General features: G+C 51.1%; 4 protein-coding genes across 8 annotated transcripts; all 4 read right to left on the bottom strand.

Annotated features, from left to right (window-relative positions):
• Positions 1-4,143: 4,143 nt before the first annotated feature.
• On the bottom strand, positions 4,144-63,322 carry LOC122364275 (hybrid signal transduction histidine kinase B-like). The gene is made up of 4 exons (XM_043334496.1): positions 62,980-63,322; positions 13,560-13,990; positions 5,145-6,278; positions 4,144-4,864 (listed from the first exon to the last, which is right to left on the bottom strand). The coding sequence occupies exons 3-4, from the start codon at positions 6,276-6,278 to the stop codon at positions 4,532-4,534; spliced, it is 1,467 nt and encodes a 488-aa protein (XP_043190431.1). The 5' UTR covers positions 13,560-13,990; positions 62,980-63,322; the 3' UTR covers positions 4,144-4,531.
• Positions 30,527-32,928, bottom strand: LOC122364276 (BTB/POZ domain-containing protein KCTD16-like). Its single transcript, XM_043334497.1, has one exon. The coding sequence runs from the start codon at positions 32,895-32,897 to the stop codon at positions 32,175-32,177; it is 723 nt and encodes a 240-aa protein (XP_043190432.1). The 5' UTR covers positions 32,898-32,928; the 3' UTR covers positions 30,527-32,174.
• A 2,825-nt stretch (positions 63,323-66,147) lies between the features above and the next one.
• LOC122364277 (plastin-1-like) lies at positions 66,148-105,931 on the bottom strand. Of its 2 annotated transcripts, none has more exons than XM_043334499.1 (13): positions 105,565-105,931; positions 78,582-78,740; positions 76,895-77,003; positions 73,079-73,232; positions 71,619-71,826; positions 70,385-70,539; positions 69,967-70,072; positions 69,082-69,261; positions 68,590-68,765; positions 68,227-68,366; positions 67,807-67,958; positions 67,417-67,518; positions 66,148-67,144 (listed from the first exon to the last, which is right to left on the bottom strand). In XM_043334499.1, the coding sequence occupies exons 1-13, from the start codon at positions 105,637-105,639 to the stop codon at positions 66,974-66,976; spliced, it is 1,887 nt and encodes a 628-aa protein (XP_043190434.1). In that variant the 5' UTR covers positions 105,640-105,931; the 3' UTR covers positions 66,148-66,973. The 2 variants fall into 2 exon arrangements, with proteins under 2 accessions (XP_043190434.1, XP_043190433.1); XM_043334498.1 differs by lacking the exon at positions 105,565-105,931 and adding an exon at positions 82,256-82,618.
• LOC122364278 (transcription factor Adf-1-like) lies at positions 92,387-97,152 on the bottom strand. 4 transcript variants are annotated; one of them, XM_043334500.1, is made up of 6 exons: positions 97,081-97,152; positions 95,582-95,718; positions 95,212-95,362; positions 94,815-94,890; positions 93,855-93,909; positions 92,387-93,500 (listed from the first exon to the last, which is right to left on the bottom strand). In XM_043334500.1, the coding sequence occupies exons 1-6, from the start codon at positions 97,083-97,085 to the stop codon at positions 93,079-93,081; spliced, it is 846 nt and encodes a 281-aa protein (XP_043190435.1). In that variant the 5' UTR covers positions 97,086-97,152; the 3' UTR covers positions 92,387-93,078. The 4 variants fall into 4 exon arrangements, with proteins under 4 accessions (XP_043190435.1, XP_043190438.1, XP_043190437.1 ...); XM_043334503.1 differs by lacking the exon at positions 94,815-94,890 and having other exon boundaries at positions 92,387-93,497; XM_043334502.1 differs by lacking the exon at positions 94,815-94,890 and having other exon boundaries at positions 92,387-93,497; positions 96,991-97,124.
• Positions 105,932-115,465: the final 9,534 nt, after the last annotated feature.

A 115,465-nucleotide genomic window follows, 5' to 3' on the forward strand; every position in this document is an offset into this window, starting at 1 on the left:
TAAGAAACATTATTCAATGTCGATACATGCGATGGTGATGTGGCCATGCAACGGGCAGCACTGAATCGCTCCCTAAATAGCAGAGGGAAGCGGCGCCCTTAGCCACTGCCTCGACAGCAGCCTGGCGGGCGGTGGTCTTCAACTGAACTCCCTGTGAGAGCCTCGCCGAGAAGCGCCTGGCACCATGGGATGCCGGTGCGGCGGTGACGGCAGAGGCGGCGCCAGCGGGGCCCGCTGGCTGCTGGTCGCCTGCTGCGCGGCGCTGGCCGCCTGGCAGTGCCGGACGCTGCTGATGCTGTACCGCAGTGAGCCCGTGTCGATGTCGCTCTCGTTCACGCCGATGACGGACGTGGATGTGCCGGCCATAACCGTCTGCCTCCGAGAGCTGCACGGCCACCGACAGGACCAGGTGGAAGGGGAGGCTCCGGCGCGGCGAGCCTGGCTCCGCGCCGACCCGCTCACCACTGTGGTGCGCGAGTGTGAGCCGAACTGCACCCCGGGAAAGAACATCAGCTACCCGGGCGGGGAGGCGGCCGTGCCTCTGGGCACCTGGCGAGTCTGGATGACACACACTTTACGAACGTGCTTCACATTCCGCCCTAACGTCACCTGGGGTCAGTTGGCCGACACCAGAAAGGCAGGCACTTCAGTGCTGAAACTCACTCTACGCAGCAGATTAAATGAGTCAAAAGATCATATTGATTACGACGTGGCTTTCCACAACCGCGTTCGGCCGATCCTCAGCAGCCTGGGTAGCAAAATGCTGCAGCCAGATTACACTATACAAATATCTGAGCCGCTGAAGATGGAACTGTACTCCACGTCGTACGTCCACGAGCGGCCTAATCTCCGACGTGCCCCGTGCAACTCGAGCGACGGCTACTCCTTCAGCGACTGCTTGAAGAACTGCAGCTACCGACTGTGGGCCAACAGGCACAACTGCTCCACGCCGCCAATGCTGGAGGATTTTCCGCACCTGAAGGATTGTCCCTTGGCCGTGCTGGAATCGCGAAAAGCCCCGCTCGTGAGGAGGAACAGCGGGCGCTGCGACTGCGCACCGAGCTGCCGCCGTCACACGTACACAATCGGAGCGGAGGTGGCCGGGGTGAAAGCTCAGCGCGGCGCCAGCAAACTGTTCCTGCGGCCCGGGCAGCTGGCCGAACAGGTGGCCCTAGAGCAGCGCTCCTACCAGATCGTCAGCATGATCAGCGAGATGGGAGGCATCGTCAGCCTGCTGCTGGGTGTGTCTGTGATGACTGCGGCTGACGCCGCCGGCTGGGTCATGGCCTGGTGCCGGCGAGTGTTCGGCGCCGAGTCCCGACCGAACAGTGGGGGTCCGGCCACGGTCGGAACTCTGACCAAAGCCTGGACCCCGTGAGAACCAGACAGACCCGCGGATAGACGGACAAATTGACACACAGATAGACAGACTGATGGACAGACAGACAGACGGACAGACAGACAGACAGACAAACAGACGGACAGACAGACAGACGGACTGACGGGCAGACGGGAAGACAGACAGATTGACGGAAAACGGAACAGACAGACGGACGGACGGAGGGACGGACAGACAGACGGACGGAGAGACGAACGGACAAAAAATACAACTGGATGGACGGACAGACGAACAGATTGAAACAGACGACCGGACGGACAGACAGGCAGGTTGACGAACGAACGACTAGACGAACGGAACGGACGGACGGAGGGACTTAGCAAATAATGTGGTAAATCTTCTTCCTTTACAAAACTATTAGCAATGACATTTTACTGTTACTAGCTGTCTGAATGGATTATTTGTTATTACTACGGCATCACGTGAACAAGTAGGTATAAGTTAGAAGGTATAGGTATAAATTAAATAAAGTAGGAGCATACCAACCATGTCAGGGCAATTAACTTTGGTAAAGAGAAAAGCCATCCTTACAGTTACATTTGACCGAAATAGTTTATATATTTCTATTAATCCATAACTGTAACTTATCTGAAATGTGTCCGAGATGATTTCACCAATTTTCTACCAAAAACCTTTTCAAAGAGTTAGTGTTGTGTTAGAAATCAACTATGTCAGATTGATTGTTGATTGGTCAAACCCTAAGCCTGTAGTTGCACCGTTATAGGGTCAAAAGTTACAATGCTTTTTCCAGAAGTGGTTAATGACTGGACATGAAGCAATGACCACAGACATTCTGAAACCAAATAAATTGTGCCGCCGCTCACTTCGAATAATAATCCTATAGCTTTTAGCACACTGTGTTATAGCGCAAAGCTGGTCACATTGATGTACATACATATGATATCAATGTATGTACATTGATATCTGGACCCATATGGGTCCGGACCGGTTCCTGGAAATTTTCTGGCGGGTCCAACCGGGTCCTACCATAAACCATACATAGTGGACACTACATATGATTGCAAAATATGAAGTGAATGGAAAGAAAACATTTGCTAATGTATGTTCCTTTGCACACTGTAGTTCATAAGTATTATCAGTGGGAAAAGGGCTGTTTTACACGATGCAATTAATGATTTCTACAAACGGTTTGTATTAGGTAATTGACTTTTGGGGAACGGGTCCAACTGGTTCCGATTCCAACTTAGACCGGGTCCGACTGGTTCCAGAAATGTCCAGCCGGGTCTGGTTCGAGTCTGGTTCCCAAAATTTTCACGTTTTGCCACCTCTAGATCAAAGCAGGAGTAATTTGTACCTATCATTTCGTGATAACTTGATATCACCTGGTGAGCCACAGACTTCTGCATGTCTCGGTATACAGAGGTATATGGGTGACCTAAGCTTGAACGCTCTCAGCCTGGGATTAACCCGCGCCGGGCTGGTGCTCCGCGACTTCCGCGCCGGGCGGTGAGGGGGGTGTCTGGTCTAACTCGGCTCCTGGGCCACGTAGCGACACGCAGTAAGCATCATTCGAAAGAGCGTCAAAAATAATGACGGAAACACTTCGGTCATTTTTTGGGTCAGGTCAAAGGTCAGGTCGCCTGAGGTCATCGAAGGTCAAATGTAGGCCATTTCAACAATTTTGGAAACTGCAACGGCTAACTCGGGACCAATAGAGCTACAGCGCCGCGGAAAAGCGCATTCGATAGCCCTTTTACAGACCTTTCTGACCATTGTTCTCAGATTTGACCTAAGGTCAACGGTTTAGCCTCCAAAGGGCAAGTTTTTCGGCAATAACTTTTGACTTAAGAGTGCCACGACATTACTTTTGGCAGCATCATGTTCCTCTCGTCGAGACGCGTCGAATGAACTATTTTTTGACCTTGAAAGGTCATTTTTAAAATTTGACCTCAGGTCAAGGTCATAACCTGACCGAAAAGGGTCATGTTGCATATCAGTCGATCCGTATCGTCGAGCTGAATACATCTGAAGTGTTTTCATCGCTCTAGCACGCCTTTATCAAAAGTTACAGCCAAAAAACTGGTGGTGACCGTCTATGACCTGAGATGACCTCAAGGGCACACAGAGGGGTCACAGGTGCATTTTTTCCGATTCAGTGTATCATGTTTACCTATGAAACGATGTTTGAGAGGGTTCTAAATACCATTCGTCCAAAAAAGGCTCATTTCAATTTTCTCCCATTGACTTATAATGGAGAGGTCGCAAAATTGACCTGACCATAGGTCACTGATATCAAAATTCCGAGATAAACATTTTAGACATACTGTTACTCTTATCAATCGCTGAAAGTTTCAAGGCGATCGTTCAGTCGGTGTAGCTATGACGAGGATTGCAACTTTTTTCTGAGGTGAGGTCTTTTGACGTGACCTGGTGACCTGACCTTGAGAGCTCTGGGTCTGAAATTTGCACATGTGTAAAAAAAGATGCATGAACAGGTGTGCCAAAAACGGCGGCGCGGAGTTTTGAGATATCTGCGAAAAACCGCAGGGGAGGTGTTCACTCCCCCCCCCGGCCCGGCGCGGGCGGGGGGGGGGGGGGCAATTTTTTATTTTTTTCGATGAGGGCAAATTTTTGCCACTGGTTTGCTTCTAGAACACGTGCGGAAAAGATGCAGTATGAAGTGTGTTCTTAACTTAAAAGGGGAGGCGTAAAAACGTCCCTTGCTTCTGCGTTGGGTGAAGTTCTACAGATTTGTTTCTTTAATCTCGCCTTTTTATCAGTTGTTTTTTCTTTTCTTTTTGTCAATTCATCAGTTCGTCTCGTTTCTTTAGAAGAACTACCATATGCGTTGTTTAATAAGGCGTCACTACCCTGGTCCCCAATTCCACTACCCGCCCCCGGTCTCTGGTCCCCAAAGTGCTTTCAAAATGTATTTGGTTACAAAATAATTCCGCGCTTTTGGGGCGCTATTTCAGAAAAAACTGCAACATAACGTGCCAAAACACGACGGCACAAAAACAACGTGCTATGGTAAAAAAAAATGCTGCCGTTAACTGAAATAAGACTTATTTCTAGACAGTAACGGGGAGGCGCCCCCATGCCCTTAAAAAGGCGCCCCTGACAGCGTTGCCCCCCCCCCCCAACGAAAACCAAAAAGTTACGCCCCTGTCCTCAGCCATGCCTGCGCCGGTAGCGCGGCGGCTGCTGCCGCTGCTGCAGTTGGTACGACTGCTGCTGCTGCTGGTACGACTGCTGCTGCTGCTGCTGCTGTGGCTGGTACGACTGCTGCTGCTGCTGGGGCGGCGGGTAGCACTGCGTCACCGTCTGGTAGCGCGGCACCGTCACTGTCACGTCCACCGTCACCTGCTGCAGCCGCGTGCTGACCGTGGTGATGTACTGCGTCTGCGGCACGTTCACCGTCTCCGTCTGCACCATGGCCAACACGCTGGTCACGAACGACGTCTGCACCTGGGTCCGCTGCTCGGTGAACACGGACGTCTGCACCTGTGGAACGGAGCCGCAGAGGGTGAGGGTCAGAAACGCAGTCCTGGTACGCAGTTCTGGATCGACCGGGCGGGCCGGAGAGAAGGTCAAAAGCAGGAGGTAAAGAGATGCTCAAGAAAATCTGTAACATATTAAGATTTCATTGGCGTTTCAAGGCCATTTGCCAGGACACCAAACAATTTAAGTACTGATAATTACGCATCAGCAACAGCCTACCACATCAGTGCACATTCCCTTCCTTTCTCCCCGGCGCCCTGTCCCTCAGAGTCTGACCCCTCACCTTGGGCACGCTGACCACGCTGGTGGAGGTCACCTCCACCGGGTAGCGCTGCAGCATCGTCTGCGTCACGTGGTCCGTCTCCGTCACCGTCACGTGCTCGTCCTCAGGGATCAGCAACGTCGACGTGACGACGTCCACCTGGGGCAGCAGCTTGGTCAGCGTCTTGTAGGTGATCTTGGTCTCCTCGCGGTACTCTGGCCGCGCCGTCTCGGTCCGCGTCTCCAGGCGCACCACGGTCACCGGGAACTGCTCCGTCTCCGTGATGTACTTGTAGAGCGTGGTGGGCACGTGTTCGCTGCGCGAGTCGTACACGGTCACGGGCAGCACGGCCTTGGTCCAGGTCAGGATGAACTTGGTGTCGGCGCGACACTTGCCGCCGCTGCTGCCGGCCAGCACAGGCAGGCTGTAGTCGAGCGAGCCGCCGAGCGAGCCGCCGAGCGAGCCCTCCAGGGCGGGGGCCGCCGGGGAGCCGTACTCGGCCGAGGGGGCAGCGCCTCCGCCAGGCTTACTGGCAACAGGAGCTGATTCGGGTCTCGGCTCAGTGTTTGCCGGCGCTCCGTAGCCAGGCTCAGGGCTCGCCGGTGCTCCGTAACTAGGCTCAGGATCAGCTGGAGCTCCGTAATCTTGCTGAGGATTGGCAGGAGATCCATTACTGGGCGCAGAGTTTGCAGGAGATCCATAGTTTTGCTGAGGATTAGCTGGAGCTCCATAACTTGGCTCAGGGTTCACAGGTGCTTCATTATTTTGTTGACGATTATCCGGAGCTCCGTAATTTTGTTGAGGATTAGCGGGAGCATTATAACTGGGGGCGGGTTTTGCAGGTGCTCCGTTATTGGCCGCAGGGTTTGCTGGAGCTGCTGGAGCTCCATAACTTTGCTGTGGATTATCTGGAGCTCCGTAACCCTGTTGTGGATTCGTTGGAGCCCGGTAACTCTGTTGTGCGTTATCTGGAGTTCCGTAGTTTTGCTGGGGCCTGGCAGGGGCCCCGCGCCCCGGCTGAAGTGGCGGAGTATTGACGTATCTCACACTAGTGTTTGGTGGTCGCGGTGGTCCATAGCCCTGTCGTTGGGCAGCGGTGAGCGGTACGGAGACCATCGCGGCCATCACGACCAGCATCGTGTCGTGCCGCAGCATCTGAAACAAAATACAGACGGGATTGGCAATCATCGGGGCGGGGGCGAAAAGTTGTCGGCAGCAAGTTCGCTGCTGTCCTAGTTAGGGGAGAGTGGGGTGGGTTGTATCAGTTTTTACTCCGAGACCCATAACCTCGTAACTATCCGTGATAAACTCATTATTTCCATACTATCTCCTTCCTTGATTCTTCTGCTTTTTTGTGCAAAGTAACTTTTCCGCTACCTCTACCAGTTTTTCTTCTACGGTCTGCCGAAAAGAACAATGTTTTTGATACAACTTGCCCCATGGCTTGGGTGAGTTGTATCACATGGTGGGGTAATCTGTATCACTAGGTATTTCACGTTTCAGGGAGTGTGCTTGCTACTGGTTTTGAGCATAACAACAACATTAAATGGGGTTGATACAATGTATATGCTCAAAGGCTTCACTTTTATTAGACCAAGCTTAGGTCAATCATAGACCCGGGAACAGGGGGGGGGGGCAGCGGGGGCGCTTGCCCCCCCAACTTGAGAGCCGAGGGGGCGGCGCCCCCTCAACATTGAGGCAGCGAGAAAAGATCTTTCCTCCCTTTTCCGGACCTTTTTCCTTCTTGTTTCCTTCATACATCTACGCATCAACACATGGCATTTTCCTTGCCATCTGAATGGTTTCTGCTGATACAGTAGGTATCGATTTGACAACATCTGCTATTGACTATTGTCATCCCGCTTTGATTTGGGCCTGATCGTGACCATAAGTTTGGCAGGCCAGATTTTATACTGCACCAGCTTGAGTCAACTTTGAGAAATAGGAAATACCTACATAACGTACAACGGTGGTAAAATCGTTGCTATTATATGTAGGTATAACACAGTTTACCCGCTCCGGATGTGATGGAGGGGTGTGGGGCAATGGGTGCACTGACGTGGCGCCCTCGGAGGGCCGGTATGGGATTAAAGCTCAGCGACACTAAGGGCTTGTGTTGTGTGGTGCCTTCGGTTATCGGTAGCACCCTCAGAATCACCGGCGTAGGGCCCTCAGAGCAGGGGCGGATCCAGAAAATCTCCAAGGGAGGGGCCATTAGAAACCAGGAGGCCCCCCCCCTAATCCCACCTGTTGGAGGCCCCATCTTCCCACTTGTTGGCCCCCCCAAAAAAAACTGCGTCTATTGAGCTTATCTAGCTGTTCAGGCAACATCTCAACATCTGTGCAGGCTTGGAGGCCCTCTGTGCAGGTTAGGAGGCCCTGTAAAAGTGGTCATCTCTGTGAGTATAAGAGACCTCCAAGTTATGAAAAGCTTTACCAATCTTCTAACAAAGAAGTCTTCTCAGCTAGTCTTCTAAGAAATAACTAAGTGGGTAGGTTAAAAAAAAACTCATCGGATTTCGGCCACTTTATTTTCAGGAGGCCCCCTTTTCAGCTTTTTAACTTTTTAACCCTCGCATGTGTAGGGGGGGTCGGATGGACCCCCCCCCCCCATGGTTTTTCGCGAATAACTCGCGTAAAAAGCGGCCGATCGCGACGAAACTTTCAGTAGCCTCGCATTGATCAATTTTACACCTACCCTGAAAATTTCATGACCCTGACCCAAATGACCTTTGACCTGTGACCTCTTTTCCGAGACCACGTTTGGCCGGAATCGCGATTTCGCGTATGTCGGCTCGCACTAGCCGCGTGTTTGCAAGCTTTTCGTGGTTTCAGACGTTCAAACATGTGATTTGATGTTACTCCCGTGTGTGTCAAGGTCACCTGAAGGTCAGGTCAGGTCATTGACCTTTGGTGACCTCGGGTGACCTCGGGTCACTTTTTCGAGTTTTATGTATGTTTCTAGGCTAGTTTTTGGAGCTGAATTCGAATTTAGCAACCATTTGAACATTTACGAAGTAGTTTTGGTGACTTCGTAACATGTTACGAAGCTGTCAGAGGCGGTTGACACGTACTACGAATACCCGTCACGACGCCTACTGGTTGACCTGACCTGACCTGACCCGACCTGGTCTAAATGCTTCAAGACATCATCTGTGATCAAAACTAACACGATATTCGTGATCAGCACCCCGAAAAACCCCTTAGCAGCCACACTTCACGACTTTCTAACAGGTCCCGATTTTCCCGACTTTGGGTCATTGACCTGACCTGGAAGGTCAACCAATGACCTAGGACCTTAAAATTAGGTATCATCGGCTTCCTCTCGTCACGGGCAACACGCTCGTTTTTTCCGCGAAGCTCTAGCTCGATCAGGGGCCAAACGGCAAGGGGGGGTCCAACCGACCCCCCCCCCCCTACACATTAGAAGCTGGCAAACGCCGCACACATGCGAGGGTTAACTTTTTATTTTATTTTTGAAAAAAATCGGCCAAGGGGGGGGGGCCATGGCCCCCATGGCCCCCCCCCTTGTATCCGCGCCTGCCTCAGAGCCGCCGGTAAGGGGCCTTTAGAGGCACTGGTGTGGGGCCGCCATGCAGGTGCCGGTGTGGGCGCTCAGAGGTGCTAGTGTGATTCTCTCAGAGGCGCCGATGAGGGTCCTTACAAGTTACAGGCGTTGCTGTGGATCCTCATAGACGCTGGTGTGGGGCCGTTACAGACGGGTGTGGGGCCTTTAGTGCTGCTGACGCGAACTCTCTACAAGCCGGCAGGGAGTCTCAGTGACCGGCAAGGGGACCTTACGCCGGCAGAAGAAGTCCTGTGGGGTCCTTAGAGACAGGCCCTCATAGGCGCCGACGAGGGCCCCACAGTTGCCCTTATGGGGCCCTCAGAAAATTAAGTGTGGGACCATCATAGGCGGGAGATGCCCCTAGAACTGGCACCTCATAGGCCGGTAAGACCTCTCAGAGGCCAGTAACGGGCCTTTGGAGATCACCAAGGTGTCCTTAAAAGCCGCAAGAGGCCCTCAGACGCCGGCGTCGGACCCTTATGGAGATCTTAGTGTGGCTATTTAGGGCCCATGAGGTGCTCTGACGAGCCCCATGGGGCCCTTCTGAGTAGAAATATGGCCATCGTTAACCCTCAGCGGTCAAATGGCGCCGCAGGGCCCCTCGGACCCGAGGGTCCCCTTTATCCCGATGGGGGGGGGGGGGGTACGTGTCCCCTTAGACCCCTAGCAACGCCACTGTTTCATATGCATCATGTCAGGTATTTTAGGCTCGCCCCCCCAACTTGAAAATCGTTCCCGGGCCCCTGAGGTCAATGCAATCCGAACGAAACATCGAAACGAACGAAACATCAACAGACTAGACGCAAAAGTGGCCCGTTAAGAGCAAGGAAGCCAACACATTGTGCCAAAATGGAACGAGTATTGACTAGCTACCTACAAACGCGAGCCAGGGCTTAGCTTTCGCGATCAAAAGCAACATACCCATACATACATACATACATGTTACAACATACCCCACCCGGCTCTGATACAACATGTACCTCGCCGCCATCTTGGAAAAACATCCTCGTACTCAAAAACAGCGGACAGCTGGAGAAATCCATTTTCACTCACGCAGCCTTAGAACCTACCCTCACCACCGCTACGGAGATCTTTCAAATTCGTGCACATCTAAATGTCCAAAACACACATTTTCTTGCAACTTATTTTTTTAGAATGACATTAAAAAAACATAAAATCGGCTCTCACCTCGAGACGCGTCCACCCAGCCACACGACAGAACAGGGAAAGATGGCGCCCGGAAAACCTCGTCGGCTGGTCATGTCACGAGCGCCATCAATTGGATAAGTTTCGCACAATTCGCCCTGATACAACTTGGACATGATACAACTCTCCCCGCTCTCCCCTACTTAACTTGCGTGTTAGTGAGGTAACAATGCGCGATTGGAAGGTGGTTCAGCGTTCAAAAGACACTTGAAAACATATCCGAGCCCTTTCGAGAGGCAATTGAGTTACGTTGATACTAAGCCCTGATAGGCAAGCGATAACGTTTACATTCGATGACCGATTCTCTGCAATGACTGTCGTATTAAAAGTCGAGAAACTGAGCCTCACAGCCGCTCGGGCTGAACTGGGCGCCGGGAGCTGCAGTCTGTCACACCATTTCTCCCTGCATCGCTGCCCGGGATGATGCCGTCATAACGTTAAACGCGCTCATAACGTTCCACATTACTACACACACGTCATGCCGGGTGTATATCCCGCCACACATCATACCACATCTCCCTGACTTTCTCCGCACAAACCGTGAACATTGTCTTCTGGATGAGCGTGCAGATGGATGTCAGATGGGTGGAAATCGGTCTTGTGCCTATTGAACAAGGCACTGAACAAGTGGCTATGTGGGTTCCAGCCCAATCTTTAGATTATTAGCAGTCATTTGAAAGAGCGTGATCCATAAGCCACTGTCAAAGCCAAGGTCCACATAGCGGACCTCATTATCTATTACCCAAACACCGTGGGTTAGGTGGGGTCTGGCCGACGCGACGGTGTCCCATGCAATGTCGTTCAGTGACGACACCTCTGTGGCCTCGTCCCTCGGGTTCCACGCACCCACCGCCCCTCGAGCAACGGACTGCCCCACCTGGCGCCGGCGGCGGGATGGCTATTGGCCACCCCTCCCCCCGCGGGTTTCGCTGGTCACCTGGACTGTCCGGTCGTTAGCGGCACGGCCGGCCCACACGTGGGAGGCAGCTGCGAGCCGCCGCACAGCGCCGAGGCAATTATCTCACGGATAACTGCCGGCGCGCGCTGCTCACTCCACGCTGCAAGTCAGCCGCGCAGCGCTCCACCGAGAACATGGAAATGGAAAGTATGTGTGTGCGGTGCGATCCCGTGTGAATTACGGGAGCTCTCCCGGCTCCAGCGAGAGTGAGCGCAGCGCCACCGCACGAGAATGACGCTGTCAGTGGCGACAGGAGCTCACTGTGTCACTGAGATATGAAGATGCTCCGTGTTACATTAAAAAGCAGACGTCCCTTTAAAATAACTTGAACGATGCTATCTCGAATATGCTCTGAGTAAACGTCACCAGACGCGTCCATCATAAAAGCTCTTTGTTTAGATGTTAACCCGCGCGGGGCTGGGGGGGGTAAATTTTACCCCCCCTCGCGAATTTTTGCGATATCTCAAAAACGGCGGCGCGCAGCGCCGCCAAACTTTCAGTACCTTTTCTTACATCAATTTGACACGTTCCCTGAAAATTTGAGCGAAATCCGTCGGAAAATTTTTGAGAAATTGACGTTTTAGTGACGTCATGTTCGCCATTTTCGCCTCAAAAACGGCAAAAGTTCAAACGCCGCTAACATCTTCATTTTTAAAGGAATCAAGACGTAACAAAAAAGGTTATACGTAATTTTACTTTGTCTATCAAATGGCTATCTCGGTTTTTTGAAAATTTTGGATTTTGGCCTAAATTTTTTCAAAAAACTGACTTTTTTGGAAAAATCATTATAAAATCCAAAATTTTGAGTCTATCGAAAAAAACGGAATATATGTCAGAGAAGTTGTCTATGTGCACCTACATACCAAATTTTAGAAGAATCGGTTCAAAAATGTGGGAGTTATTCAAAATTTTATGACGTCACGACACACAAAATTTTTGAAAAATGACTTTTTTGGAAGTTCTAGACCTCGTACGGAAACAAAAATAGCACCATTCGATTCGCCGTGAAAAACTGCATCAGATAGACACCTTTTTAGGCCTTAACAACCAACTTCAAAATTTGACCTCACTTGACCTGACCTTGACCTGACCTCGACCTGAAATTCATCCAGAGGTGGTCCATATCACTTATTGAGTGTGCCTATTGAATTCTATGAGTAAAATGACCCATAAAACATGTGTCGCACATGCCCTTTTCTATATTTTGTTTTTTGGTGACCTGACCTGACCTGACCTGACCTTGACCTTGACCTCTGAATGATATTGTATGCAACGAATATTGTCTTGGTAGCCTAAGAACACGTTTTGGGCGATCAGTCTCAGTCCATGACTCCATTCTTCGGCAACTACGGTGCAAGGCCGATACTGTAGAAACTTGCAATTTATACCCTTGACCTGACCTTGACCTTGACCTCAAACTTTAAATTAAGTACATGTTTTTAGTAGTTCGTGATGAGAGCTTTCGATTGGCGTTTGAATTTTCCAAATCGGACCATTAGTTTGGGAGATAACAGGGGGGGTAAAATTTACCCCCCCCCAGCCCCGCGCGTTCGGCTGGAGACCCCAGCCCCGCGCGGGTTAACAAAAGCCGTTTTCACGACGGCCATCTGGTACACATTTGGTGCGCATGTGGTACAGATTAGGTGCAGATCTGGTCAAATCAGGTTCAGTGTGTCTCTTAGCAGCTATCAGCTAGGGTTGCACTAATTGCTTATATGCCTGCTTTGTCATATTATCAAAGAGCATCATCGATTAAAACACTGAAATGAATTCATAAAATGAAGATATTTGCTGTAAAAGAAATTAGGTGCAGATTTGGTCAAATCAGGTGCATTCGCCGGGTAGCCCGTCGTGAAAATGGCTAATAGGTAAATTTGAGCGAGTGTGACATTTATATTTTAGGCGGTCTAATAATGGGCCACTTTAAGTTTTAACTCAACATGCCTAGAACAACTTGAGAGACTCAGACAAGGAAAAGTGATTGCATGGATCGCAAAACCATTTTTTTAAATACAACTTCAAAATTGAGGCATGCTTTCTTTAGCTGACCGGGAGTGATAAATAACAAGAATATGCCTTTACTTTTCAGGTGTTACAAAACTTACGAAATTGGGACCGAATTTTTGCCAAGGGTAGCGCACGCTTCACATTCAAGTGGCGTTCTCGTAGTTTTCCTCCCGGTCATAAACTATAGCAATCGCGTGGGTCTATTAGTCATTACTGAAACTCAAATTGACACTCAATTTATCATTGGAAATGACCAATGGGGCTCAGTATAACACATCTTCAAGCTTTCCTATTGTCTGTGAACTTCCATCGATCATACTAAAACTGTAATAAACTCAGACGCGAAACAGCCAATGAATTACAATGGAGAGCAGCATATGAATCAGGCCGCTCTTATTGCATACTGGCCAATGTTTGGTGCGCAATGTATTATTATTAAAACGATGCAAAATTGAATTGAGCGAAAACATATTTTTGCTTGCATCGTCTTCGGAGTTACGCAGTGTTACGTAGAGTTACGGAGTGAGCTGGAATTTAATTGTCTTTTTATAATACCATACATTTATAAGCATAGGTACTAACAGTAACAACAAACGTGCTTCAAACGTGCCTAACGTTAAACAATGCATGACATATCATCATCAATCATTGACCTAGTCGGCCAGCAATCTAATTTGCGGTACGGCCTTGGACTTACCTCTGTTGCACAGTTTCTCAGGCTCGATGACACCGCCCCCGGTATGGAGCGGATGTGGGTGGGGCGACGGCAGAACGGTCACTCGCCAGTCAGCCTGTCACACCGGCGCGGCCGGGCGCACTGCAGGAGCACACCTCTCGGAGTCAGGCTCGAAGCTGCTCCGGACGACCCACAGACCAGCTCTTCGTTCCAGATTTGAAGCTGCTTGGCGTTGCTCACAGCTCTGCTCTCTGTATCAGCTCGGGCGCCGAAACTGCTCGTCTCCGTGTCCCAGCGGCAATTTCTGAAGGATGAGCTCCACTCCGCCTGAGTCGCCACCCGGAAGTGATCGCCGAACTGCTGGCTGGCCGCCGCTGGTCGCCGTCTTATAGGAGCTCTCTCCAGACTCCCAGCGATGCGCCGCGCCGCGCGGTCTCTCCACGCGCAGTGGGCTGTGAACCGACCCATCACACATTCATCACAATGTCCCCTGCTCTCCCAGAATCCACTGCAAGTTCGCACGCACAGGCGAGAAGTTGATCAGACTTACTAAAAAACATCTAGGTACTAATACTTGTGCTGTTTAACTACTCATTTATAAATTCATAAACAAATGGAACATAGCAACGAATGTCTACTTTTCCGTTGATCAATACATGTACTTCAGTTGCTTTGTTTTACCAATCTATTCGAAAGTCTGCGTGTTTCTGATCATAGCGTGCTCACTCCCAGCGAGATAGACCATCACAAAAAAACGTTATCAATAAGTGTCGATAATAATTCGGGACAGAAAACGTCATGATTTTGATATACTCTGTGACATACACGAGTAAAGAAACAAAACTAAATCATTATTGTCGATTTTATGCTTATTAACAGGGTTGCAGGCCATTTTTATTATACGGCTTCCTGGGGAAGGAGGCTTGCGATGTAGCTCACAGGCTCCTAATCTATAAAACGGACATTTTTTAAAGAGGCGGTACTAGCACATGCTCGTGTATATAAAACGTTTCAATGGATTAGCTGTCACCGATAATGTCAAAGGCCAGTTCAAATAAAAATGGCTGATGCTTCACAATATTAGAGGCAGGGCACTGCCACAAACCGTCAACTGCAGATGGGTTATTTAGGCAATCACTTATATGCTTTCATAGCCTTTCGCCTCCATGCGTAGGGCAGGATTAAAAGATTGGCAACAGCTTTGCGATTCTAGATAATAAATGAAACATATAAGCTTTTTTCAACCAGCAGCGGGTTTAAAAATTGCAACGGGTTACGGGACTGACGGTCCCATGCATGACATCTACCTTTTTGCCTGCAGGATATATAAATATATATAGACGGTGTCTGGTCTTTTGTTTTTGCTCTGTAGAGTTAGGCCTTTTCGGTCTAACGAGACCTTTTCAGAGACGGAAGGGCGATAGGGATCAGGGGGATACATTGCTCAGGGCGGACACCCTGCTGTGTTTCCTGGGCTGAGCCCTTCGTGATGGACAGTCACCCAGACGGCCACCTCACCGCACAATGGGCCTGCTCTTGAGGAGCTTTTCACGTCGGATGAAGGTAACCGTCTTGGGCCAGATCGGCTCCTTTGAGGCGTGGAGAAACATTTGTGCGTTCTAAGGATAGAGTTGAGGGATCGAAATTCGGATGGTAACTCAAGTTAGCAGCGTGGCAGAAACGACCGGGCTTGTATGTTCCTTTCATTGATCATAAATGAAACTCATTTCAGAGATTTTCAACCGACAGCGGATTAAAAAAAAAAAAATCAACAGGACTAACGGCTGCTAAATGACTTTTTGTTGTTTGCAAATAGGTAGGTATATACAAATATAGACGGCGTCTTTTATCTGCGATCGCGTTTGAACATTTACCTCTGCTGAGCTGAGCAGTCTTTGCGTCCAGTCTTTGCATCCGGCGGTTGAGTTCTGAAACATTGGTTGAGACAGCCCCCGCGAGGTGGCTGCGAGCGCCAACGCTATTCCCATGGCGAGGGCGAGCGAGGGTGTGAAGAAGGTACAAAATCCCACAAGTGGGTAGATAACCCACACTGTTCCGTCGTTTCCATCCTCAGGATATTCAAATCCTTCTCCTCCATGCCTCCACCCCTTGTCTAATGTCCCGGACAGGACAGATGACTTTATCGCATGCGGGTGAATCCCCTAGGTGCAGGCCCGTAGCCGGATGTCTTGACCCGGCTAAGGACTATTGTTCAGGGGTGCTGAGTGGCCTGTCCTTGTGACATGGGCTCGGCACCTGCACACCAGTCACCAGGGTGCCCGCCCAGACCAAAGTCTCCCCCCCCCCAATTCTAATCATCCTTCCGGCTCTGAAATGGTCTCATTGGACCGAAAAAAGCCTAGCCCAACAAAACAAAACAAGTAGGTAGGTAGCCTAGCCTTATCGAATGAAAGCCAGCTATTCATAACTCTGAAATGGCAAGTGCGAGTAAATAAGTGCTTATGAATGAGAAATACAATGCTTCTATCCATCTTCTATGCGACTTGGTAAAGGAGTTTTCTATTTTCGGTTCTGGTAGTCTCGTTAAAAGTTCGCTCAGCCTGCCTTGTCGTTGCGTGGTAAAACACATTTGCCATTATTTGATTTCATTCTTTTAAACTTGGAAGACATTAAGTTATGCCCGCTAAGTTTTGAACTGAGAAATGAGGAAAAACAGTTTCTCGTGTCAGGGCATTGTGAGCAGGAACACAGTGGCGCTGGATATTTCGTCAACAACAAGTAAATTGAATTGTGCTGCCCCAAAAGCCTTCTTTCGCTGGCCTATTGTATCAGATCACAGCTGGTCCATCAACAGAGTGTGGTCCATAAAATGAAAATGGTCTCTCGCAATAAAGCTTTGGCAAAATACTCAGCTATGGAAAATAATATGATCTCTCACGTTTCTGATGTGAGCTCCAAACTCCAAAAAACATTAATGTTCTCAATAACCGTAGCCTGAGAATGGAATGATTTCCAAAGTCCACAGTTTTAGCATCAAAGCCCCGCACTCATCCCCACACACAAAGACATAAAGAGTTGTTTTCATCCAATTCTCGCATTACGTATGCCAAGCGCACCCGATAAGGCCTGTCATTCGAACGCCGACCAACTGCTCCGCTGTGTGCGATAAAAATGCGGTCGGCGCCGGGCCGGGATCTATTTTTCATCCAAGGATGGAGCGATCATCCTCCCCATAGCGAGAGTACGGGCCGCGATCATAACTCAGGGGAGGGGGCAGGGATGTTTAATCGAGGAGTTCCCGGCTCGGATCGGGCCGGTAACATCGACGAAAGGCCGGCACAAGAGGGATCGGCAATTAACCCTCGCCCGTATAGGGGGGGGAGGGGTCGAACGGACCCCCCCCCCATGTTTTTTCGCGAATAACTCGCGTAAAAAGCGGCCGATCGCGACGAAACTTTCACTACCCTCGCGTTCATCAATTTTACACCTACCCTGAAAATTTCATGACCCTGACCCAAATGACCTTTGACCTGTGACCTACTTTTCGAGACCATGTTTGGCCGGAATCGCGATTCGGCGTATGTCGGCTCGCATTAGCCGCGCGTTTGCAAGCTTTTCGTGGTTTCAAACGTTCAAACATGTGATATGATGTTGCCCCCATGCATTAGGGTGAATGTCAAGGTCACCTGAAGGTCAGGTCAGGTCATTGACCTTTGATGACCTCGGCTCACTTTTTCGAGTTTTACATGTTTCTATGCCAGTTTTTGGAGCTGAATTCGAATTTAGCAACCATATGAACATTAATGAAGTAGTTTTGGTGCCATCGTAACATGTTACGAAGCTGTCAGAGGCGGTTGCCACCTACCACGAATACCCTTACTGGTTGACCTGATCTGACCTGACCCGACCTGGCCTAAATGCATGAAGACATCATCTGTGATCAAAACTAGCATGATATTCGTGAGCAGCACCCCGAAAAACCCCGTAGCAGCCACACTTTACGACGTTCTAACAGGTCCCGATTTTCCCGACTTTTGGGTCATTGACCTGACCTGCAAGGTCAACCAATGACCTAGGACCTTAAAATTGGGTATCATCGGCTTCCTCTCGTCACGGGCAACACGCTCGTTTTTTCCGCGAAGCTATAGCTCGATCAGGGGCGAAACGGCAAGGGGGGTCCAACGGACCCCCCCCCCCCCCTTATACGTTCGCGGCTGGAAAAACACCAATACGGGCGAGGGTTAAGCAGCGCTTTCCCACAGCGCCAAGCTATATCCCGCGGATAAATTTCCATCTTCCACAGCGCTGTTTGTCAGCAGTCACGCGAACCGAGAAAGCAATGAAACAATATCAATTGGAGAAAAAGTCCAACAAGATCCTATGCAAAACTACTCAAACGGCATACTTCAATCGGAGCTAAAGCACGCTTTTGGATAGGGAAATAATTGTATGGCACCAGCAATGAGCTCTCATGGCTGTCTGTCAAAAACTCGTCTCTGCAGCCTGTTAACTGGAAAGTGGAAGGTCAGACAGCAGACTGGTGTATATATTCTATAAATACGACCAGTATCTACAGTCTGCGAGTCTTTGGGTGTCGGACCACGCTCTAACAGCCTGCATGTAATGGCCAGTCTTGGCCGGGCCGGAGCTCTGAAGGCCTGAGCTAAGAGCCGCACGTCCGTCGCTTTGTGCCGACGATGATGGACTGTGGGACGCAGCCGTCGGGTCAAGGCGTGATGAGGAGGCGAGAGGAGGGAGGATCACGTTCAACAGCAGCAGAGTAGCCCCTGTGGCTCGACCGCTCCAACCGAAAAACAGCCGAGACTTTTCAGGAGACAGACTGAGACTAAGGCAGCACATTTATTCCGCTCGTCATAAGTGTGTTAATGTCATGAATTGGCAGAGTCGAATAAAAACAATGCCTGGTAAATAAGCACATAAAATAAAGCAGAATGCATGCGCTGTATTTCTGTCACCTAGGTAGTTAGGTATATAACTAAGCCAGCAAACACCATTCGTAACAGCGATATGGCAATTAGCTGGACACATCCTCATTGGTTAGTTCACCGGTGGTGTCATGGGAATAATGTCCATAGGAAAAATATTGGATGAAATTAAACCATAAATAAAAAGTAAAACAATTACTGCAATTAAAAACTATTTAAAAGATAGTCGACATAAGTTTTACTGCCCATTTAAATGATTACGAGCGAGCGAGCGCAGCGAGCGAAGCGAGTCTTTTCAATATAACGGAAAAATATCAGTATGAGCGGCCCGGCCCGGCCCGGCCCAGCCCGGCCCGGCCCGGCCCGGCCCGGCCCGGCCTGTAACGCTTTTGAGAGGCTTATATCTCAGCAACCGCTGGACCGATTGGCCTGCGGTCTTTTTTGCTGGGTAGCCCCATCCCTTCTACCCCGTAATTGACTACTTTTGATACATCTCAGTGACCGTCGTGGCACGTGCCACGTGAAAAGTCAAGGGTGTTCAAACTGTTTTACAAAAGTAGTGATTTTGAGAGGCTCATATCTCAGCAGCCGCTTGGGCGATTGACTTGCGGTAATTTTTATGGGGTAGCTGCATCCTTTCTACCAAAAATAGGATACTCTTCATGCATGTGGGTCACCCCCATTGCACGTGCAAAATACAACAATAAGAGGTCCCAACTTTGTTCCCATTTCAGTAACTCGGTAATTACTGGGGCGATTTCGCTGAAACTTGGCATACAGGTAGGCACCCACCAGGCAATGCATTCCCATGTGTTGCGGTTAGGGTGCTACTGCACGTGCGCACGTGCAGGGGGCGTTTCCAGATCTCGAGAACGGCTGGGCCGATTGCGCTCAAATTTGGTACACGGTTGTGGACCGGTTAGTAGGGTGCCGTGCAAAAGTCAGTTTGGACCCCGTTTGCACGTGCGCACGTGCAGAATGCCGCTTCCAGATCTCAGGAACGGCTGGGCCGATTGCGTTCAAATTTGGTACACCGCTAGCGACCGGTTAGAAGGGTGCTTTGCGCAAGCCCGTTGGAAGTACCCTCTCGCCCTTCTGCACGTGCAGGGCTCACTATCTCGCTCGCTCGTTCTTCGCCCAAAAGGCGTTTTACTGGTTTATTATATCGTTTAACACTCATAATAAGTGTATTGTGCAAAACTTTGAGAGCAGTAGCGATATCATCTTGAAATCATTTCCTGGGAACTGGATGACCGATTTCTCAATGAGCCAGCTCCCATTTCCCGCCAAATCGTTTCCCGATGCCTACTTAATGACGGTGACAGACACCTCAGCCGCTGCCCTTGTGAGAGAACTATGTAGAGTCGAACACTTCAGTCACTATTCTAAATGTATGTATAGATAGAAGTAGACACTGGTAAATACATCATACTGGACTGCTTGACGGTCGTGCACCTCAGTCGTCGGTCTCAGTCGCATTATCAGACGTTTAAAAGTACACAGGTAAGCTTTAGCGGTATACCTTCAACTCTTTAAAGCAAGAGCGAATTTCCCAGAGTCTCACTTGCATCATATATATTTGCAAACATACTTGCGAGCCTGGGCCTCGTTATAGGCTATAAACCAGCTGAGTCATCAGCAGCATAAGACCCCATCACAACAAATGGGAGCTGTCAGCAGCGAAATAGTTCCCGGAGCCGGCTGTATTATACACAGATGTCATTTCCGGCCGTGATAATGTTTTCGTACGCCATTTTTATCCCACAGACTGCGTCTTTTTTGTCCGTTTTATTCCCCAGACTGTCTCTTTTCCGGTCACTACTCCCACATTACAGCCTCAGGTACCGTCCCAATTTTGCCCAATTTCTACAGGCGCAGCCAGTGGAAACAAGTGACTTTATTGGACTGAATTGAATAACGGGAGAATGAGGTGACAAGGAGAGATGGAGCGAAATCAGAGTAGGTCGTTCAATTCCCTCGCGACAGCATTTTGATGACAGAGGATGACCGTATTGAACGTCTTTTATGGCGTATTTCAATTCTTGTTCTATCACTGTTCGCGAGCAGATGACTTTATAAAACTGATAATGCATTGCAGTGCAGGTAACACTGCCCTGGGCTGAAAAGTGCCTGAGACTCGAAGCTGTCTAGGGCGCCGCAATAAAGTAGCTCCAGGAATGCCGCCGCTGTAATACTCATCGAAAACCATTGTTCAAGCTCAGTTAAAGTAAGAAGGAGCAAGCCATAGCATCCCTGATCTCCTCCGCAGAATAGCCAGCAAATGCGACCCACCCTACCCTCCCACCGCTCGCTCGTGCCGGTCCGTCGCCCTCAGCCGTCACCGGCAGAGTTATCGGCGCCGAAACTTTCTGACGAATGACACCGCTCGCCCTCGGAGGCGAAAGATGGACGGGCCAGCTACAGGCTGCCGGTAGATGAATGTCCATCACGGCAGAGACAATCCCGTCAGATACCGGTGGTGGTGAGAAACCGACGGAAACGTGACCTATCAAAGACGTCATGGCAGTTATAAATCCCAAAGTTCAAGGAAGTGAGTCGTTCATAAAACTTTAAGCTGTGTTGGATTTCAGGTAATTGACTGAGTCACTTAGGTATAATAGATAGTAGATACCTAACTGAATTTCACGTAAGACCGCTTACATTGTTTTATGTACACATGACAAAACGCGTGCGCTCAGGCAATCATTTTGTACCGGAATAAATCCACTCAAACTAATGACATGTTTATTGCGAGTCTTCCGGAAATGTGCTCCAGTCTAGACTAAAATGAACTCCCTCCCATTGATTCAAGAGATCAAAGAGAAGCATCTGTCTAAACTTGATGGAAATTCAATAAACCCTTTCCCGAAATGATCAAACTAAATCTACTTTCCCGTATATCAAAAGACAGAATTCAGCAGCACATCATAAGTCTCATCACAGCTGGCCAGGCGCTGGATGGACTCTATTGACGGCTCTGCGGTATAGATCAAAGCCTTAGGGAAGACGTGCTTGTCTTCCCTAAGACGAGTCGTCAGCCCGGGTCGAATCGGGCCCCAGAGTGACACTGCCTGCAGTTAAGCCGTCAGGTCATCTCAGGTCAGACCCAAAGGGCATCGTTTCAGCAGTCAGGTCAGGTCGGATCCCAGTGCAGGTATGTCCGTCAGGCGTCCGGTCAGGCCAAGCCACGTCAGATCTGACCCCAGGGATAGGTCTATCCGTTGTGTCATCACATCTCCAGCCTCGCTGAAATCCATAACTCGTCTCCTGCTGAGCTGTGCCCGTCTGGCTCTGAGCTGCAGTCTCAGTGCAGAGATCAGCAGCGGGTCACACCGGCCGGCCGGCAGCCGTCCGATCGTCGACGGCAGGAAATCGCTCCGCTCGCACCGGGATGGGCCCCAAAGGTCAGCCGGCGCGCTGCTTCCGAGGACGGCTGATTCCAGGCTGAAGTGCGGCGGTGCGGTGCTCTGTAGGATCACCAACACCTCGGCCGAGGTATGGACGTTTACTGGCCAGCGTCTGAGTTAGGGAGTGACCGAATTGGTGGTCTGAGGCAGCATTGGATGACCCAGCGTTTGGCACAAGGGCTTTGGATCGTGCAGAATGGTGCTAATACATATGCATGCCGTGCGTAAAGCTTCCTTGGCTTGAACCACTCAACTTCCTAACGTCGTGCCTGTCCGAAAATCCATTTTGAAATCTAATACCTTGTTTCGCTCCTAAAGTTTGTTCACCTATGTGTTTCTTTATTTGAATTATTTCTGGCATGCTTGTTTACGGTTGGTTAGTTAGATTTCCAGCACAATAACGACCTATAATCACCTTACGCCCACATATTTCTTTTTCAGTCGTTAAAACTTTCATGATGATTCAAAGAAATCTAATTCATCTAATATTTCCATGAACTCTTAATACCACTTTCAGGGTCGTCGCTGGCTACCATTTCATTAGCATCACTGTTCGTCGGAACGCTGCTGTAGCACTTTATTAAACCCGATGACTTTTGGCCCCGACACCAAACGGAAACAGCGAGATGTGTGGGGCGATCCATCTCATCTGACAGCATTCCGTGACATGGTCGTAATGAGCCAAATCAACGGACGATTTACGGGTGCGATTGTGCATGTATGTTCTTGGTTGCAGTTAGGATTGCCGTAGAGCTTGCTGATCAGTGAGCAATTAAAACTTCGGACAATTATAGTAATGTTAAGTAAATTGACAATAACAAAATATGAGAAACGCAAGTCACACATCACCTTCCGATCTGTCATTGATAGTGAAATGCTGTCCAAGAGTTTGCTGGCTTCTGCAGAAAAGAATCACCACCAGTTACATCATAACCACTGGTTATGAATGGCCCCAACACGATAGACCCAGCCAATGTGAGATCTCTATAATAGCCCAGCTATCCAACGCCGAAAGAAAATTTAAGTGCTGTCCTCTCCATAGGATTTGTATGGGTCATTTATTATGAAGATGTTGTAAAAGCGATCATTAATATGCCACCGAACACATTTGTCAGTCGTTCATTTCCGGATTGTCCTGCAGTGGCAGCATGCATGAGCATTTTAAAGGCTATTTGATGGAGTATCTAACGAAAATTACCCTCGCGATACAGTGTCCCAACACACTGAAAACTTCTAGGAGCAAATCGACGTTAAGTTGCATTTCCATCTATATTACTTTTTGATACACCAGTGCTTTTAGTTGACAGTTATTAATTTCCTACGAAACTATGGCGACCGTCTCATACAGAATACAGAGAAGACATTCAGTCCGTGCACCACCATTGGGAGGGTCTGCAACCGTGCGTGCTACAGACGCCTTCAAAGGCCTGTTTGATCACGCCATGCCAACAGAACTGTATGATCAATGATCGTCGATGATAACTCGGTATGGCTCGTAATTAGAGGGCAGAAATACATAGAACTTCCATCTCAAAGGAGGTTAGTCGATTTATGTTCAAGACACTCAAAATGTAGTTTTAAAACTTCTCCATCAAAACACCGATGACTCCGACACAAGTGATGACAGCGGATATATCAGCAGTTAAGAATTGGATCAGACTCGGTACGTGTTTGCAGTTGACGAGCAGCCGGCAATGCCTGTGATGACTAGCCATGACGCTGCCCGGCGTTGGAGGCGGCGACGGTCCGCGGCGCCGCACCCCTGCCTACGGCCTGATCCGGCGGTCGCATTAGGCAGACAGGCCGCTGACCGGCATCAAACGAGCCGTGCCGCCGCCCCCGCCCCCGCGGGCAGTGATTGTCGTACAGTTCGATCCGCTCAGAGCGCAATCAGCAGCAACACGAGCAAGAGAATCTAACGAGCGACAAACACAATTACATGTTTGTGCAGCGTCGGCGCGTGCCAATCAGCAGAGGGGCCTCTTGTTGCCGGAGAATGGGCGTAGTAGCGCACAAAAATGTCTGTTTTCAGCATCAGTGGTTATGAAACTACCATCTGTAACGACCCTGGCTTGAATATCCATCAGTGGAATGGTGGACTTGGGCCGCCGTTATCTGGAAAGTGGTCTCCGGCTTTTCGGCCGAGCCCCAATATTAGTCTTCACTGCCGCCGCCGCCGCCGGTACCGATCTCACCGCCACCGCCGCCGCCGCCGCTCCGCTCACCGCTTCCTCTGACCTCTCCACCGCCACGCTGGAATACACGCTCCAGACGATGGCATTTGCAGCGCGGCCGCTGAAAATGTATCTCACCATAACCGGGAGCCGGCGGAAATGTCGGAAACTGTTCAGCAGCGAGGAGCGGCCAAGTGGATTGTAGAGCAAGGTAAAGCCAGGAGAGGCTGGAGTTATTGGCCCTGAGGACGGCGCAGAGGAGGGGGGGGGGGGTCCAAGCAGCCTCTCAACCCGGCGCTGGTATTTACTTAGGGCCACCAGCCAGAGGAGTTAATGCACTGGCAGGCGTTCCGGGAGAAAAGAAGAGTGGCTAGTCTGTGAGGACTCAGGAACGTAACACGTCTTTGCCACAAGAGCGTCGGCATATTCAGAAAAACCGCCCAGGGCTCACAAGGCGCCATTTTACCCTTTGACTTTCCCATAGTTACAATCCATCTAAGGTTAGTGTCATCCTGAAACGGCGTGCTCGATTACTGCTGCGCCATTGAAATGCATTACAATTGGCCGTTTTCCGCTTGAAATGCGACGGACGCAGTAATTTGATTTCGGCACCTGCGATCCGATCACGCAGATTCCCAGCGCGGCGGGTTTGATCTGTGCATTTTAAACTGCCGACGGAAACTACCTGACCTTTGCGGTGAGCGACACTCGACACTGACGCGCCCTGGTAACAGCACTGCTGGAGCTCGAAACGGCCGGGCTGTTGCACGAAAGCAACTCATATTAGAATAAAGCTGGCCTATGCCTGAAAATATCACAATCCTCTGGCTGACCTTTAAATGTTTTCTGTTACCATGCTGAATGCTCAGCTGTCAGTAGCAATATGAATCATCTTTTAACCCGCGACCTGGTGGGGGGGGGGGGGCTATTTTTTGCCCCCCCCCCCCTCCAGACTTTTCAATATATCTCCAGAACCGCTGCGCCGATCGTCACTAAACTTTCAGTACCCTCCCGGACATCAATTTTACATATGGTGACCAAAAACTTTTTCCAAAGGCTATGATAGGTTGGCCGGAAATGACGTCAGAGTGACGTCATGTTCTGCCGTTTTCGACCCAAAAAAGGGTTTCGCGGGAAGAGCTGCCAGGCCCATAGCTTTGCAAATACAGAAAAATGATAAGGACATAAAAGCTGTAGAATTGACAGGGCTACAAAACTACCTTCTCGGATTTTTGAAATTTTTGGATTTTGACCCCCAAAAATGAAAAAATAATTTTTTTGGATATAATGATCGAAAAATCCAAAAAGTTTTTTGAATTTCGCAAAAAACGGAATAAATGTAATAGTCCTTACCGCCTTCCATCCACATACCAAATTTGAGATTGATACCTCTTTTTTTGGCGAAGTTATAGCGAAAAAACTACTCAAAATTAATGACGTCAAATTTTCAAACCCAATTTTTAGCAATTCTAGACCCCGTAGCGCAAAACAAAGACCATTTTTAGACTCCCCGTGACGAGCTGCATCGAATCAATACCCATTTTATGCAAAATAATCAACTTTAAAATTTGACCTTTTTGGCCTGACCTTGACCTGACCTTGACCTGAACTTCACCAGAAAGTGACCTAAGCCGTACCTGATAGTCTTATAACCAACACCATTGAGTTGGAAATGAAAAATTGGCCATAAAACATGCATCACACAACCTTAATAAAGTTGGGCTCATGTGACCTGACCTGTGACCCTTGGTGACCTGACCTTTGACGTGACCTGGTATTGTTAGTGACCTCTAATAGCAACATATCTATTATCTACTAGGCAACTGACGCCCTATCGCTGATTCTCGACAAAATGCGTTTTCCTCGGTGTTATAGCGCATTCCCTAGAAGACCCGTGAACGGTAAAACATTTCATCTTTGACCTGACCTGTGACGTCATCGGTGACCCCGAGGTCAATGAAATTTGGTTTCCTTCGACAAATTTGACAGACCTTTCGAACGCGGTTTGAATTTTGCGGATCCGTCCAGTAGTTTCGGAGATACGAGGGGGGGGGCAAAAAATAGCCCCCCACCAGGTCGCGTTATAAACAGACCCCACCAGGGCGCGGGTTAAGGGCTACATTTCTGAGTACCTGGCCCTGCACCAGCCGTCTGCCGGCCAGCTGCTCTCCCGAATCAGGTCACAGGTCAGCTCCATGGAGCGCGTACGCCGGGGGTGGGTGCCGAAGACTCCCGTCGGCCTGGGTTTAAGTTCGACGGCCATTCGTCGGAGACGTGATGGATACCGACGGACGGAGAACGGATCGTCGCCGCCGACACCGCTCCGTCGCCGGGTGCCCGCGCCGGTCACCGCCACGGCGTCCGGCACTGATGGCCAAAGACACGAACTACGACGCTGCTCTACTGTTCGGAACATTCACATCAGTCATCGTCCGTTGTTCGACCATAGACAGCGTGGAGAATGAAGGTCAAGGTTGTTGAAGCCATGACACGTTGATTTTTGCAGCGTCTGTTTGTTAGAGAAAGAGAAACATTTCCTGGTTTAGGTAGCTCGAAGAAATCGGGCACAACATTTCACTTGAGCACCTACATATATATGCATCACCCATGCATAAGCTTGACTTATTTTTGCAAGGATGAATTTTGTGTGCTGTTTGTGGTGCACGATTTTTACGGATAACCATTTGCTTTTGCGTTATATTGCAATTTTACCACGTATGTCACTTACACGTCATTGTTTATTAATTAGACGTCACTGTAGACTCCTAACCGCATCCTCATGATCGACACACACGTGCTCTAACTAGTGTCAGTTGTCACGTCCCTGGTATCGTCATGTGTCCCAATGCTAACCACCGTACCACGTTCCACGCACGCACGTTCCAGCGTATGTATGTACTTACTTACGTGATCCACTGCCGCATCGACAATATCTCGCCCCTATGTCACGCTCCCATGTCACGTCACCCCATGCGCCCCCCACAGACCTCCCTCCCCCCACCGCATCAGGTAGTGGCACACCACTAGGACAAACGTCTGTCGCTGTGGCGCCAGTCCGGTGCCACAGGCGATAATACGGCGGCGTGCTGTCGCAGCTCAGGGCGAGGGAGCTCAGCCGCGACACACCATTGTGTTCTGCGGGGATCGACGGGAATCAGTCGGCTCCCGTCCGGTGCGCACTGGTCGGGGGAGGACAGCGGAGAAATGTGAGGAGGAATGTGGGGAGAGGGTTGGGAACGGCACAGAGAGCGGCGATGACACACTAACACGGGGGAAGAGGAGACAGTATAGAGGGAAACGTAAGAGGAAGGAGAGAGAAAGAAGAGGATGGAGGAGATACAAACGGAGAGAGAGAGAGAGAGAGAGAGAGAGAGAGAGAGAGAGAGAGAGAGAGAGAGAGAGAGAGAGAGAGAGAGAGAGAGAGAGAGAGAGAGAGAGAGAGAGAGAGAGAGAGAGAGAGAGAGAGAGAGAGGATAAAGGTAGAAGGAAAGAGAATAGGGAGGGAGAAAGGGAAGAGAAATAATCTAGAATGAAAAAGAGAGGAGTCAACGACTAAATCCTACGTGTTGGAGCCGGAGGCCTCAGAGCCGTCTTTCCAGTTATCAGTCCTTTATTTTGTATGAATACATAATGAATCGCATTAAGTGAACAGAGAAACCCGATAAGACCAGCGCACCATCACGGTCAAGAGCTCAGAAAAGCAGCGGAATGGCTAAAGGGATTTGCGCGGCGCGAGGGCGGGAGGAAAGATTGGGAACGACAGACCCAGTTAGGCTGACCCGCAGTACACGCGAGACCACCGGCACAGTATAACCTCCAGTGATATGCTCGGCGGAGATAAAGCCGTCGCGACGTCCGTGTCCACTGCTCGCGAGTTTTTCGGTCTTCGCCTAGGGGTTGTAAATTGAATTGGATGTGCGGAGCACAGCGAAGTGACGGCGCTAAAGCCTCTGTTATTCCAAGCGCCGAGTTAGAAGGCCTGGTTGCGAACGATTCCGACTAACTTTGACAGCAAATCATTGGGTCGACTAGCTAACTTGTGTTTACCGCTGGAGTTGGAGGCACGCTTCAGTAGTTGCAAAGGTGAGTGGGTACATCATTCGATTTGTACCATATTTTGGTCGGAATCTACTTGGTAAAGCTAGCATCATATCTCTCATATGGGGAATAAAATCCTCACGGCCAAAATTAACACCTATATACTGTCCTAAGCAAAGCTGGTTCACTCCAACCCATCACTTCTCCCGCAGTTTCCGCTCCTTACTCGCACCAAATCACACGCAGCAAATCATTTCGTCGGTTATTTGTACCCCACTCGCTCGGTGGCGCCCGTATCAATAGTCTGGCAGCGTCCCGGCCAATATTTGGCTGGCGGCTCAGCCACCAGACGCGGCCCACTCGCCGGCTGTGGGATGAGCTGCGCTCAGTGCTCCCGCTCGCCCAGGCCCTGACGGACCGCCGGCTCGGTGTGTCGCCTCTCGGTCTTACAGTCTGTCCGCCCCGCAATCTTCTCGGCATTTTCTGCAGTCGACGCTGTGCTTTTTCGGCGTCCGGCTGATTTCCGGCCATCCGTCTGGGACGGCTGGTCTGTCACTGTGGAGCTGGGAGGCCTGAGAAGGCTGGTCTGTCAGTGCAGAACCGGCAGGACAGTGCTGTTGGGTCGCAGGGCAAGCGGCTGCCCGTCCCGCCGCGCCGGCTCATGTGTCGTCAGCTGTCTGTTCGATAGTGCCCACCCCGACCCACTCCCTCCCATGCTCTACACCCATTCCCACCCCTCTTCTCCCATCCCCAGTCCCTCTTCCACTCCACCCCGAACTTCCGTCCCCAGTCCCACTCCACCCCCCCCCCCCACTCCTCAGCACACTGGCAGCTCAGGTAAGCTCTGTGTTAGGTGTCGCAGACCGGTGCGCCCACTCCAAATATTGACCTCCGCGATACGGACATGTCGGCATTCACACCGTGGACACACCGAAGTGGGCCGCTCCGCAACGGGAGCACGCTGCATTCACTGGATTTTCTGGTGATAAGTTTCATTTCCACAATTTCGTGACTCAAAAAACACATGTTTTACACAAATGATTGAAAATGCATCGGAAGAGTTCAATTCTAAGGATAAGGAACCAACCTATCAAAAAGCGGAATTATTGGCTACCGAAGTATCCGTAAACATGGGTCTTAAATTACCAGCAAATTGCCCGCAATTAAGGTGTATGCATGAATAGCATGCAGAATGTTGATTTACTCTACACAGGGAGACACATACCTAACAGCATCTCACTCCAATTATGGGCCGCTACTGGACAAAGTGTTTCAAGTTTGGACGAGTGGATACAGAGCCCGCACACTATTAAAGTCGGAAATCCTTTGAAGCGACACTCGAGGTGGTAGTTTGTCCGCTGCAATAAACCCGCTGACTACGAAGCTCACATCTTCAGTCGAATAGTGCGAAGTTCCCGGACCCGCGTACAACTTTCCTAGAATGCTGAAAATATACAGGCAAAATAGCTCCTGAGTTTGCAGTAAACACATACGCAATCTTTAGAGCATTAGCTTTTCCGTCTGAAGCTCTGAGGCTCAGCGCAAGCTTGAAAGTTAATAGACACCGTCTTTGATTGACGGCAATATGGAAAAATTGTTATACCTGGTGCAGTTAAATGTACTAATAATTTCACGCACACGATTACTGAATATGACTTGTTGATGCTGGGAAAATACAACTGAGGCATACACTTTTCCAATCTACTCGGAGCGATAAAATGAATGCATTAAGCAATTACGTACCGTGCAACATATGGACACAGTTGTATGGAACCACCCATATGGGACTGTCGCGGACATTCAGTTCAGCACGGTCCCGGACAGAGGGCCGATGCAAAATCAATCGTGCGTCCTTCCCTCGTCGATAGAACCTGCCCACCCGAATACCACCGCTGAATAATATGCCAAAACGGAGAAACATTTGCACTCATTCAGAGTGGTGACGACAAACTCAGCGTATCGGCGGCCTGACAGACGGAGGAGCGCGGCGAAAAAAAAATCCGAAGGGCAAAACCATGTTTTTCTTCTCTACGCAGGGCAATAGCTGTAAATGTCATCTTTACCTTAGCAGTAATCGGAAACAGCTATTGACAGAACAGTAATCAATGACAGCTCTGCGCAGATAATAACCAACAGAGCTCCTCTTCTTGTGTTCTTGTCAACCACAGACATTTCTCTACGCAGAGCAGTAACCGAGAAAAAGACCTGCTGGCATCTTCACAGCGCAGCAACCAGACATCTCTGTACAGAACAGTGAACGCAAACAGCTCTGTTCAGTCACATTTAACAGTGCGTGCAGTGATTCACCTAGCCATCAGATCTAGTGCAACTGACAATCCGGGTCCGAAAAGCATTAAGCGAATTCGTTCGGTCAGAGTTACTTTCCTCTGTGGTCAACAATTTCGAAAAGTAGCAGGTCACGCTGTAAAAACAATCACGTAAGTAAACGGAAAGATAAAATATCCAAGCGTCAATTTTATTTATCTGATTCAGAACGAAAACACTGCATTATTCATATTTGTCTTCATTCTAAAGCCGACGGCGACTATGTCAGACCGTTTTCGTCAATAGACACTAACGCCCGTCGATCGAGCTCCTGAAGTTTTATCGCCATAGCCCGGAATCATATTTTTGTTCCGACGGAGACGATGGGCTTTGTCACGGCCCGGGGATATCTTAACTACACGCGTCCAAGTAAGGGCGGTGGCTGGTGAAGCGAAACGGCTTATGTTATCTTGACACCGCCCGCCCGCCCGCCCGTCCGCCGAACAATGCTGTGAGACGCATGAGGCCAGAAGCTGCCGCACTGTGAATTACGTTGTGAATTACATTGACGTATAATATCCTGTAGGGCTTAAGAGCAATCCTATAATATTCTTTTATCGTGATGATCACAAGATACAAATGCCAAACTGATAACAAATGAACAGGCAAACTTGCATATATAGAATCATCATCTCCGGTACGTGCCGATCAAACATTCATTTGACCTTTACGCATCTTTGCAAAATACATACATTCTTATGTTTATTTACCAATAAATATTGCTATTAAGTTATCATGACTGAAACAAGTAACACATAACCATTACATAAACAAAACTTCTCAATGACCCCGTTTCCATGGACATCACTGATCCGGATCAGCAAATTTAAATCGTATTATGTTTCTCGAACTCTTCGCTACATGATATCATTCGATATGGATTAGGCTTATATTATCAGTTAATCCCTTATTTTCATTTTCATATATTGACTAACTATACTGGATTTAGCTAATCCATTTTTACTGATCCGGATCAGTGAGCCCATGGAAACGTGGTCTATATCTGTTAGCGGTTTTTTTGATGAAAACTGTTAGAAAGAAGTGATTGAAAACTTACTTTATCTGCGCCCAGCCTTAGCTCAACCTTACAAAGTCACAAACAATTATTCAAAGGCCGGTAACTCCAAAGCTCACCCACCTGATAACAAGTTCCAACATTCCCAGCTGAACACCTATAAAGTCATAAATCTGTCTATCGTAAAGTGATTGTCACCATACGCCGAAATACGCAGGCGTCACGAACAACTACCTACATCACTGAAGTAACGTGAAGTAACGGAGTAACGGGACTAGCGACCATAAACTGTGAACGAGGTCATAGCGCGCCTGCATAGCGGCCGTTCAAGTGGATTGGTTCGTCTGCTGGCGATCTGTAACAGCTCTACCAGCGGTATTCGTCATCCTCATCCTCATATCTACACCGTACCTTTATCTATATACCGCCGGAGTTCCACATTCAGTCATTATCTCTTTCGTTCATAAACTCCCGCCCTCTGGCACTCAGCTCGTCCCTCAGATTGTCACACTTGTGGTCATGGACCTTATCGGTCGCGTCCTCACTCCAGACAATTGTTCCGAACTCCAAGTTGGTGTGAGAGAGCTGACTGACAGCAAAGCAACTCTCAATCGCTGCCTTATACTTCTCTTCTCGTGTATTCAGCTGCGATTCGCCTGATGGCTGGACCACTTTCCGCTCGACTGTCAGTCGAGGAGGCAGTCGCCTCTTCGGTCGCCAGCCTCGAGTGGATATACCCTGTGCAGCTTCGGCGGTCATCCACGCCGTCCTCAGTCGCGGACAAAGACGAACTCGTTGTAGTGGTTCCACCGGTTCTCCTCCGAGTCGGAGCCGGGTTTGTCGTTGATGCCCGGGATGCCGGCCGTGCTGGAGCCGCAGCTGCCCACCATGCGGAAGCCGGCCTCGCACAGCATGTCGAACGCCTGCTCCAGGAACGAGTGCTTCAGGAAGAAGCGGCCTGTGTAGCGGTCCACGTGGCCCCTGTCCGGGTCGCGCGACTCGTTGAGCGTCTCGCCGAACGCCTCGCGGCAGAGCGTGACGCGACCGCAGACCAGGATACGGGCTAACTTACGGAACTTGACGTCGGCCAGGCCGTCGCGGCCGAACGCGAACGTACCGCGGTAGGAGACGGTGATTGACCCGGGGGAGCGGTCGGGGGACAACCCCGACCGAGGACCCGAGCGGGTCGAGCGAAGCGCCTCGGCAAACTCCGGCAGCTGGAAGAACTCTGCCTCGGCCAGCAGCCGGTTGCCCTCCTGGAAGCTCTCCGGCAGCACCGCCTTCCGCGTGCGCAGAAAGTCGAGCACGTAGCGGAAGAGGACGCCGTCGCGGTCGATGAAGTACCTCCCTCGGCAGTCCTGCGGCGGCGGGTCACTGCCGTCGGTGAACAGCTGTGCTAGCAGCGATCCCGGGCAGGAGGTGAGTGTGCTCAGCGCAGTGGTGTAGCACACGCCGCCGATATTCAGGTCGACCACGGCCGGGAACGGAGCCATGGCGGCGGCCGGCCGGTGCGCAGGTCAGCGGCGGACTGGCCGCCGGCGGCGACCCCGCGGCGGTCCTGCCGTCGGCGGCGGCGCGCTCCTCCCGATCGATGGGGGGTGGGGGAGGACCGGACCGCGGTCTCCGGACCACCCGCGGCCCGGAGACCGACCGACATCTCCGGCGGCGACACGGTGCGGTCCGGGCACCCCGAGAGGAGACCGTACGACACTGACACCGACCGGGCGGTCAGTGAGCTCAGCACTGACGACACGGCGATCAGAGCGATAGTGAATGGAAACCGGATCGAGAATGGGTGGGTGGATAAACTGAAATACGAGGGAGATTGGAAAAGAAAGAGATAAGGAGAGAGGGGAGAGAAAGAGAAAGAGAGACAGAAAAAAATGAGGGAAAATGACGATGTATAAACAGAAAAGAGACTCGGGCAATACAAAAGAAAAGAGAAGAGAGGAGAGATAACAAAGATAATTAAGAACGGTGCGGAAAGAACCTCAAAAGGAAACAAGAAGAGCGAGTGGTAGCCAGGAAGCGATGCATCAAACCAAACGGACAGCAGAGCAAGCAACGGTGAAATATACGGCAGCTCAGAGTTCACCGCAGACGGAAACTCTCGCCGACAGTCGCTCCCGGAGACCGTGCGGTGTGCACTGACCGCCCCCCCCCCCCCCCGTCAGCCGGCAGTCGTAGCTATCGGAGACGGTGCGGCGCGTCGTACACGACAGATCCCCTGTCCCTCTCGCCGACAGTCCGGTGCGGCGGACGTATACGGCGAGCTGCTGACCCAGGTCGAGATCCAGGGACACGTGACGCCCGGCGCTTTGCAGCCAGCTCGCCCTGAGATGAATAGAAAAATGAAGTTCTTGACGTTTTTGGTCTTTCCGCTAGACGGCGCCAAAGTTGACATATGTTTGCGCCACTTGGTGGGCAGTTTAGGAACCTTTACCAAACTGCGGTCACGATATATTGTAGGTTCATCAATTGTGCGTTGAATGACACAATTAACATGATTTTGGTTCGGTGGTTTTCAGCCTACAACCTTCGAAACACAAAAATGTTTCGCGTATTTACCCTTATGGCTCTTCTGACCTGAAAGTCAATGTACCTAGAGGGTTACTGAGCTGCCTTCCCTGCTTAACCCTAGAACGCCTAGGGGGGGGGGGGTTGTATCAACCCCCCCCTGAGGTTTTTTCGAAGTGCACGCTAAACGGCTTGTCGTAGCGGGCTGAAATTTTCAATACCCTCTGGGGCAGCCTTTGCGCATCTTTTGCCGAAAAAAATTGATCGGGTCATGTCAGGTCACGGAGTTATGACGTCATAAGAGGTACAGCCTCCGGCCGACAGTTACCAAACGTGTGCGCCGAATCCCTAGGTTTTCTGCCGGTGATACCCACATTGTTTGATGGATCATGATGAAACGTCCCATGCATGTTGGGGCAAGCATTGGCTATCGTGTGGTGCAAGAAAATTGACCGGGTCAGGTCAGGTCACGGAGTTATGACGTCATAAGAGGTACAGCCTCCGGCCGGATTTTCACGAAGTGTGTACCGAGTCCCGAGGTTTTCTGCTGATGCTATCCACATTGCAGTGGATATCCACATATCTTTTCTGAGTCGTTACCTACAGTATTTATAGCGGAGCAGTGCAGTCAACAGCCGACGAATCGGGACAAACACCGGAGGGTGATGTGACACCATATCACTCATCAGCAATAGGCCTCTTACTTTTATAGGGTAAATACACCAAAAACACCATATATGATGCAGAATTGAGTGGGGAATACGTTGTTGAAGGTTTGAAGTTAATATCTCTCACCGTTTTGCCGCAATCGTTGCGCAAAGTTGAAAAAGTTTGATTTTTTCGGAAAATTTGACCTTTGACCGGTCATAAGTAGGTCAAATGTTGACCTAGGACCAAAAAATATACCACCAATCGCGAGATCTCGTTGAGAGCAATCCGTTGGTTTTTTTCCGCTAAGCTCTACGACCTTCCGTTTCGAAACGCCAGGGGGGGGGGGGTCGTAACAACCCCCCCCCCCCCTGGTCGTTCGTGTTATGAGAAATGGCCTGGTCGTGCGAGGGCTAAACTAAAAGGCTGCATAGCGTTTCCCGTCCTTTAACCTTGACCATGACTTTCAAGTTTATGACCTAACCTAGGGACCTGAAAAATGCTGTCAAGTTTGATTTGGTGTCGGGGAATCGATTGATACCATTTGTAGGCCATCCGGACAGTAACTTTAGGTTGTATAGCGCTTCCCGTCCTATGATCTTGACATTGACATTGAAGGTCATGACCTAGTGACCTAAAAATCGCTGTCAATTTGGGATCGTGGTCGGGGAATCGATAAAGATCATTTTCAAGCCAATCAGACAGTAACTTTAGGCTGTAGAGCAAACGCCGTCCTTTGACCATGACCTTAACCTCGAAGGTCATAAGCCAATGACCTTAAAATCACTGTCAATCTGCATTGAGGAACGTGGATTCGCATGAGCGCCTACTGATCAAAATCGGTTCATTGGTTTATGAGTTATTGCGTTCCCCGTCCGAATATCAAAGTATTGGTTTGATAGTCGCGATTATGAATCTGCTGCTCAACTGACAAACAATTGTATCTTAGAGAGTTTTGGTGCTAGACTTCCAAGATGGCTCAAAAAATTTCCTGTTGGTGCGCACCTTATCCAAGTCCGCACCCCATTCACGGAGTCCCGGCCGACCCTTCAATTACGTTACGTGGCACGATCCGTTCTATCACGTCAGTACCAGTAGCGGTTCTACCTCGCTACTCGGAACTCGCATCAGTGCGTCGGCAGCAAGCGCAGCAGCGAAAGGGTGAAGCCGCAGGTAGAAGAAGCAGCAAGCGTTCGAGATACGGCACCGGCGAAGCGTTCCTTAGGGCTACACCTGACTGACGGAAAGCCGGCTCGGAGCTACCGTTGGATTGAAGGTGTGGTCCGGCGCTGCTCTTGCCGTCTACCTACCAACCGGCGTGACCGGTCACCCTTCCTACGCCAAATTCTCCCTCTTTCTCCTTCATTTCAGATCCAACTATCCACCACCCAGCCGGGATACCTAACGGTGATACCTCCACGCTTGGGGCCTAAGAACCTGACTTCGGTCGGGTTCGTCAAGCCAGGGCGTAACAGGCTGCGTCTTCTATGAGCAGCTGGAGCTTAACGAACGGCCTTCCAAAACTCACTATCTCTCATCAACCTACCGACCTTGAAATTGCTAATTACAGCCACTAAAATTTATCATTATTAAAAAATGGTCCGCCCGAGTGGAACAAAAAGAAGCAGTTTTCGTCCTCCCGATTTTGATGGCCTTCATCCCGAAGCAGCCGAGGAGGATGTTTCCCCAGATGATGCGGGTTCCGCTTCCTCGTTCATGGAGTTGGTGCCCCCGAATGTGTCTGATAAGGACTCTGGATCTGACCACCTGCCGAGTGAGCCCTCGGAAGCCGAGATGTCTGTCAGGCTCTCAGGCTCAGGCTCAGGCTCGGATGTCGAGGCTATTGAGGGTGGAGAGTTGGTTCAGCAGGGTCCCGAGGAGGGTCACAATCAGCCAGGCCCATCAGGCGATGGGCCAGAACCTCCTGCTCCTAGGGGTTCCGGCGAACCCCTGGAGGTCGAGGACGCCCAGGCCCACGAGGTCAGATGCGGACCACGAGAACCTGATTGGCAAGAGGACCCGGCCGTCCTTCCCTGCCCTTGTGGTCTGTCCGTCCAGCGGACTCGATTCGCACGCCATGTACGGGAGTGCCGCATGCAGCCGTGCCCGATCGCCGGTATAAAGGGCTCTTTCCGTGACGTCATCGCTTTGGTCCGGGCGGGCTCCGACCGGGGCGTCTCCTGCTTCTGCGGCAAGCTCATAAAGGCAAGCGACAGGGACGTAAGCGTGGCCAAGGCCCTCGCTCGCCACTTTTCCTCCCACCACCGGGGCATGACCGCCGGGGAGCGCATCGAGAAGCGGCGCGCTGTTTTCGCTCAGAATAACGTTCTGGTGGGTCAGAACGTGCAGATTGCCATGCGGGCGGGCATTCCTCTGCATCCCTCGGCCTACGATGCTGTCGAGGCCGAGCAAAGGCGGCACGGCTCGAGCCTGGCGCAGGCCACAGCGGCCAGTGCCAAGGAGTCGGACGGCTCGTCTTTTCGCCCGCGCGAAGAGCGCCTGCTGCGCAGCTCTCTGCTCCTCCATCCGCAGCCCATGGCGCTGTTCTCCGTCGATGCCACATTCAGAGAAGTGTGCGAGCCGTCAAAGTCGACGGTGAACGCACTACATTCTTTCGAACGTGCCCTGGATGTAGAGTTTGTCGACTGGCGGCAGCTCGTGGCCGTCGCAGAAAATCGCCGAAAGATGCGCCGAGTCATGCGCGACCGCTATAACGTGTCCGCTGCCTCTGGCGCTCTGACCACCAATGCCGTCAGAATGTTCCTTAATTTCATCAAAGGACATCTGGCCGAGATGACAGATGGCCTGGATTGGTGGTCACTGCTGGACCTGACGGGTGACATGGTCACAAGCCTCGTAAAAGAGTGCCGTCATCTGCTCACAAAAGCATATGGCAAGACCCAGGCCAAACCCCAGGCGGAGGAGCGACTTCAGAGGGCAGCCAACGCCAGCAGGGCGCTGCTCGAGTCCGCCGACCAGTATTACGGCCTCGTCGAAGCTGCGTCCACCGACGATGGAACTGCAGCCACTGCTCCGCCCGATTCGGGCCTTGAAGCGTCTGAGGAGCCACAGGCGGGGCCCTCCGGCATTCAGACATCCCGTCCGCCGCAGGCTGGGCCGTCTAGCCCGATGGCCTGTATGTCCACCTCAAGTGAGTCGGATTCGGACTTGGAGGCCTACAGCTTTCCACTTAAGCGGCTGCGTGTCGACACTGTATACGCAGAGACCGAGACCAACTTAGGTCTGACTGACCGACCAACGGATTCAGGAGCGACTGACCGACCGACCGATCGGGAGTTTGCCGCTGGCGATCTCGAACAAGTATCGGGGCTCACTGTCGACGCGGCAGTGCTGCCTTTTATCGGTAGGGACAGGCACAAAGGGCACGCCCGGACAGGCACATCCTGGTCTCCGGTGGAGGATGCCACCGTCCTACTCGGTATAAAACAGAAACTCCTGGAGTCCAGTGAAGTTCCAATGACGAAACGAGTCGAGACGTTCCTGCGCGGGAGACCGGGCTGGAACTTGGCCCGCCGAACAGTCAACACGTTCATCGCGAAAATGTATCGCAGATCTAAGCAGGGACCCATTTAGGGTGGCCTGAGGGCGTCGCCGGCAGTCTGTCGTTGGGGCGGCCACTGTCGGACACCGGTGTTCCCCATACCCCTAGGCCGGTAGGGGAGGGGGGGGGGTAGGACGCCGTTGTTCGGTGCTCAGGCACTGGTTTCGCGCTTGCGCAGCGCGTTCGGGTTTCAGTCGGCCCATTCCTTGACCAGGTCCTTCGGTCGGGAGTGTACTTAGACAGGCCTCCTCACGCGCAGCACGGTTTGCTGCGGTGGGAGGTCGGCCCCGCGACTCGGGGTCCCCTGCACGTGTGTCTGGCCTTCCCGGGTGGCAGGGTTGACCCCCGCCTACTTTGCTGGGAGTAGAGGCGGGAGTCGCGGGGCCCCCTGGATTCTTGGGAAGTCGTCTTCCTTGGCTGCTATGTATATTTGCCTTCTTAGTTCTTGGGCCGGAATTAAATAGCCGGCATTAACGTAACGTAAACGGAAGATCTGGCCAATTGCCAGCTAGCAAATTTCCCCCTCCCCCGGCTATAGCCTCACGGCTTGCCGGGAGGCCAAAAAAGTCTATCGCCCCCGGTCGGCAGGTGTCTGACGGGGGCGAGTTGAGGAGGCCCCAAGACCCGGCTGGGGGTCGCGGGGCCAGTTAAACGTGGAGGGAGCCGCCACCCTCCTTGTGCGGCATCTCGCCGTGTGGACACAGAGAAGGGGCTGGTCACCCCGACTCACCCCGAAGGTCACCCCGAAGGGGCGCTCCAGCCAGCGCGGGAACCCAGCTTGGCGGTCGTCTCTGGTCCCCGTGATGGGGCGGAGACGGGCTGGTCGATCCCTGTAAACAGACCTAATTTTTGGGGGGTGTATGACTTGCCATACAGCCAGCAATCGGGTCCAGACCAGCCTCCATCATTGGGTGAAGGTCACTTGTGATGAATATCACAGAGGTCTACCCGCCCCCCGGGTGGTGCTAAGCATTGCTGGCAATCAAAAGGTCTTTACACAGCTCTTTGAAGATAATCCAAAGACACTATTGCATGTGTATTAGTTTTAATTACATTAACGCCACCTGGCGGTAAGTTGGTGAGCTGATTTCGGTATGCACTTTGTTAGAACTCAGTTAATTTAGTTATCGTCTTTTCGCCCGCTTGTGTCAGCTCGGCCGCCAGTGTTTCTCCTCGGCCGACGCGCGGCCGCTGTATTGCGGCACAGCATCTCTCGCTGGAGCGGGGCTGTTGTGCTCCAGCGAGAGCGGGGCTTTGTTTGCTCTCTATTCACGGAGTGTTTGTTTCTTCCTTCAGTTTGTCATCAGCTCATCGGCCGCTCAGCATGGACGTGCTCGAGGTCAGCGACCCAGAGGCACACCGATGGCTCTCACGGCACCTCCGACGCTCGGCGCCCCCGCTGCACCTCCTAATAGGAGACTCGGTGGCGCGGGATGCCGGCCTGAGATCCAGACTCGGCCGGCACCAGTTCCTCAACCTGGCGAGAGGCGGCGCAACATGGGCTTCGACTGCCGATGAGCTCCACACCATCCTGGAACGCTGGACGTCGGAGGCGGAGGAACGGGGGAGGCGGCTGGGCGAGGTGGTCGTTTGGCTCTCTGCACACACAGAAATATTGAGCGGAAAAACGGTGTAATTGAAAGTACCAAAAGGAACATTTTTTTGGTGTAAAATTACTCTGTTTTCTGCGTAAAAGAACACTTATATGTGTGTTTTGCTAGCTTCGGAGTGCTTCACTATTGTGTAGGAGAACCGCTTTCAGTGTAACTTTACCGCGGATCTCGCGTTACATTTACGCACAAATATGTGTTTTTGGTAAAAAGTACCAAAAGGAACACTCGCGTGGTAATCGTACACAAATTCATGGCGGTAAATTTACACAAATATGACGGTTATTATAACGATTTTTTCTGGTAAAGCTAATGTTGGGCCCGCAAAATTTGTAACGCAAGCGACACACGGCGGGACGTTGTCGCCAGCCGCGAGCCTTAGCTAAATGCAACGAAACATTGTGATGCTCAATGCCTACCCCATGCTGCAAACACGTTTGTTTGTTTGTCGTTTATTGTTAAGAATCGACATGACATCTGACGGAAATAAAAGTTAGATTAGCGTATATACCTTATGATGTATATAAGCTGATATTTCACAACGCATGGGCGCCGCTACAGGCCGCAGCCACCGCCCGTCTCCCGTCAACTGCCCGTAATTGATAAATAAAAAATATGTCATCTGTACGCACTACTTCACTGTGCCAAAATTATCGTTCATTTAATTAGCCATCGGCTCTCTGTTGCCTATCTGGCAAAATATTAGCATACCTATACCTAATTAACCATAGAAAAGCATGAAAGTGCATCCATTATTTTCATAACACGACAGCAGTTCAGTTGAAAAATTACAAGCCCACCTTAGCACTCCGACAAAGCTGGATAATTTCCAGCAGCTCCTCCAACGTCGCTCCGCTTCAGATTTCCGACTCGGTCTTGATTGCAGTTATCAGACAATGACCACAATGCAGTATTTCACTTATTCACTCATTACTCAGCTTATTATCCAACTAGATAAACACCACAGCACTGTTTTATCTCACTGATGTCACAAGAATGGGCAAACTCACTCTGCGCACTGCAGCCACAACACTCCCCCGCCGGCCCCCGCGGTCCCCGGCGCACAACTGACAGATTGCGAAAATGGCGCCGCCGCCGTCAGCATTTAGCTCAAAATTTCGCTAAATTTACACGGGTTGACGTAAACGAACGGTGCTCTGGATGTGTACCGCAATTACCAGTGTGACACAACACTCATTCGCTTATGGATACACTTGCTTTGCATGAAAACATATCAGTTAGGTATTTGAACATCTGTTATGCTGTTACATTATCCTGTTTTGCGTAAAGATGCTTGTGTGGTGTAATAAAACTGCCGATGTTTGTTAGTTAACCAATAAACGTCGTATAAAAACAAACTTATTCTTGATGCCTTTACTTATTATGGCGTTGTGCGACGGATACCTTGCTTGTTTATCACGTAAATACTTAAACTAAAGATATTTTTCTACGTGGAGCAGAACTTTGAAGCTATTTGAACTATTTACGAGTATATTGAACTTGACATCGCTCAATATTTCTGTGTGTGTGGCAACGACGTGTATAGCCGATTAGCCAGCTCTTTGAAGATAATCCAAAGACACTATTGTATGTGCATTAGTTTTAATTACATAAACGCCACCTGGCGGTAGGTTGGTGAGCGAAGGACATTCTTAAGGCGGCCGCACACTGGGCCATTCGGCGGGCGAGATTCCGCAAAAGCGGAATGTCGCGGGCGACATTCCTACAGCGGCTTTCCGCTTGTTTTCAGCAGTTTACAGGACCATTCGGCGGTGCGATTTTCTACTTAGTATTTTCAGGAACTTTATGTGAAACATTTTATGATAAATATAAACGAATGCAAACTAAATACATTTAAGCAAATACAATATTTGCTTATTTAATGCGATTATGCTATATTTCTGTACAAAATAAAGTTTTGAATATCTATTAATTTGACATAATTTCTGGAGGAAGTTGCAAAAAAATAAAGCTCGTGCTTAATGTAAACAAGTGTGTTTGTCGACAAATGCAAGAAACCTAAAGACAATTGTGGAGAGGCACACAGTAACCCATTATTGGAATAACCAATGAAGTGTATAAAAACCATTTAATATGGGGAAAGAAGTGCCGCTACGATTTTTTATCAAGTGAAGTCTATTTCTCGGCTGCTCCATCAATAGTTGGTGAGTTTCAAGTTCCACAATTTCGGGTGTCCGCGGCGTCGCCGCGGAAAAAGCTGAACCGGTCCAGCTTTTCCGCAACTCCGCGGCTGTTCGCGCGCATGCGCACTCTACCCGCGGACAGCTAGCTGGCAGCGGTCGGCTGATAATTTTGTCGTTTCGGCAGCTGATTCGGCGTCCACGAAAGCGTAATGTCGCCACGGAATTGCGTTTTTGCGGAATGTCGCCCGCCGAATGGCCTAGTGTGCGGCCGCCGTTTGATATTCGCGATTATGAATCTGCTGCTCAATTGACGAACAATTGGCCGGCTTTTAACGTAACGTAAACGAAAGACCTGGCCAATTGCCAGCTAGTAACTTTCCCCCTCTCCCGGCTATAGCCTCACGGCGAGCCGGGAGGACAAAAAAGGTCAGGGCGTATTTTAAGGGATTTTCACTGGGTCGGCAATCACAATTAGGGGCGGCATTTTGCACTCATAGGGGCGGCACTTGGTATCTGAGGGGGCGGCATACCTACTGATATTTAATGACCAAAAAAGACACGTTCGACGGTTCTTTTATAACTCTTCCTAAGTAATGATTTCAGATTCAACCTAAGCTCAGCGGTATTACGTTTATTTTTCCGGGATATAGTATTTCTCTCATCATAATGCGATAAATGAACTATAATTTGACCTAACAAAAAATAATTTTAAAATTTTACCTGAGGTAAACATGTTACATACCAGTCGATTCGTATCGTCAAACTTAAAATATTCACGGCGTTTTATGGCTCTATCTAGAACAGTGGTCGGCAGGTCGCACGAGTGTGCCCAGCCCACTTTATGGGCGCTGGACGGGGCCATTACCCCCACTTGTCATACCCCATTGCTTACACAGCAAGGGTCGCTGATATTCGGCCATATCCTTTGACGCCTCTATTTTTCTGCATAGGTATAAATAAAATGCAACACAATTAACTCTCTTTTTATGGAGAGGGAGAGCGTGTGGAGTAGGGATTAACTCATACATTTTTTATTTATTAGTTACTCGCGTAATGAACAGCGTATTGCAACGATACGTTCATCCCTCCCCCCCCCAGGTTAATGAATGTTATACCTACCTACTCAAACATTTTCGTGACCCCAGTGACATTGTCATTGAGTTTTTGAAATTTGAATGACCTTCACTCGGTAACTTTCTCTCCGGCTCGGCCGGCGGACAAAACGCAAGCGAAGACAATGCGGGGAGTCCGGTGCTCTACCAACTGAGCCACGGAACAGGCAAATGCTCACCATAGATATACCGACTGAACGATCCCTTTATAACTTCAGCGATTGATAAGACAAACAGTGTGTAACTGTATATATAACCCTCGCCGGCACAGGCCATTTTGAGTCCTTCGACGGCACAAGGTTGGTTGGTACGACCCCCCCCCTCGCGTTTGGCCCCTGATGGAGCTAGAGCTTCGCAGAAAAAAAAAAACGAGCGTGTTGCCCGTCACGAGAGGAAGCCAATGATACCCAATTTCAAGGTCCTAGGTCATCAGTTGACCTTCCAGGTCAGGTCAATGACCCAAAAATCGGGAATATCGGGACCTGTTTGAAAGTCGTAAATTGTGGCTGCTAAGAGGTTTTCCGGGGTGGTGATCACAAATATCGTGTTAGTTTTGATCACAGATGATGTCGTTAAGCGTTTAGACCAGGTCGGGTCAGGTCAGGTCAGGTCAGGTCAGGTCAACCGGTAGGGGTCGTACCGGGTATTCGTAGTACCTGTCATCCGCCTCTGACAGCTTCGTAACATGTTACGAAGGCACTAAAACTACTTCGGAAATATTTAAATGGTTGCTAAATTCGAATTCAGCTCCAAAAACTAGCCTAAAAACATGTAAAACTCGAAAAAGTGAACCGAGGTCACCAAAGGTCAATGACCTGACCTGACCTTCAGGTGACCTTGACACCCACCCTAATGCATGGGAGCAACATCAAATCACATGTTTGAACGTTTGAAACCACGAAAAGCTTGCAAACGCGCGGTTAATGCGAGCCGACATACGCCGAATCTTGATTTCGGCCAAACATGGTCACGGAAAAGAGGTCACAGGTGAAAGGTCATTAAAGTCAGGGTCATAAAATTTGCAGGGTAGGTGTAAAATTGATCAATTCGAGGGTACTGAAAGTTTCGTTGCGATCGGCCGCTTTTTACGCGAGTTATTCGCGATAAACCTTAGGTTGCATCAACCGGCGAGGGTTAAATGTAAGTCTCGAAATTGCGATGTCTCTGACCAAATGTAAGGACAATTTTGCGACCCTTCCATTAGGTAAAAGGAAATGGGAGAAAATCAGGGCATGTGCCTCTTTTTATAGGTAGACAAATGTCAAAGTTAACGAATTTAAACATCAGAAAACAATTAAAAATGACACACTTAATCGGAAAATTGCCACCCACGACCCCTCGTTATGTCCTTGAAGTCATGTCAGGTCATGGTAGGCCTCCAGCAGTTTTTCCAATAACTTCTGATAGAGACATGCGACATGCCTGAGCGATGAAAACACCTTACATAGATGATTTCAGTTTGACGATACAAATCGACTGATATGCAACATGACCTTTACCAGCCAGGTCATGACCTGGACCTGAGCTCAAATTTCCCAAATGACGTTTGAATGTCAAATTATAGTTCATTCGACGCATCTCGACGAGAGGAGCACAGTACTGAAAAAAAAAAACAATGTCATAACTTTCGTGAGTCAATAATTATTACAGTAAAAAGGTTCTTCATTAAAACAGCTCAGTAGAGGGGCGCAGGGGGTCCACTGTACCCTCCAACCCTCCCCGGCCCGGCACGGGTTAAACAAGTTGTGCTCTGTAGGTTAAGCCGTTGATGTTAGGTCAAGTCTGAGGACTTCATAGGAACGTTGAAGAGCTATCGAATGCGCTTTTTCGCGGTGCTGTAGTTCTATTCTTCCCCGAGTTATGCGCCAGTTTGTCAATCAATGTTGAAACAGACAACATTTCACCCACATTTCACCTTTGATGACCTCTGGTCACCTGATATTTGACATTTGACTTGGCCTAACCAAAGCACGGTTAACCAACTAACCCAAGCAGTTTTTGACACTCTTTCGAATACCGCTTACCGCGTGTCGCTACGTGGCCTAAGTAGCCAAGTTATAGGGGTCGGGAGGGGGGTTTAAACAAACTCAGCCCGGCGCCGGTTAAGGGAAGGCACTATCATTTTTGGGGGCGCTGCAGATATGCTAAGGGACGACAGCATCATTTTGATTTTTGAGGCGCGCCACCAATTTTTTTTTAGGGCCACCGACACTGTGAGGAGCGCAATTATGTCTTTGAGCGTTGCGGGGTGGCACCATTACATTGAAGGGCGCCATGTGAGCAGTGATGTGGGGCAAAATGACAATGAGGAGCGCCTCCGATACTTAACCCGCGCCCCGCTGGGCTATTCAGCCATACGCGCCCTGCTGGGGGGGGGGGGGGCAGATTCTGCCCCCCCTGTCTAACTTCCGAACCAATGGTCGTAGAAAGACGGGGAAAACGGCAATCGAAAGCTCTCAACAAGGCGGATCTTAAGAGCCCAAATTTTTTTGCTTAAGTAGGTCAGAGGTCAGGTCAAGGTCAGGTCAAGGGTACAAAATGCAAGTTTCTACAGTATCGGCCTTGCACCGTAGTTGCCGAAGAATGGACGGAGACTGATTGCCCAAAACGTGTTCTTAGACTACCAAGACAATATTCGTTGCACACAATGTCATTCAAAGGTCAAGGTCAAGGTCAGGTCAGATCAGGTCAGGTCACCAAAAACAAAATATAGAAAAGGGCATGTGCGACACATGTTTTATGGGTCATTTTACTCATGGAATTCAATAGGCACACTCAATAAGTGATATGGACCACTTCTGGATGAATTTCAGGTCGAGGTCAGGTCAAGGTCAGGTCAAGTGAGGTCAAATTTTGAAGTTGGTTGTTAAGGCCTAAAAAGGTGTCTATCCGATGCAGTTTTTCACAGCGAATCGAATGGTGCTATTTTTATTTCCGTACGAGGCCTAGAACTTCCAAAAAAATTATTTTTCAAAAATTTGGTGTGTCGTGACGTCATAAAATTTTGAATAACTCCCACATTTTTGAACCGATTCTTCTAAAAATTGGTATGTAGGTGCACATAGACCACTTCTTTGACATATATTCCGTTTTTTTCGACAAACTCAAAATTTTGGATTTTATAAATATTTTCCCAAAAAAGTCAGTTTTTTGGAAAAAATTTTGGCCAAAATCCAAAATTTTCAAAAAACCGAGATAGCCATTTGATAGACAAAGTAGAATCACGTATAACCTTTTTTGTTACGTCTTGATTCCTTTAAAAATGAAGAAGTTAGCGGCGTTTGAAATTTTGCCGTTTTTTAGCCGAAAATGGCGAACATGACGTCACTAAAACGTCAATTTCTCAAAAATTTTCCGACGGATTTCGCTCAAATTTTCAGGGAACGTGTCAAATTGATGTATGATAAGGTACTGAAAGTTTGACGTCGCTGGCGTAACGCGTTTAGAAGTTATTGGCGAAAAACGGGAGGGGGGGGGCAGATTCTGCCCCCCCCAGCGGGGCGCGGGTTAAAGAAGAAAGAGACGCCAACATTACTCGGGGGGGGGGCAACATCACTTTTATTTTGAGGACGCCACCCACATTGTAAGGGGCGGCACTGTAACTTTAAGGACCGCCATGGATACTTTAAGGGGCGGCTCCATCTTATGGAGGGGTGCTACAGATCGTTAACCCGCGCCCACTGGGGGGGCTATTTATAGCCCCCCCCCCTCCCGTTTTTCTGCAATAACTTCCAAACCGCTTGACAGATTGACGCCAAACTTTCAGTACCTTCGGCTGCATCAATTTGACACCTTGTGTCAAAATTTGAAATTCGTAGCTACCATAGGTCGGCCGAAAATGACGTCAGAGTGACGTCATGTTCGTCCGATTTCGACGCAAAACATTGAACCACGGCAATCGCTCCCAAGAGCTCAGTTTTTAAGCTAGATCCAAGTTCTTTGCATGAAAGGACTCAGGATTGACCGCGCTATCAAACTGCTATCTCGAATTTTCAAAATTTTGAAAATTTCGAAAATTTTATATAATAATATTCAAAATTTGTATTTTTATATTTTTTCAAAAAGTTTTGTAATTTTCGAAAAAAAACGGAATATATGTGACAGAACGCATGATTATGACTAACTCTAGCAAGTTTTAGCAAAATATCTTCAAAAATGGCCAAGTTATACGCATTATTGCAAAAAAATCACAATTATTAATTTTTTTAATCAATTTTTTCAGTACGTATTTGGCATTGTACACCAATATAAATGGCACCATCGTGTTCCTGAGCTCAAACTGCATCCAATAGACACCTTTTTGTTGAAAAATTTCAACTTCAAAATTTGACCTTTTTTGACCTGAAAGTGACCTGACCTAAGCTAAATTCGACTCAAAATGACCTCGAATGACACAGACGACATCAAATTCGAAATCTATGGCCTAAATGGACCATAAAACATGTGTCACGAGACCGACGCATGATATAATATTTTCGTGACCTGTGATGACCTGACCCTGACCTGAAAATCAAAGTACAAGTTTGGTACCCTCAAGGTATCTAGAGCATCTGTTCACGAGTGTGGAAACCAAAAATGAGCCTGATCTGACTTGTTAGACGGCGGCCAGAGCCCAAAATGTGAACAAGCCAAAGTGCTAATAATTTTTACTTTGACCTGACCTGTGACGTCATCGGTGACCTCGAGGTCAATGAAATTAGGTTTTGCTCGACAGTTTTTCCGGGGCTATCAGACGCCGTTTGAATTTTGACGCTCGGCCCAGTGGTTTCGGAGTTAGGAGGTGGGGCTATGAATAGCCCCCCCCAGTAGGGCGTGTTATACACAGACCCCAGTGGGGCGCGGGTTAATGGGCGGCAATAGGTATGCTATTTAGGGACTCCGATACTTCGAAGGGCGCCACCGTTTGTTTGAGGGTGACATCATCACTTTGAGGGCCACCACCGATACTGTTCGGGGCGCCACCGACACTATAAGGGGCGCCACCGACACTGCCAGGAGCACTTTGACCGGCATTACTATCACATATGGGCGCCGTGAGCACATTGGGGGGCGGCACCATGACGTGGAGGGGCGTTACGGAAGGTTTGAGGGGCGGCAACATGACATTGAGGAGCGCCTCCGACACTTCGAGGGACACCAGCATTTCTTTGAGAGGCGGCACCTTGACTTTTGAGGAGACACCACCGACACTGTAAGGGGCGGCACCATCACTTTGAGGGGCGTCTCGGATGGTTTGAGAAGCGGCACCATTATGTATATGGAGGGGCGCTACAGAAAGTTAGAGGGCGGCAACATTGTATTGATGAGTTCCTCCAAAACTTTGAAGGGCGCCACTGACACTGTAAGGGGCGGCACCAGCACTTTTAGGGGCGGCAGCATCATTTTGAGGGGTGCCACCGACTCGTTGACAGGAGACACCATCACATTTAGGGGCGCCACTGGCACTTTGAGGGAGGCACCATCACATTGAGGGGCGCCACCGATACTGAAAGGGGCGGCATCATCTTCTTGAGGGGCGGCATTATCTGCTTGAGGGGCAGCTCCATCACAATGAGGGGCTATGTGGATACCTAGAGGGGCGGCACCATTATATTGGTGGGTTCCTCAGACACTTCGAAGGGCGGCACTGACACCATAAGGGGCGGCACTAACACTTTAAGGGGCGGCAGCATCATTTTGAGGGGCGCCACCAACTCGTTGGTGGGCAGCACCATCACATTCAGGGGCGGCATCATCTGCTTGAGGGGCGGCTCCATCACAATGAGGGGCTATGTGGATATCTAGAGGGGCGGCACCATTATATTGGTGGGTTCCTCCGACACTTCGAAGGGCGTCACTGACACTATAAGGGGCGGCGCCAACACTTTAAGGGGCGGCAGCATCATTTTGAGGGGCGCCATCGACTCGTTGGCGGGCAGCACCATCACATTCAGGGGCGCCACCGGCACTTTGAGGGCGGCACCATCACATTGAGGGGCGCCACCGATACTGAAAGGGGCGGCATCATCTTCTTGAGGGGCGGTATCATCACATTGAGGGGCTCCACAGATGCTTAGAAGGGCGGCAACATTACATTGAGTGGGACTACTAACAGATTTAGGGGCGGCACTGTCACATTGAGTTGTGGGATCATCACTTTCTATAGACCGCTGCTTCACTTTAAGAGGCGGCATTATCATTTCGGAGGGCAGCAGCCTCACTATGAATGACGGCACCTAGCCTGCATGTGCGTGCTGCATCCTAGAGGGGGCGGCAACTGGGTCGGCAAACGGCTGTCACTGGGTCGGCATTCTCCGTGACTGGGTCGGCAATTGCCGACCCAGTTAACATGTTAAAATACGCCCTGAAAAAGGTCGCATCAGTGCGCCGGCAGCAAGCGCAGCAGCGACAGGGTGAAGGCGCAGGTAGAAGAAGCAGCAAGCGTTCGAGATACGGCACCGAAAAGCGTTCCTTAGGGCTACATCTGACTGACGGAGTGCCGGCTCGGATCAGTGGTTTTCTTGCAAGAAGACCGAGAAGAAGTAAGCCTGCATCTGGCTCAGTCGACTCGAACCCTGTCAACAGGCCTTTTTAAAGGCCACACAATACTAATGGAACTGGTCACAGGTCACATTCACTTTCCGCGTCGGCTTTTCACGCTATCTGAGGAGCACCAAGAGCTGTTTCCTTTGGCGTATAATACATGTTTCTTCTATAACATGTATGCTTATTATATCTATGTGATTTATGTTTCCTTTGGCGCCGCCAAAGTTGACATATGTTTGTGCCAGGAAGCCGGTCGGGCGGGCAGACGGGCGGCCAGAGATGGGAGCACTGTCGGACTGATGTCGCGCCGCCTCGGAGACTGACCGTGCCAACACGACACCCCGGGGAGCCCGTCCGATTGGAAGGTCACCCGGCACAGAACTGGCCAGGGCCCTATAAACCGGCAACACCGGATCTGAGCAACAAACGAACTCTGCCGGAACTCGGCACCCGAACAGAGCGACCCCGATGAACTCACCCGGTAGTTGGTGAACGGAAATATATTTGGCGACAACGGTTTCCTCTGTTGTCAGGAAAACTACATTTTACTCTCAATGCTAATTGCCAGAAACGTTTGAGAGAGTTGCCCGCTCATTGCCCGCTCCATATATCTTCCATTCATGCCTCTTATCCATGCTGAAGGCATAACAGATAAGTAGGCATGCGGAAACGGGTAGCTGAACAGCTGACTTGTGCCATATTGCATGGATCACAACTTCTATTCCCACACATTTGTAACTTGTAGGCACGGTTAAATGTAATTCATTGCTGTTTCGTCGCCCATGTGCTAGAGATAAAACATGAGCATTGACATGAAAATATATTTTCATCTGCCACTTCCCTAATCCATGATGTAGGCATGGCTTTGCTTGTCCAGCTCGCTCACTGGAAGATTGATGGCTTCCCATGGTACCGTTCAAGTCGGACCGTGTCGGGGTCACGACCTTCCCTCAGGCGATGAACTGACGACCGATCGAGAGTGGGAACGAACCGAACTCGCACGGAGACCAAACATGATCGACGCATTGGTTCAGTCGAACAACCATCAGGGCAATTCCTTGATTGCTGACAAACATCAATTTGGCTCAGATTATACGGTAAAAAGCCGGAAAGCTTAGGATAAAATGCGCTAGATTTGTCTTTTTTACTGCTAATGAAAAAAGTGAAGCCTTATAATTGTCTCAGAAGGATAGGTATTAAATAGGTAACTCATCAAATAATATCTTAGCCAACCCATGCCGACGAAACTTCCTTAGCCTTGGAGGCCTTCTCAACCATCGGTGAAAGAAAGTTCAGAGTGCAGACAACATTGTTTGCTTACCAACGTTATTGGCGCGCGTTAGACTTCATTACACATACACATACCAGTTCGCTCTGCCATGATTAAATAGAATGCCGAACACATCGTAAGCTGATCGTGATTGCACGTCTTCATTTCCATGAGGAGGACACTAATTCAGTTTGTCATGCCGTCATGCATCCTCATTCCTCACCCAACTGCCCGGCGCTAGAGGAGACGCGAGCTGATCGCTAAAGAAGGCGTGGGCGAAGGCACAGGGAAACCCCTCCCCCACTGGCTCCAAAGCGGGGTTCGTTCAGAAGGGATCGGGGCGCGGCAGCCGCAGCCAGAGGCCCCCTCCCCTCCCGACCGACCAGAGTGGGGCTCGCTCAGAAGGGGAGGACGGGGCGCGGCGGCAGCAGTCTGTCGTTGATCTTGTCCCGGTGTCACCGTGCGGCCAGTCTGGCCCGCAAACATGATTACCGAGCGTCGACGACATCTCGCTCTGATTGATACATCTATCTGTATCAATAGGCTGACAGCACGAGCCGCTGACGCTGACCATCCGGCCCTAATGCAGTGCATTTATGCGCATTGCCGAGTACCGTCGTCGGCTCCCATCTGCATTGGTTTCTCATTGCGGAGCCATCAGGATCGGCCACCGTATGGCGCCGAAACGGCCGCCAGAAGACAAAGCGCTGTTATCAGCCCTTCGGCAGAGGGTTGGGGGCGATGGGTTACCCTGTAGTCACAACTCACAGTCCCCGTTACCGGTGATAGAGGGAGTGGGCATTGGCCATCGTCTGTTGTGTGCGTCCGTTGTGTGCGTCGGCCTGCCGGCGGGGGCGATATCGGCCGTGTTGAAAGTCTTATTTCCTTGTTCTCCGTATGCGGTGAGGTGGCGACGGTAATCTTGAGGTTTTTATTGTTAAGATTCTTGTTGGTGGCGTCCTGGTCCAGCCAGAACGAGTGCACACGCACAGGGCGTTGCACTTTTTGCCGGTGAGTCCCTTGACTGTCGTCTAGCTCAATTTCTCTAAAACCACCTATATTCCCCCCAGACCCGGTTCCCAATAGCAGAATGTCATCCGGCAGTATTCTTCAATCGTATCCGTCCACCGACGATTTCAGATTTATCTGTCCAAGCATTCTATCATCTCTGACTTCGTTGATATCGTGTCTTCTTTGGCGGTCTCACCGGTAATGGCGCCGCTTTGAGTCTCCTCAACTCAAAATGCACCTTAAGATACGCTTCTCCAACGGACCCAGTGCCCTCTTGGGCCTTATTATACGAGCGATAGCCCGTCCTCCACCGGCCCAATGCTCAGAGTACGGTAACCCTCGCTCTCAGTAGAAAGCCGCGCCGGCTTTCCTATAGTTAGCCAGAGTTGCGACTCGGACTCGAGCAGCGCGGCTCCTTACGACGATTTCTGCAGAGTGGTTCGGAAATGAACGCCAAACTTGTGAGCGGGAAATATGGAACGCTCGGTCGAAAGCAGAGACTGGACAAAGTTCCATGTGATTAGTCCGATTTCAGATTGAATCTTTTCCAATTGAACGGCATGATTTGAAATTCTTCCGACATATTTTTCATGGTTCTTCGAAACCTATAGGCACGCTGCTTGCTGCATGTTTTATCTGAACAAAACACAACTACACAACTTACAACCGGGTAATGAGCTCAAACAATTCAATTTATATGTAATCCCAGCTGGATCCTTTATATCGTTCATCCTACCTATTTCATCTGTTGCCAGCTGACATCTACAAGACCGTCAGCCTCTCATTGGCCATGTGGCCCCAGTCACGAATTCAGCCCCACAATTTCCGTGAGAAAGCTGGACATTGGAGCGCCCCGGCCGTCGGCACTCAAGCTCTGTTCATAGTCCCTAATGCAGCGGTGGCAGCTATATAAAACCGTATTGGTAGGTACTAGGTATTCGAGCAAATGGCGCCAGGTAAATGCGGCACCCACGCGGGACCTTTTGGGACAAGGATGAAAAGGTAGCCGACAGCGCTCGGCATGGAGCACGTGTCTCTAATGTTATTACCGTCTTGTTTATTACCTGACTCGTAGATGCGTATGGTGACAATAATTCATCAAAGCTAATGAGGAAATTAAATGAACGAAACAATTAAATACAAGAATAAACAAGCTATGGATGAAGCACCAAGGCTCAGGGAACAAAAAGCGATTATTGTAAAAAGCGATTTATGTCATAGTGTTAGGTATATCAACATTCATTCACGAAAGGACTACGACTAACGACCAATTTGTTAGCTCTGAAAATTTAAATTTTTCATTGCAACTTCGTGTTATTCCATGCTCCCAATAATGTTCCCATGTCCTTCCTCCCATCCTCCGTCCCGTCCTCCGTCCCGTTTATCCAGTCCTCCGTCCCGTCTGTGTCTCCAACATTCTCCCCTCCGCTGATGGCCTCTGGAACGTCGCCACCGCGTGGCGCGCTGCATAGTCAGCGGGCCGCGACATATCGCCTCTGATGGAGCGGCCGCACCATATACCACAAACACACAACGGCCATGCCAAAACTGTCACACATGATAGAAGAGGCCTTTGTCACCGCCAACACGATAGTTCAGCCCAGTGCCGCGCAGAGCCACCGGTCTATTTTTTTCATACTACCGCATTGTTGTTGTTAAGCCAGGCTCAACATTGCGCATTTATAATATTTTAACCCTGCTCGCTAATTTTCATTGTTTTTTCCTTAGATTCCCTTAAAATTTGTCCAAAACATAAACATCATTTCTTAAAGTATATAAATTGGTTTGCGATACAGATTAGCTAAACGAAGGCACGTCAGCGACGAACAATGCTGCGGTCTGTCGGAGCGTTCTCATTGTAATGCCGGCCTAAGCACCTCCCACACAGGCCAGTAATGGTGCGGTAATCCATTCGGGCGTTCATTTGTCCGCTCTCATGACTAGGGCAGCAAACGCCTCCTTAGCTGAGAGTGGGGCCGAGGGCCGTTGTCCCGCATTACAACATCAAACCAGGTTGCTGCTGTCGGCGTGCTCCGGGTGACAACTTGTTTTTTATTGCTGTGTTCCGTGGGCGGAATCAGCGGGGCGTGCGAGCGCGCTAACCACATCATGGCCGGCCGGCCTGTGTCCATAATTGGGCCGTGTCCGTCGGTGTCCGTGTGCCGAGCTGCCGCGGACAATCAGCGGACACACAGACCGGTCATCGCAGGGGCGGCACCGCCACTGTGTAGAGGGGCGTGCCCCAATCGGGCCAGCCGTGTCCTGTGTGATTGGCCCGCGGCGCCCTCGGCCCTCTGGAACTGAAGCGGGACGGGACCTTCGGCCCTCGCTGCACACGACAGGGACAGGGTAGGGTGGGAGTGGGGAAGCACCCAGACAGGCCTGCCACGGGGTGTTTTGTTTACTTTCATAAGGAGCTTGGCGTCGCAATGATCGGAAAGCTGCAGCCTCCTTATCAAACAGATCAAACCGGACTGGCGGATTTTCCAGGTGGAAACAGTCGGCAATAATGAAAGCAGTTTGTTTGATATGTTTAATCCTGTTAGGTATACCCCGTCCCTATATTGATAGGGTACGCCCGGTCCATCCAGCCTCAACATTCGGCTGACGGTATAGACGTGCCTAAATGTAGAAAACAGAGAGGGAATTCCAAAAGTTCACCAAACATCTCATACCGTGAAAGGCAGTCGCAAAAACAAAGTGTTGACCAAGCGAAATTAAAATAGTTTCGGCAACTGCCACATCTATCTCAAGTCTTCCCAAAAAGTTTATATCTCCCTAGTAAGTGTCGGAAACGAAGTAGCATTATACCAACTCAAATGCGCTCTTATAAGCAGATGCAACACGAAATGATCATTGTAGAAAAAATATAATCGTAACCGTTAAATATGCCTTCGAATATCCGTTTCGCAGGTACGCTAAAGTTGACCATTTCCTGCTCTCTTGAGACGCGAGAGTCGAGAGTCGAGACAGTGTTCGACATCAATCGTAATCCCTTGTCTTCCAGCACAACAGTGAACACATGCCGGATTGCCGGGGTTAGGGCAATAAGCCCGCTACTAAACTAGGTAGAGATTAAGCGGTGGGAGTTATAAAGCCCATAAGCTTCACCTCCCTGTTTTACTATGCTATAGCAGCCATTCATTTTCGCGCCGAGTCGCTCGAGTGAGACAGAGTGCAACGTCAACTCCAGAATTCCGAGCACCGGCAGCGACAAACAATGGATGCTGAAGGTCAGATAGTCGCTGTAAAGAGCACACCATATGTCACCGGAAGTAGTCGCCGTCAGGCTGGAGCAGCTGCAGTTTATGTGCCACAATGCGGTCACATGGAGAGGATCCACCGCAGGGGCACTAATACATCACCCATGGTTGCAGCGCCTTTGGTGACTGACGCCATTATTCAATGACGTTCAAAATTTTAGCTGTGATAATCCCCTTAGCATTGGGGAAAATCAACCCGCAGACTTCAGAGGCTAATTAAATAACTTTCAGCCATTGCAATCCACTAATCGCATGCCTTTATTAAGGGGCCCTAAGAGGTGCTCTGTCTCTGTCTCTTTACCAGCTTAATTAACTTGCACCCCAGTACTTTCCCACCATAATCCATCAAGGCCGGCAAACAAATATATCCCGGCTCCCGGCCCACCAATCTCCGGCTGACGCCGTCTGCCGTCCCGACAGCCGTCACCAGTCACCACCCACCGTCACTGGGCGTCACAACCGTCACGGCAGCGCGTCACGGCCGTCATGGCAGCCGTGACGCGGCAGCAGTAAGTCGTGACGCGGCGGCAGCAAGTCGTTCTGTGACACCGCGCCGGCCGTTCGCCGGTCGATCGGATGGCCTGGCGTTGTCAGGTACAAATGAACGAGCCGCGGCGGGAGCCGACCATCGAGCGTTCGCCGCCGGTCGTGAGAGGCGCGCCGGCTGCCGCCGCCAGGCCGGCAAGCCGTGCGCAGAGCTGACTGATGGCTTCAATTAGCGCCGCGGCTGCGGGAGGGAGGCCGGCGGGACGGGCTGCGCCGGCCGCCGGGGCCGGGCCGGCCGATATACCTGCCTGACGACGGCCCCTGTCAGCGCGGCTGTGAGGGGCTGCCCTGTTTATGTGGCGGCATCGACCGGCGGCGGTGGGTGGCACGCACCGTCTCCGGCAGATGATGGGCCTGTCGCCCGGAGACAGGTCGAGGAGCACGCTGACCGCCCGCCGGAATCCGAATGGTTGCCGAGGTCGAACTCACCGATAATGGACACTGACGGTGCGGTCTAAAAATACAATCCGGCGGCCATTGCAGCTGCATTCGTTACTTAAATTCCCATGGCGTTTGTTGTGTTTACTTTTGTCCCTTCTTTGTCGTATAGGTACATACATGAAAGCATTAATGACTGAGTCCCTCGGATGCAGTAACGGCGGAACACCTTCAATTAAAGGTAGTGTGCCACCTTTGAAAGATTTCCCATTTTATTTTTCCTAGGATAAGAAGCTTCTGTTTTTACTTAATATCGCAAAAAAAATCAAAAATGGGCCTGGAATAGTGCCTTTTTCGCCTAAAAGTTTTTCGGTTTTTAGATATGTATAACAACTGTAGTGGGCTCACCTGCAAACAGGCGTCGGGCAACAATCGCGAATGCGGCGCACTTGTGACAATAAGCAAAGGTCATTATAGTGTTACGACCATACGACGTACGGGAATGAGTTATCAGCTGTCTAATCGTAGACAACACAATGTCGAGCCTTAAACTGTAAGCCTGTATTGGTATTGTTTCTTAAATTTGGCTGTCGAACATTAATTTGTGGTTTGAAATATGATTTTATGTAAAATAATTGATATGAAACAGCCGTCTCTTAAGTTATGACCCCATTACACCACACGCAAGTGGCAGAAATGACAATGATCAGCTGACGCATTTTTCTTGGCCGAAGTCAGAGCGCGCGGCCCGACGCACCACGCGTATTTGGAAATTCCGACCTCGACGAGCATCAGAAGCCACCTAACAGGCGTGTTCGAAACCGCAGGAGATGATGATGAACGGGTTTATCGAAACTTGATTGGATGAGCCATAGACCTCTGTATACATGGACTGGACACAGAAAATCCGGCCATGACCACAACGGCCCTAAAAGTAAATGCTTATAACTCGAGAGTCAGTTCACCTACGACATCCATTTTTTCACCGCCGCATAGCCCCATTCATTGAAAATGATGGGGATCATCCGCCGAACCGATGCGGTGTAACGGGGGAGCACCAGCACGTGGCGCGTGAGAGATCAGAGATGTTTGTGAAAATGGCGTGACAGTATCTCGGGAACGGCTTGACCGAATGAGTCCAGATTTGGCACACAGCTAGGTATTACACACCTGCCAATAACGCATGTCCCAATTTTGAGGTGGCGATGCACGTGCGCACGTGCACACCCCTTTTTTGTATCTCAGAAACTACTCGTCCGATTTCGCTCAAATTTTGTATACGGCAACAGCCTAACAACCATTGCTGGTTCACACCTCAAGCAAGGGGTGCGACTGCACGTGCGCACGTGCACACCCCTTGTTCATATCTTGGAAACTAGCAGCCCGATTTAGCTGAAACTTTGTATCTGCCTCCCTAAGAGCCAAGCTAAACGTTCCTGATACTCATCGCAAGCTTGAATTGCCGCTGCACGTGCGCACGCGCCACGCGCGCACCCCAATTCGTGGCTCGGAAACTAGCGGTTCCGTTTTGTTTTGCTGAGATCTTCTACGCAGCAATGTACTCCATAACCACTGGCGACTTATACATTTGCGGATCTTAGAAACTTATTTCCCAACTGGACTGAACTTCTGCATTATCAGGTGCGGCTGCACGTGCGCACGTACACACCCCTTGCTTATATCTTGGAAAGTATCCGTCCGATTAAGCTGGAATTTTGTCTATGCCTCCCCAAGAGCAAAGCTAACTGTTTCTGATTCTCGTCACAAGCTCGAAGTGCCGCTGCACGTGCGCACGCGCCACGCGCGCAACCCTAATTGGTAGCTCGGAAACTAGCAGTTCCGTTCTGCTGAGATCTTTTACGCAGCAATGTACTCCATAGCTTAACCACTAGCGACTTATACACTTGGTATCCTAGAAATTTGCTTTCGAACGGGACTGAACTTCTCTATAACGATGAAGTTAATTGGCAGTAAAAGCACATGCATTGTAAAATATATGTATTGCAGATCAGACTGAGCACACTTAGGTATACATAGCTGATAGTTCTTCAGCACCGAAAAAAAATCCAGCTCATCAACCAGTAGGTACCCACTCATCGGTTAGCTGCACGATGTAGCATTTTCACATGACAAACAGCAAGGCAAACAACAGAGCTAACAACAATACAGGATTCACTCGCGGACGCTTTATCAATTAGCTGTGCGATTTTTTTTTCGAGAAAACTGGCTCACTGTTGAACCGCCCAATCCCGGGAAGAGCTGTTGGGTACTTGTTCGGGTGGAAGAGGTGCCGTTTTTCCCCAATCAGTCACCATGAAGACAGGGCACTCGAAAAAAGATGTGCTAGAGAGTATATGCTTTCCCGCGTCACACGGCTCACCGACCCGCCAATGGTCGAGCACTTATTGCACTTCTCGAAAAGGTTCCTTGAAATCCGCTGTAATAATAATAGCAAGAGCCCAACAGTGGCTATGCCCAACAATGTAATGGCTTACACAGAGCTGTTGGATGTCCGCGGATAAGTGCTGGTGCATGTCATAGTCTTCCACCACCGATGGCGGTAGGATGAAAATGGGAAGAAGGATGGAGCGGGATGGCATTCCATTCATATGGCGCTGACGGCTACTGAGCTCTTGGTTGCTAAACTGGATCATCATGCAGTGTCCCTTGTGCGGTCTGGGTGTTCGTCAAAATGATGACAGAAAAGTACACGCGGTAGCGTTTAGCCGATACACGACCCTTGTGGGCCATGTAGCCGGTGGCCAAGGCCGCATTGGATGTCGTGGGTCGTGGTCCCCCATGACGGTGCGATACCAGCCAGCTGGCCAGTCCGCCTGCCACCTCTTCTTGGTGGACCGCGCAACGACCTGCGTGAGGGTGCGGACGTCAACCGGGGTCATCTGCTGGGACAGCCCGGCCGCTTCCTTGGCCAGGGCGTCCGCCCTCTCGTTGTCGGCGAGTCCACAGTGGGCTGGGGCCCATTGCAGCTGTATTGTGCTGCCGTCAGCCGTCAGGCGCTACACTTGGGCCGCAGCGCCTCCAGCCATGAGCTGCCTCGATTCAAAGGCGTCAGCAGTTACTCGATCGGCGGAGCGACTCGGCCTCGCCGGCCTACCGGACACTGCGGCCGATCTTGTCGCTCCTTTTCTATCATGTCCTAAATGGGCCACTCTTTTAGAGAGCGTGCGCCGTACAACTCGGTGAGGACCTTGGCCGGCAGAATAGTTTGCTGGGCGGCGACCGGAGCCGGCTCGATCCCTGCTACTACGGCCTGTGCGGGGCTATGCAGCGGTCAGCTGACAGTCGCACGTAGCTACCGCTGGAGCAGCCAGATGGCGGAGAGCGGGATCGTTAGGACAGCGGCTGCGTGCTCCAGTGTTCCGTCCACGCATCCCGATGAACGACGCTGTAGGCAATGATTATCCACATCAGGTCAGCCTGTGGACCTGCATCGTGGGCTACACCCGGGAGCAAAGGCTGTATCAGCCTCACTGTGCCAAATAGTGCTTAATGAGGTCACTGTACGCTTCAGCAAGCACCGAACACTGCTGATCAATTTTCCCTCCTACATTATGTCGGCGACTGCTGCTGCTCCTGGAGTTGGCATTTCGATGATGTGCTATCCTGGGGGCATTGTTCGTTGGCGGCTCGTTGACTATCTCTGTGAGTGGCGTCACTGAAAGAAATAGAGAAAAAAGTATGTCGGTCACACTTTATAGGATAATGTGTGCTTGGCGGTAATCTTTTACTTTTAAGAACAAGCGGCCCTCGCCAAGCATGATCCACAAAGTCATTACGATAGCATGACAAGAACAAGTAAATGTGTTTGTAAAATTGAGGTTTCGGATAGATTTATGTATTGCAAAACTGCCTTTACACAGTGATACTTGATATTAACCTACGTCCTACAAGCACATCTGCATTGAGAGGCAAACGACTTAAAAGTAATAATGAATGTAAATGCGTCAAGATTGCTATTTTACAGTTTGATCAATGACACTCACAAATAGATTGATTCGAATTCGATGACATTAATTATATTGTCTGCGAGCATGCCTTCCAACCATGGCAGGCAGTGCAGTAACTAATCTGGTTTATTGAATACCGACTTTGGCGAGAAAACATAGAAAAAGCAGCAAAGACAAATAACAATGAAGCAAGTTATAAAGCATTACTCACGCTTGGAAGGATCTGGCTAAGGGTGGATGGAACCACAGTGTATAGATGTAACGATGCGTCAATCAGGAACGTTTGCTTGCTCTTCCTGTGGGCTCTTGTAGGTAAATGGTCATCTCCAAAATGCAGCTAAAAAACGAACAATTGTTCAACAAATAACCTTCTACTTGTGACATTTAATAACGTATCAGTTTGTATGCACACCGACACCAATTATTCAACCGAAACTTGATAAGTCCTCAATATGAAACACTTAAAAGCGAAACTTAAATATACAATTCCAACTTTATGCCTTGCTTTATGCCTATTTTATGACAAAACACGTAGGTCTGGGAATAATGCTAATGATACTTTACAGAAAGTCACGTGCTCTTTTCCGTCGCCGTCATTAAGACGAATTTATTTAAGACGGTCCGTCATGAGCGTTGCACTTTTATCCCCTTTCAGAGCAATAAAACCGATTTAACGTTATACTGTTTTTGAGAACAAGTATCCTAGAATACAACAGCATAGGAAATTAGCTCAAATGCTCACCAACTACCGGATATTTATCCGCATACAACTACAACGATCGTAATCTGTTGGATTACACGATCAACAGTTTTAAGTCGTTTGTTGTTATTTTTAGTTATGATATCAACTATTCAGGTGTGAATAAGCGGTAGTTGTGGGGACCATGGTTGTATTCAAAGTTTCAACGAAATGGGACTGTTTATTTCCGAGATATAATGGAAGGGTGCGCACGTGCGCACGTGCAGCGGCACCTCAACATTGAGACAAACACCAGCAATGGTTATAAGACACTTGGGTATATGCAAAGTTTCAGCTAAATCGGGCTGCTAGTTTCCAAGATATGAACAAGGGGTGTGCACGTGCGCACGTGCAGTCGCACCCCTTGCTTGAGGTGTGAGCCAGCAATGGTTGTTAGGCTGTTGCCTGTATACAATATTTGAGCGAAATCGGACGAGTAGTTTCTGAGATACAAAAAAGGGGTGTGCACGTGCGCACGTGCATCGGCACCTCAAAATTGGGACATGTGTTATTGGCAGGTGTGTTATACCTAGCTGGGTGCCAAATCTGGACTCATTCGGTCAAGCCGTTCCCGAGATACTGTCACGCCATTTTCACAAACATCTCTCACGCGCCACGTGCTGGTGCTCCCCCGTTACACCGCATCGGTTCGGCGGATGATCCCCATCATTTTCAATGAATGGGGCTATGCGGCGGTGAAAAAATGGATGTCGTAGGTGAACTGACTCTCGAGTTATAAGCATTTACTTTTAGGGCCGTTGTGGTCATGGCCGGATTTTCTGTGTCCAGTCCATGTATACAGAGGTCTATGGATGAGCCTATCGGTAATAGCGATTTCAGTGTGTGCATTTATTGTTCATAGTGGTGTGAAATGTGGTTGGGGTACGACCGACAACCCGTCGGGGCGAATTTCGCACTGGGGTACTCAAAATTTGAAGAATTTAAGACGTTTCCATGAGTTTTGAAGGTATGGATAAGTTCTAAAAATCCGGTTCTCCTTATCTGGGCCATTAACTCCATACGGTCCAAGAAAGCTGGCACACTACCTTTAAGGGGGGGGGGGGGCACTGCCGACTTTTGGTCCCATTCTTTCCATGCAACGCCCATAGGGCTAATGTTAAAATGCCAAAATCAAAGGGGGCACGGTGCCCGGTGCCCTCCCCGTTCCGCCGCCTATGCTCGGATGTCACCATCCTCATATGCCACCGCGCTTATAAGTGTCGTTCTCCTCGTAAGATGGCTCGATTTCTCAGCCGCGGCGACAATAATGTGCATTGTGCAAGACACGTGTCACAGTTCATAGCGGACCGTGGTCGGTATTAATAAAGTAATCTCGGGTCAGGCAGCAGCTGCGGGGAACGGACGAGTGATCGCGCCGGTCTGCAGAACCTCCTAGCCGAACAATTCAGCGACCACAAGTCGGGCTCAATCTATTGAGCCGGAGCTACAATAAGCTGTAGGGGTTCTGGCGATATGACATATCATGCAATGGGTCTAATTGGGCTGACACGAGTGTTAATTGACTGCGCTGCCTTGATGACAGAAATAGCAGCTGGTGGCTGGTGCGACAGCCAAAGCCTTCCATTCACTGAGTTATTTTAGTCATGGCATTCTAGCGTTCTTTTCTGAGTCCGAAAAGTCTCATTAGTGCCATCAGCCATGGCCATTGGCCAATAAATGGACATTGAACACTCCATCATGACAGGATATTTTGTTACGTAACCAGTGCGATCTTCAGCAACAGCAGGGGCAAATAAAACCGTCTGAACCGATAATTTCTCGACATAAATCAAAGCTGAGTCAAATACGTCTTCTGAAAAATCTCCCACAGAAGGCAGCCTCGACGCAGAATCGTGCAGTGAATGTCAATCGGGTGGCTGTAGAAATAAGTTGATAAATCTTCCAGCCCGTTGTCGTCAGTTGTGCTTTTCTTCTGCGTGCGTTGCTATATTTTCTCTGAACGTCCGAACGAGGAATCCGTCAGCGCCCGCAACGGAGATTGACAACATTCTCAGAAAACGACAAAACGGAAAATGGGTACCGATTTGCTTTTTGCAACACACCATCTTCTTGTCCGGTTACAACCGTCGAACATCGGGCGTATACTGAGTAGGTCTCCAGCGCTTATCCCCACAAACGTACACTCGGACAGGGCATTGGTGTGCTGTGTGCAAGGTATGATAAACATATAACAGATTTCCTAATTATGCTCCCAATTATGAATTCGCCACTCAGTATCAAATAGTATCAAATAGGACGCGTCCCAGCAAAATGTGACTTACCGTTATCCGTGTCACGTTTCTCCAAACAGTCTTGGTTTCGCCATCCAGGTAGCGACCTTGCCCGACACTCCCGTGGTCACCTTGTCGGAACAACACGCACTGGCCTCTGCGTGACTGACTGTCAAACTCCGCGGCTTCCAGTCCTGTGGGACTACAATACAAGTCCTCCGCAGCGAACACGCACACGTAGTCTCACGCCACACCGACATCCTTTGATGCAGTGCGATGACACTGCAGGCACACCAAACAATCGGGCCGGCGGAGCTGAAAGTCTACCACCGCAACGGAGACTCTTCTTTCTGCAATGCCCGCACAGCCGCAGGCGCTGGCCGCCTCGCCTCGCACCAATGCGGTCATACGAGCCGCCAGTCAGGTCACGTGATCCATGCCCTGGGGGCTCATCTGACGCAGCGCTCGGGGGCGGGGAGGGATGGGGGAGAGAGGGGGAGGGAGGACGGCAGAGACGACAGAGGGTCGACGACGCATGGGATCTGGAATGTGTGTGTTATTCCAAAACGCATTCAATTAGCGACCAAACGTATGTAAGGAATATGAATATTGCTTATTGTTGCGAAAGCTAGTTATTAGCCGTTTTCACGACAGCCATCTGGTACACATTTGGTCACATCTGGGACAGATTAGGTGCAGATTTGGTCAAATCACGTTCAGTGTGTCTCTTAGCAGCTATCAGCTAGGGTTGCACTTATTGCTTCTTATATGCCTGCTTTGTCATATTATCAGAGAGCATCATCGATTAAAACACTGAAATAAATTCATAAAATGAAGATATTTGCTTTGGTCAAATCAGGTGCATTCGCCGGATAGCCCGTCGTGAAAACGGCTATTACCATATCAGCTTCTACTTCGACGTGGCTACATTCAATGAAAAATAAATGCAAAATCATATGCCCACAGCTGAAAGGCAGAAGTTTAGGCAGAACTCTTTGCTCGATAACATCAAACATTCGTGTGTTTACATTAGTTTGACGTTCGTTTCTGCGAGTTCCACAAATATTCCGAGTGGGTCGAGCGAGCCCTCTCGGCTGGAGCTGCCGACCCTGATATTGATCAGCGTTACTGCCGGATCAGCGTTACTCTCGCGTCTCGCGGTTCCGTCTGACGGGCGCACATATAGCGGCCGTCCGGCGGTTATTGGCCCGGGTTATACGATAGGGGCCATCAGGTCGGATTGCAGCCTGTTGCTCAGAGTCGACAGCGGCAAGGGTTGTTCGTGGCAGGCCTGGATGAGATAACCCTCCTTGGGAGGGGGTATTAGGTACTCCAAAGATAAAACACGAGAGAGAGACAGAGAGAGAGAGGGAGAGAGAGAGAGGGAGAGAGAGAGAGGGAGAGAAAGAGAGAAAGAGAGAGAGAGAGAGAGAGAGAGAGAGAGAGAGAGAGAGAGAGAGAGAGAGAGAGAGAGAGAGAGAGAGAGAGAGAGAGAGAGAGAGAGAGAGAGAGAGAGAGAGAGAGAGAGAGAGAGAGAGAGAGAGAGAGAGAGAGAGAGAGAGAGAGAGAGATTGAGGGAGAAGAGCGAAAGAGACAGAAACAGAAACGGAGACAGGGCAACCCTACGATAATATCGAGAGGACGTTCCGAGACGTTCATTTCTATATTTTGATTTTTTTACCTAAGCATAGATTTACGGGGTGAGCGACCCATGGCAGAGGCATGTTGAGCGTCGGCAGATAATAAAAACCCGTGGATCGGTCGGTTGAAGTCGAATAGCGGACGGCAGGAAAGAAGTTGTTCGGAGGGGAAGAGGAGTCGTCTGATAGTTTGAGGAGTAAATTGGGGAGGGACCAAACGGGTCAATATATTTATTTTTTACCGGGCTTGGCACTTGCTGCCTCCTCCCCCCCCCCCCCCTGGACGGACCTGAGTCAGTGTTCCGAACTCATCTTGATTCTAGCGACAAAGCCGCGCTTATTTGTCTCCCCACGCACAGCGGTGCCTCTGAGAGCGCTCCCTGCCACAGCTGCTGGCAATGTTGGCACATGAAGCTCTCCCGCGCCGGCTGCTGAAAGCCTTATGAGATCATCTGACAGAGAGGAGACCGCATTTGAGGTCTCAGATATATGAACTGATACAGCTGGCAGACTGACGTCGCGACTGCTTTTGTGATTGCAAAGCCCCGTGAGGATTAGCGGATTAATTTCGTTACCGGTTTTTGGGACGCCTTGCCGCCTTCGACGGAATAGAAGAGGCGGGAGTTTAGAATTAAGGCCCACAGACAAGCACCACAATGCCTGGACTCGCAGCGTCTCTGTTCATTTTAGCGCCCCAGTGTTTGCATCATCATCTGGTCATTAACGGGGCTCTACACAGTTGAGCGTACTGCGCAGACTGCACTCAACCACAGTCAGACACCTAGTGGCTGCCGATCCAAGCAGCAGTTCCTTCCCGCGCCGGCAGTTATTAGTGGTCGCCGAAAGTGTACAGCCATGTGACCGACATACTTCGCGATCTGAACTGGCTAAGCGCAGCAAATCTGGCCCTGTACCATCGGATATGTAGCGTGCATAGAGTGATAGTGTCTAGTCAGCCAACCAGTGTCGCTTGTACGCTCGAGACCCTCGACCATGGTCACGGTACTCGTCATTCTGGTCGTTTGCGACTACCACGCATTCGAACAGAGGCAGGCCGCAGACAGCTGGTGCACAGCGGTGTCAACTCGTACAACGATTTTATCGCAACATATGACGGGCGGACTCGTTTAAAGACGGCAGTGACTCGTTATTTACTGCATGATCAGCGTTAGACTGGACTGTTTTATGCATGTATGAGTGTGTGTTTACTTCATCCGTCCATCTTTTTATCTATTGACATGCGTTAGTGAAAAGCCGCGTGCGCGGATTTAACGTGAATACATGAATTGAATTGAATTCAGGCCAAACGGAAAAGCACGATAAAAGCACGACACCTGCAAAAAGGAACGAAAAGCATCGTGGCTGCTAGGTGACCGGTGCCAGCCAGGCTTCTATGTTGACATACATTATGATGGCTAGTCAGTTAAGCTATGCTGCAACGTGAAGCGAGGTCGAGCAATGAAGACCATCCAATGCATAGATAGATCGATGTAACCGCACACAGGGCACAGCTGTCGCCCAGGCTAGGAAACAGCATTCGTTATTCAGCCCAGTATGCTCCACCCCATACAGTCGCCAGTAAACGCGTGTAAAATGTATTGAAGCCGCACTGCATGTAATCACACTAGCCTATTGCCACCATCCGAACACGAATCAGGCTGATCACGCGAAAACCACGCTCAAAATATAAACGACAGCATAAATGACAAGTATGAATCGATAAAATAATTCACGTATGGGTTAATGTTTGATTACGAGGCGTTCGGGGGCGGCCGAAGACGACCGAATACCCTGGTCGGTGCCGGCGCACCGCCGTCCATTGGGGAATGTGAGCGCGCGCGCAGTGTGTGTGTGTGATCGGGGTGCAGTGGTCCGCGGGGCAGCGGCCGGACGGCGCACCGCCGCCGGCCCCTGCCGCTATCACAACCTGGGCACACGCCCGCCGCGCGTGTGTGCGTGCTTTGATCGGTCACAGCGCCGCCCGCCGTGACTGTGGAGGGTTAGTCGGCGCCCGGGCTGGCTCTCCCACCCCTCCCACCCGGCACACGAGGCTCCGTCCCGGGCGGCGGCCCGCGCCCCACACACGGAAGACCGGCTCCACAGCGGCGCCACCCGACAGCAGCACCCACCAGCCCGCTCACAATCCAAATCAGAACACCCCAATCAAGCAGGCGCGCGCGGCGCCAGCGGCAGAGGACGATCCCCACTCCCCGCCGCGCGACACGCACCAACAAAACAGATAAACTCATTACAAATAGAAGCTACATAACTCGCGCCACGCGCACCGTTCATATCGCATTGATTTGGCATCATGCACGACCGCCGGTAGCGTCCTCTTTCACACAATTGTTCCCTCACGCAGTCTATGGTCTCGAGGCCAGTAGCGCGTCCATGGCGGTCGCACACTACTGCTTCTTGCTGTCCACATTGGGGATGTAGTCGCGCGCCATCAGACACGCGAACACGGTCATCACCATCTTGGGTTTCACCTCGGTGATGTCTTCGGGCAGCGCGTAGATCCGCGAGCCGATCTTCCGCGCCATCGAGAGCGCGTACTTGGCGTTGGCCAGGTTCTCCTGCGAGCGGAACGGGGGCGAAACGTCAGGTGTTTTCTACATATAACCAGGGCAATGCCATCTAGCTATAGCTACAGAATCTCAACTAAAAACAACCGTATATTGAACGAAAGCGACTAATTGCGTCCCAGTTTTCCAGACTCGTACTTGTAACTTGCGTGTACGCAATATCTCTCTGCAGATCCTGGCGGGGAGCGTCCCGCCGGCTCAATCCAATCCTCCCTCCCCATCAGTCAGCCCCTCCCCGCTGAGTCCCCGCGCGGTGATCTCACCTCCTCTGATCCGCCCTGCCGCACCAGCTCGTAGTTGATGGTGCCCGGCCGGATGGCGTCCACTAGGTCAATGACCGCGTGCGCCGTCGCCAGGGACGGGTCCTGCGGGGTGACACGGGGTGACCGGTCAGGGCTTCATAGGCGAAGTGAGAAAAGAATTGGTGGAAAACATTGCCGAAAAAAACGTAGGTGAGGGAGAGCTGTTAACAAGCTTGGCTGAATAATGTACTATCTAATGATGGTACCTTGTCGGATAATTATTAGAAAACGTATTAAAGAATGGGCACATGCGATCTTCATATTGATACCGTACCTACAAAATTCGCAATGCCAGCCCAGAACATCTGTTCACATCTCAACACATTCTCCCCACCGCTCCCCGGTACTGACCTGGAAGCTCCGGACGCGGGAGGTCTTTCCTCCGGCCTGCAGTTTTTCGTTGACCCACTCGATGATCTCACGGTCGACGATGGGGTTCTCCGAGGAGGCCAGCTGGGAGAGCACCGTCAGAGTGTAGGCGCGCATCAGCTGCCAGATAAGCGCTGAAACAGACGGGGAGCGGCTGTCAGGGGGAGGTACTGGGGTGGGAGGACGTAGGGCTCACGAGAGGTGATGGCAACTATGGTGGACGAGCTCAACACATGAACAATCTGACAATATGAACGACGTAGTCAGCAGATAAGATGCATAACAAATCCGCGAGCCTGGCTTATTTCCCCTAGTCTTTTTGTGAAGGCAGTACGTCGGGACTCTTAGCTTACCAAGTACGCTGGCTAACTGTCCCCCTTCAAGCCCGGAGACTCCACCTACCGAGCGTTAGCGTCTGGTTGCCGTCACTCAGGTCCTGGCCAGCGATTCCGACCAACGAAAACTTGAGCTCCTTGCCCAGCTCCACGGCGTAGTTGCAGTTCTCCAGCTTCTCCATGAACTTGCGCAGCTTGCTGAACTTCCTGTAAGAGACGCAGAAAGTGGTGTTAAATGACGAGACGGAACGACGAAAATGATGCAGCGTAACTAGGACGGCCTAAGTAAAAATGTATCACCAGGACATCCACTCAAGACCGACATGACGTGTGACACCTTTACAACTTAGCCTTATCATTCTCACGACAACCCTAATCAACCACCCTACTCCCAGCCCCATCCTTTCCACGGTCCCGTCCGATGCCGTACTTGTGGACGCGGTTCCAGTTGACGATGCCCGGCTGGATGATGTCGTACAGCTGGAAGATGATGAGCCCGTCGGCCAGGTCCGAGTACAGCCAGTTGACGTACGGCGACACGCCCATGCTGTTCATCCAGTTGCGGTACGTCTTCTCCTCGCGCGTCTCCTCGATGTTCTCCAGACCCTGAACATGAGGGATGGAGAGGTCAGGTCAGGAAAAGTACACGAGTCAGTGTACGGACCAGATGACAATGTGATACTCTCCCAGCCTGGCAGGAAAGCCGGAGCCGGATATTTGATATTTCTAACCGGCTTCGAGTCCAAACATTAGTCTAGTACTTTAGATATTCAGGTTTTAGTAGGGTCCACAAGATCAACGTTGTTAGCAGCCTTTATGCTATTATTCAGTGCGTCCAATACTCTGATATCCGTCACACACTGTCACATTCCCCTACCAGCTCCCACCCCACAGCTGCTTGTTGTCTTGGTCAGCTCCTTACCTCCAGGTCCATGTTGTCGGGCTTATCCATGCCCGGGTGGTTGTTGAACAGGTTAGCCACGAACGCCAGGTTGAGCTTGTAGTTGCCGTCAACCACATCCTGTGGCGATACAAACGCTCGGCAGCCGAGCTTGTCCGCCTGCTGCAGCATGATCTCGGCCCGAGTCAGGTGGTTCGGCTCCTGGCGGCAGAGACAGAAAACTGTGGTTAGACGGAGGGCCGATAGGTAGCAGTGGTGCACCGGGAGGACAGCGTAGCTGCGGAGGAAATAATCCACCACTGAGGCATTTCCCGAGCGTAACGCAATACCCTAGCGGCCGTAAAAGCCGGAAAGGGTTAGAGGCCGGCGCTCGACAGCGAAATCACTCGTTTCTACTGTCCATCAGCCGGCCATGGTCTGGAGCGCAGAGGATCCAGACAGAGGCAATAGTCATGCGCGGCTGCTTCGTACTGTGCTTAAGATTCGGGGAATATTAAGCGCAGTGCGGTAATCTGGTGCGATTGTCTCCGCCACACCGCTTCGACGGATCCGGGCCACATATTGTCTAAGAGGGAACCACGCGGCCTGTCGGAGCGTATTTAATTCAGGGTGACAGAGCTCACTGAAACTTCAGCGAGACAGCCAGACAGGGGAAGTACCCGAACATCCGGCTCACAGGAATAGAACCAGATTAAATTTGAAATACCGAATCCCAGATTTGCAGTCAGCTTCATACGGGACTGCTCCCATTGCTGTTCATTATCAATCATTGAACGCACGATCGTAGAGAGTTAATAAGAAGCCGAAGCATCGCAATATCAATCGCAAACTTTCGCAAAATTACGGTGGCTCAGCCAGCCAGCATTATATAAGGCAGCCTCGGAATGTCCCAGCGGCTAAACTCACGTGGAGTCCCTCCATGGTGACGCCGGCCTCGCGGTCGGCGATCTGGTTCAGCAGGTGCAGGTACGCCTCAGAGTCCTTGATGTCTGACGTGAAGTTGTTCACCCGCCTGTGTCAGAGGGCAGAGCGGTGTCAGCACGGACCGTCATAGCGAAACTTATGCAGGGAGCGAGTCAGAGATAGGAGGAGCTTGCCTAATGGTATCAACAAAGCGAATAAAGTTTAGATTCCGTTCTACTCTATTCCATACGTCCCATTATCCGGTGTCCAATTCCGTTTCACCCTGTTCACTCTAATCATGTGTCCCATCCAATCCCTCGTGTCGTGTTCTGTTCGCCCCGTACCATCCCCTCCTACCGTCCCGTCCCGTTCCATCCCTCTCCGTCCCGTGCCGTGTCCCACCCAGTCCCCTCTTCCTTACCTGTTGACGCCGGCCCTCTCCAGGTGGTAGTTGATCCACCTGAGCAGGATCTGCTCCGGCGACAGCTTCATCAGCTCCTCCAGCTTCTCGTCACCCTGCAGCAGGCTGGCCAGGCCCGGACAGTGCTCCAGCGTGATCTGGTTGAACAGACCAATCTGCAGAGAGGAGAAGGGACGTCAGAGCTGCGGTACACAGGCCGCGCCTGGCAGAAACGTAGGAACACAACGGGAATGCTATTTACGGCACTGACGTCATGGTGGTAAAACGAATAATACATCAAATATTTATGAAAAGCGGAGAATATGGCTATCTGTCACGGCATATTCCCCCATGTATATTCACAACTCCGTGACACCCACAAATGACAGGCCAGTTACATCGTGTGACAAATAAGGTGCATACCAGAATGAACCCTGACCTTTCAGTGTGCGCCGGCAACACTGAAAGCCATCGAGGCACAAACACATTCCCCTCATTTGACGATCTCTTTACCCATTACCTAATCCCCCATCACCAACAATAGGATTCGTTTCTCCGTGTGCGGATTTAGATCCCAGTTCGCACGGAAAGCCAGCCCAGCCCACGAGTCCCTTCAGAACTTTAACAGATAAGGAAGTCCCCGAGTGTGAAACCTGACGCGATAATCTCCCACACGCGCCCAGAGAGTCGGACGGGGGCGGACACTTTTCTCAGTGGCAGGGTGACACTGCAGACCCCACGACCTTTCTAACGGTCACAAACACGGAACAGGAGCGGCCAGCAGCGCTGGACTCTGCGGCGCCCCGCCCGGCCGGCATTATCCCGCGCCGAGAAAAGGTCACAGCAGAGCCTCAGGGTATTTGTGGGACGTGAATATTGGTCACGGTGCCATACAAACGGTACCATACAACCCTGATTTAACAGCAGCCAGCCAAATGCAGCTCACTGTGAGTTTAGTAATCTTAGTAGCAGAGCCCATAACAAGGGTAAGTCCGTCATAAAGATAGTCATGTATCTGTCACTCTATCTCACTCGACAATCACCCTTACAATCGTTATGCTTAACTGCATCTCTGCTATAAATGCAGCCTGGCCATGGCACACCAGAATCGTCCCACTTTCTGCAGGTCTCAAACACAGCCATTACGCTACCCTCATGTTCCTTTCTCTATCTCCTCTGTCACCTTGCTCCCCTCATGCCTTCTCCTCTGCCCCGTATCCACCCCATAGATCTTCCTCCCCTCACCCTCACTTACCCTGATGATCTGCCAGAGCAGCCCGAGAACCAGGTGGGGCTTTCCCTTGGCCAGGTCATGCGCGTCGATGTTGATGACATTGCAGCCGATGGACTGAGCCGAGAACAGGCCCAGTGTCAGGTTCTCGTGCTTGGTGTACAGCGTGAGACCCTTCTTGTTGATGGCCCGCTCGTCGATCGTGTCCGGGCAGGAGTGGTTGATGATTTTGCTGTTGGACAGAAGTGAACGTAGATGGTTAGTGTTTGAGCTGCTGAGGTTCATGGAAATGGAAATGACAGCGATGCGAATGGACATCCGTTAGGAAGCTATTCACTTTCAGCATTCACGTACTATGGAGACTGCGCTAGGAAAGTAAGCTTAATGCTTCATAAATTTATAAATATCTCTTGACATCGAACACCATGGCGACTGATTCATTCCACATTATCAGAACATCATATAATGTCAAGTATTCAGTAGCCTGTTCTTATCTCATGTCCGTCTCCCTCCTCAACAGCCTGTATTTCATTCTGCTTATCTTATCTGTCGTTTCCTCAGACAGCCCGGGAGCACGACCGGTCGGACCATCGACAGTCAGTCGGCGCGATACGGGGAACAGACAGGTCAGGGGATGACACACCCAGTGGTCACACTCATCACACATCACCCGGGGTCACACATACTAATCACATATCACCTCACACACACTCATCACACACACTGCCGCGTTGATAGCCTATCGACGCTGCTAGGACCGGCCGGGAGCCCACGCATAGCTGGGATATGAGGGCAGCAGGGGAGGAGTCGGGGGTGGGAGACACGGGGAGACAGCAGCTGTGTCATTTTGACAGTGCGGCGGCTCCCTTTTGATAGAACACCCGACTCGGCGTGACGTCTGTCTGTGACCAGACCACCCGGAGCGGCTGCGATCTGTGTTGGGCAATGCTTTCTGGGATACATCTCGATTGTTGGTAACTCGGGCAATATAGAAGCAGCCAGAGACGGAAAGAATGACCACAGAGATATTCGTAACATGAGAGGGTAAAAAAGAGGACAGGAAATGCTGACTGAATGACTGAGTAAGGGGAACCAAGAGACAAGTGTGGTGAAGATAAAAAACATGAATGCACATAGCCGTGAACGATGTGATATCCCCGATATGGCGACTTTACGACTGAGATACAAGAGAAGCGTGCAAAACCAATTTGTTATCCGCAGACAAAAGTCGTAAATCATTCATCCTGCATAAGAGATCCGAAAGTTCTGCAGAGGATAAAACAAGCAGCCCACAGATAATTCACAGCTGTGTTGTCAAGCTGCCTTTCGAATCCCAACTATTCCTGAAGACCCCACCCGACTCTTTTGACCCAGCCCTGACCTTCCACCCACGTGACCAACTCACCAGAGGAGGATGCCGTCTCGGACCTTGTCGTACAGCGTCTATGACCTGACCTTGACCTCTGCCCACGTGACCGACTCACCAGAGGAGGATGCCGTCTCGGACCTTGTCGTACAGCGTCTTGCCCTCGGGGTCGATGGGCAGGATGTGCGCCAGGTCCGGGTCGTGGCCCAGGTTGGAGTTGATCCAGTCGGAGAAGGCAATCTGTTCCTCCAGCCGCACAGAGTGGGTGGTGCCTGAAACACACAACACGCACCAGTCAGACGAGAAAACGCCACACCGACAGCTTGGCTGGAGAGAGATTATTAGGTCTCGGTTAACACCTTAACATCAGTATCAAAATACCTATATGGCTGCCAGCAGCACCAAAATGACTACAAACACCGTTAAGGCAGCGCAATGCGTATTGACCTTCGAACCGGAACTGGGCCAAGTCATCCGGCTTCTGTGCCTGATGAACCGCGTTTCAGCGAGGCTGCAGCGCAGCGCTGCAACAGCCTGCAAAGTGCTCAACCACTGCACAACAACAGCAAACAGCCAGTCAGGCCGCCCTCTGCAGCCTGAAATACCCAGCCACGCTAAATAAATGATTGGCGGTGATTTATGTAGTGAGCACGGCCGTTATGAATCGTTGGATTTCCGGCGTAGCATCCGTCCGGACGTGTTTACACACCATAAACAGGCACCAGATAACCGGGATGCCACGCCGACCACCAACCCTGCCCGGTGATGAGTTATTGCCAAGCCGGAGGACTATCTAAAAGCCACCCCATCCAACGCCAGCGATCACAGTCACGGGTTTATCCGGCGCTCATGGTGATTGGGCTCCCTGACGGCAGCAGATAGATTGGAAACAAACGGCCCAATCTGAGCGGCATCGGTCACCGGCCGCCCGCGGGGACGCGCGCCGTGCCACCGGGCCGTTCCGGCTGTCCAGGCCGCCGCGTCCGATGCAAGTTAAACAGTGCCGGGTCGGCAGCGACCGGTGAGACACTCGCCGCGCCGAGCTCGACCGCCCGCGACGGCCGTTTCCGGGACCATGAGCCCCAGAGGTCCCCACGGCACCCTACACGCGCCGCAGTCGGAAGCGATGGTCGTGTAGCGATCCGACCTGTCCCCAGCCACCTCCGACACAAAGTTCAGAGTGGTGCTGGTTTAATCTGGATCAGACAGCAGCTCCGTGGCAGCTCCGTTACTCTACAGTCAGGACAGACGCCGCCGTGGGACTCTATCGCTGTCCGACTTCCGTTTCCTCAGGACAGCGTCTTCTTGTATACCACCCTCTGCGAACTTACTCAATGATCAAATAACCTCTCTAGTCCCAGCAACAGTAAGTGAAAGAGTGAATATCTCTGAATCGATCCCTCTCTATCACTTGGGCAGTGATACAGAGTGGCAATACTCTGTCTAGACTACCTTCTGTCTTTCCTAAATAAGGCTGATTCGATTCCACCAGACCTCAGCCGAACAGCGTGGAAGATAGCCTCCTAGGACCGGAACGGCAGCGGTCGGCGTCCTGGCCGCGGGCCGGAAACGTCCCGTCTGCGCCGATACGGTCCGTATCGGGACACGTGCGCCGGCCGACCTCCGACGGGCCATATATGGGTGTCACCGCCGCAGTCGCTGCTTCTGATACACTTGCCCGAGCGACGCATCGTCGGAACCTAGCGCTTTTCTCCGGCTCAAAGTCGCATTGCTAAAATGGGCACAGTCCCCAATAATGCCATGAGAAGTTAATCAAACCATAATGGCTGTGGTGTTATAAAAAAATGAGCATATGTGTCGAAACTAAGTTAAATTTACGTCATGGCTGTTCGAACTGCGCTTTACAACTGTAGTATTTCATAATCACACTATCGCAGGTATTCAACTATCGCCGTAAGTGTCAACGGTGCAGTCGCCGGTACTGTGCCAGTATTGTACTCTGAAGTGCTGCAGCAAACGTTGGCAAATACTCACTTTCGCTGGAGTCGGTATGAGTGCATCTGAAGCCCTTTGTGTTCCCTCCAATCAGTGTGCATAACTTATGGACAATCTTCCCACCTCATCCATGTAAGCTCCACAAAGTTAGCCTGAGCTCAGGCCCCCTGAGACCAGTGCTGCCAGGTAAGCAGAGTTCCGATCAAATCAAATCACTTTCCGTCTACCTGCCATCCCTTATTCCTCTCACCCCAACTTCGCATTTAGTGGCCGCCCAGACTGACCCAAGGGAAATTGTCAGCCGGCCGCGGCCAAACAGGTGGTATGGCTTCCTGATGACCTGGGATTGCCTTCATACCCAGGGCTCTCGCTTGGCCCGTGCCCTCCCGGACCCAAGGCTCTCCTGACACCACCGCAGCCACCCCTGTCCCTCTTCCCAATAGCAGATCGGTCGGCGGCACGAGTCACCGACACCCTATGGCTGTAAACAGGCTCAGAGATCGAGTCCAGGACGATGCCGCGCGCGCCGGCTCATCACGGACAGTCACGAAAACCGTTACGGATATCATAGACACGGTCACGGACATGGTCACGGGCAGTCACAGACACGGTCACGGGCTGTCACAGGCTTGGTCACGGCCTGTCACAGGCTCGGTCACGGACAGTCATGAATTGTCACGGACTCAGTCACGGACGAGCCGGTCCCGGTGCTGGGCACACGGCACTGACCTGAACGGGCCACAGACGGGCAAAGGAAGAGAAGCTGAACACTAGTGGACAGCCTCGGAAAGTGGGAACTGCAGTGAGGACATAAAATTGTGAATGGCTTCCTGTTTTAACGAACAAATACGAAAGCTCCTGGGCGGTAACCAAATATGGTATCATACACAAATGCCGTCAAATTTCCCAGCCAGGACAGTGCCTGCTAATGCACAAACAGCTGAGCGCCGTTCAAAACACTGCCAATCGCAGCCAACTTTTCACTTTCAGCATCACCACCCGGCGCTGCCGCCAGCGCCGGCGTCCAGTCGGGCAGATAAGTGCCAACCGGTTCCCGGCATTTGCATGGTTCGCGGCAGCGGTGGACGGCGTGCCCAACCGGCAACCAGCTGTTCTCGCGGCCTATGGACGCCCCAATGGAGGGCCGATAGGGGCGGGTGCACCGGCCGGCGCGCGGCGGAGCGGTGGGGTGGCGGGCAACCCGTGCGGGGCGACCGTATTTGGAAGCCGGCGGCGCTGGCCGAGCCCACTGCGCTCAGTGGTCCCATATGAAGGTCGGTCAGTGACCAGCGCTCGACGGACCACCGTTGACAGTACGTGCCGGAGCGTCACATCAGTGCGGTTGCCAGGAGCCAGCAATCTCCAGTTCAACGAGAGTGGCACTCCGTACGACAGCTAGTCCATTTGTTCTGATCGTCTGCAGACAGCATTTGAATTCCAACGCACGATCGCCGCCGGGTTGGTAACAGAGAACCAACTGTCAGCGCCACCCGTCATCAGCCTGGAACTCTCCTACCACGGACGCTCCCTACCTACCACCCCCTCCATCACCCCCTACCACTGCGCGGCACCCTGGCTGCCACACCGTCAGCGGCGCAGCGGCCACGGCTACATTCCTCGCCACCGACGCTCGATCGCGGCAGCGATTGTGCCATAACCGGCGCGGGCTGCTTTCCGGCCAGTGAGGAAACTGAGCGCCGTCAGCCGGCGGTGCAGTGCGAGACACTGGGCGGGGGCGGAGGGAGGAGAGTCTCAACAGACCTGTGCAGCGAGGTGAGCCGAGCGGATTTGGTTCAGCCGTGAGATAATATACAGTGGCTCACAGCAACAACGGATGGGCGGACGCGGGTATACACCGGACAAGTCCTGGGGGCGGGCTGAACCCAAAAGGGGCGGGACGGCTGGTGACGCTGAGACACTATGGACGGCCCGGCTGGTGACACCAGGACACCACTGGTGACGTCAGCAAGTCACTCACCCTCTGAGGAGGCGTGCGACATGCCGCCCAGCGTCTCCAGGTTCTCCCGCTTCGACACCACCTTCTTGAACGTGGTGGCGACATCCTTGGACTTGAGGTCGACACACAGCTGTGGAGAAAACGCCAGATGAATCACTCATATCAACAGATCAGTCACTCACGTCAACAGACAACAAAGCAGTGATTCACATCAACCCACTAGACAGTCAACAGTTGACAACATGAACAGCTTGGACGTCAACATAAATATCAACAAAACTCCCTGGGCCGTGTCTAGTAATCATCGCTCCACTCGATGCTACTAGTTAGGCTGACCGACGGACAAATATGGACCGGCAGACCGTCTCGGGCCTCGGCTCTGTCACAGTTCGTGCCAGTGATGGACAAATCAATTAGCCGCGCTGACACCGTGAGGGAGTCGGGATCGCAACAGGTCCGTCCGTCGTCTGGATGGGCGGGGGGGGGGGGGGGGAGGAGGGGGGGGCGAGTCGGGGGCCGGCGGTAGGGACAAACCAGTAACAGGGTACCGTGGGGATACTGAGGCACAATGAGGGCACAGGGGTAGTGTGGGGGACATAGGAGGGAATACCGTACAACGAGCGGTGAAGACATGGGAGCTGAAAGCCTAGAGTCGGCAGTGAGGACACATAAGTTGGACAACATTGGGCCAGCTGTCGGCCGAGCATAAAGGGCCAGACGTCGGTCAGCTGCAGACATTGTCGATCCGACCGTCTTCCATTCCAGTCACGGCCGGCGCCGCTGGCTGCACGTCAGCAACAGACCCATACCTCCGGTAATGTGGAGGGCGGTGCACAACCCCTCGTCTCCGTACGGTCAATGCCAGTCATGCTGCCATCAAGACTCGTAGGAGAGAAGAGGACAGGGTGAGAGGTCATCAGGTGGGATCCGGTAGGACGCTCAGGTCACAGGTCATCGCCCGGCGGCCCGCCCCGGGGCGGGACACGGAGAGACAGATCGCCGACACGACCCGCGTGCTCCGCCGTGGGAGTGACGCTGGGAGCCAGTCACGCGCGACAAGGGACTCCCGGGGAGACGAGACGCATCTTCAGCGCGTTTATGAGACGCGGATGCGGGGATGAGGGTGCACTCACTAACGCAGACGAGCTGAACACCCGTCTAATTATGTAGACACATTTCTTGTCAGTGTGCCACGTGACAAGGTAGATGGGGCTCGCCGTTGGAGGAAAATTGACAAATTACTGCGCATATACCGGTATCGATGACTGGCACTCGACACACGGAACTAGCGACAATCGCGGCCACTTATTAATGTTTATTAACCGAAGGGCACCGGCCGATGAATGGTCAATATGGCACATATTGGCAATTTGTGACGCCATTTCCACGGCAAACAAACCGCTGCAATCTAGGGAATGAGCACCTACATAAGCAAGATGCAGTGCCAAGGAAGCGGATTAGAATTTAAACATTACAAACAGCCGATACCCCCGATGCCAGTCGCGATCCCACCGCCTAGATACTGACCACAGTGACACATTACAAGTAAACGTTTCGAGGTAGAACATATGACAGGTAAAAAGAAGAGAAAAAATGCTCGAACGCAATCAGTTAGTTTCTTTATTATTCTCAGCGTAAGTGCTGTGTAAGGCAGGCACTATCCACCCAACCTTCCCGGTACCTCCCACTCCCAGCCCGTCCGACTTACGCCCTGGAACTCGTGGAAGGAGAGCTTGCCGTCCTTGTGGCTGCGGTCGTACTGGTCGATCATCTGCCGCACCTGCCACTGAGGGATCTTGAAGCCGACCAGGTCCAGCGCCGATTTGAGCTCAGACAGGTCGATGTAGCCGTTTCCATCTTTGTCTATCTGTGGGTGGAGAGACAGGGACATGCTCAGAAATCACTCACTCATACGGAGAGAAAGGGTGTTACGATAGCTGTCTTTATTATACTGGGTGAGTTACCTATTAAGGCGAGACAGACGGGAGCCGTAGGTCTATTTCTGGCCAGAACGGGTTAATACTTCTCGGGAGAAACAGACAAGAATGCTGATATGACAGGAAAGGTTAGCTGTAGGTATTATTATTCCCTTCTGAGGAAGCGTGTTAATTTGAAGGTGGCATGTGCATGGAAAGTACCTGCTAGGCAGGATAAAATCGCGTTTCATAAAGATCATGGAAATGAAAAAAAAACGTTCCACATATCAATTCGTAGAGCAGACGCAATGTGTGTCCATTCTCAGAGCGAAGGCGGTGTTATTTCTACATAAAGAGAAGGGAGTATCTAGTGATCGAACACTGTGCAAACGCAACTACGGTAACCAGCGCCTGTCCATGCTACATAAAAATCCTCTCACAGCCGGCACACCGTTCCCAGCGTGAGGTGTAAACAGAGGCGCCTTTCGGTTCCCCGAGGAGCGTGTCGCAATGTGAGACGATCCGCCGCAGGCCGCGTGACTCCGAGTCGACGACGCGTGACTCGTGAGTCGACGACGCGTGACCGAGCCCTCCGAAGGCCGCTGGGAACGTGCTACGTCATCTGTCCTCCACTGACGTCATCATCCATCATCTGACCACCCGCTTACGCATCGAGCCCATCCGCGTGAAAGTAGTCCGCACTGGATTATCACGCACTTCATGGTGACCAGATAAACCGTCTGAAGGCTCGCCGTGGTCAGTCCACCGGAACTGCGTCATCTTTGGCTGACGGAACGGACCGTGGAGCGTGGCCATGAGACCATATCGCGGTCATTTTCGCGCTAACGTCGACAAGCCGCCACTGATTGGCACCCAATGACGTCATCACATTGCGATAGATGTGTTTGGGGCCGGTCACCATTAGCGGGCTGGTCGGACCAAACACTCGCTGTGAGCCTCCTCGCCACACCCCAAACACTCCAAACAAGCTGACACACAGGGCCGATCGGCCGGGCGACCAATATTAATCAGCCGGGAGAGCGACTCATGACATCGCTCTACAGAGCCTCAATATCACTGCCCTGGTGCGACGCAGGGAGACACTCTTCCCAGAAACTGACGGCCATATAACTCGATTAATCACGCACGCGCCGGACGGAGCCGCGCCAGGTGTACCACCGGCGAAAACGGGGCCAATCGGGTGCCATTGTCGGCCAGTGTCGCCGGCGACGGTCGACTCTGCCGACAGGTGGGCGCGGCGACGGCCGACGCCGGGCGAAAGTCGCCGTAACGCCGCATTGTGACCGGCGCCGGCAGCGTTTTCGTTTCGGCGGTCCCGGAAGTTTCCTGCTCTCATCGCGCGTGCACTTTCGCCGGCTGAATGGGTGACATATGTATCCTTTTTACAAGTCGCGAAGGCAGATGGGCGCTCGGAAATGCGGCACACTTCCGCGAAAACGACAATGGGCTATTCTCCAAGCCCAAACGTACTGCCAATCTTCTCAGTGGCACACCGACAAAAACTCCCCGAATTTCGAACAAAACCTTAATTGATTTTCAATTTGCGGTTTCCCTACCACCCAACGAGCCCACCTGCCAATGACAGCCACCGGAATCTCGCAGTCGGAGACACGCGAGCCCACCCCAATCCGCCCGTCCGCCACACACAGCCAGCGGCCGCAGCCCCAAGTAACAGCGGCATCCGACACAGTGCAGCGACACGATCGGAGCACCACCGGGGCCATCCAAAGCGCGGCAGGTTTCCGGGAACAATCGAACGAGTCAAACGGCCCGTACTCGACTCTAGGGCGCCGGTCGTCAGCGCGAGCGACCAGAGACCGTGCCGTACCCGGATTGCCAGGGATCGGGGTAATTCGACGGTCCCTTGGATAAATCCACTATATCTGACACCGGTGTCATAGTGAAACCAGGGGTCAGTGACAGGGGCCGCGTCAATGATGTGGTCGTATAAAAGGCATAGAGTTACCCAAGACCACACGACCATATTCCACAATGTATAAGCGCACCTTTGAGTCTCGATCATATCTCACAAATCCGTCTGTAATGATCCAACTCCCAAAATGTCCCGAGCACAAGCATATCCCACAGCATGCAGTACCGCAGTAGTGCATCATTCATACGCCTGACTACACATATGTGGGTGACGTATGCCCTTAACGGGAGCCGCAGCCCGCCACGGCCGTTGGTAGCGACTGCTACGCTTAACAGACTTCAGGCCTGACCGATACCCCACCTGTCGCCGGCGGCATACCGAGGTCAGCCCTTCAGCCGCACGTCCGTCACTCTCACGTCGACTGGCAAACAGGCCATTCAGCCGCCAACGCGGCGCAACCGAGCCCCGAATCAGACAGAAAACAGCCGACAGACGGACAGTGTACCGCGCTGAAAAATACACCACCCTCGCCGCCGTATGTGTCTGTGCGGTGTGCTGGATTACAGTTGCGTTTTGAACAAAGTAGTATTAGGGCTGCGTTCCGACAAAGGTGGTGGTTGGGGCTCTGAGCTGCGGCACGGATTATGTAAGGTTCAAGGAGCGGCTGTCAGCGTCGCGCCAGCTGTGGCCCCGTGCAATATGTATCCCCGAAGGTCTTATGAGCACTATAAGGCCAAAGCCTCACAAGGGTCGATTGTGTCCAAGACGCCATAAAACTCGGTCATTTGTCTGCTGATAGGGGTACCAGATTGAACAGGTAATGAAACGCGTGCACATTAAAAAATAGTTTGAACGGTTAACTGGAATGACTAGAGCTCGGTGCCTTCCAAGCGTAGCTTGTTGCGTGGCACCACGAACCGAACACTCAGCCACGCGACTCGCGCCCATTCATCAGTAGGTAAATGCAATAGCGCGAGCTAGCCTCAGAACTTGTGAGTGTTGGCATTGCCAATACATTCTTCAATCTTTGACATATCCCCCCAAGATACGTGGGTGGCATGCCGTGTCGACCCTCACGGATACATTCACGGATCATGACCAGAACTTCTGGCAACCTGGACTGAGTGGGCGTGACTAGCATTCCCAATACTTCCCTGAAAGCAATAAATGCGACAAAGCAATCAATGCTATACATGGGAGACAAAGCTCACTGGAGTTTCCCAAGAATCCTGGTCACCGCAGTATGAACATAGTTGGGAATTCCAAAGCGCACTCATTGCAATAACAAAGGTATCATAAATATTTTCGTTTAGAAAGTATTCAGAAAGTATGATCTAAATGTAAAGAAAAGCTGCAAAAATAAGAGCAATAAGTCATGTCTCAAGGGTCAATAATAAAATACAACCAGCCATGCGTCCCCCACCGCCATGTCTCTACGCGGAAGCCAGCCACATGTAATCGCTAGCTCACGCCCTCCCACACAGCGTATAGGTCCCGCCAGCGGCCACCGCCCACAACCAATCTCACCCGAGCCGGGAGTGGTTCGTTCAGTACCCAGATGGGCCCATTTACCTTTCTGATGCATTCCTCCTGACGCAGCTCGTACAGAAATTCCAGCATCGAGTCCCATCGATCAACATCCATGATATCCATGGCGGCGGCGGAAGGGGCAGCGGGGAGCTGTGACGTTACTCGGCACCTGTGACCGGTCGAACCGGGATGGACTGGCACAGGCTGGACTGGCGCTCGCACAGACAGACAGCAGTCGGGTTTGAACAGCGCTGAGCTGAGCTGAGCTGAGCTGATCCAGTCGGAGCCCAGCTGAGCCGGTAGAGCCGAGTGGGAGTCGCGGGCTGACGTGTTCACGACACACTCAGACCAGAGTCCAGTCGGCAGAGTCGAGTCACCCGTCCGAGACGCACACAGGATGAGCACTGACTGGAGACGGCGCTCGCTCGGCTCGGCCCGGGACAGCCGCCGTCGCCGCCGGGGACGGAGAGAGAGAGGTGCGTTCCACTGAGCCAGATCGGCGGGCCGACAGGTGCGGCACGTCGCGGCCCTCCGCCGCCGGCGGCACCGGCCAGACGCACCCACCCACCATCCGTCCATGGCCGCTCCTTCAGCCTCCATCACCAGCCCGAGGCACCGCCGAAATCATCTGCGCCAGCCATCCATTCAGACCTGCATGAATCACTGACACCCACCCTCCAATTCTTCGTGAGTTTAGAGCCTCAGCAGCAGTACGGGAGGAGAGACGTGAATCATCCCGAAAAGGGGAGAGGCCGATAGCCGAAGGCAAACAGATGGAAGGGCTTGAGTCTTTATTGCGCTGCAAGTACCACCTGAGATCAGAGCAGTGGTGATGAGATCCGGGTGTACGAAGAGGGTAGTAGCAGTTTTCCCATCAAGCTTAGGAGAAACGATACGAAGAAAGCACAGCTAAGGAGTCGAGAGATGGGACGTCTGTGCCTGGCACATTTCGGTCGGTCACGAGGGCACGGCCCCGGAGCTGGGCGAGAGCGCGCTGCGGCCACCCTGACAGGCAGTTCCGCCGGCGCCGATCGGTCGGTCGACGGGGTGGGCACGGCTCAAATCGAGCCGACCACGATCACCGCATTAGGAGCCGGTCGAACGTGACAGGCAGCGGCGCCGAACGCCGGCCGGTCGGACCGGTGAACAGAGAGGAACGGTCACAGGGACGGGTGAATAATGCCCCGTGAGACGGGCGAAACAAGTCAGCGGGAGGTGGGGAAGTCGGACGGCCCGGCGCGCGACTCGGTACCATCTGCTCGTGTGGAATCAGTCACAGCTGGACAGCGATATTCACGAGCAGCGGTACAGCGCTGGTGAAACTGGCGACGACCCAATGTGGCGCGGCGCACCCCACAGGGAGCCGACCGGACGCACCCTATCGCCGGGAATTATGCACCGCTGGAAAACAATAAAGCCTCTCCACTCATCACACATCTGGTGGTGCGCGCATCTGCCGTGTCCGGCTCATCGAGTATCTCCCTAGGAGCATACCGTCAGGGAGAAAACGCCGCTGCCGACGAGCGACGGTTATCGGCGCCGACGGCCGCTTTCCGTTCTGTTGCGCTGATCGTCAGTCTTACCACCATCAGCTGCGCTGTTTCGTGCCTGCCCGGCGCCGGAGACCGGACGTGCTATCAGCGATCGACAGCAGTGGGCAGTAGTTGAAATGCAGCCCGTGTGTGGCTACGGACAGCTTTACGAGCCGACCCACCGGGTGGTCGGCAGCCCGGCTCAGCTCTATCCGGTCAGCGTGAGCGGCTACAATAGCAGCCACACACACGACCTGCCTGGTGTCAATCGGTTCGTGTGTGATAACGCACGGGACGAGCTCTCACCAGCCGGTGGGTAACCGCTATCGTGGGTAGACACAGCTGATAGACCCGTCATGGGACCGCCTGTAATCGGCCGGTGAAGTGTCACTGCCACTATCGGTACGGGAAAGGCCTTCGGGCGCGGCCATGCCTGATTCACCGCCCCACCCTCTGGTGACCGAGCAGCCGGTCGGTCGGTCACACACGATAGGGCGGACCGCCCAGTGCTCAGGGACGCACGGAGAGAGACGCACCCATGTCCCTCCACCCTTACACGACACGACTGTGCACTGTGCAGGGATCTGCACGGTTCTGCCTCGGAAACGATGAATACTACTGATGCATGAGTTGGTGAGCACTGCGCACCCAAAAATGAAATTCTATCTGGCATATGCACTTAAAGCCAGAGCACTACATACTACATAGGGGAACCTCAAACTGCAGAGTATGCTGAAACTTCTGTAATCGCCATCGCCATTAGACGCAGTTTCAAATGTTTGTCTCACCCACCCACACCTCTAAGACCACGTCTAACTGACTTGCACTCTTCGGCGTGCTGTACCTTGTTACAGCATACCGTGAAAAAATAAATCTATCCCTCACCGTGCCTCCTTTGCACCTCTCACGGTCAGCAAATAAACTCCGCCACCACCTCAGCGACTCTCAGACGAAAAACCGGAGGTCACTTATTTCCGGCGGAGTGGCGTCCGCACGGCCGTCGCTCTGGAGTGCGCTGGATTCTTTGTGCCGTCGGAGTTAGGCCGTTATTACCGCGGCCACTCGGTCTCTGTCATACTGTTTTTCGCAACAAGAGACCGGCCCCGGAGAGGTCAGTGAGGAAGACAGGGCGGCAGGGGAGGCGGATGGATACGGCAGTGGATGCAACAAGGTAAACCTCTTGGTATTGTTCAGTGGGCCGATGTCGCGGACTGCAACAGTAGGTTTTTGGTGTACGAGTTCCACTCTACCAGATAAGGTGAGCAGCCTAAAGAGTGATACATCTGACCGACTCGAACTGCCCATCGCCACTACATGCGACTACTAACACCCTGTTCTGCCGACACACTTGGCTACCGTCCAATATCGATCCTACCCAGCCAATCCCGTAGATTAAAACCAACACCCGACCCAGTCCCACAGCACTCGGCTAGCTGTTATCGAACGGATCGCATCTGCAGCATAGTTCCGACTCGTGGGCTGTTGGTGCGACCAGGTCCGAATTCCGCTCGTTCAGACTCCAGCGGCTCATGCTCCACACCAAGCACAGAGCATCTCTCGACTCGCGGCTGGCCGGCATCGCCTCCTCCCACCCACTCGGCAATTACACTGGCTCGGATCAGCCGGGTCAGGCAAAGGCCGCATCTCCAGCCCAAACGTAGGCCGATCCAAGTGGAACAGTATGCTAATGCGCCTATTGACTACCACCCGGGAGGGCCGCCCGTTTTCACAGAACACACAGGCGCGACACGGTTCATACATGGGTGAAACCCTCGGGTCGGGTCAGGACCCCGCTCCAAAGGAGCGGCTTGACGTTATTATCGTTCCCAGCCTGGGAAACCAGACGACATACGACGGTGGCATTCTTCGCAGCCGACATCCCAGCCAGATATGAAAATATTGGGCATTACTCGCCATCAGCCATAAAAAACCGTGCTCAGTAAGGGGGAGACGGATTGGCCTGGGTAAGTTTTCGACAGAGCTCTTCGACCGCTCTCGTGCAGCCCAACTTCCGACACTCCAGAAGTTTCCTCATTGACTCTTCTACCCTCCCTTAGAGCGAAGAGCAATAAGTGGCCGTGCTGCCTCAAACGCCTTTTCATATACACAGACCTCACCGGTCCAAGTCGTTAAGGCGATAGCGGCAGGTCAGACCAGCGAACGATAATAGTCAGGCGGCCTCGGTCTGTACTGCAGTCAAGACCGGTTACCATTCGTTTTCAGACCAAGAGCTGGCTCTCTTACCTCTCACGTATCTTGCTAAGTGCCACCCATCGGCCATCACCCTCTATACACTTACGCAGCAGCGACTGCAACTCTCATATCCAGGCGCCTTCAGCCCCGATTTCAGGTGACATCTACCGCCCGGAGGCAAGGAGGACCTTCGGGCTGTCACCTGCCTCGCCTTACAACCGTGACAGTGCACAACACCCAGCCCGCCCCGCGGTCCGCCCTGCCACCGAGCGGTGCGTCCGCCGGCGCCCGGCGCTGTGCACGCTGTAGTGCACTGTGCACAGTAGCCGACGCGCCGTGTCCAGTTCCTATCTGCTCGGTGATCGCCGCCGCGCAGACGGCCACTCTTGACTGTTGTGGTCACTGCACCGGTAAAGTTGTCAACCCAGGGACCGTGCACAGCGGTTCTTTTCACACATGCGGTCAGATTAGGTTCGGGGGTCCTCCAAATCCAGCCGCGGAAAACTGATTCGCAAAGAACCAGGCTAAGGCTATAAGGAAGATAAACGGGTATTGTCGGGATTTGTTAACGTCAAACCTTCCAGTTGGATATGACTGACAATGGAGATCCGGTGAGCTATTCTTACCAAAGGCTGATTCCTGAGCTAATCTTTTTGCATTATATCAGGATTACAAGATAAAAAGCTTCAGCTAAACTTGCTTTGTTCCGCATATAACTATGTATTCCCAAAACCAGTTCATGCACCAGGTCTGAGTCGTCGCACTATTTCTGCACGGCGACCTCCCCCGAGCCGGTCATAGCCCCCCCCCCCCCCCTGGACCCACACGGCGCCGCACAAGCCGAGCGGTCGCCGCGCCGGCCGCACCTCCCACGTCTGTTCGGTAGATCGGGGCCAATGGGATGCCGGGTCGGGTCGACACACCCGCCCTCATCATCAGGCGAGCAGCCGACATCGCTCTGACGGCCGCACCCACGCACGGCCGGTGAAACGATTCCGATCGACTCTGCCGGAACTGGCCGAGATCACCCCGGGGCCGACAGTCGCGCACCTCCCAAACGGTGCCGCGATGAGAGGACGCCGGCCTTTTGACCCGCCGGCCAGGAGCCGCACTCCTGACACGACCCGATCGACGCATAGCTAAATCATGGAAAATCACCAAGTCACACGAGCTACCCAAGACACCACTGAACGGACAGATGTCCTTTGTGATACAGTGCTGTGTCGCTGCGGGCGGGTCCGGTCACATCTCAGGCGTGCACGGTGCAGCATGCACCCGCATCCCACGCCCGGCGGTGCACGGGAGGTGCACCGTCGCCCACCGTGCACGGTCGATAGATCCGCCGTCAGGGGACACGGCGGCCTCTGACGCGCCGACCATCTGACCAGCACCGCCGGCCAAACACCGGCGACTGTCGCCAGAGGTGAAAACAAACGACCCTGTGCGGTCGCCGGCGGTGACACGGCGCTCGACAAACAGCCCGTCTGTCGCGGTCGCCGCCGCCTGCTAACGCGCCCCTGCTGTCCGCCGCCGCCCGGCGGGTCTGCCTATAAAACTACACAGTGCACACGGCCTCACCAACACCGCGCGGCGGGCAGGGTTCGGACCGGTTCGCCGCTCACCGAGAACCGGCCGATCGTACTACGCACCAAGCGCCGGTGAATCAAACACCAAACGTCGCCACCGAGCGCCGTAGTCGGCAGCGTCAGCGGTAAGCCCGAGTGTGTAAGGTCGTGGCGGGCCACCGGGAGGCCGCAGGGTTTCCGGCGGTGACGTGTCTGTCCCCCTGGGACTGAGTGGTGTAGACGGGTGGCAGCGGGCCGACCGGCACGCCCCACTGAGTCACGATCCGGCCGGCCGCCGGGTGCGTGATCGGGCCGCACCCCCGCGCCGTCACCGGCCGGGCCTCACGACACAGCCAGCACGGCGGCACAGCGGCTGCGGACGGTCCTACCGCGGCAACAGTAGGTCCGGGCGGGGACAGCTGTGCCGCGTTGTGACACTTACAGCCTTCCTCTAGCCTCCCCACCGGAGCTCGAAAAGGCACGCGGGCAGGAATGCAGGACGGCGGAACGGAGCCGCACCTTTCCCCCGCCGCCGGCAGCCGCGGTAAAGGATCGGCGTGTCGGCCAAAGTCGATGACTCACGCCGCTATCGGCACAGGAGGTCCGGACAGGTAATTCTGCCATCACCGGAACCCTACGGCACACCGCCCGCAGAGCACACATCCCGCCCGACAGAGCCATCGCTCGGTCCTTCACATACCGCCCGACAGAGCCATCGCTCGGTCCTTCACATACCGCCTAACAGAGCCATCGCTTGGTCACTCATGGGTGTGGGATATCCACAGACCACAACTATATCCAATGTTTTCTAGAGTAGACTTCCAAGAAGTAGGTAAGCACTTAGTCCTGCACTTACGCAAGTACTATAAGCCAGGTGGCCTTAACACGCATGATGACATCGAACTCAGAATCTAACCGGTTTAAGGAAAAACTTTGCTCCCGACTTACTCAAGCCACTTCGCGAGAGGTAAAGCGACTATAAATAGACATCCGCGAACATGTAGAAGGTTATAGTTAGACTTTCGATAATGGACAGTCTCCATTGACTCCAGGCTAAGTGTTGGCGTACCATCAGTACCATTAATCCTGCTGCTCGTTAGAACGACCGGCGACGAGCGCTCGTGTCTGCGCGCGACAGGCGCCGCTCTCGTAGCTCGGAGAGATAGCCGCATCCATTGCCATCCGGGCGCGGGAAGTGTCGCTTCCGCCCCCCCCCCCCCCCCGTCCCCGAGAGAACCACTCCACCGGGGCCCCGATCGGACCGGAGTTTGATACAGTCCCCACGATCTCATCCAGGCAGCTTTTCGATGCCGCCACCGAGCCATTTCGATATGCTAGCGAACTTTTGTAGAAGCGAAGAGACAGAACATTCGCATGGAGAGCATCTTCAAATAAATATCAACATCTCGATAAGATCATAGGAGACAGCGTCATTGATGTCCAGACAAAAAGCGTGACGCAGACCGAAAGATGACACAAAATTTCATCACAACTTGTTCGCAATATGTCTCTATTGTTGGAAGTGCTCTGGTGAGGGCGAGGAAACGATCAATATAAACGATCACGGATAGTCCCGGTAGCGAACAAGAAACTGTAGAAGAATCTCTGTGGCGTCCAGATTTGAGCCGACTGATCTCTGCTCCACCAGATTCCGCAGTCTGTTCTGTTCTGATATTCTGCTCATGCAAATGAGGTCCTCCCACGCCCAACCTCGGCCGCAGCGATACAAAGGCGGCCACGAGACACGCCCAATAAAGAGCACTGGATAAAGATTACGGATTCGTAGACCTTGTTTAGGGTCACATAACTTTCAGACAATCGTTAAAATTCACGAGGTAAGAGCCTTCGGCAAACACGGTATAATGAACCAGATGGGGAAAAATGGAAGTTCAAAACAGGAAAAATAAGCTTGCTTATAAATTTGGCTGGAATTGTGCTCAGATTTCCGCAAGGATCCTGTAGAGTACATGCAGGCAGGTACTCAAAGAGCATTGGCAAAGTAAGAGTACCATAACTAAGAACAATACAGTCAGAGTGTCTAAAGAGCATTGTCAGCAATGATAACAGTATCTGCACCAGTATCAGTCTCAGTCGTAAGCGTTCTCGTTAAAATGCAATCACCCCGCCACGTAACACTTCACCTGACGATGACAATAAACCTACTTCAAGCGAATGAATCATATTCGCTTTACCTGAGATCTCAATAAGCTTGATTACGGCAACAGCAGATAAGTCGCGCGGTAGGCAGGGTTCGGGTTCTCCTTCCCTCCCCTTTGAGCACTCCCACGACCGGCGAGTGACACGCACTCTATCTGAGTGCGTCCGTGCGGAGTCGGCGGACAATCCTCTGAGCTCGATCCGGCGATCACGTCCGGTTCAAACGACTGCTGGCCACCGCCCCTGTGGGCCCACTCCTTTCTCTCCATCCCCTCCGCCGCCCGCACGAGGTGGGTGTCACACGTGACCCGGAGATCGGGGAGGGGGGGGGCAGGCCGACCCACAGTCGGACACAAAGCTGTCTGCCTTTATCCGCTACCCAAACACTGTAAAAGAGCTGAACTACACGACCGTACAACATCATCCAATACTACCTCAGCGCATACATACAGGACAGCACCCAGTGACAAGAGGCCCTTCCGTATTCATCAGGGACTACAGACATGCTCGGAAATCCCTCTCAGGACCGGCCGAGGCCCAGCACCCAAACCGGGACAGTCCAACCGCGCTCGGCGGCGGCCGACGACCACACCGTGGAACAGGGCGAGCAGCTGACGGTGAAACTGGCGGCCACTGTCCGAGCGACTCACACAACGCGCCAGCCGAGCGACCGACGACAGACATGTGGGAGACAGTGGACAGACAGGCTGGAGACAACTGACAGACAGCTGACAGACAGCCGACAGACAGCCGATCGACAGACAAGAGACAGCCCGGCATGCTGACTACGAGACTGCAGAGTGCAGACAGACAGATAGGTATGGTGGTCAGGACCCGATAACGGACAACTCACGGGGTATTTCCTCCGAGGGACTACGGGGATCACCACAGCACCGGTGGGGAGACATAATCGCAATAGCGCAGCTTAAGGTCGCCGTCCACTGGTTAGGCGCGCTTTCAGCGCCTAATCGTTTAGGCGCTGAATACCATTTTCGGCGCCTAATTTAACGATGACTATGCGATGAATTTGATTTCATCGGGATCCGCCATGATAGCTCAAGGACAATTCGATAAAAAATGCATGAAAATGTAATATAATTTGTGGTAATGCACATCACTGACAGATAAATAATAATTATTTATATAATTAATTGCGCCTTTGACCGTGGTTTAATTTGTGTCAGTTTCTTATATGAACCGTAAAAGGTTCATTAAATTGTTCTTGAAGACAATACAATCTCTTAGCAGGGACGGAAATGTAAACAACGTTTGTTATTGTTCTCACATCAGCTAAAAGTCCGTCATTATTCAATTAACTATTCACGACATGGAGCTAAACATCGCACGAATCGCACTAAGCACGACTCGAATCCGGGTGGAGCAGGAGCGCCGTCGAGCCCGACGCAGGTACTGGGTTGCCGAAGTGCTGCAGAGGCGACAAGCCCGAGGCGAGTTTTTTAACTTGGTGCAGGAGCTGCGTGCCGTGGATCCCGACCGGCACCATGCCTACTTCCGCATGAGTCGGGAGACCTTCGACCTGCTTCTCGCCAAGATCGGGCCCAGCATCACGCGCCAGCGCACCAACTTCCGCGAACCTATCGACCCCGCTCAGCGCCTGGCCGTGACGCTGCGGTACCTGGCCTCCGGCATGGAGTTTTCTGCGCTGGCACCCTGCTATCGCCTCGGCGAGAAAACCGTGCGTGCCATCGTGTACGACACATGCGCGGCCATCATCGCCATACTGGGACCGGAGGTGCTTCCAGCTCCCACCAGGGCGACGTGGGAGCGAAGCGAGGAGATCTTCCGCACCCAGTGGAATTTCCCGAACTGCGTGGCCGCGTTGGACGGGAAGCATGTGGTACTCCAAGCCCCTTCCAACTCTGGCAGCGAGTACTATAACTACAAAAAGTCCTTCAGCATCGTCCTCCTGGCAGCCGTGGACGGTGCCTATCGGTTCGTGTACACGTCAGTGGGAAGCGCCGGAAGAGAGTCGGACGGGGGCATTTTTAGGAGGAGTGACCTAGCCGCCAAACTGCAAGACGGCACTCTCGACCTGCCCCCTCCCAAGGCGATCGATCAGAGAGGCACGACCCTACCAAGCGTCATCGTCGCCGATGAAGCTTTCCCGCTGACGGTGCACATGATGCGGCCCTATCCCGGACGTACCGAGAGCCGGCTGGGAGCTCCGGCCACCATCTTCAACTACCGGCTGTCGCGCGCCCGACGGGTAGTGGAGAACGCGTTCGGGATTCTCTCCCAGACGTGGCGCATCTTCCGGCGTCCGCTGAACGTCAATCCTGAGCACGCCTGCACTATTGTCAGGACGGCGTGCATCCTGCACAACTACGTGCGCGACCAAGGACAGGCGGACAGCCAGCAGCCGCAGCAGGCCGACGCCAGCGGCGAGCAGGTGGGCGGACTCTGCGAGCTGGGCAGGCTGGGCGCCAACAACTTCACTCGGGAGGCCGAGCGCATCCGCGACCAGTTCGCCCGGTACTTCATGGCCGAGGGAGCCGTCCCCTGGCAGGATGCTGCTGTCGGGCAGTGAGGGCGTGTAAGCCTGTCACTTCGTGGCTGGGGAGCCGTTCCGCAGCAGGCTGCTTCTGTCGGCAAGTGAGAGGTGCGAGAGGCGGGAATTGAGTCGTCTTTGACGCCACTGGTGTTGCTCCGTGTGATAATGCTGTTTCATTTGTCACGCTCAAAAACCTGTCATATAAATACAAGCATTTCCGGCCTTTGTCGTTTATTGCACGCGAAAGTAGTGGAAATAAATAACATTAACTGTCGCCCTTTCCAACAACCAAAGTCAGATAACCACGTAACGTCCAACTTCAACTTCACAGCAAAGGAGCTCAAACATTTAAACACCAGGTAAACGAATTCACTCCTAAATCAAAACTTGAAAAAGGGTCGCTATAGCGATCAGACAGCGGAAATACACACTACGCAGAATATGACTCAGGCTCAGCAAAGTTCGCCATGGTGGAGGTTGCATGGAGAGGGGACGCATTTGGCCGCATCACATTATCTCAGAATCAAAGGAAGCTGGAAAGACGCCGAACAGGCATTATATAGCTCGCTATAAGCAGACATGTGCATGGATCCGGGAAAATGGATCTGAAATTCGATCCCATGAATCTAGATCTGGGATCCACCCGGATCATAGATCCAACCCCTCAACTTTGTCGAGAGATCCACTCAGATCATAGATCCAACCCCTCAACTGTGTCGAGAGATCCACTCAGATCATAGATCTTACCCATAAGCTCGAGAGATCCGCTCAGATCATAGATCCACCTCTCGGATCCATGCACATGTCTGGCTATAAGATCGTTTTGAATCATTCTGGTCATTTTTTATCAAATATGTGTGAAAAACGTCCCCCCTCCCCCACCCGTGCGAAGGTTATCACCTGCTTTTAATCGGACTGCGCCCTTTTCAAGACTGTAAGAATCTCCAGTCTCGCATCCGCTTTCTTGTCGTCCCTCACACGCTCCATCTCCAACCCCACCAGCTGACCAAATAGTAGGTCCGGGTTACGGAGGTCGCTCACCGCGCGTTCTATGGACGCTATGGCGGCGTCAAGCTTCTCGGCGCCACGAGCACCCGGCCCCCTGACCTGCTTGACTTGGCCGTTGGTGCCAGAAGAGCGCGGATGGCTCGGGCCGGCGACACAGCTCGCTGCTGGTGGCACCGCGGACACCCGAGGCGTTCCGAGGAGCGTCGCAGCTGGGAGGACTCCTGAACTGACTGCACAGCTCGCTGCTGGTGGCACCGCGGACATCCGAGGCCCTCCGAGGAGCGTCGCAACTGGGAGGACTCCTGAGGCACAGCTCGCTGCTGGTGGCAACCAGGACACCACAGTTAGATCATCGTGGCTTACAGACGAGCAGTTAAAATACACGCCGTCCTAGGCTCAGATCGATGTATGACTGGCTTACAGGCACTGATAGACACTAGAGTCCTCGTTTGTTACGTTGTTGTCAAATGACGAGGTTATGCTTTTCGGAGTCCTAATGACGAATTTCATGTAAGTTTTGATTTAAGATTATGTCTTTATGCGTTTGGGGTAGGTCAAGTCAGGTCAGTTTAACCAGATGGCGCCATGTCGGCTATCCGTAGTTACAGGTGTCAGCCACCAGTGGCAGTTTCGTATTATGCTATGATGGCTGCATACCATTTGAACAAACTCACCAGCACTGTCGTCTGGTAGTTGAGTCTCGCTGCTGTCCTCATCAGACACACAAAGCTGAAACACATGATGATTACGTGAGTGAAGATTGATGCGAGATATTTGATAGGTCACCAAAAATGGTTAGAAAATGAAATTCGGCCAATTGCAAGGTTCGTTTGGATGTTGACTACGACCGAATTCTTCCGAACACCCTAGACCGAATTCTTCCGAATTTAACATTTTTGAAAAACGCCCCGAAAATCACGATTAAACAGCCGCAATAACACTAATTAGCATTGGATCTCTTTTGACCCCTGTACTTAACCTTCGCCCGAGTGCCCGTGTTTTGGCCACACTTGCCAGTTTTGTTTGCGCGCTTCAAGAAAACCGCGGCGCGCAGCGCCGCGAAACATGGTATAGCATATGATACATCAATTTCGCATCGTTTTTGAAAATTTTGACCCCAGGTCACGTAAGTTCCTTTTCAAATCTTAGTGATTAATCTGCGCCCTGCTGCTGGTTTTTTGCGAGTATATCAAAAACGTATCTCGGTTACTTTTATAAAACTTACAAAAACCTTTATTTGGGAGCTGAATTCCAATCAGGAATACATTTGGGCATTTCGAATTTCGACCGGCTTTGAAAACTGGTCCAGTAGTCTCGTAAATAACAGGGCAGAGACCCTCTTACTAGCTCCTCTACAGGGCGGAGTCTGGGAATAACAATGGGCCTGAGGAGGCGATTGTTAAGGTGCATGATGACCAAAAGGTTTTAAATGAAACTTGGCAACACTGTTCGTTAAAAACAAATGAACAAACAAACAAGAAAAAAACAATCAATGTAAACAGCTAGAACAGGCCTGTTGCATGTCACGGCATTGCTTTATTAATTTCCAACGAAATCACTGCATTGAAAGGAGTCATGAAACGCCCAAGATCGGATATGGATCATCATTTAGAGTGACCCAGAAATCAACACACCTCATTGGAGTATTGGTTTGTGTAGTAGAATAAGGATTGCGATCCTGTTCCAGGCTGCGTCAAGTTTGTCGTTACCCTGCATAGGAAAGGAAGGAACGTAGCATTTGATACATGACAGGAATACAACAGGTTTTCTAATGGAAAAGTGATATGGACTGGGAGGGGTAAAAAAAAAAAAAAACTCAGAAGTCAGCACAGCAACTAATTAATACGACAGTGAAGCTTATTGCTTATGATTATTGCTCCAGTAATGGAGCACTACTGGGCAATGTGCAAGATCTGTGCTACTGGAATACAACATTTTTGAAAAAAAAGACTTTTCATCTCTATGTCCTAATGCAAAGATCCAGGACGTGCACTAAAATCCAGGACATACATCCTACTGCAGTTAACTTACGGTTTAGGCTTGATGGCATCATCCAAAAATGACATTTCCTTTTGCCAGGAGGAGTTCTCTGGTGGCGGGCAGCCAGAGCCACTTGGCAATTGCCTGCGTTTGCGTAGGTGGTAGTCACGCAGACTTTTCCATTTCGATTTTGCATCCTGAACTGAAAAGCAGGGAATAAAATTGGTGAGAGCCTTGAAAATTTATTTTGTCAAGCGACATGTGTTTGTTACCTGAGAGACATCACAATTATACAAGCACCACGGATGTGTAAGGGTTCGCATTTTAAAGCTTAGAACCCAATTCTAAAAACGTGGCAGAGCCTGTGGCTGTTGGCACCATTTACAACACGTACAAGCAAAATATGATGCGTAAGTTTTACCTGATCTCCCAGTGGTCTTTGCCACCTCCTCCCATGCTAGCTTCTTCTTATTTCTGTTAAAGTAGTTGCTGTCCTGAGGACGCCAGAGCACGTCATGACGTCTCACGGCTTCAACTAAGGTGGTGTCACTTGTAGAGCTGAAAAATGGGATTGATCATGTCACATTGCTAAGAGGCCCCTGTACATCCGCGATACACTGCCTGAATCAGGGAACATCAAACAGACCGATTGCAGAAAGCTCGGGAGTATTATGGTACATAGCAGGATACAGGGCTGAGGGCAGGACACAGAAGGCACAAGGCAGACACTGAACTCAGACTGAAAAAAATTCATGGTATCATCGACATGTCTGGCGTAACAGGCGGATTGAGCTGAAATTTCGGTGCAGTATCCAGCGTAACTCTGTGCGCCCAAAAATTCTGCCATACGGATGGACAAAGAAATTTTGGCACAAGACACAAGACCTAGGTAACCTTGGCTAACTTCACTCCCTACGCTTTTGAATCATAAACCATGTCGATGATGGGTGTTCATCCAAATGTTCATCCAAAGCCACACAATATCGGCTCATGAAAGCCCGAGACATTCGGCACAGTGTATGGATTTTTTTCAGTCTGGCACAAAACAGGACAATGAAGGTACACCAGGCACAAATATAAAAAACGGCAGTCGTAAAGCAGGCATCACACTTGTTTTTTTTCATTTTGCAACCAAGGAGAGGCGCCGTACCCAGAGATGCTTCCTTATCAAACCAAACCAAACCTAACCAAACCTGACCTAACCTTACCTACGATCTACAACCTAACCTAGAGCGACACTCCTTGGTTGCAAAAAACAAGTGTAACATCTGCTTTACTATTACCAAAAAAAAACTACAACCCTGAAACCAAGCTACATCCTAACCAAAATTATGGAAAACACCTGTCCCTAAAAAAAACTTTGCTATGGTTTTGGGACTGAGGGTTCATTTCAACCAAAAATGCACAGATTTGCATGGCTTACATTTAATCGTGTAGCAAAAAAATGGTCATTTTGTAACATGTGCAGCAGTTTGAGTTGCTGCGTTGCGGAAACAAAGTTACTTAAGGATCTAGACTCCCGCTTCCCCCTGCACCAGTACCCTTATATGAAACAAACTTCAAAAGGAGATGGAAAATGCTAGCTACATATATGCAGCATTCAAAATATCTTGATCTCACTTTAGAAAAAGTAGGTAGGTCAAGCATCCACAAAACCAAACATATTAAACATATCAGGCTTGAAATGCCTTATAAACATATATTTTCAAGGAAGAAAAACTATTATCACGAAACTCACCTAATATATGGCAAAGTTTTATTTGTAATTAATGCATATTTATGCTTAGGAAAAGAGGAAGATTGGATTTCATTGCACCTGACCTACCTTACCAGCTCATTTAATGCTATTCTGGAGATGTAGGAAGATGATGAAACACAGAACACACACACTGCCACACTCAAAATATTAGCAACACTAACCTCATCTCAAAAATGCTTTTCAAATGTTTTAAATATCAACAAAACACCCGAGGGCTGTTCACGGGCCCTGTGTGCGGTCGGACCGGACACAGCCTCCAAGCTCCGCCCACTGCGTCCCTACGTCAGCCTTCCGTCACCGCACACAGCGATCGCTGTGGCCGGTCGGGACTGGCCACAGCGGACCGTCCACCGCACGCAGCCGTGACGTCAGAGCCGCCTACCCATCCCCTACCCCCACGCCTGCTGGACGCACCGCACACACCGCACGCAGCAGTGTGCGGTGCCCGTGAACACCCCTCTGATTGATGATAAAAACGCCGCGGCGTATGCGCGTCAAGGACGCGCTGAAAAGTTGGAATATTTCAACTCGTGAGCGTCGAATACGCGAGTAATTCAGCGCCGACCAGCCGATGAATAATCAGCTGACAACGCTTCATCGTGCTTTAGGCGCTGAAACTGCATTCGGCGCGCAACCCATAGACTCCAATGTTAAATTCAGCGCGTAAATGTGCGCGCCTAACCAGTGGACGGCGGCCTTTATTTAAACAGGATAGCCGTCTGAGCACATGAGGACCAACTGTCAACATGATGACCAACTCCAAACTTAACTGCAGAACCAGCGTGATAAGCGACCCGGTTACACTCATCGCCTTCAGTCGACCCTGCCTCACTGTTCCGCCCATCACAATCGCAGTAACCATCTCTCCAGCGGCGGACAAACGTGCTTGAGCAGCCGGCGGGCGCGACCGGCGCGGCGGGCGCCGCCGCGTGCCGCCCCATCAGAATGGCAAGCACGTCTCCGGCAGGGTCGTAAGGCGGCGACACCTGTTCCGGCCCGGCTGCAGACGGGTGCGGCGGCGACGGCAGGAGTTTGGCGAGACCGTGACGCTACAGCACTTTGGTCGAGATATGAGGGTACCGACCGATGGGAGAGGTGATCGTCCGGGGGTCAGATATTGGATAATAGAGAAATGGTGAAGCCATTACATGCGAAAGGGAATTCCTTGAGAATATGTGAAGAGTCAGCCCAACTGAAAAGAAGAAAAACAATCAAGAAACCACTTAGGTATAGATAGACCTAGGCGATTGGAATCGAATGCTATATCATGCATAGGGGTATAGGCGGGAATGTAAACGAAGATGCGTTCACTACTGACAAACCGAATTCCGTCCCGTATGTCCGTCATGCTAGCGCGTTTATACCTTTTTCACAACTTTCATCTCCACTCCTGACTCTACTACGCATATCAGTCCTTCGGTCGCCGATCGGCAGTGGGTCAGACAGCCCTCGTTCAGCTCCAGCGGACCGTGCCGCCGTCGAGCAGACGCTGAATGGCGCATGCGCCCCTGGCTCAGCGCATCCCGGCACACCACGACGGCCCGCCTCCAGCCGGCGAGAGTGAAAACCGCGGCCGCTATGCATGTACGGCGCAGGCGGCGGCTGTGGCTGTACCGGTCACGGTCTGTCGCTGGTCCGGAGCCACATCACGGGCCGCTGCACTCACATGATAACCAGAGCGGCCCTGTCCCAACACGGCACCCGGAGGAATGCGGGGCGACCACTGCGAGTCACAGAGAACAGTCAGCCTGTGTGAAACGAGCCAGCTGGACGGGGACGTCTCAGCTGACGCCTTCTGGTAAGGAAAAATAGAAACGGACGGCGACGCGGAAAAAGATCAGATGACATCAGATTAACATCAAATCGTCAGCTCATATCACCGCAGCATCCCCGTCCTCATCACACCGTCCAGGAACCATCGGAGCGTACGGTATGCCGCCGAGAGACGGCGCCAACCAAACACGCCGCTAACATGTGCCGACGAACGTGTTTATAGAAACTGCAAGTACCGTGGCTGATGTCCGGCCTGACGAGAGATAGAGTCACACTTCCGACTGTGATTCGGCCGTTTCGGTCGAACAGAGAACAGCCACTGCCGGGAGAAACGGCTGTGACTAAACGGTGCGGTTGGAAAACGGACAAAAGATGTGCGATTGTGGTGGCTCGGCGGATGGGATCGGGGATTCTGGAGACCGCGAGCTTGCCAGATCTGCCGAGTATGTCCACTGTGGTCAGCGGGGGGGGGAGGAGGGTGAGGGAGAGTTCGGTAGTGGTCACCGGTTAGCATCTCTGACTGGCCGGACCGGATGAGTCACACTTCCGGCTCTGTCCCGCTGCGGCCAGTGCGGCGACCCCGCAGACCACAGCTGTCAGCGGAGGCATGGCCGTCTGTGTGTCACCAGTCTCTGTATCAATAGAACAAAGGTCGAAAGTCATGGCCACCAGTCGCCGTCAGTATACAGGTAGGCCGGTGCGGCCGACTCTGCATTAGACTCGCCACGGTATAAAATCACTGACGACATACCACTACACAGTACACAGGCAAAAATATTCGGCCCGTGTTAGACACACCGTTATCATTCGCTGCCATCCTTGCTGTCAACACTAGTTTTCCAAAGGTCCACCTCCCCGGCAGTCCGGGTCCACAATTGGTCATCAAATGGGCGGCCACCGGTGCCGAGGAGTGCCATCGACCATCCCAACTCCGTCATCAGAGGAGTACCACCGCGCCCCAGCTGCCTGGCGCCGGCAGCAAACACGGTAGGTGAACAGCAATGACACCAAGCCGCGGTCAGGGCCGACGCGGGGGTTAGACGACAGGGTGTGGCGAGCAAAACAGATACATGTATTGTTCTTCTGAATGCTTGAGACGAGGTGTTAGTATCACTGATGTTAGTTGTCGGACTTTCGATATGTTAGTTCGATTCGATGTGTTAGTTGTCTGCCTCGATAGTGGAGTGGTTAGAACCGTGGACTATCACCGGGGAAACCCGAGTTCGATTCCCGCTGACTACAGGAACTTTCGAACGGTATGACACGTACGGCGCAACGCCACCAACATCCAGGTCCTTCTAAGGGCCAAAGAACACCTGGCGACGGCCGGAGAAGTAACTGGCCGAAACGTTGTGAAACTAACATCTCAACTCAAGACGGGGACGAAAGTCCGACAACTAACATCAGAGATACATGTATGCAACTCCTGCCTCAGCAGCAATGACTGGAACGAAACACCGTATCGAGCCCCCGAGTCCCAGCGGCTCCAGCTGTCAGACAACGCGACATTTTTGTCCGATCTATCATTATGACAAATCGATCAAACGCTTCAGAATAGAGGCTACCTGACGAATCGAAACAGGATCATCGCCAAAGATAAATGATCAACCAATCGATCAATCCTTCGAGACCAAAATAACATCCTGCTATTTCAATTGTGTCATTGCAAGAAACTCTGGTGGTAATTTACAGACCCGTGTAATGATGATCACAACACCATATCAGCACCGTTCAAAACTGTTGTCAAACATATGATTCAGCCGTCACAGTACACTACTCAACCGTCTCACAGTTTACAATCAATGACGATCTGAACGGCCTCGATCAGCAGTCTGGAAGAGGTGATCTATTGCTCCCGTCAGTCGTACGATCGAAAACCATATACCAGACGTGATTTACAAAAGTAGCGCCGCCGAATGAATAACTGCCGCCAATCTGAGACATCCCATCGCGTGATGGTCTATCTGGTTTCGTTTCAGGACGTTGCGCCGATTCACCACATTCCGTGGGAAGTATCACGGAAGATGACATTCAAAACGATTAACGGTACCGAGACACCGCGAGCTTAGCCCACATTCCTCGCGGCCTCCCCTTCCATCAAGGACAGGAAACCAACCAGCTGTGAGCATCCCGGCGCTCTACATAAGACACAACGCCCACGGTCTCTCGTGGCGGAGACGATAGTTCCGCCCCAAACCATGCCCTGTCATCATAGCGGGACTTTACAATTTCGGGTGAAGAAAAGCGTGGTATGAGAATGTCCTGACGGAAGTCTTGGGGCAAAATAAAACTGAAGCCAGTCAGCATCGCGATAAGCAAATGTTGAAAATGACGCCATCTGTATCTAAACAAATCATAGTTTATCTACACGGGAATGGTTCAAGTCATCTGGATCTGCCGTTGCCTGAACCCCCGCCCGCCACTCTCTCACCCTCGCCTCAGTGCCCGGAACTCCATACCTTCTGTAAGCCGCTCCGCATTCCAGCGAGCCACGGCTCCGGCACGATAATACGCGCCCAGACGGGAGGGAGAGGAGGGCGCGAGCGTGCCGCCGCCAGCTCCCAGCATGGAAAGGCGCGCGTTAATGGATGGGTCTCGCGCCGCGCGCGCCCACGGCCCAGGGTGAGCGACCTCGGCCGCTTGCCTCGCTGGTCATGATAATCGGACGGACGGGGTATCCGACTGGAGAGCGCGCTTCGAGAGCGAGGGGTGCCGGGTCGAGCCCCAACCACCGACAGTTGACGGCGAGATCGACCTCACACCGGGCGGGATACTCCGGAATGACGCGATAGGCAGATGCGGAGCGCGCGAGACAGACGCGATGCGGATGTCAGACACCTCCAGAGACAGATCTACAAACTGCGTACACTGCCTGCCGAGGTCGGATAGAGCCCTCAGACATCTGCCGACACCTACTCCGATCAGCAACAAAAACACCAAGCGGTGTGTCGTCACCGCACCGGCCGCCCACCCGGCACTACGCAAATCCTGTCACGTCACCGTGCGTAAACAACCCGGCTGCCGCAGCCCGCCCTCGCCCCGCGGCCGTCTCACAAACGGGCGCGCTCGGCGGGAGGCTCGGAGCGCGGGCCGCCGCTCGGCAGCGGCGCGGCGCGCGCTGCAGGCGGCCCGATCGGCAGCGGGAAGCTGCTCCGGGTCTGTGGCCGTGACCCTGCGCCGGTCGGTGTCTGTGCAAGCCACACCTCGCCCGCCCGCTCGGCTGTGTGCCTCTGACTCCAGCGCGAATCGGCAAAAGCGCCTGCTCGAGAGGCCCCGGCATAACCCGGTAATACCCCGTCCCGATCCGCTCGTATGACTGCCAAGGATAGCGTGCACCATAAAGGTGCTGCGCTGCACTCAACATACCGCAGGTCACATGACCGAATTCCACACCTCTGAATCGTATCAGCTGTTTATCCGCACTGCGCTCTGTCATGTCCCGGCGTCGTTCTGGAGCATTCCAGGGCAGCGTGGCCTTCCCGCGGCAGCAGCGGTGGAAATCCACCGGCAGGAAAACCGCGTCAGACTGAGGGTCTTTTCAGAAAACCTGTGCAGAGCAGCGCTGACGGCGGACGCTGGCATCCGGCGCGCTGTGGAAGCAGCGCTACCACCGCTCCACGGAGCGCGTCAGGAGTCAGCACGCCCCTCCGCATGAACAGCCGGCCGGCGCGGCTCCTCACCACGTGACCGGGCTGCCAAGGTCGCGCGGCGGCGCGGCGGCGCGCCGTGCGGGCCGGCCCGGCTCGCGCCCCGTCCGGCCGGCAGGGCTGCGTCTGCCGCCGCCGGCCGGCTCGCCCACGCCGTCTCCGAGCGGCGTGCACCGGCCGGGGCGCGGCGGGAGGCCGAGACCGGCGCCAGCGGCTCCCTGCCGACTCCCGCAGCCGCGGCCGCCTCCAGCCGAGCCGCCCCCGGTCGAGCCGAGTTGGCTCCATCACCGCCGGGCACGTCAGGTCAGTTAGGAAGCGAGCCGGGCGTGCGTGGGGCCGATCATGGACGGCACTAATGAAACCTGTGACGCCAGCGGCAGTCAGCGACGGCACGAACCAATGTAAAAACGTCTCAGTCCGTCCATTGGGAGACATCTGCCCTCTGAGCCCGGGCGGCCCTCGAAACGGCGGCCCGATACGACGGCCGACGAGATATCGGGCTGATGTGCCCGGATACCGACTCAGACAAGTAAGGGCGGTGCGTGGGAGGGGCACAGGCCACCTGACAACCATCCGTGAGTGCGATACACGGCTGCTGTCTTAGACGCAGTGCCGGGTAGATACCGAGATCATCAGGCAGAGATACGAGAGAAGAATAAGCACTTCTGCGTTTCCTGCTAACTGAGCCGCGTTGACCTATTTGTAAACACATCCACTGAATGTTTAAAAAAGTATGATAAGGCTGAAAGAACGAAAATTTCTTCATAGAGTGCATACAAGAACCGTTGCTATTAAGTTTTTGACTAGAACATTTATAAGAGTAGTCACTCTCTCAAAGCATTTCATACCACATCACTGAGCGTTTAGATGAAAGAAAGAAATTTTGACTAATTGGACCGTGCCAACGGCAGGCATGTCAGGCTGGGAAGTGCGTAAGTCACATCTAAGCGCAAGAACAGGAGATATCACCTCAGATTCGCCACCTGGGTAGACACGATAGGAAGACATGGCCCAAATTACGATAAGGTTCTGACAACTTAGACCCGGTATCTGAGCCAGGATAAGACTGTCCTCGGCGGCAGATCGCCGTCGTCCTATCTGCGGTTTTTACATGGCCAGCTAGTAAAACTGAATGTTGGAGGAAACGACCGTCTCGCCTGGCTATTCACTGTGAAAACCACAACACGACGCCTCTCTGCTCCAGCCCAGTCAACGTCCCTGTCCTCCCCTGCCCCCTCTTTCCCTCTGTTAGGGAGACACCCGGCAGGAAGCACGTCCTGCAAGACTTGGTAACACACCCATAGGGGTGACAAACCATTGCAGTAACACACCCAGTGGTAACACACCCAGTGCTGTATCATAGCCCACCACGTATCACGCTCGTGTTATCTGTCGGGCACACCTGTGCGTGCGCACGCATCCGGCACCAGGCCGGTGCCAAGGTCAGGTGTTCACACAGAGTCCGGTCGGAGCTGCACGCACGGCGCCCGACCCCCGGCCGGATCAGGCCGATAGCGCAGCCCCGCCACGGGCCGGTAAACACTGTCTGACACCAGCGAGATTTGGCCGCCATATTTCATCGTATCGAGATTACTGATAGTCCCGGAAGCTCGAATCAGCCCGATTTCAGAGATGGTGTCATATTTCATGATAGTGAAAAATAAAGAGGACCATCATGTTTCCTCCATAAGGAAACAGGGCGGTCCTCTTTACTGATAGGTATTGGTATTAGGTACTTGAATCACACAAAATGGAGCTAATGTAGATTGAAGTATGAACATCAGCAAATTATACCTATGCGTAGTAATTAGTATGCCAACAGCATCCAAAAGATAATTGAAGCCCAGGAATACCTGCCTAAACAGCACAACTATTAAAGCTAGCATATGCAAGAAAATAAAACATTTAAACATGGGAAAGACATGACACCAGTTATGGCATAAACAGGAGAGACATGTAACTATAGCAGATGTTCCACATACACCAATATTGCTGCAAGCTTTCTCAAGAAATTATTAAATGCTTAGACTGCTACATTTCAATGCATCAGTCAGAGGTACTGGCAAGATTTATAAACAGAGCCTCCAACAAAACAAAGAAAATCTTGAACTTAGACAGGGAATGAAGGTTGGTTGCCAATTTCAGCCATCAGCATTCATTTCTGGATGGATGGACCTGGATTATGGGTGGATCATTTTCAGTACCTACTACCTATGATGCAAAAAAAAGTGAAACCAGACAGTAGCCCCATCATTTGAACTTGACAACACCAAAGGGTGGTGTTGTCAAGTTCAAATGATGCTATTAGTATCTACAAAAAAAGCTCAATACTGCAGATATTCATAGTACAATTATATTTTAGCTATACCATTCGTAGTCAACCAGCCAAAGCAGAATTCTTTGATAATGCTTGCTGCAATCTGCACTCTCCAGACTGTGTTATCACATGTCCCATCATAGCTACCCTGAGCTTTTGTAGAACAATGTACTTAATTCAAAGGATAACTATCTACCAGAGTGAGTAGTTAACTAGTTTTTGATGCCATCTACTAGCAAAACTTTCAAATTAATTAACAAATGATATGCATCCAATAATACGTGGAAAAGTACAGAAGCTCAAATCAAAATAATATCTGGCATCACACCACACCTCAACCTGGACTTCTTACAGCCATTAAGTTCTGAATTTCACTTTGACAATGACATTGACAAAAAGCAGGCAAAATAAAATATGATATAGAACATTAACTTCTTGCCTAATACTGCTTGCAGCACAACATGACAGCAGTTAAACCAGCCAGCATCAATTTTGCATTCCGACATGCAGCCCACCACGTGATGGATTTATCACCCAAATTCAAATGAATTTAGTCAGGCGTTAATATGATGGAACAAGAGTAGTAACCGTGAGAGTTAATGCAGATGGAAATTTCAAATCATTGGTACATCTATATTTTTACCATCAGTGAGCTCCAACATTTAGTTTTACTAGCTTGCAGTGTTAGGTTATCAAACATCAAATAGATGTTTTAAGATATACATAAATTAACAAATATGCAGCATTGGAAGTAAGTTATTTCAAGCTATACGATCATAAATACTCGACACAAACAACAATTTCAAAACATCACACCTGCTCTGCGGCGTTGGTGGCGCATGCGGCACTTCATACCGAAAATACCAACGTGTTTAGAAAGTATCATAACAGAAAACATAGGTACTTACTGTGCCGAATTGTTCGCTCAGCTCTTCCACTTGTTCCTGGTTCAAATTCAGGCTCCTCCTGTCACTAAGAGCCATTTTGAAGCCTCCTGATCACGGAGTAACACTGCAACCTGGGCGCGGTCAGCTGGCGAAGTGTGCGACTGCCGCGATTGAAACGCATTGACACGCTGCTACTAATTCCAAAGATAAGCGCATTCGTTGAAGTTGACTTGTTTCTTTACTACCGCCAGTGTTTCTGTGTTCTATCCAGATGCATGGACATCAAGGGTTCCTAGGGCTATGATAAAGGATGACCACGAAAATTTCTTCAAATCATTATCAAGATCTACAATGGAAGGCCTCATTTGGTCTTCTTATTGAAGGGACTAGTAGCGCCACCTATTCACACTAGAGATGTAAAATAATGATCATGTGCTCCACAAAGTGATGCAAATTTTGTTCAAATTTAAAATGAATGTGTTTCTGTTATGTTCTGCTTTTCCTGGTTTGATCATCGCCGCATCTATCCTATCGGATACCTTAGTTCATACGGCTCTAGCCGTATGTGGGGCGCCGGCAGTAGCGGCGGAACACCTTCAATGTGTGTGTGTGTGGGGGGGGGGGGAGCACTGCCGACCTTTGGTCTCATTCTTTCCATGCAACGCCCATAGGCCATAGGGATAATGTTAAAATGCCTAAATCAAAGGGGGGCACGGTGCCCCGGTGCCCTCCCCGTTTCGCCGCCATGGGCGCCGGGCTCGTGCTACTCGAGGTAGGTATGTATGTAGGTAAGTAGGACGACCCCACTCGTCGTTTCGCAAAGACGGAATTTCACAAAAAAATGCATGTGCCGTGCCCTTACAAGACACGGTGACCTGCACTCAATGTTAAGGTCTCAGGTCAACCAGTAAGTGTTGACCTCTGAGTGCCATGGTCCGTTTTTTTTTTTTACTTCCGCAAAAATTGTCTCAGAGCGTCTGTAGCTCAGATAGGTAGGTAGGATATCAGTCGACCGAGGTCATGTTCCATTTTATTGAAGTCATTATTCGGCGTTGCATTTCCGGACTCACAAGCTCAAATTAATTGAGAATAGGTTACAAAAAATGACCTCAGGTGAACTTTTTGCCATAAAATACGACACATAGGCATAGTTGTGACAATAATACCTAATCCTAATCCTGATAATCCTCCAACATAGGCATAGTTCCAAAACCCAAAAAGGCGTTGACCTTGCATAAGAATGGTTTTACGAACTACCTATGTGCCATTATGTGCTTGATAGAATATGATTTTAGAACGGTAGTCTCCAAATTCCCCATTCATAAAGAGATGAGGTCACATCGCCACAAAACTGCCCTAACCATCGCTGGACCCATTGGTCTTCTAATTTCTACACATGCCCCGGCCGAAGGGAAGGGGCGGGTATGCCCCCTCCCCATCGCTCGTTGTTTCGCCCCTAGTCGTGCTGGAGCCTGGTGGAATCTAAGGTCAGCTATGCCAAATTTCAGCTCTCCCGATCCCAAGCGTGTTCCGAGCTATCGCAAAAAAGCGCATGGAGGCGGCACTCGCCACCCCCCCCCCTCGGCCGGAAGTAGCTTATATAAAGCTGCACGTAATGATGCCATAATTGCTACTTTTTAAATCTTTTTTCTTTCTTTCTGCAAAGCATTCCTGGTAGGTACACTGACAACAAACAATCCAAAGCTAGGAGTCAGCCATTACGAGGCTTAGCTATGATGCTTGGTAAGCGACCTTATAAGGTCCCGGTAGGTATTGCCTGAAAATGTGGCGCTGTCAAAATATCTGGTGTGAATCATAGGTCTGTGTCAACGCTTAGTTCTCTACGCTAACGCGTTTCTAGAAATCGTGCAATCATAAAATGTTATACATACCTATCAATTAGTCACCACCTCCCGCTCTTAGTTTGGAGAGGGTTAACCCATCCGTCCGGCACCTGGGACCTGACCTTTGGAGCGCTGGACTTCTAAAAAGGTGCTTCAAAAGGTCCAACAACAAAAATTACCTCAAGGTGAGGTCATCAGAGAGGGTGAGACCTGAAACTTGAGGACAGCGTATTGCCTTGGCGTTATTCAAACAATTGTGCCTATGTTTTTAACCCGCGCCTCACTGGGGTGTGCCTATAACACTCCCTACTGGGGGGGGGGGGGGCTATTCATAGCCCCTCTCCTAACTCCAAAACTATGTACTGGGCCGATCGTCAAAATTCAAACGGCGTCTGATAGCCCCGAAAACAAACTCACCGATGACGTCATAGGGACAGGTCAGGTCAAATAAAAATTATCGTTGTTTGGCTTGTTCACATTTTGGGCTCTGGCCGCCGTCTTACAAGTCAGATCAGGCTCATTTTTGGTTTACACATGCTCGTGAACAGCTGCTTTAGACACCCTGAGGGTACCAAACTTGTACTTTGATTTTCAGGTCAGGGTCAAGTCATTAGGGGAGAGTGGGGTGGGTTGTATCAGTTTTTACTCCGAGACCCATAACCTCGTAACTATCCGTGATAAACTCATTATTTCCATACTATCTCCTTCCTTGATTCTTCTGCTTTTTTTTGTGCGAAGTAACTTTTCCGCTACCTCTACCAGTTTTTCTTCTACGGTCTGCCGAATAGAACAATGTTTTTGATACAACTTGCCCCATGGCTTGGGTGAGTTGTATCACATGGTGGGGAAATTTGTATCACTATTTCACGTTTCAGGGAGTGTGCTTGCTACTGGTTTTGAACATAACAACAACATTAAATGGGTTTAACCCTCGCCGGCCGAGGGGGGGGGGCGGGTGCCGCCCCCCCCCCATAGGGTTTTTTCGCGATAGCTCCGAACACGCTGGCGATAGAGAGCTGAAACTTGGCATACCTGACCTTTGATCCAAGCCGCATCTTTTGACATCAACCGCATTTTTGGGTCAGGTCAGGTCACTGACCTATGACGTCATAAGTGAACCTCTGCACGGTCTTCAGATGTCGCAACTTCGCAACGCCCTCACTACCAGAGGAGATGTCACAGGGAAATGAAACTTGCAGGATCTAGTATCCATTATGAGTCTCACAACTTGTATATCTCGGATTTTTCCTAAAGGTCATATGAGGTCAGGTCATTTTCGTGACCTCACCATTATAAGTCAATGGGGAAAAATTCAAACTGCTATTCTGGCGCCGGGAACGATCTCCAACTATCTCAAGCACACAGAATCGTGATTTTATGCACTCCTTGCAAGGTTAGATGCGTCACTTTTGCAATGTTGACCTTGCGTGACGTCATTTATGACGTCATCAAGGTCATATTAGTTTTTCGTCAATAACTCTTGATCAAATTGAGCTAGCGAGCCGGGAAAGCCACCAATGGACTCAGGAAGACCTGCCGAATCGAATGATATGCGACATGACCCCTTTCGACCAACTTCGTGACCTGGGGGTGCTGACCTGACCTTGACCTGAGGTCAACACCCCAAGTTGACCTGACCCGGACAAAAAGTATATCATTCGACGCGCCTGAGCGAGACGAACACGATGCTGCCAAAATCGGCGCTCTGCGGCCGTTTTTTGCGAAGTTATTCACCAAAAACTGAACCATACCTCGGGGCACTTGACCTGACCTCAGAGGTCACCGGTTGACCTAGGACCTTAAAATCGGGTACCAATCTCTGCGTCTCGTAACGGCGCACACGCTCGTTTTTTCCGCGACGCGCTAGCTCCACCAGGGGCGAAACGGCGAGGGGGGGTCGTACCCGCCCCCCCCCCCTCGGCCGGCGCGTATGTAGAAAACCAATAGGTCCGGCGAGGGTTAATACAATGTATATGCTCAAAGGCTTCACTTTTATTAGACCAAACTTAGGTCAATCCGAACGAAACATCGAAACGAACGAAACATCAACAGATTAGACGCAAAAGTGACCCGCAAAGCAAAGAAGCCAACACATTGTGCCGAAATGGAACGAGTATTGACTAGCTACCTAGAAACGCGAGCCAGGGCTTAGCTTTCGCGATCAAAAGCAACATACCCATACATACATACATACGTACATGTTACAACATACCCCACCCGGCTCTGATACAACATGTACCTCGCCGCCATCTTGGAAAAAACATCCTCGTGCTCAAGAACAGCGGACAGCTGGAGAAATCCATTTTCACTCACGCAGCCTTAGAACCTACCCTCACCCCGCTACGGAGATCTTTCAAATTCGTGCACATCTAAATGCCCAAAACACACATTTTCTTGCAACTTATTTTTTTAGAATGACATTAAAAAAACATAAAATCGGCTCTCACCTCGAGACGCGTCCACCCAGCCACACGACAGAACAGGGAAAGATGGCGCCCGGAAAACCTCGTCGGCTGGTCGCGTCACGAGCGCCATCCATTGGATAAGTTTGGCACAATTAGCCCTGATACAACTTGGACATGATACAACTCTCCCCGCTCTCCCCTACAGGTCACGGAAATCTTACATCATGCATCGGTCACGTGACAGGTGTTTTATGGTCCTTTTAGGCCATAGGTTTCGAATTCGATGTCATTTATGTCATTCGAGGTCATTTTGAGTTGAATTTAGCCTAGGCCAGGCCACTTTTAGGCAAAAAGGTCAAATTTTAAAGTTAAATTTTTTAACAAAAAAGGGGTCTCTGAGATGCAGTTTGAGCTCAGGAACACGATGGTGCTATTTATATTGGTGTACGATGTCAAATGCGTACTGAAAATTGATTTGAAAAATTTCTAATTGTAAAATGTTTGTTATAATGCGTATAACTTGGACATTTTTGAGGGTAGGTATCTGGCTAAAACTTGCTAGAGTAAGTCATAAGCATGCGTCCTATCACAAGTATTCTGTTTTTTTATTTTCAAAAAGTCAAAAACTTTTTGAAAGAAAGATAAAAGCATGAATTTTGAATTTCAATGTATATAATTTTCAAAATTTTCAAAATTTTGAAAATCCGAGATAGCAGTTTGCTAGCGCAGGCTATTTTGAGTCCTTTCATGCAAAGAGATTGGATCTAGGTTAAAAACTGAGCTCTTGGGAGCGATTGCCGTGGTTCAATGTTTTGTGTCGAAATCGGCCGAACATGACGTCACTCTGACGTCATTTCCTGCCGACTTATGGTAGCTACGAAGTTCAGATTTTGACGCAAGGTGTGAAATTGATGCAGCCGAAGGCACTGAAAGTTTCGCGTCGATACGTCAAGCGGTTTAGAAGTTATGGCAGAAAAACGGGAGGGGGCTATGGATAGCGGGGCTATGAATAGGGGGGCTATGAATAGCGGGCTATGAATAGGGGGCTATGAATAGCTTGTTAGCCTGCCCCCCCCCCCCAGTGGGGCGCGGGTTAACAACTCTTGACAAAAGAGTCAAGCCTAAGTGCTCCCGTAATTGTCCCGTAACAGCCTGAAATTACGGCCCCTGGAGCCAAAACATAGGTACTATAAAGTCGACATAAGAGCCTACAGCCTGCGACACGACACACTCAGAAGAGATCGGGAAGAGGTTGTAGCCTTTTCTTGATTCCTGGTATCCCAAGAAAGAGAGAACTGAATCAGTAAAGGATGCCCAGAAACTATGAGAGAGGCAGAGAGAGAGGGAGAGAGAGAGAGAGAGAGAGAGAGAGAGAGAGAGAGAGAGAGAGAGAGAGAGAGAGAGAGAGAGAGAGAGAGAGAGAGAGAGAGAGAGAGAGAGAGAGACCACCATCCCTTCGATGAGGTACATATATATGTACCCACCATGAAAATGTTACCGCAATCTGCCTCCCGCCCGTGGATGGTTGAGCTATCAGTCATCAGAATGCGTGTGTAAGAGTATTGCTACTTTATATGATCTACTTTAACGATATGTCTATTATATATAGCGTTGGAAATGACCGTGCTTGCTCCGTGCTAGATGAGACCGCGCAGCGCCGAGCTACTGGGTCAGTTTAATGTGTCCGTTCATAGATGGCGCTGGCAAAGAGCGCCTGAATGTATACTGTACCGCCATACAGGGATCGATTGCCAGATGACTCTGTAGAGCGGCGCGCGGCTACCGGACGACTCTGGATTGGTAAAATCCACAACAATGATGCATTTTAGAATGCTTTGCGTAAAAAACTTTAAAACTTTTAAAACGCAACTTCTGTAGGCATATAAGAACGATCCATAGATATTCAGTGCCATTTGCCACCGTAGGCTACCTCTGTACCACCATCCGAACTAGCATCCCGTATCGGTGACAAAACTAGACATAGATAAGCACAGGTCCTGTATCTGTATGATTGTTACGCTTCCAGCACAACTACAAGAACTAGCTAACAAACACACTCTCTGGCCCTCTGGTTCTCGTTGTGCCGATGTCGAGGCGGCTCAATGTCGCCTCCGCTGCTGACAACACAACGAGCTGCCGTTACGCGCAGAATGAGCAGAGCCCGGGGGAACGCAGCCCATTTCAGCAGCTGTGTTGACGACTGATTAGGTGGAGCACCGCCCGCACTTGGAGGGTTGTGAAACCTCGCCAGCGATCAGGTCTGGAGTGTGTGTGCTATCACCCTGGGCTAGCGAAATATTTGCGATGTTTGGCAAGGTCATTATTTGATAAAAATTGAATCGAGAGTCGGCGTTGGTGTTTATTTATCGCGTTTGTGAATATAAAGTTGTGATTTTCATTGTCCAATATATTTTCAAACATCAACACTCATCTTTTTCGAAATTCCAGCAAACTTAGTTGGATACATTATAGCAACGTTTTTTAACGATAGCCATCAACACATACATGCAATGAAACGCAACGCGTCCGCAGCATTCGGCATTGCCGCTGACGCACACAGAACAAGAAACGAGCATCCGCATCACACCGATGCGAGCAGCAACACGGATTACCGCAGCGCTATAATACAGCCTCTGGGTGATATCCCTCGCGACAGCACGGGCGGCAACAGCTGCCCTGGGCCCAACGCGAAGCAGCTCCAGGGCTAACCCGTTCTCGAAAACAGACAAACAGTGACCTCCGCGCGATACGCTCGTGCACCCGCGGGAACACCGGCCAGTTACACGAGTACATTTGGCCCGGTAGGCGAGCACACTGACCCGTTCAAAAGTCCCGCTGAGGATAGACGTACAGAGAACGGCACTGGGACGGGGCAAGGGCGTGACACGGGGACGCGACGCGAGACACGACAAGAGACACGGGGACACGGCGACACGGGGCTCACCACTGACGGAGACGCACGCGACATCACGGCAAGCAGCAACACCCAGGAGCTCGGCGGGGGAGAGGAGGAGGGCATTTGACGCGCGATACCCTGCCAGAGTCCAGAGAACAGGCCGTCTCTCCGCCGCTGCACAACACAGATCTCCGAGGGTACAGCCGCCGGAACGGGCACGAGCAGCGTCAGAAGGTCAGACTTAGATCTACCACCCCTTAAATACAGCTCACAAATAAATTATGTACAAACGTCTCGTCTTCATATCAAAATATCGTCATATATACAAACATAAATGAACGGACAACTGCAAACTTCCCAGCGCATACATTATCATAATTATCTTTTTTTCGAGATTCTTACAAATGTCATTGCAATGCTGGATTACGGATGACTCATAACAGAGAATGTACCTTTTTAGCAACGGAATAAGATTTTCTCATTATAATATGATTGTAACCGAAGGTTTGTTGTCAATAGTTAAAACACTATTCGTTAGAATTGTGTTTTTCTATTGAAAAACAAATCTTACACATTGTACAGGTACCTTCGATCGTTCTTATATTACCTAATCGACAAACTATCTTTGTGCCACATTACATCGATATTTACAATAAACAATCACAATCTTGATTGTGTGGCGTTATACACCGGCACAGCAAAAATACATTCTCCCGACAAAACGGATAAACACAACCATCACGCACATATACATACCTACATTTACGATATCACACAGTTTGTGATGACGATTTGCCTGAAGAAAAACTATACCCGTTACGCATATCGTATTTTTTCCTTCTCGGTTTAGTATGCATGCTTTTTTACCTCTCGGTTTTTCGCCTACACGTTCTGAAACGTCAGCATTTATAAAATGTTCGCCAGCTTTCCGATGTGGTAAGCAAGCATTGAAACATTTATCTTGCTTGCCTTACCAACATGTGAAGGAACTCCAGTATTTGAAAAACGTCTGCTATAAATCCAGCCATAAGCCTTTTTGCTTAACTGTAGGACTAGGGTCTTTGATCTCTTCCGATTTATTCAGCTAAGACTGGTAGGGTAATCTGTCTTGTTGAACTTTTCAAGAAAAGGCAATCCACCCCACAGAAGTGGCTGAGCCGTTGGCATAACTTCCATTCGAGGTTCTTGAAGCAACTTGTTTGCCTTCATCACAAATCCGTCTTAAATAACGCTGAGTTATTATCGTCGTTAATTTGGTCAGCCGGTGATTTGTTGTTGCAGCTGATGGTGATGGATTGCTCCGCACAAATATGATAAGCACTGAGCGTACTGCAGAATAGCTTTTTGTCCACGCTTAATCTTGGGCCATTCGATTGCTTGGCTCTTGCGAGCCAAACAAGTGTATTTTTGGTTATTTCACCAGCTTATTTTTCTGCTGAATTTTGCCTTTGAAAGTGCATTTAACCCACGAGCCGCTGGGGGGGGGGGGGCATAAAGTTGCCCCCCTTTACGTTTTGTGAAATATCTCCGAAAACTGATGAGCTACGAACGAACGTGAAACTTGGCATAGCTTCAAACGAATATCTAGGCAATGTTTTTGGTGGTTGTAGCACCTAAGATGACGTCACAGTGACGTCATAAAGTTTTGTCGTTTTCCGATATGGACCGTTTCTGATGACGCTGAGCATGAAACTCGACTGTAAATGAACTAGACAGCACCTGCTGTCATCCTAAAACATCTTACTACACTTCCATCTAGTTTCTGACCAATAATCGGCCCGTTATCCCGCGCCCTGGTGGGGTCTGTTTATAACGCGACCTGGTGGGGGGGGGGCTATTTTTTGCCCCCCTCGTATCTCCGAAACTACTGGACGGATCCGCAAAATTCAAACGGCGTTCGAGAGGTCTGTCAAATTTGTTGAGGGAAACTAAATTTCATTGACCTCGGGGTCACTGATGACGTCACAGGTCAGGTCAAAGATGAAATGTTTCACCGTTCACGGGTCTTCTAGGGAATGCGCTATAACACCGAGGAAAACGCATTTTGTCGAGAATCAGCGATAGGGCGTCAGTTGCCTAGTAGATAATAGATATGTTGCTATTAGAGGTCACTAACAATACCAGGTCACGTCAGAGGTCAGGTCACCAAGGGTCACAGGTCAGGTCACATGAGCCCAACTTTACTAAGGTTGTGTGATGCATGTTTTATGGCCAATTTTTCATTTCCAACTCAATGGTGTTGGTTATAAGACTATCAGGTACGGCTTAGGTCACTTTCTGGTGAAGTTCAGGTCAAGGTCAGGTCAAGGTCAGGCCAAAAAAGGTCAAATTTCAAAGTTGATAGTTTTGCATAAAATGGGTATTGATTCGATGCAGCTCGTCACGGGGAGTCTAATGGTGGTCTTTGTTTTGCGCTACGGGGTCTAGAATTGCTACAAATTGAGTTTGAAAATTTGACGTCATCAATTTTGAACAGTTTTTTCGCTATAACTTCGCCAAAAAAGAGGTATCAATCTCAAATTTGGTATGTGGATGGAAGGCGGTAAGGACTATCACATATATTCCGGTTTTTGCGAAATTCAAAAAACTTTTTGGATTTTTCGATCATTATATCTAAAAAAAATTATTTTTTTATTTTTCTAGGGTCAAAATCCAAAAATTTCAAAAATCCGAGATAGCAGTTTTGTAGCCCTGTCAATTCTACAGCTTTTATGTCCTTATCATTTTTCTGTATTTGCAAAGCTATAGGCCTGACAGCTCTTCCCGCGAAACCCTTT

Source organism: Amphibalanus amphitrite, unplaced genomic scaffold, assembly GCF_019059575.1.
Source record: "Amphibalanus amphitrite isolate SeventyFive unplaced genomic scaffold, NRLGWU_Aamphi_draft 000666F_arrow, whole genome shotgun sequence".
Taxonomy (NCBI): Eukaryota; Metazoa; Arthropoda; class Thecostraca; order Balanomorpha; family Balanidae; genus Amphibalanus; species Amphibalanus amphitrite.

Excerpts from the sequence above, each read along its gene's own strand:
- LOC122364277 (XM_043334498.1), bottom strand. The coding sequence starts at position 82,336 with ATGGATATCATGGATGTTGATCGATGGGACTCGATGCTGGAATTTCTG. Across the intron at positions 77,004-78,581 it reads CCTTCCACGAGTTCCAGGGC|CTGTGTGTCGACCTCAAGTC; the intron begins GTAAGTCGGACG and ends TTTTCTCCACAG. Across the intron at positions 69,262-69,966 it reads TCACCATGGAGGGACTCCAC|GAGCCGAACCACCTGACTCG; the intron begins GTGAGTTTAGCC and ends CTCTGCCGCCAG.
- LOC122364275 (XM_043334496.1), bottom strand. The coding sequence starts at position 6,278 with ATGCTGCGGCACGACACGATGCTGGTCGTGATGGCCGCGATGGTCTCC. Across the intron at positions 4,865-5,144 it reads GCGTGGTCAGCGTGCCCAAG|GTGCAGACGTCCGTGTTCAC; the intron begins GTGAGGGGTCAG and ends TCCGTTCCACAG.
- LOC122364276 (XM_043334497.1), bottom strand. The coding sequence starts at position 32,897 with ATGGCTCCGTTCCCGGCCGTGGTCGACCTGAATATCGGCGGCGTGTGC.
- LOC122364278 (XM_043334500.1), bottom strand. Across the intron at positions 94,891-95,211 it reads GATGCCATCAAGCCTAAACC|GGTAACGACAAACTTGACGC; the intron begins GTAAGTTAACTG and ends TTTCCTATGCAG. Across the intron at positions 93,501-93,854 it reads ACTACCAGACGACAGTGCTG|CAGCGAGCTGTGCCTCAGGA; the intron begins GTGAGTTTGTTC and ends GGTTGCCACCAG.